The sequence below is a fragment of the Emys orbicularis genome, chromosome 3, assembly GCF_028017835.1.
Source record: "Emys orbicularis isolate rEmyOrb1 chromosome 3, rEmyOrb1.hap1, whole genome shotgun sequence".
NCBI lineage: Eukaryota > Metazoa > Chordata > Testudines > Emydidae > Emys > Emys orbicularis.
This window is the reverse complement of record NC_088685.1, coordinates 8,259,255-8,403,433: the sequence shown is the minus strand read 5'-3', so window position 1 is coordinate 8,403,433 and position 144,179 is coordinate 8,259,255. Positions and strand designations below refer to the sequence as shown.

At 44.1% G+C, this 144,179-nt stretch overlaps 1 protein-coding gene across 1 annotated transcript; it reads left to right on the top strand.

Annotated features, from left to right (window-relative positions):
* Positions 1 to 49,640: 49,640 nt before the first annotated feature.
* INTS9 (integrator complex subunit 9) lies at positions 49,641 to 135,052 on the top strand. The gene is made up of 17 exons (XM_065400917.1): positions 49,641 to 49,694; positions 57,980 to 58,107; positions 62,504 to 62,564; positions 65,182 to 65,244; positions 73,239 to 73,378; positions 75,079 to 75,165; positions 80,674 to 80,794; positions 82,846 to 82,980; positions 91,123 to 91,234; positions 98,268 to 98,448; positions 100,557 to 100,617; positions 112,450 to 112,621; positions 115,906 to 116,030; positions 117,532 to 117,699; positions 130,090 to 130,188; positions 131,880 to 132,017; positions 133,591 to 135,052. Exons 1-17 carry the CDS (start codon positions 49,686 to 49,688, stop codon positions 133,765 to 133,767), a joined length of 1,977 nt encoding a protein of 658 aa, XP_065256989.1. The 5' UTR covers positions 49,641 to 49,685; the 3' UTR covers positions 133,768 to 135,052.
* Positions 135,053 to 144,179: the final 9,127 nt, after the last annotated feature.

Genomic DNA, 144,179 nt, shown 5'->3' with positions numbered 1-144,179 from the left:
TGTGCTTTATCTACACAGATTCTGCTTTCATAAAGGCATAGAAGGGGGGGGGGGGGCGAAGTAAATTTTTATTGTTTTCTGAAGCTTAAAATAACCACAAAGTGGCTAAAAAAAATAATCAAAGCTGTTCCATGGAACAGCCAAACAAAACCACCTTTCAATGAGCATTTCAGAAAGGCAGTACGTTGTTGAAGATGGACATACAGATCTAAAGAGAACCATGGTCAGTGTTTAATTGCTATATTGGTCTACTTTGAAACCGGTATAGTTTAAATGGGAAATATCCTCCAGAACGTGTGCCTATGTATATGATTATAGCTGTCACTATTGTTATTGCAGCCATTATTTACTGCATTTTAAGGTGCTAACTTTTTTTTTTTTTTTTAAGTTTTCCCATATTTATATGTATTGCAAGTGAATTTAGAAGCTAACTGAGGTGGTTTAAATTTTTTGGAGGGGACTTGTTAAATGGAAAAAACAAAGGAAAGGCGGGGGGACACTGAAGGCAAGCAAGTGATGAATAGGGAAAGGAGCGTGAAGGGCGAGTAGAAGCTGAGATGAACAGGTGACAGAAGAGGTTGGAACAAACAGCTCATCAGCAGAGGAGAATGTCCAGAGTTAAAACTGTAGAAAGCAGTCGGATGACAACATGCTGCAAGTACTTGGTGTTTGCCACCAACTGAGTTTTTAGCTAGCTCTGCCCTTGAGTGTCTGTCTTCTAGATGCAAGTAGGTGCTTTACCTGCTGAAGCTGCTTTCGAGCTGATATGGAGATGTTTACACTACGGGGACTATAGCAGCATAGCTACAGTGCCAATAGTTATGTCGGCATAATCCCATAGTTCAGAGGCAGCCTACAGCAATGGAAGGGGTTTTTCCATCGCTGTGGGAACACTACCATCCCACCTGACAATAACTAGGCCAACAGAAGTATTTTTCTGTTGACCTTGCTGCGTCTACGGCAGAGTTCGGTTGGTACAGCTATGGAACTTAGGGATGTGCATTTTTCACAGGCCTGACCAACACAGCTATGTAAACACAAATTTTAAGTATAGACCAGGCCTTAGTCTTCATGCAAGTATCAATTTCTGGGGAAGGAAACTTTGCCAGCTTTTTAGTTAGCCAAGTTTTGATTGCAGCAAGGAGAGGCGTACATCTAAACAGTCCTTTGGTGATAAAAAACAGCGATCTGAAAGGTTTCTGAGTGCGCTCATTGGTTTCTATGATTTTGGCAGATTCCTCCTGAAACTCCGCCCTGATCCTCATCCCATTTCATGACATAATTAGAAATTCTTTTTTGACTGGCATCACCAGCTCATAGGCTATTTTACGCTAGCAAACGGCTTAGCATTAATTCCCCACTGGTGCAGCTTCACAACCCCCCCCCCCCCCATACACACACAAAAGTGGGAGCTGTTGCATCGACAAACCTCAAGCATTTTTACCACACTGGTGAATGTTGGCTAAGAAGCTTGTCGCTGGAGAAAAGGCATAAGACTACTGCTATAATCCAGGAAGTTTCTATCATTTTGATTGCAAAGACAGTGATCTGAATCCAAAATTGATAGGTGACTACTCTCCTGCTAGCGCAGCCTTTCAGCAACGTGCCTCAAGGAGAACAGCATTGCCAAAGAGGTTAAACTGCTCCTTCACCCCCAAACCCTTTCAGTGAGGAGAGGTTTCAAAGCTGAATTAAGCATGCTACTGGTGAGCATAGGCTATTTCTTTTCTAAATACAAGTTAATGCAAAAATCTCTGTCAATGCAATACTAAGGTTGCACAATTAACATTAGGTGTCAGGAAATGCAAACATTAAGTTTTCTACGTCACTGTTAATTGGCCTTTTTATATATACAGTATTGGTAACCCAAAAAGTTTAAAACTATGAGACAGACCCCACAAAAAAGTCATGGGATTTGATTTAAAATCACATGGGTGTTTATTTTTTTTAATGCATCAGGCTTCAGGGTCTGATTTCTAATTTTTGAAGTCAGAGACAAGCCTCCTGCCTGCCATTGTGTGAACACACATGATTCAGGATGAAAACTCATCCTGAAACACACAATGCGCACACCCAAAACGGAGGGGGCTTTTCCCCTTCCTTTTTACATAGACTCAATTTTTGGCCCTCCTACCAACTCTGCTGATATCCATCTTCTCTACCTGTCTGATCCTCGCCATATGGGTTGAAATGAGAGCCTAGCACCTCTGACGATTCATCTATGCACATTTGAGAGGTCAAAATGTGGTATTTAGTTACTGAACATAGGTATCCATATTCGGAACTTAGATCCCATAGAGGAGCTGGGTGCATATACAATCAATCCATCATTCCTAAAAAAATAAAAGCTATCATTTGAGGTGATACGCCAAAAAAAAAAAAAAAGAGCTCCTCTAGCTAGTCTGCAACAGGCAATTATCTAATAAACAATTTGTCACAAAGTTCTGCACATTCTTCCTGACTAATGATTCTATTGGCAACAGAGAGAGACATTCTTTTTCCATGGTTCTAAGAGTATTATCCAAAATGGTGACTTAGATAAAGGGACACTTCCAACTTCATTTATATTACCTTATGTCTTCAGAAGATTCTTTTTATCCGGATGATCGTGTTTGGATATTTTTGTCAACTACATAAATCTTTGACCCTATCTGCAATGGGATAGGAACTATGTTTGCTGAACTGGTTTTAGACTCAGTTTAAACATGGTTCAGCAAGACACTGAAGACAGGAATGAACCACATGTGATAGATGTCAGTCGCATCACTTAATGAACTACTGGTAGGTGCTCTGACACATGACATCGGTATAAGAACCTTATATAGAGCAGAATAGGGCAGGCAATGCTTAAAAAGTTTGTTTGGAGGCTGTGTTCTAAGTCTGTCTCAGTTTCCAAATTTGTGAAATACACTGCAGTCCTGTCCACAATGGCTGGCAAAGATATTTTTAAAGTATAACTGGTGGCGCAGAGCAATCCTGCTGACTCCACCCAGCCGTCAGAATAGGTGGATCTCATTAGCTTCAGTAGGAAACATAAGAGGCAGAGTCTCTCTAGCCAAAAGACAGAGTAGAAGGGACAAGAGATTACTACAGGAAGAAATCTAATCATCCTTGTCAAGAGGAAGCTTGTGGGGTACCTTAAGGTTTATGAATACAATTCTACCTAAGGGTTATTACTTTAATAATAATAATCTCTGACAAGTAACTTTGGACAATATCGTATTCTATGTATATAGTGTGTTAATAACAGGGTGGGGATGCCACCCATTTACAGGGAGTTAACCTGAACTAGCTCGAAAACTGTGCAAGTTAATGGGGGAGATAATGGCTCTGTTTAGCCTTGGCCTCAAGCTCTAATGCCTTGCCTACATAGAAAGTTATACTGCTTTAATTATACCTGTTTAGTTAAACCGGTACAACCTCCCTCCCCATGTTACTCCTGGGGGAATTCTGCGCCACTGCGCAGTGCAGAATTTGCACAGAAATAATGTTCTGCGCAGAATTTCATGTTTTCCCTGCAGAATTGTGGCTGCAGAGCTGTAGCGTTTTAAATGTAGACAAGCCACCACTTCCCTGAGAGACATCCCGTCAACCTAGCGCTGGGGTTAGGATGCTCAGGGGTGTGGATTTTAGGCCCTGGATCAGCAAGGTATCAGTGTTGCCAACTCCCACAATTTTAATCATGAGCCTTTTGATATTTTGTGTTAAAGCCCCAGCTTTAAGTTTCCCTAAAGCCTCAAACCCCAAAAAACCAACCCCCCCAAATATATAAAAAAATATGATTTTTAAGCGGGTTTAATGATTTTAAGACCTCACTCGTGAATTTTGCATGTTTGGGGTTGGCAATCTGAATTTAATGGCAATCTGAATTGAATTTAATGGAACTACCCATGCTTAAGGACTGGGACTATAGGGGCTGTTCTACACACAAAATTTCCTCTGGATTAACTAAATTCGTTTTTTTAAACTGATTTAGTCAAACCAGAAAAACCTGGCAACTGATGTAAACAGATTTAAGTGTTTTCCAAACAGGATTTGCTCTGGTTTAACTCGATTTTAGTAAATATAATGCAAGTTTTATGATGGCCAGCCCAAATGCCTTGACTTGTTCTAATTATACAAGCTCTATTTTAAAATATATATATATATATATATATAAACAGAAGCTACACTCAGCTAAGTTTTCTGCAAGACAGAATTACCTCAGTGCAGTTTATGAGACCCTCTGTTCCAGGAAACAGCGCTCATGGACATCTTATAAACAAATAACACTAGAAAATACTTTGACTTTACATCACTGATTTCTGCTTCAATGGGAAACTGACATTACAAATCCATGAAATCTGCTACCCCTTAGGAGATGGGCAACAATATACAAATGTACATAAATGGATTAGCTTGATTCTCTAAACATCAGTGATCTGTCTTGTATGATTTTTCACTCTGAATGTCTTTTCACACCATTTTTGATTTCTGAAATGTGTGGGATGGTTTCACAAATTCACATTCACTTTCCACTAACACGCAGAAGCTGAACTTGAAATAATAGGAAGATACCAGACCACAAAGTAAACCCGATTTCCAGTCAGTGTTACAGATACACTCATAAATTAACACTAAGTACTCCATTAACTCAGAGTCATCATGCTTGTGCAGAACTTGCCAAATCACTTTTGGCGTCTGACCTTCCTCTCCATCTCCCAGGTGGAGTTGCCCTAACAGAGGACGGATGCCAATGCTGTAAGCGCTGGTTGTCTAAGGCTTTGTCTTCACTGCTAAAATAAGGTGTGTTTTTACCACAGGATAATTAACATGCAATAGGTATCCTGCTGTAAAATCTTCATGGAGACAGGCACTTGCGGTTTTCACAGCTAGGCAAGTTCAACACTATACCCCTGCCTATGGGTGACCTCCGGGTACAAATTAAATGTACCTCTTCCCCACCAGGATTTTACAATGGGGTAACTAGTGCATGTTCGGTATCTCACAATAAACACACACCTTTTTTTAGCAGTGAAGAGCCTAAGGCTGTCTTCACTGCTAAAAGATGCATTTGAGGTTTCCACATCAAGATCTTGATGTAAAATCCAGTGGGGACAAGACACAACTAGTTTTATTTTGATGTAACTAGTCAAGGTAAAAACCACCTGTGCTTTGTCCCCTTTAGGAGTTTACATCAAGATAAGCTATCTTGATGTTAAAACAAAACAAACAAACAAAAGCCACACAATCACCCACACTTTTTTTTTTTTTTTTGCAGGGAAGACATAGCCAAAGGCTAGGTTTGGACTCATGTTTTCAGCTGTAAAAACTTTTAAAGTCATCAGGAGCTGGTCGCTGACTCAGTCATAGCATTTAATGTATCAGGTTGCTGTGGGTTGTGTTAATCCCATTATAAGTATTCAACCTTTTAATCTGTTGAATGGAAAATTAACCTGGAAAACTGCAACCTCCTTTATCACACAATGTGCACTCTAAATGATAAGTCAATTATGCAGCATTTTCCTCCTTAAAATTTGTTTTACAAAGGGAACTTTTAAAAACAGGCTCCAAATCTAGTCCCATCCACCCCAAGCTACTTTAACTTTATCATCCTCTCAGAGAAAGGCCAAGAGCTGGCCAAGCTGAGACACCTTTAAAGGGGTCTGATGTTTCAAAAAGGGCCTAGCACCAACCCTCTGCATATTAGGCTACTTTAAGGTGTCTCATTGTTGGCTGCACTCAAAATTATTAATTACTTCTGAAAACCTTGGCCAAAATGTGCTTCTACAATACTGTAATAGGGAAAACTCCTTACACTGCTGCTCAACTTAATCATGGTTGGTAACGTAATCCTACTATACCACATTATGATTAGTGGTCATTCACTGCCTTTGAATACAATGATATTTTACACTTTTATAGCATCTTCCGTTCCAAGATCTAAAAGCAATTTACAAAAATAAATAAATCCTCAGCAAACTCATGCAAGCTGGAGTACGGTTCTGGACCCTCAAGCTTCCACCGACCCTGCAGGGTGAATTCTACTGAATTACAAGGAGTTCCCAATGATAAAACCCCTCTTTTCATGCAGCACAGGTGGCGTTTCCATGCTCCAAGACTCTAAGAAGCATCTCTTCCTAACAAAATGAAATATGGGAACCACAAGAGGGATAGCTCAGTGGTTTGAGCATTAGCCTGCTAAACCCAGGGTTGAGAGTTCAATCTTTGAGGGGGGGATTTAGTTGGAGATTGGTCCTGCTTTGGGCAGGGGGTTGGACTAGATGACCTCCTGAGGTCCCTTCCAACCCTGATATTCTATGTTCTACTCCACAGAAATCTTTCAAAAATTCCTCATCAGCACTAATTGATTAGCCATAAGTAGGGCCCTACCAAATTCACAGCCATGAAAAACACACCACAGACCGTGAAATCTGGTCTTTTGTGTGCTTTTACCCTATACTATATAGATTTCACGGGGGAGATCAAAGTTCCTCAAATTGGGGGTCCTGACCCAAAAGGGAGTTGCGGGAGGGTTGCAAGGTTAATTTTTTTTGGGGGGGGGAGGGAGTCACGGTATTGCCACCCTTACTTCTGCGCTGCCTTCAGAGCTGGGCAGCCGGAAAGCAGCAGCTATTGGCTGGTCGCCCAGCTCTGAAGGCAGCGCCCCACCAGCAGCGCAGAAGTAAGGGTAGCAATAACATACCATACCAGCTCTGAAGGCAGAGCCACCGCCAGCAGCAGAACAGAAGGATGGCATGGTATGGTATTGCCACCCTTACTTCTGCGCTGCTGCCTACAGAGCTGGGCGGCTGGAGAGTGGTGGCTGCTGAGTAAGGACCCAGCTCTGCACGCAGCAGCCTCACCCCCCCCCCCATCCCAACCCTCTGCCCCAGCTCTGAGCCCCTCCCTCACCCCAAACCCCTCATCCCCAGCTCCGTTGGGTCACAGGCATCAACAATTTTCTTCAACTGGGTCACCAGCAAAAAAGTTTGAAAACCACTGCATTATGGTACTTCAGCAAAGTTATTGCCTACCGAATCAGACCACTGGCCCACGTACTACAGTATCCCATATCTCAGTGATATTCAAACTTTCTACCATGTTCCCCACTTATCAAAGCATATGAGCTCAACCCTACCTTCACATGCTAGACACAATATTATTTCATACCAGCTATTTAATAAAATAATACCCCAGTGATACATACAAACACTATTCCACACAAATGCCCCTAACTGCTAGCACAAGGAACTTATTTCTTCCCGTCTTACATTTGATCATAACAGCCGCCATACTGGGCCAGACCAAAGATGCATCTAGCCCAGTATCCCGTCTTCTGACAGTGGCCAATGCCAGGTGCCCCAAAGGGAATGAACAGAAGAGGTAATCATCAAGTGATCCATCCTGTCACCCATTCCCAGCTTCTGGCAAACAGAGGCATGGGACTCTTCAGAGCATACTTTTGCATCCCTGCCCATCCTGGCTAATAGCCATTGATGGACCTATCCTCCATGAACTTATCTAGTTCTTTTTTGAACCCTGTTATAGTCTTGGCCTTCACAACATTCTCTGGCAAAGAGTTCCACAAGTTGACTGTGTGCAGAAATACTGCCGTTTGTTTTAAACCTGCTGCCTATTAATTTCATTTGGTGACCCCTAGTTCTTGTGTTAGGAGAAGGAGTAAATAACTCTTCCTTATTTACTTTCTCAACACCCAGTCATGATATTATACACCTCTATCATCTCTCTCCTTAATCGCCTCTTTTCCAAGCTGAAAAGTCTGAGTCTTATTAATCTCTCTTCATATTGAAGCTGTTCCATACCCCTAATCATTTTTGTTGCCCTTTTTTGAACCTTTTCCAATTACAATATATCTTTTTTGAGATGGGGCGACCACATCTGCATGCAGTATTCAAGATGTAGGCATACCATGGATTTATATAGAGGCAATACGATATTCTCTGCCTTATTATCTATCCTTTTCTTAATGATTCCCAACATTCTGTTCGCTTTTTTGACTGCCGCTGCACATTGAGTGGATGTTTTCAGAGAACTATCCACAAGGACTCCAAGATCTCTTTCTTGAGTGGTAACAGCTAATTTAGACCTCATCATTTTATATTTATAATTGAGATTATGTTTTCCAATGTGCATTACTTTGCATTTATCATCATTGAATTTCATCTGCCATTTTGTTGCCCAGTCACCCAGTTTTGTGAGGTCCCTTTGTAACTCTTCACAGACTGCTTTGGACTTAACTATCTTGCGTAGTTTTGCCACTTCGCCGTTTACGCCTTTTTCCAGATCACTTATGAATATGTTGAACAGTGCTGGTCACAGTACAGATCCCTGGGGAACACCACTATATACCTCTCTCCATTCTGAAAACTGACTATTTATTCCTACCCTTTGTTTCCTATCTTTTAACCAGTTACCAATCCATGAGAGGACCTCCCCTCTTACCCTATGACAGCTTACTTTGCTTAAGAGGCTTTGGTGAGGGACCTTTTCAAAGGCTTTCTGAAAATCTAAGTACACTAAATCCACTGGATCACCCTTGTCCACATGCTTGGTGGCCCCCTCAAACAGTTCTAATAAATTGGTGAGGCATGATTTCCCTTTACAAAAACCATGTTGACTCTTCCCCAACAAGTTATGTTCATCTATGTGTCTGATAATTCTGTTCTTTACTATAGTTTCAAGCAGTTTGCCCAGTACTGAAGTCAGGCTTACCAGCCTGTAATTGCCGGGATCACCTCTGGAGCCCTTTTTAAAATTGGCGTCACACTAGCTATCCTCCAGACATTTGGTACAGTGGCTGATTTAAATGATAGGTTACAAACTACACTTGGTAATTCTGCAGTTTCACATTTGAGTTCCTTCAGAACTCTTGGGTGAATCCCATCTGGTCCTGGTGACTTATTACTGTTTCATTTATCAATTTGTTCCAAAACTGCCTCTAATAATACCTCGATCTGGGACAGTTCCTCAGATTTGACACCTAAAAAGAATGGCTCAGGTTTGGGAATCTCCCTCACATCCTCAGCTGTGAAGACCAATGAAAAGCATTCATTTCATCTCTCCGCAACGGCCTTATCGTCCTTGAGTGCTCCTTTAGCATCTTGATCGTCCAGTGACCCCACTGGTTGTTTAGCAGGTTTCCTGCTTTTGTTGTACTTAAAAAAAAATTGCTATTACTTTTTGAGTCTTTGGCTAGCTGTTCTTCAAATTCTTTTTTGGCCTTCCTAATTGTATTTTTACACTTCATTTACCAGTGTTTATCTCCTTTCTATTTTCCCCACTAGGATTTAACTTCCACTTTTAAAAGTATGCCTTTTTGTGCTTCTTTTACTTTGTTGTTTAGCCATGGTGGCATTTTTTTTGGTTCTCTTACTATGTTTCTTAATTTGGGATATAAATGTAAGCTGAGCCTCTTTTATGGTGTCTTTAAAAAGTTTCCATGCAGCTTGCAGGGATTTCACTTTTGGCGCTGTACCTTTTAATTTCTGTTTAACTAACTTCCTCATTTTTGTGTATTCCCCCTTTCTGAAATTAAATGCTACAGTGCTGCTGTGCTGTTTTCCCCACCACAGGGATGTTAAATTTAATTATATTCTGGTCACTATTACCAAGCGGTCCAGCTATATTCACCTCTTGGACCAGACCCTGTGCTCAATTTAGGACTAAATCAGGAATTGCCTCTCCTCTGGTGGGTTTCAGGACTGGCTGCTCCCAGAAGCAGTCATTTAAGGTGTCAAGAAACTATCTGTGCATCCCATCCTGAGGTGACATGTACCCAGTCTATATGGGGATGGTTGAAATCCCCCATTTATTACTGAGTTTGTTATTTTTATGGCCTGTCTAATCTCCCTGAGCATTTCACAGTCACTATCACCATCCTGGTCAGGTGGTTAGTAATATATCCCTACTGCTTTGATCTTATTATTAGAGCATGGAATTACTATCCATAGAGATTCTATGGTACAGTTTGGTTCATTTAAGATTTTTACTTCATTTTGTTCCTACGCTTTCTTTCACATATTGTGGCACTTCCCCACCAGCACGACCTGTTCTGTCCTTCCGATATATTTTGTAGCCTGGCATTACTGTGTCCCATTGTTTATCCTTATTCCACCAAGTTTCTGTGATGCCTATTATACCAATATCCTCATTTAATACGAGGTACTCTAGTTCACCCATCTTGTTATTTAGACTTCTAGCATTTGTATATAAGCACTTTAAAAACGAGTCACTTTTTAGCTATCTGCCATTACATAATGTAATTGAATGGGACTCTTTTTAATTTGACTGTTTCTCATCAGATCCTACCCATACTTTATCATCTTCTATCCTCTCCTCCTTACTAGGATATAGAGAATCTCCATTAATAGATCCTCCCCTAAGGGAAGTCTCTGTCCGAACCATGTGCTTCTCTGCACCTGTCGGCTTTCCCCCACCCTAGTTTAAAAACTGCTTTATGACCTTTTTAATTTTAAGTGACAGCAATCGGTTTCCATTTTGGTTTAGGTGGAGCCCATCCTTCCTGTAAAGGGTCCCCTTTTCCCAAGTTTCCCCAGTTGCTAATAAATCTAAACCACTCCTCCCTACATCGCCTCATCCATGCATTGAGACTCTGCAGTTCTGCCTGTCTAACTGGCCTGTTGCATGGAACTGGAAGCATTTCAGAGAATGCTATCATAGAACTGGAAGGGACCTCTAGAGGTCATCTAGTCCACTCCCCTGCACTCAAGTATTCTCTAGACCAGCGGTCCCCAACCTTTTCCGTGGGGCGGGCGCCAGACGACTAGCCACCGAGGACCGTGGCCACCAGACAAGCAGCCGCCGAAATGCCGCCGTGAAGCAGCAATGTCAAGAAGCGTCGCTGCCGAAATTCGTGAAGCGGCAACGTCAAGAGGCGTCGCCGCCAAAATGCCACTGTGAAGCAGCGTCATCAAGAGGCGTCACCGCCGAAATGCCGCCGAAATTCAATCTCTTACCTAGTAGCCTAAATTTGGCCTACAGGACCTCTCTCCTATCCTTCACTATGTCATTGGTACCCCACAGATGCCAAGTTTTGTGCAGTTCCAAGTGTAACATTTTTCATCAGTGAGAAAGTCATTGGTTTCCCCTTCAGGCATAAGTGTGGGAGAGAGGCATTGTTGCCTAGTGGATAGAGCAGTGAACTGGAACTCAGGAGACCTGCGTTCTATTCCCAATCTGCTGCTGTCCCACTGGGTGACCTTGGGTAAGTCATTTCACCTCTCTGTGTCTCGTTTCCCCAAATGTAAAATGGGGATAATGATTCTGACCTCTTTTGTAAAGTGCTTTGAAGTCTATTTGATGACATACACTACATAAGAGCTAGGTATTATTATCTCACACCCCAGAAGAAAGGGGATGGGGAGTTGGGGACAGAGAGAGAAGGTAGTTGAAGGGGCAGGGGTGACGCAGATGTAGGGTATTGGAGAGAATGGACGCAGAAAACCAGTGGTTGGGAGGGAGGAAAAGCCTGGGCCAATGGGGGGTGCCAGGAATTGTTGGGGAGCCATGGAAGCATGAAGTCTTGGATGGGATGATCAATTCTGCCTCTTATTACCCCACCGAGTTTCTGTCCCTCTGGCCTATTCCCCACATCTCTCTGCTGGCAAGGCCTGGTATCGTTTTCTCCTCCACAGCAAACTCCATTCTGGCTAGACGCCAGCAGAAAAGCACACAGTCTCCCTGTCCTATGTGCCAACACTACAGTGGCTCCCACTGGTTAGAAAGAGTCATTGCAGAGGAAACCCTGCTCTACTCTTCAGCCCAGCTTATGTGTGTGCTGGAACAGAATAAGGGATGCTCTCAGAAGACACCAGGCAATTATTTTTAGATTATAAATTTAAAATAATAAAAGGTTGCAGGCCTCGCCCACACACTGTCCAGGCTTCACAGCTTGCAAGAGCTGGCTGTCAGACAGTATCCAGCACCAGAGGAAGTGTAAGAAACCCCATACTGTGTAATAATGGACTAATACCAGCGCACAAGGAATCTACTTTCTAATCTTAATCAGTGGCTGATTTATGCCATGAAGTATGGTGTGATATGCTCAGTGTTTAAAGACTGTACCACATCTATTGTGGATTAGCCATATTGTGACAGTGTACCCCATAAGGCTTTATGGGGGGGTGCTTATAAATGTATGTATGATATAACTGGAATAGGGTTTTGCTACATATGCCATGTAACATATCTGTGTAAAGGTTATGATCTACTGGTTATGTTTATCCTAGTTGTATGCAGGCACCATTTGTGTGTTCAAAGTTATGAACACTGGCTGTATAATTGCTTGATTTCTAAGTAGCCTTAGGGTATGTCTTCACTACCCGCTGTATCGGCGGGTAGCAATCGATTTATCCGGGATCGATATATCGCGTCTCGTTAAGACGCGATATATCGATCCCCGAACGCACTCACCGTCGACTCCGGAACTCCACCAGAGCGAGCGGCGGTAGCGCAGTCGACGGGGGAGCCGCGGCTGTCGATCCCGTGCCGTCTGGACCCCAGGTAATTCGATCCAAGATACTTCGACTTCAGATAGCGTAGCTGAAGTTGCGTATCTTGGATCGATTCCCCCCCCCCCGCCCAGTGTAGACCAGCCCTTAGTTAGAACATTTGGTCACTTCTTGGGAAAGGAATGTGCAAATTAGGTGCTCAATCAGGAAACACTTAACAGACAAAAGAGCTTGGAAGACTCCAATCCACATAAGAAGTCTACCTGAGGACATTCAAGGTAACATGTGGGTAATGGCTACTACCTGCAAGTCCTGAGTCATGCATGGGCATGTGACTTGCCCATGTGATTCCGAATCTCCATTTTGTGACTGGATTCTACACAGGGTGAGGAGGGGGTCTCCACCCACAAGACAGAGTCTATTTAAACCCCTGGGAGACTCCTCCATTTTGTCTTCAGCTGGCTAAAGAAGGAGCCTCTCCACCCCCCCAGGATACTTAAAGGAAACTGAAACAAAGGACAGTAACTACAGGGGGTGTGAGTAATTGCTGGACCCAGACTAAAAGAAGATTAGCCTGTAAAAGGGAGCATCCTGGAACTGGTGAGGATCTGTATTTTCTTATCTGTATTTAGTTTAATTAGACATAGATTTGCGCATTTTATTTTATTTTGCTTGGTTACTTACTTTGTTCTGTCTGTTACTACTTGGAACCACTTAAATCCTATTTTCTGTATTTAATAAAATCACTTTTTATTTAGTAATTTACTCAGAGTATGTATTAATACCTGGGGGAGCAAACAACTGTGCATCTCTCTCTATCAGTGTTATAGAGGGCGAACAATTTATAAGTTTACCCTGTATAAGCTTTATACAGGGTAAAATGGATTTATTTTGGTTTAGACCCCATTGGGAGTTGGGCATCTGGGTGCTAAAGACAAGCACACTTCTGTGAGCTGTTTTCAGGTAAACCTGCAGCTTTGGGGCAAGTAATTCAGACCCTGGGTCTGTGATGGAGCAGATGGGAGTGTCTGGCTCAGCAAGACAGGCTGCTGGAGTCCTGAGCTGGCAGGGAAAACAGGAATAGAAGTAGTCTTGGCACATCGGTTGGCAGCTCCTTAGCCATATATGTGTTGAACTGTTTCTGAATCTCACTAAGCTCTTGGGCTCATTAATATCTAGTGGCAAGGAGTTCCACGGACCAATTATGTTTTGTATGTAATAACCATGCGTTTCAAATGTGCTGGCTTTCAACTTCATTTAGTGTCTACTATTTCTTGTATTATGAAACAGAGTAAATAGAAGTTCTCAGTTTGCCTTCTTTATTCCATTCATTATTTTATATACTCCTATCACGTCCCTTATTTGCCTTTTTATGTTACTCTGTCCTAATGACTTGCAAAATATTGAGTCCATTTATATCAACATTCAATTTCTGTTTTGCATCCAGATCTGAGAGGTTTTTGTTTTTTTCCTGACTAGAATCATAATCTAACCTAGTATTTGTTGGGATATTTGTGCCCAAGGATGGGCTTTTCTGGTGTAACAGAAGGACAAACATACCTCCCTATTGTACTGTTCTGTTAAAAAAAAGTGAAAGGATAAGAAAAACAGTACATATTGTATTTACATGATGCCTTTCATCAGAGAAAGTCAAAATGTTTTACGATGCATTAAATAAACCTCAACATCTGTGAGTTCGGCAAGGGACACAGAGGTATCACTTCACCAATTCCTTAAATGCACTACCTCTGGAATGGAAAGTAGCAGCAAACATATAACAGCCCCAGAGAACAGCTGAGGGCAAGAAGTGAGGAATACTTTAAACAACAGAAACTGCAGAGGAAATTGAAGTAAACAGAATGTAATTAATAGAATAAAGCCAGGCCATAACTTAATGGAGATATCCTATCTCCTAGAACTGGAAGGGACCCTGAAAGGCCATCGAGTCCAGCCCCCTGCCTTCACTAGCAGGACCAAGTACTGATTTTGCCCCAGATCCCTAAGTGGCCCCCTCAAGGATTGAACTCACAATCCTGGGTTTAGCAGGACAATGCTCAAACCACTAACACCCCTAACTTTTGTTTGATAAAGTGCAATGGAATTTTTAGTGAGTACACGGTATCAGGAGCTCACTTTAGGTCTCATCTCAAAGATAGCACTTCTAGCAGCACAATGCCACATACCAGCATCTTGAGGCATGTTTGGTATTGACTGAGAGGAAAGAATGCCACATTCTAAATCACCACCACCATCCCCTCCTGCATATTGCCTGGAGGTTTCCCAGCCAAGCACAGATCTAATCTGATAGCTTGAGGGAGTGAATAGTATCAAATCACAAGGCAGTATTGCTGTTGTGAGTCAGTGAAGACAGCACAGAAGAATGGTTAACAAGAACAACATTGCATGAGAGAGATAGGGATACTGTCCCGAGCCACAATGAAAATGGTTGCCTTCCATTCTAATCACTTAATTTTTGTACAGTGATTTGAACATATAAAGCACTATATAAATATTAATACTTTAATTATCAAAGAGCTCCAGTGCCCATTTCAAGGCACGTGCAACCCAGGCTGAGTTCAATCTTCATGCAGGCTGGGGACCGAATGGCTAAGCAGCAGTTCTGCAGAAAAGGACCTGGGGATTACAGTGGACAAGAAGCTGGATAGGAGTCAACAGTGTGCTCTTGTTGCCAAGAAGGCCAATGGCATATTGGGCTGTATTAGTAGGAGCACTGCCAGCAGATCGAGGGATGTGATTATTCCCCTCTATTCGGCACTGGTGAGGCCACACCTGGAGTACTGCATCCAGTTTTGGTCCCCCCACTACCGAAGGGATGTGGACAAATTGGAGAGAGTCCAGTGGAGAGCAACGAAAATGGGAACTGGGCTTGTTTAGTCTGCAGAAGAGTGAGGGGGGATTAGATAGCATCCTTCAACTACCTGAAGGGGGGTTCCAAAGAGGATGGAGCTCGGCTGTTCTCAGTGGTGGCAGATGACAGAACAAGAAGCAATGGTCTCAAGTTGCAGTGGGGGAGGTCTAGGTTAGATATTAGGAAACACTATTTCACTAGGAGGGTGGTGAAACACTGGAATGGGTTACCTAGGGAGGTGGTGGAATCTCCATCCTTAGAGGTTTTTAAGGCCCAGCTTGACAAAGCCCTGGCTGGGATGATTTAGTTGGTGTTGGTCCTGCTTTGAGCAGGGGATTGGACTAGATGACCTCCTGAGGTCTCTTCCAACCAGGGCCGGCGCTTCCATTTAGGCGATCTAGGAGGTCGCCTAGGGTGCCAGGATTTGGGGGGGCGGCATTTTGCCGCCCTTGGCGGCAATTCGGCGGTGGGGGATCCTTCCGTGCTCTGGGTCTTCGGCTGCAATTCGGCGGCGGGTCCTTCACTCGCTCCGGGACCCGCCGCCGAAGTGCCCCGAAGACCGGGAGCGCAGAAGGACACCCCCCCGCCGCAGAATTGCCGACGACGACCGGGAGCGTGGAAGGACCCCCGCCTAGGGCGCCAAAAACCCTGGCGCTGCTCCTGCTTCCAACCATAATATTCTATGATTCTATGATCCAGCAAATTTTATCTAATAAAGATAATAGAAAATAAGTGCAGACTTGTTGCCTCCTGCCCATTCTTGTTCCATAGTTGACTGTACCTGCCCCAAAGTTCTCATTTAAAAACCCCACCACACCCAAAACTGGCAGCTCTTCAACAGGACCTTTTGTATAATGATCTCTAGAGACACTAAATGGCAGAATTTTTAAAAGTGTTTTCTTGTTTTCATTACAGGAACATAATGTCCCCTTTAGTCTAGCATCTGGATTTAAAAATAAAATTGACTAAGTCAGTTCAATTGCAGTCTTAAAAAGGGACATGTGGTGTAACTTTTTGCACGTTTTTTACCTTTGCTGCTAACATATTTTAGAAAACAAAACTTTAATGATATTTCTCCATGTATAAACTGGCTTACTTGTTGCATTTCCCTCAGCTTGGACATTGAAACTAGACTGAGATCAACATCCACTGAAAGGATAAGTATAAACTAAAAAATTAAGAAAATATTCCTAGTAGGTTTTGCATAGCCTTTACACCCTCTCATTCCCCAAGATACAAACCTGGGGACAAAGTTAGTTGCCAATCCCTTCATGGGTCAACATAAAATCACATTTCAGTGGTATGAATTTATATTGCAAAGTTTGCAAAATACTTTCTTTTAATAAAAATCTTCCTTCACTGATGCTTGTAATCACACTTGGGCTGCTAAAATATTTATACATTGTGCATTCTGCAGTAAACTTTTCATTTAGGTAAAACTACAGCTATATTTACAGCTGACAGTGGCTCTTACAGTGATATCTTCTAGCAAACAAGAAAATACACTGATCAAGCAAACAAGTGTTTACAGGATTCCTCCACCTCATCAGTTGTCCTAATAAAGGAGGGGGCCCTTGATCTAAACTGGACTGATGCAGCTTTCATGGCATGCGGTTTCTCTGCACTGATCACTGAGCAGCAGACTGAAGTGGCAGTTAAGAAAGTTTCTCTTTAATGAAAACAAAGCCCCCACTGCCTTACCAGAAGAAAACAAAAAGTTGCCTGAAGCCAACTGATCTGTACTTCGTGCTCTTTGAAAGTATGATCCTTCCATCAGTGTTCCTTGGGCCACTTCAACCTCCTCTATAAAAGAGGTAGTTTTCTGGTTCACAGATCTCTCTTCATCCCCACCCTCAATAAGCACAATCTTCCCAGTCCTTAGGCTCTTTACTTGAACTCTTTCAAACCACTCTATTACTGCCGCCAGTTCTTCTGTGACACCTTCTAAATTGTTCACTGAATTCTTCCAGGACATTTCTAATCTGAGGCCATGTCTACACTAGAAACCTCACAGCAGCACAGCTGTACCGATGCAGCTGTGAGATCTCCCACGTAGCTGCTCTATGCTGATGAGCGAGAGCTCTCCCATCCACCGAATTAAACCATGAGCAACAAATGGCGGTAGCTATGTCAGCAGGAGAGCGTCCACACTGGCGCTTTTGTCAGTGTAACTTATGTCACTCCGGGGGATTTTTTTTTCACACCCCTGAGCAACAAATTATGCCATCAAAAAGTACTAGTGTAGACATAGTCTTAGGCCAGGTCTACACTACCGCAGTAGTTCGACAGCTGGCAATCGAAGTTCCGGGTTCGATTTATCGCGTCTGGTCTAGACGCGATAAATCGATCCCGGAAGCGCTCGCCGTCGACTGCGGAACTCCAGCTCGGCGAGAGGAGTACCGCGGAGTCGACGGGGAGCCTGCCTGCCGCGTGTGGACCACGTCTGAACCGCGGTAAGTTCGAACTAAGGTATGTCGACTTCAGCTACGTTATTCACGTAGCTGAAGTTGCGTACCTTAGTTCGAATTTGGGGGTTAGTGTAGACCAGGCCTTAGTTTCCCTGTGATCTCATTCTACTCCATCATCTATCTTTTCCCCCATCCATAAAAAACACATCATAAAAAGTATAACACAGCAATATTTGAGAAGGGAGGAAGAGGGGTGAAAAATGTTAGGGAAAATAATGTCTTACTGAGAACTTGTAAAAGAAATTTAACAATTAATGAGGGGAGGAATTATCCAGGATTTATATAGTGCTTGACATGTGTAACAATAACAGACTCATGAAAGTGAAAATAGAGTAAAAATTTACACTCTTCACTTAGTATACAAAGAGGAAGATAGAGTGCAAGCTAGATTTTAAAAATGCCAACACTGAGGCAACAATGCGAAGTTAACAAGAATATAATGGCCATTTTGGTTTAACTATAAAAGTTTTAAGCTTAAAAGAGCCATAACTTCAAGGCTGATAAAGTGTTACGATTACAGATGTAAAGCTGCCATTCTGTAAAGCTCTCGGTTGCAATGCTAGCCCCTGATGCTTCAGACACTTACATGTGAGAGTAGTCCCATTGGATTCAACATGACTACCCATGCACTTCAATGTTTGCAGGATCAGAGCCTAGAATTGCATCTCTCAGGCAGAAAGTGTGTGGGGGGGGGGGGGGGGGGGGAGTGGAGAGAAATCAATTCCTTAAGAAGCTTCTAATAAGCCATAACTCCTCTGATTTAGATTAAAGTCAAATACTGGAAACCAAAGTGGGGGATTAGAACCAAAACTCTGTTTCCCAACTCAATATACTAAAATGTAAATGATGAATTATACCAAATAATCTATGAATTTATAATTTATTGTTGTTAAACAGAACTGGACAGAGCACGTGCAGGAGCAGGAGAAAAAGACAAACCAAGTAAACCAAATAAAAAACTCGGATCATATTAAATCCACTGTTGGTTTCCTCCAATTCTACTCCTGTTCTTTACTGAATCAAACATCTTGGCCCAAATAAATAGGACATTGGGATGATTTGGGGAACCTGTCTAGGCACAATTTATGAATTCTAGTTTGACATCCTGTACACTGTTAACTGCATTTTGACTGTAAGACTAGTCTGGCTTTTCTGCTACCTTTTTACCTCTATCCTGGGATGGAATTCCAACAGGTGAGGACAGAAGGCTAACAATGGAGGGGCATTAAACGTTGATAGTCTTCTATTCAAATGCATGCCACCTTGGGCAAAGAAGGTCACCAGACCAAGAAAACCAGTATGGCCAAGTAGGCTGGTAACTAGGGCTATGTCTACACTACGGACCTGTAGTGTAGCTGCACCACTGTAAGGTCTCCTGGGTAGCCGCACTATACTGGCAGGAGAGAGTTTTCCCACCGGCATAATTAAACTACCCGCAACGAGCAGCGGTAGCTAGGTCGGTGGGAGACACTCTTTTGTCGGTGAAACTTATGTTGGTCAGGGTGTGTGTTTTTTTCACAACCCTGACTGACAAAAGCTTTGCTCACAAAAGTGCTAGTCTAGACAAAGCCTAAGCAACAGATCATCTAGTGGGGGATTTTGAACACCTGATGAGGCTCACATGAGAAAGGAGACGGCAACTTTAGGAAAGGAGGACTCCCTCTCACCTACCTCACCAGCCATTTTTAGAGAGAGAAAGAAACCAGAAGCAGAAAGCAAGGCTGTGCAGGTGGCTCCTACACACTCTGGAAGACTCTGAACTAAGCCCAAAGAACACTCTAGAGTGGTAAGGAAATTGAGACAGGGAAGGGAGTTGTTGGTGTTTTTTGTTTTTACCTCTATTTGAATAAGTCTTCTGCTATATAAAGAATAGTTTGAAAAACCCCTGTGTGTCATGTACCTCAACTATCACGTGTCCCTGCAGAGATAAACCAGAGATCCTACAAGGTTGGAACTCTGGGAAAGGATGTGCTTACACTGCAGAGGTGTCCAGGTAGCAGCACTGGTCCTGGAGGCCTAAAGCAGCTGAACCACAAGGTCTCACTTCAGGGAAGGGGTAAGAAACAGAGTCTGTGGCTAGGAAGCGTGACAGGGAGACCAGAGAAAGACAGTGCTAGAGTCCTCCCAGACCAAGGGACGCTTAGGAGCACATGGGTCCAGTGTGGTGGGACCCTGGTGAGTGTCCAGCTGGAAGAGTTTGCCAGACAGCCACATTCTAGATGTAAAACCACTGCAGTCAGTCCTTAAGTATGGCAAATCTCCTTGTCCACAGCAAAGTGCTCAGTTCTCTCTATCAATGAGTATGAACAGGACAGACCCTCTGGGAACATCTATATTCAAGATTAATTATCCAAGAAAGGAGCTGCTGTTCTTACAATCTTGTTTTCAAATCGTTTCAGTAGAGTTGGTTTAGGGGTAAACAAAACTAATATTCTGAGAGCAGGAAAACTGAGGTAGGTGGGACAGTGCAGATCGTTTACTCATCTCTCATGCCTTGAGAAATTCATACCTCAATATACTCAGGAAACCCAAGCAGCCATAAATCGGAGCCTAGATGTGTTTCAAACAATTTTTTTTCCTCTGAAGCATTATTTTTTTTTGCCACCAATGGGGAAGGAATTGCATTCTGCTCAGTTGCTACGCTTTCAAGGTCTGTACCCTGAGTTTTTACTCCCAGAAATGTGGAAAAAACTTTCTACCTTGGCTTCAGTAATGTTCAAAGAATCCCTTACCACATCACAATTTCTATGCACCACGTCCAATTCTGGGGCAACTGCAGACTTTCAAACCGGCAGCCCTACAATCCATCCAAGATCTACTGTGTCGGCAATAAGGGGATGTAGTGCTGCCATCCTTAGCATGTCCCAGGTGAGGTTTAAAGAAGGAGAAGGTGGTCGGTGTTTAATTTACAAGCTTAAAGTAGCAGGCAGGACCCAGCTGAACACTGTTTGTCTCCTGCCCATGCATGCATGTCCTTCAACAGTATTTCTGAACAGAAAGGATTTAAATAGCTCCTTTCCTAGTAGCTTTCTGCAGTGCTGAATGCCCAGTGGAACCAGAAAATCAAACCATTAAAAATGTGGGTTTCGTGTGCCTGCAAAACATGCACATTCTACTACTGGCTGCTTGTGAAGTATTCAAATAAAAATTACACAAGGAGTGCATTTTTCAAACAAACAAAAAATCACATGCACCATGTCTGATCTTTAGGTGCAAATTTTAAAGGCGGGGTATGTTACCAAGTATGCCCAATTGGTGTATGCCTACACCATGATTTCGCAAGTACAGCAACATACGCGCACGTAGCTTGTTGCCTCTAACTATGCGTTTTTACAGCAGAGCGGATAGAAATTAATTTAAAAAAATCAAAATCTGATTAAAATTGGAGTTAAATACTTTTTAAAAAATGAATCTACTTAAAATTAAATATGAAATTATGACAATCTATATTAAGGGCTAAATTTATTATAATCTGTTAATCATTTAAATAAAAAAATATTCAAGCAAGAAATTTGCTGCTCAAGTTTTAAAGTAAGTCAGACACTGCAAACCACTGAACTGGCAGATGTCACTGGCTAAGCACCAGCAACCAGAGTCTGTTGAACTGCTAATCATCTTTGGAAAGCTGTAGCCTCTTTTGTAGGTGCAGAGAATATTTTCTTCATTTCAGTTTATTCATCTATTGTAGTTCAATGACCTCAGCCTCTCCTTACTTACGAGGAGAGGCTGAGGGAACTGGGCTTATTTAGTCTGCAGAAGAGAAGAGCGAGGAGGGATTTGATAGCCTTCAACTACCTGAAGGGGGGTTCCAAAGAGGATGGAGCTTGGCTGTTCTTAGTGGTGTCAGATGACAGAACAAGAACCAACGGTCCCAAATTGCAGGGGGGGGGGGGGGTGGAGGGAGGGTGTCAAGGTTGGATATTAGGAAACACTATTTCACTACAAGGGTGGTGAAGCACTGGAACGGGTTACCTAGGGAGGTGGTGGAATCTCCATCCTTAGAGGTTTTTAAGGCCTGGCTTGACAAAGCCCTGGCTGGGATGATTTAGTTGGTGTTGGTCCTGCTTTGAGCAGGGGATTGGACTAGATGACCTCCTGAAGTCTCTTCCAACCCTAATATTCTATGATTCTATGACTGGTTGATTCAAAGCTGAGAAACAAATTGTTTTCCTCTGTCAATCGATCAATAAAAACAGGTGTGTGGAAGAGATCAACTAGTTCTAAAATCTTGAGGAACATGGTGACCAGAAACATTCAATTCACAAACTACAGGAAATACTTCCTTTGTTTAATAAATGAGTTAGTTTTAAATGCAAAACATGTTTTGAAATACTTATTGTTATGTATCCAGCACATTTAAGGCTGTTTTACTGAATAAGAAAACAAATTTTAAAATGCTGTTTTGTGCATTTTAATTTAATTCCAGTTTCCATCAAAATCTACTCTGACACAAATCCCAAGTAAAAAAACAAAATAATCTTGTAAATAAAAAGTGTCATTCACCATTTTCTAACATATTAAAGTAAAAGTTAGGAATCTCCGGGGGCAGGGCACTGCACAGCGCAGTTTCAGCTCAGGAGTTCTGCAGCAGGCTGGAGACATTTGCCTCCTTCCATGGCTCCGGCCCAACTGAGCTGCAGAACCTGCCTTTTATACTTCCTCCACGCCAACTCTGCTTCCAGCGTGGGCACAGGCAGGGCTGACTGGGCTCCGCCCACCAGGGGAGTGTAGTGGTCCCTTGGGCTCACTACAATGGGCTACCAGCCTGAGTCTAACCAGCACTGGGCTTTTAGTCTGTAACCCAGAATGGGCCAGCTATCCGAGGTGTAAGACACCCCCACACTTGGGTCAAAGGTTTGTGTGTGGATGGGAGCCAGGTTATAGTCAACACCCAAGTAAGTGCCAAGTTCACTCCACACTGAAGACATTCCCTAACCGGCCATACGTACATGTAATGGTCTTCCATAAGGACCAATCTTGTATTCCTTACTCGGGTAGAATGTCCATTATTTTTGACAACAAAGCCTTTTTGACCAGCACAAACATGTTTCACAGAAAAATTTCCTTTTTGTAAAATTTTTCAAATGTTTATGAAAAATGATTAAAATTTCATTTTTCCAGTTCAGATTTTGGTTAAAAAAAAAGGCAGTTTTTGAAAACCAAAATTCACTGATCAAAAAAAGTAGAAAGTGTTCATGGGAAATTTAGAAAGATAACCTACTTTTAAAAAAAAAGTTTCCCAAGAAAGTTATTTAGTCTTTTTTTTTTTTTTTTGACCAGCTAAACTTCCAAAAGTCTGGATTAAAACTCTTGTGGTAGGGACTGTATTTGCCTCTCTTTTGTAGAGAACTGCGCACAGACTGGGCATTCAGCAAGTAGATGTAAGCAGTTTTGGGCAAACTACCAATTCTGCCCTGGATATTGCAAAACTGGTTGTCCCTATATTGGGAGGAGACAAATGGAACACATAAGTGGTCTGGCAAAAAGAGCTCCAAGAAGGAGCAGATGTCAATATAAATTGTGTTTCAAATTAACTAATGTTTTAATTAGAATGAAGGGTAAGACAAGACAGTAAACAGTATTTTACATTGCATCTAGTGCTACGTCAGGACATGAAGAGTAACAGTCAGCATGAATTACTGAAGGTCTTTATGAACCTTAAGCTTCCAAAAACCTACCCAGCAATCATCCAGACAAGCAGAACTAGTCGATGAATAACCTGAACTTTGGCCAAATAGGCAGGCACGCATTTGAGAAAGCGGTTTTAAAACAAATAAAGGGCCAGTGACATGTAGCCATTTCATTCATATGTGGTGTTAAATATAGAGCTGATTATACTGTAAAGTCCTACAGTTTGTACTCATTAGGAGTGAGCCCTGTTTGACAACATGGGACACCCAACCGGTTTTGAAGATGGCTGTCCTGCTGGCATGCACAGGGCCAGTGGCGTTTAGCAGAGCATGTTAATTATACAACAGCACAAGTGTACTTGGGACTCTAAAGAGCAGAGACTATTATAAACTTGTCTACACAACAGTTGCAAGGATTAAACTAAACCAGTTAAACGATTCAGTTCAAATCTGTGCAGCCTTCTGTGAACACTCTGAAATCACTTTAAGAGCACCTTACCTTGATTTAGCTTAAGATAACTCCTTATTGATTTAATCAAACGTGTCTCCCCCTAGGAAGGTATAGCCCTCATTGCGATCAAAGTACAAAGTACTATCTCACCAGTGTTCCTAGACACTGCAAGGATCATATCCATTCCCAAAGAAATATGCTATTCAGCTAGACCAATTCAGCGCAGTTTCTTTCTGCTTGTATCAGTTTCTTCTCCTCCTCTCTGTCCCCCCACTACACATCCCACGGTCTTCTTGCCTCTCCCCTTCTGTTTGGTTATTGGTGGAGGGAGGAGAAGGGATTTTCTCATCCCCCACCAACTGAAAAACTTTTAGATAAGAATTTGATATGGGATCAAAGTCAACAGAAGGACATATTTAAACATTATATATATATATATACACACACACATATACATATACATATATACACACACACATATACATATATACACACACACATATATATATCACTTTCCATCTCCAAAGCACTTTGCAAACACCACTAAGAGGCAGACAAAATATCTTATAGATGGGGGAGCCTGATGCAGAGAGAGTCAGCTAATTTACAAACTACTCTGGGTGGGGAGAGAGCTGTCTAGGCCTAAAGATCATATACACTGGGGTTCTCAACCTTTTTCTTTCTGAGGCCCCCCCAAACATTCTATAAAAACTCCATGGCCCACCAGTGCCACAATAACTGGTTTTCTGCATATAAAAGCCAGAGCCGGTGTTAAGGGGTAGCAAGCAGGGCAATTGCCCAGTGCCCCATGACACAGGGGGCACCGTGAAGCTAAGTTGCCCAGGCTTCTGCTTCAGCCCTAGGTAGCGGGACTCAGGGTCCCACGCTTCAGCCGCATGCAGTGGGACTTCGGCTTTCTGCCCTGGTCCCCACCAAGTCTAACACTGGTCCTGCTCGCCGCCCCCCAGGGAGCCCCGGACTCCTGGTTGAGAACCACTAATATACACCAGTGTCAGTGTATAAATAAAGTGTCTTGTCCAAGGTTATATAGAGTGTCATCGTCAGAGATGGATTAGATTCCAGGGCTTTTTAATTCCTGGACCTGTGATCTGACCATACCTTCCTAACTCTTGTGTAAATACTTACACAGTTTTCACAGCAGTGAGTTTAACTAGTTTTGCCATACACAATGTGTACAGGGCCGGCTTTAGGCTGATTCCCCCGAATCGGGCCCCACGCCCTAAAGAAGAGTGCCTAACTTACGCGCCTTTTTAATTTTTACTCACCTGCCGGCGGTCCAGGTCTTCAGCAGCACTTCGGCGGTGGGTCCTTCACTCGCTCCGGGTCTTCGGCGGCAAGTCCTTCAGTGCCGCGGAAGACCCGGAGCGAGTGAAGGACCCACCGCCGAAGTGCCGCCGAAGACCCGGACCGCCGCCGGGTATTCGAATCGGGCCCCGCACTTCCTAAAGCCGGCCCTGAATGTGTATGAAGTCCATTGCATTTACAGTCACGCTTGCTTTGCTTAGGATGGAAACTCCTGCACATGAGTTGGTAAATACAGATAAAGATACATTTAAACAAAGTAATAGATAAGCAATCATGCAATATAAGGCCATCATTCCACTGAGTGAAAAAGCATGAGAGTATCCTCAGGTAATGTAATTATTATAGAGAGTCACAAAAATAGTCTTAGCTTGTGTCCTGACACTAACACAAAGAGCACAGCCTTACGGAGCTCACAATTTCCCCTGGTGAAACAACTTTACAAGAGGGGAATAAACAGAAAACATACTAATGTGCAGAAACTAATGGTTTTAGTTTCAAGTGATTGGAACCTATCCTTAAACCAGGCTGATTAATCTTTTCTAAGGGCTTGTCTTCACTACTGGGGTAAGTCGACCTAAATTATGCTACTCCAGCTACGTGAATAACACAGCCGGAGTTGACGTAGCTGAGGTCAATTTACCCACGGTGTCTTCACGGCGCTGAGTCGATGGGAGACACTCTCCGATCTACTTCCCTTACTCTTCTCGGAGAGCTCGAGTACCAGGGTCAACCGGAGAGCGCTCTGCCATCGATTGAGTGGGTCTTTACTAGGCCCGCTAAATTGATCCCTGCTGCATCGATTGCAGCAGCGTCAATCTCCTTGTAGTGGAGACCAATCCTAACATCTAGCAGATTTTGGGAATGTGTCTATTTTTTTTCTTTGTGACAGAACGTAACATCAAACTTCAGCATTGTTGGAATGCTCAGCGCTCTATGATAATGAAGTTCCTACCTGAAGGAACTTATGATCCAAGGGCCAAATTATACCCTTACTTGTATGCACAACTCCTGCCAATTGCAAAGGGAACTGCTCACATATCTGAGGGCAGGAATTGGCCCTTAGTTGGAGAGAGAATACAGTTCAGAAGTGGAATACACAGGATGAACAAGAATTGGCAAGTACAACCCGAGTCTGCTGCAGATACCTCAATATTGAAACCCCAACCATGCAAAAATCATGAGATTGGCAGGGCTACCTCCCTCCCCCTTGTGTTGGAACAGTTAGGGTTCATATTTTCAAGCTATTCTATGCAACGAGGGCTAGAAACTTTTTTCAAATGAAAGTTGAGATTCTCTGTAATTTCCTGAGACTCCAACAGTTGGAGTTTTGAGACCACAAATATCACGTGACTCATGACAAAATCAAAAGTACCTTTACTTTTTTGTTACTGTTTAAGTTTCTTTGGGGAAGGTCAGAGGCTGGGGCCATAATCAAAAAGACTTTATGGAAGAAATTTATCTCTAGGAGAGATTTGACTAGAGGGGGTTTTAGTGGGTGTTGTGATGAGGGGCCCCATTCAGGGATCAGGGATGTATTGTTCTAGGCACTGAACAAAACGACTGTCCCTTCTCTGGAGAGCTTACAGTCAAAAGCCCTGATCATGGGACTACTCATGGTGGTAAAGTTAAGCACGTGTGTAAGTGTTTGTAGGATTCAGGCCTAAGGTGGCCAATCCTTCAATGCACAAGAAGTGGGAAATCCAGTATATGGGGAAACACAGAAGAACATACAAAGACCAAAATGAAATATAGTTAAGAGAGCTCATAGGATTATAACAAGGAAACAGGTAAGTACTGGACCTCAGGAGGGCTGCTACTTCTCATAAAACTTAGTTCAGAGATAAGGAAAGGCTACAGCAGGCCACCCCATTAAAATCAATTTATAAGAACAAGAGCCTGACTTTGCAGGATCTTGGTTCCACCTATACAAAGCAAGAGCCAACCTCTAGTTCCTCAAACAAGAATTCACACACAAGAACATGGAAGCCACAATTTTGTATCCTGCAAAGCCCAATATACATGGTAAAAAATATTTGGGTTTGTTTTTATCATAAGTTATCCAGCAAGCTACTGATACTACAATGATAGGAAAGAAATCCTTGGACAGAGACATCAGCAATGAACTTGCAGACATGCTATTAGGGATACAGGAAGAGTGGAAAGGACCTACTGGGTCGAGACCAGTCCCCTCTTATCACAGGCAATCCACCCATATAATCCTGTTAATAAATTTATTACACTCAATCTTAAAATCTGATAGACTTCTTGCCTCCACTAGTCCTATCAGGAAGTTGTTCCAGAGCCTCACTCCTCTGATGATTAGAAACCTGATTTCCAGCCTAAGTTTATTCACGGCCAGTTTATATCCATTTGTGCCAACACTGTCTTTCAGTTTAGACAGCTCTTCTTCCTTTGCGGTGTTTCTCCCCCACCCCCACCCCTGATATATTTATAAAAAGCAATCATATCCCCTCTTAGCCTCTCTTTTGCGAGGCTAAACAAGCCACACTCTTTTAGGCTAAGTCTACAATGCAATTAAAGCCTGCAGCTGGCCCATGCCAGTTGACTCGGGCTCAAGAGGCTTGAGCTAAGGGGCTGTCTAACTCCAGTGTAGACATTCAGGCTTGGGCTGAAGCCCAGGCTCTAGGACCCTGCGAGGTGGGAGGGTCCCAGAGCTTGAGCTGCAGTTGGAGCCTGAATTAAGCAGCCCCTTAGCCTGAGCCAGCTGGCATGGGCCAGCCACAGGTGTCTAATTGCAGTGTACACATACCCCCAGTCTCCTCCTATAAAATAGGCCCGGACCATCCTAGTAACCCTTCTCTGCACGTGTTCCAGTTTGAATTCATCTTCCTTGAACATGGGTAACTACAACTGTACACAGTATTCCAGTATTACCCGTGCCTTCAACAATGGTGTTGATGCTTCCCGCTCTACTTGAAATACCTCACCAGTGACATTGTAAGAATTCATGTTGTGAAGAAATGCTATTTCTGATGGTCACTTGTTAAAATTGCGGCATATACATCTCCTTGTTAAAGTTAGTGGTTTTCCCCATGCAAGTCTATTAGTCATTTAACTTCTCTAGCGTCCCTTTTCCTGCCCTCACCAAAATGGGGGAGGGGGGGAATGGACCATTAGAACTATTTTGGGAGATTCTCTCCTGCTAGAATAGACATTGCTATATTTAGACACTACTGTTCTCTCTTGTTTATAACCCTCAAAAGGAGGATGTCAATCTTTTTTCTACTGAAACTGTTAAACCAAACGTTAAAAAAACAAATCTCTCTTCCAATCTCTAAAATAGACATACAAAAGCTACCACTTAAAGTGCAAAGGGACAATGAAACCCAAGACTTACAAAAAAGGCAGGAAGCGAGAGAACATCTGGAGGAAAACATTAACCCCTGCATTTTCAGTTGTACAGGAGTCCAGCTGCACAACTCACAGAAGCTTTATTGGAAGAGGTGTGTCCTAATCCCAATATGTGAATGCCTTATTTACAAGGACCTGCTCATGTGTTTATTCAGAAATTTAATTATTAAATTAAAACAAAGGTTTAGTAATATTGCCATTTGGAAGGGGTGGGAAAGCTCTCCCCAAAATCAAAGACTATCCAGAGGATAACTAGATATAGAAACCTTGAATTTCAGTGTTCAGAACTTTATGAGATTTCCATTACTTATAAAGCACCCTTCTGGGGTGGAAAATAATCCCCAAATACAGATATTCACTGGGAGTGAGATAGCTGGAAAGCAGCAGTGCTGACAGAAGCCCAAGGGTGTTAGTGGACAGAAAACTAGATAGCAGCTTGCAGCATGACATGATGTTCAAAAAGAGGGTGAAAAGCCCACGTGATTTGGGGCTGCATATGCAGTGCCATTGTTTCACATAACAGGGAGGCAACTGCCCAATACTATGGTGCTAGTGAGAATGCACCAGAAAGACATCAACAAGTTGCACAGACAAGGTGGGTGAGGTAATATCTTTTATTGGCCCAACATCTATTGATGAGAGAAACAAGCTTTTGAGCTTACACAGAGTTCTTCAAGTCTGGGAAATGTACTCAGAATGTCACGGCTAACCTATTATTGAAGCCGACTGTGGCTTTCAGGAAGTTGATGCTAGTGTGGGAGTTTTCTAGAGAGAGTTTACTGGATGGGTGGTTGAATTTGTGATGGAAATCTATGAGGGAGTTTAGGTTGATTGTCCAGAGGATGAAAATATCATTGATGTATCTCAGGTATAGCATTGGTTTTGTGGCTTTGGCTACAACAACACTGCATACAACAAGTTGGATGAAATTTAGAGAAAAGATACAAAAGGTTATTAGGCGGCTGAAGATTCATTTAGGGCCCAATTCTGCCTTCCTTTACAGGCACGCAATTCCCATTATGGTCAGTGGGAGTTGCACTGCTAAATGAGAGCAGAATTGGTCCCTAAATACAGAGAGCTTGGCTAAACAATGACTCAGGAAGCATCTGATAGCCATCTGCAAGTATTTGAAAGATATAAATACACTAAGGAAGGAGAGGAATTATCCATTCAGCCCCTAGCCTGTCTGCTGTGACTGGTGCTAGTTAGTGGCACAAAAAACAAGGCTGAAACAAGGGTTGAAATAAGGACGTCAAAAGAAATAATGATAGTGATTTTTTTTGTGAGGCGGACACTTGTTCACTAGAACAGGACTGAGATATTCATTTGCCCTGTAGCAGCAACAACATTCATGCCTTGCCTATTATCAAAATTACACCCATTTAAAGGTGTGATTGTAAACCAATTTAGCTGAAGAGGTACAAAACACAGTGTAGACACAATTCAATTTAAAATAGGCTTGTATCCATATACTTAATTCGGTAAGGAATCCTTTGGGTAAGGAATCGGATTTTCAAGTGGTCTAAAGTTAAACTATTTCAATTCTGCATACAGGCAAGACCTCTGTGACTACAGGCCAAGGCCCATCTTGGAGCAGTGACTACAGCATGGTCTATACTACAAAGTTAGGTCCACGAAAGTTGCCTTGCGTCAACCTAGCTGTGCATGTGTGTAGTCAGGCGCGGACTCACCCCTGCGGCGCCTCCTGCTGGTCGTCTCGGGAATTAGCTCACCAGCATCCAGAGCGCCCTCTGCAGGCCAGGTGTCCCACCTGTCTTTGGCCCCCGTGTCCCTCCCGGACCCCGGTGCCCTTGGCTTAGGTGCTGCCCCCCTGGCAGTACCCCACTCTCCCTCTGGGTCTCCCCACCCAGGGGAACCCCCACCTCCTATCCCAATGTCGCCTCAGTCGTGGCTACTGCCAGTCACCATCTAGCCCCCGCGCCCTGGGGCAGACTGCAGACTATCAGCCAATCATCACTGGCAACAAGGGGTTTGGACTGGCTGCCTTTACCCACCCTCAGGTTGCCCCTGTGCAACCCCAATACCTATTTGGGCCTAGGACCAGGCCCTGCAGCCTGGGGAGTTGCTGGCCTAGGGCTTCCCAGCCCCCAAGGCCGTTCCCCAGCCCTGCCTCACTCTAGGTCCCCGGTGAGCTCCCTGCAGCCAGGCCTGTCTCTCTCTCCTGTCAGAGGGAGACTCCTCAGCTTCTGGCTGCCCTGGCCTTCTTATGAGGCTACGTGGCTCAGTTTTTGGCATGGCCCCAGCTGCAGCCACTTCCCCAATCAGCCGGGGTTTTGCTCCTTTACACAGCCCCAGCCCTCTGCAGGGCTTTTCCAACCCCTTTAGGGCTGGAGCGGGTGATCACCCCGCTACAATGTGTCTACTTAAATTTGTCTCCCACGAATGTAAATGCCCCGTTATGGTGACACAGTAACTCCACCTCCTCAAGCAGCATTGAGCCATGGTCAATGTACTGAAGTCAACACAGCATGAATGTAGACACTGTTACCTATGTCAACCCTAACAGTCCTCTAGCAGCTGTTCCACAATGCCCAACACTGACCACTCTGGTCACAATTGTGAACTCCATTACTCCAGGGTCACAGAGACCGGCAGCATCCCCCAACCCCACTCCCTTAAAACTCCATGTATTTTCCTGATTGTACAGCTCAGCAAACATACCTAGCAGCTCTCCACAGTTGTGTGCAACGGCCAAGCTCATCATGCTGGCTACATGCTCCAGACGCGTTCTGGCCTGGAGTAGACGGGAGATATTGGATTTCCTGGGTCTGTGGGGAGAAGAGGGTGTGCAGGCTCCGCTAGGGACCAGCCACAGAAATCTGGATATCTCTGAGCAGTTGCACGGGGGGTTGCAGGAGAAGGGGCATAACAGGGATCAACAGCAGTACCACAGTAAAAGTGAAGGAACTGCGGCAGGTGTACCAGAAGGCCAGGGGGGCCAACAATCAATGCAGTGCCGAGCTGCAGACCTGATTTTACAAAGAGCTGCATGCCATACTTGGCAGAGACTCCACCATCATCCCCACACACCACTGTAAATACCTCTGAGAAGCCTAAGACACAGACCCATGGTGTGAACAGTGAGGAAAAGGAGGAGCTGAAGGAGGAAGAGGAGGATGGGGGACATGCAACTGGGGGGATCCAGCATGCTGCAAGCCAGGACCTGTTTGAGACTCCACCGCAGTCCAGTCAGTTCCAGCAGTCGAGCACAGGTGAGCCTGATGCAGGGGAAGGAACCTTGGGTAAGTAATTGTATTTCCCATTACAATGATGTACTGACTTAACAGGACATAGCTACTGACTTTATTAATTTGCCTGTACCAGAAAAGGTAGCAGTACAACAAAGAGAAGTAGCATTGTCATCTGATTTTCATTCCCCTCTAGAGTTAGGCAGGGAGGCCATGCAGAGCAGTTGGTTTATGTACACAGGGATGCTCCTTGAATCCTCCTGAGAGATCTCTATGAAACTTTCATGTAGGTACTCTGCAGTCTTCTCCTGAAGGTTTCTAGGGATGGCAGCCTTATTTCTTCCTCCGTAGTAGGACGCTTTCCCATGCCACTTTAGTGATAACATGGGTAGGCACCATTGCAGTAAACAGGTTAGCAGCATACAGGCCTGGGCAGCTTCAGGACACTACCAGCAGCCGTGCTCTCAGTGCCTGTGTTACCTCAGGAGTGAGATATCAGCTAAAAATCACCACCGCCAGTGGGAAATGGTGCCAGCATTCAGTGCCACTGCCCTGTACTCAGTTTCAGGCAACTGAGTAATTCCCTCACTCCAAGTGGGCCATTCTCACCAGGGCCAGTGCTGTGAGTGGCGCTGTGCACAAACACTCTGAAACAGAAGTGACAATAAGCATGTCTTGTTTAAAACTTCGGGAATGCAAGGGAAAGGAGTTCTGAACCTTAACTTCCTCTTTCTGTTGTGACTATCCTGACAATGGTACCTCTGTTTTATCTGTAGCTGCTATCATTGCAGCTTTGAAGGGTTCCCCCTCCACACCCACGGAATGCCTGAGCCAGATACGGAGGAGAAAGAGGACGACTTGGGATGACATGTTCAAGGAGATCCTGCAAGCCAGTGCTGCATCAGATTGTGAATAAGAAGGGCTTATGGGAGAATACTGCAGACTATAGGGAGAAGTGAACAGGAGACTGGGCCAGGAAAAGGAGAGGGAGATGCACCAGGACATAACAGGGCTTCTTCGGCAGCAAACACTGATGCTGCAGACTCTTATGGACATACAGGTTCAACAATCACAGGCTCACCTCCATTTGCAGTCCATGGAGAGCTCCATTTTAGCACCTCCATACACACACACCCATAACATTCCACATGGCATCAGGGGCCACATCCCTGCCCCTACCACTCCACCCCAGGGGACATTAAGGACAACCACAGCTTCACATACAGCAACCGTGGCTCTCAGAGGTCAGAGTATGAGTAACCAAAATGGACATGAACGTTCTTTCCCCTTGTTAAGTTCTGTTCCATTAATTTATTATGTTTTTGATGTGTTTACTTTTAAGCTGCACAGATTTTTGTTTTTTAACATTGTTTTGTTACTGAATAAAATTACATTTTTTGGAAAATAATTAATCTGTATTAGCTCCCAACAGAATGCATAGCGGTACTGAAACCACACACTTACTTGTTACTGTACAGCGTGACATGACTCATAGGATCAGTAACAAACAGTATTCTAAACAGAAATGTACAGCAAGCACCACAGAATTAATAAGTGCATTGAAAGTGTTATATTCATAGACATACACCAAGCACCATACAATTCCTAGCAGGCCCCCAAACTGCTGAGCCAGGGAGAGCACCATGCACCACAACACATTACTGTGGGTCACTATTAAAGTACTCTTTCAAGGCCTCCCTTTGCCATATAGCTCCATGTTGAGCTCTTCTAATAGCCCTTGTGTTTGGCTGTTCAAACTCAGCAGACAGCCGCTCTATCTTCACCCAAGTGGCAACTTCTCCCCCTTTGCCTCACAGATATTATGCAGAGAATAGCCGGCAGCTGTAACCATTGGGATATTTTTCTCACAGAGATCCATTCTTGTGATTGAACAATGACAATGCTGTCATTCACCACCTGCTGAGCAGTAGCTAAATGTTTCCTTGGTGCTGTTGAGGTGTCCAATGTACAGCTTCATAAGTCAGGGGAGCAAGGGTGGATCCCCCAGCATCACTGCTGGCATTTCAACATCATCAATGGTAAACCGCAGGTTGGGAAAGAAAGTCCTTGCTAGCAGCTTTCTGAACAGTCCTGCAAGATCCACTAGTGCTTACATAATCTACTCCTGGGGCAATTCTGCACCCTGCGGGGGGCGCAGAATTCATACCCTCCGCAGATTTCTTGGTTCCCCCGCAGAACAGCCAGCAGCAAAGAGATCACCTTGGGGGGGGGGGGGAGGAAGGCTGGGTGTGCGAGCGTGTGTCCACGGAGAAACATTAAAGGGGTGGAGCTAGGCGCCTGCCTGCGTGCAAATGAATGAGAGAAACTCACTCTGTCTCTTTCGTCGCTGTTGCTGCACCCTGGCCTTGGAGACGTAGGGCTGTGTGAAGCAGGCTCTGTCTCTGAGGCAGAGCAGACATTACTCCTGGGGGAATTCTGTGCCACTGCACATGCGCAGAATTTACATCCCCCGCAGATTTCTTAGCCCCCTGCAGAAAAATTACTTTCTGATGGGGAAGCAAAGGGAATCCACAAGAACAGTCATGCAACCCTCCCCAGCAGTATGTTTCTGGTGCCCAGGACAGCCAGCAGAGAGGTAAAGCACTGTGGGGGCAGGACTGGGGATGACCTGGCTGATGGCTCCTACCCTGCGCGGGACTCAGCTGCTAGTTCCAGCTAGGCTGGGGAGGACGGGACTTCCTCTTTCCCTGCACGGCATCTGGGGCTGCATGGGGAGGGATCCCTGTACAGGGAGCTGCACCCCCATCTGCCCAACCCCCATGCATCCAGACCCCCTCAGACCTAGGCCCTCCCACCAAGCCTCACCCCCCACCGCTCTCAGAATCCCCCCGATGAGCCCCACTCCCCCTGCACTTGGACCACCCCAATGAGCCACCCGCAACTGGATCCCCACACCAATGAGCCCCAACCAGCTGTACCTGGATCCTCACCCCACTGAACCCCATTCCCCCAGCATCTGGACACCCCACTGAGCCTCCCACACCAAGACCCCCATGATGAGCTCTATCCCCTCCCATACCCAGACCCCCCCCCCAAGCCCCAACCACCTTCACCTGGACCCCCTTGCAGAGTCCCATTACCGTTGCACCCAGAACCCCTGCAACAAGCCCCTTGCGCTATGTCAGGATTGGGTGCAGCCTCACTGCTGAGTTCATGTCCAGGGGGGTGGGGAGGGAGCTGCACAGTGGTCTCCTACTTCTGTGCAACCAGTGGCCTGTGCTCCCCATGCTGGAGCCTCCACATTTATTTAACAAATAAAATTTGCAGAATTATAAAATATTGTGTGCAGAATTTTTAATTTTTTTGGTATAGAATGCCCTCAGGAGTAAGAAATGTAACAACTAAACAGGCAGGCTGCTAATGTTCCCATTGTTAGTTAATTGTTCCCATTCTTAGTCAATTAAGGCTCCTTTACCTTGCCAGAGTGGTTAAGGAGCCTTATTGTAAATGACAGTAACGGAATCCTCAGCGAGGAAGGTCTCTGTGCTTTCTCGCTTTTTTTCCTGTGCCAGAGAGGCACAATGGGGTTAGATTACAGCTCAGGATCTATTTTACTTACCCATTTTTAAAAAAACGCAGGACAATGATTAGCAAAACTGCACGATTTTCTTGTGTGAAAGTCTGAGCAATTTAAAGCAACGTTCTACTTTACGGAACACCAAACATCAAAACAAAAGTAATGTAATTTAAATGAAAATCCAGGATTATAACTGGAATGCAGGGTCTTGGTTACCAAGTGTTTGTAACTTAACTTTCATGTGTTTAGGAAATGCTGAACAGTGATTGTGATTTTTTTTTCTCTGTTTGGTAGTTTAAATAAATTACCAAAATAAGTGAAACTGGTGTGATTATATTGCATTATTTTGACAAATAAAATATGCAGATTTTTTCAGAAATTGGCATTTTTTGGCACAGATTTTTGGATTTTTTGGGCGCAGAATTCCCCCAGGAGTAACAATCATAGAAAAGTAGCCCTTTCTGTCAATATACTCTGGGGCAAGCCGGGCCGGTGCCATAATAAGGGTGCCGTCTATTGCTCCACTGCAGTTTGGGAACTCTACTGTTGCAAATCCATTCACTGTGTCTACATAGGTCAGCTACACTGGTATAAGCTAACGTGTTAATTTAAACCAACAGTCATATTGATATAACTTCCCCATGTGGACACACTTATTGCGGAATAATAATGTCCATATAGGGCGTTACACCAGCACTGGTGTAACTGAAAAAAAAACTTTCCCATCCAAACAAGACCTTATGGGTTGTGAACAAGATCACAAATTATGCTTTTATTAGTTTTATTAGTCCACAGTGAGCTTTGTTTTTAAACACACTGCCGAGAGCACAGTCAGGCATGGGGGAGGATTGATGGAATGGAGGTCAGCGTTAGAAGGTTATCAGAAAAGTGTGTTTTAAGTTAGATTTATAAAAAGAGGAAATTAAGGTAGTGCAGCGTACAGGATTTGGGTCTGGAATCCATGCACTGAGGCTGGCATGAGAGAAGGGGTGTGGTCGCTTGTTGGAAAAGAAGGCCAAGAGAGCATCAAGTTGCACCAAGCAGGTAGAGTATTTTATTTTACCGTTATTATTTATTCTTTGTATTGCAGTTGCACCTAGGAGTCTTAGTCGTGGAACAAGACCTCATTTACAAGTGCCCAAGAGGGCATAGTGGCATGTAAAATCCACTGCAGGAGAGTTTCATAGGCTTGTGCAGGAAATACGTTTAGAACTGACACCTCCAGCCCCTTCCCTCTCTCCTCCACATAAAATCATATTTGCAGCTAAACTGTGGTACTGGCCATCAGTTACAACCAAACTAAGGCATTGATCCTGCAGTCCTTACACAGGAACAATTCTCACTGAAGAAAGACTGGAGGATCAGGCTCTTTATTAATTAGGTACAGAATAACATTTACTATGCTGGTGACTAGCAGGCCAGGTTAGGGGATTTTTGAGAGCGGTGGGGCAGTTTTCAGGGAGGGGGAAATTATTTTCCAGCACCCTCTTTGAAATTAGTAATTTGCTGAACACAAGATACCCAACTTCTTGTTTAGAAAGGCTGTAACAGCACAAGAAGAAGGGACACACAAAGGAAAACCTCTTTACTCTATTACTGCTTTAAAAAAAAATGTTTAGTAAATTGTTTTGTCAAATAATTGGAGGAAGGGCCAAGGCCTCATGGGAAAGGTGGATTTTAGAAGTCACTCAGATGCAAAAAGAATTAAATAAATTCAATGAAAGGACCTAGAACTCTGTAAGCTACAGGTCACAATAAATAAATAAATAACCTTCTTCATTATGGTCCCAGTCCATCTCCTGTTAAAACAATGGAAAGAACTTCCATTGGCTTTAATGTTAGCAATATCTTGTTCTAAGGGCTTGTTCCTCAGAGGTCTTGAACTTTAATGGGAGTTGCAGGTATTCAGCTCTTCTTGGGACAAGCTCTTGAATACCAAAACTGACTTGAAACATGCAAGAGTCTTCATCTCATGATGCTTCATTTCTTTTGAACACCATACACTGGTACTTGCTGATGCTAGGTAAGTTTTGTAAAGAACATAACTTTTCCATGGTTAAAAATGTGTATTTTTTGGCTTGGAGGTGGTGAAATATCTTATTTTGCATTTTAGGACTAGATTAGCACCTAGCAAGCAATCAACTGCATTAGGGGCACAGAAAATAGTGAATGATGCATTTATTTCCTAAAGGATAATTAATTTTTTACTTCATGATTTGTGTCAAGCTGCATTTAGATGGAAATTGGAATTCAGGTAAAAATGAACAAAAATGGCATTTTAAAATGACTTTTTAATAGTTAAATAAAATACCTTAAATGTGCTGGGTACCTAAGGAAAAAAAGTTTATCAAAATATCTTTTGCATTTAAAATTCACTGATTTATTAAACAAAGAAAGTATTATCTCTAGTCAGTGAATTGAAGTGATTGATATGGTGACCAGAAACATTCAAGGTTTTAAAACTAGTAGATCTCACACCTAATTTTTATTCATAGATTCGAAAAGGAAAAAAACAAAACAAGTTTTTGTGTTTTTTCAATTCTCAATGGGTTCCTCAACTTTGAATGAACTAGTCATTGAACCGAGCTAGCTGAATAAACTCAAATTAAGGAAACGTTCTCTCTGCACCTGCAGAAGAGGCTAATGCTGTCAAAAGTTGGTTTAGCACTTCATCAAACCTGGTTCCAGCTGCTTAGCTGCCAGTAACTTCCACCAGTTCAGTGGTTTGACTTTCCTTAAAACTAACAGCAAATAGATACTGCTTGAATGTTTGTTTACTTTAAATAATGTTAAATAGGTTATGGTAAATTGACGCTTTAACATTGGTTGTCAATTTCCAAATAGGCATCTTTTTAAAAAGAAAAATGTACTTAATTTGAATTTTTAAAATCTGCAGGGTTTTTTATATCATTGATTTTATCCATCCTGAGTTCTGCTATGTACCACAGTAGGAGCAGACCCTGTAATTGTAAGGAGTGGATGGAGCTGGTTCCCTTATGGGTTTTCTTATTGGCTAGCTCAACCAACGGGCCATTTTTAATCTCTTTATCAAAGATGATACAAGTGCATTCATTTGCTATTTAATAGGTGTTTTCGGCAAATTGGATTGCCACAGTCTTCTGGCAAGTGGCCAGCGTGGCCCTCGGTATCGCAGAGCTTGGGTGTTTCCAGCCTTAGTGGGACAAGTACAGAGATTTGAATGCCTTCTTGGAGCAGCACTAAGGGTATGTCTACAATACAATACAGGGGCATAGCTTACAGCCCTGAAGTTGTGCTGCTTTAGCACTGCAGTGTAGCCACTTGCTACAATGATGGAAGGGGGTGTGCCATTGCTGTAGTTAATCCACACCCTTGAGAAATGATAGCTAAGTCGATGGGGTTGCCAACCCTCCAGGATTTTCCTGCAGTCTCCAGGAATACATCCAACAAAATTGGCAACCCTAAGAAAGAAACGTTCCAAGGACCTAGTGGTGTCTATACTGGGGCTTAGGTGGGCTTAACTATGTCTCTCTGGGGTGTTGATTTTTCACACTCCTGAGTGACGTGACTAGTTCAACCTAAGTTTTAGGTGTAGACCAGGCCTTAGCCTTCATTTGCAAAGACAAATACCATTAATCAAGACAGTTTCTTTAGATTGTAAACTCTGTGGGGCAGGGACTCTCTTACTATGATCTGTTCAGCACCTAGCACAATGGGTCCTGACCGTGGTCAGAGCCTCTAGGCATTATTGGAATACAAACAACAAATATTAGGAATTGCATCTGCAATTTATAATCAAAATATAAACTGAGCATGCGAATACTTGAATCCCAAAAGGGACTGGATCCTGCTTCACAACTTCCCCCACCCCCAAGGCTCATGCATTACCTAAACAGCTGTTTTAGCAGGTGGGATCTCTTTCCTTAGCACTGCAATACTACAGGAAAAAGCCATGTTTAATGTAATCAAGCTCTACATTACAGCCACATGGAAACAGTTTCAGTCAATAAACAACCCCTGCAAGAAGACAGCAAAGCAGCAGAAAAATCAGATACCAATTTAGCCAGGATACTGAAGAGTCACTGGCAGAGCTCAGAGGCTTTTGTTATAAACGTATTTACATCCCGTGAAACAGCACCTAGTTTTGAGTCTCCACTGCCCCTTTTACTCTTCCATAGCTCAGTGAGCCCAAATTGTGGCAGTGAACCCAGCTCTGCGCCTTCTTCTATGTTATTCTCTCCCATACTTGGAACAGCCTCCCACATTCTGTGCATCAAATGCTGTCCCTTTATTATCTTTAAATCTCTCCTCAAAAACCACTTCTACAAAGTGTTTCTGTCTTGATTGCTGCATCTAGTCCCCTCCCAGAAGAACCACTGTCCCATGCACTGTATCTGCTGAAGTTACATTGTTAGATCTTTGGAGCAAGGACATTGGCTTTATACACATTTGATAAATCACTTCAAACATCTACCTGTTGGTGTTTTAATAAAAAAGAAAAACTGCCTTCCAACAATGGCATCAAAGCCAAGCTCAAGACTGGACTCCAGTTCTCATACATGAGTGTGCACCGGTGGAATGTCTCCAGGGGATAACAGGCTCCATCACTCCTGCAGTGTTTCACTCGAGTCAATTCCTACAGCAGGTGTAGGGTCTAGCAGGAGGAGACGTGGGTGTACTCGCCTGGTCACAGCCATCACCAGGAAGGATTCTGAACCAATAATTGGTTTGGGGTGGGAAAGGGAAGATGCATGGCAAACATACTTTCATTGCAAAATCTGACTCCTTGTATTTGCTGGTGGTAAGAGGTGTATTACTAGGAATAAAACAGAATGTACTTGAGTGTGACCAAGGAGTGACACCAACATTTATCAGAATTATATCCATGAAATGAATTGAAAGATAATTCATGGTCCTCCTCAAAAGCAACTACTTGTAAAGATTAGACTGCATTACACCACAGAATTGGAGACCAATCTGGCAGGAGACATATTACAAACAGAAAGCTTTTTGGACACTTGGAGACTGGGCCATTCCTCTTACTAAGAGGAATACATGACTCAAAGCATGAGCAGCTATAAGAGTTATAAATGCAGATGAGTTTTTATTGGCAGAGGGAATCAGGGTTACTGTGAACTCCAGAAGCATAACGAAGAAACGTATCTATTTTTTATCTTGCCTTTGTAATTCTGATAGGAAGTTCAGCTGGAATTTTTATAAGACCCTTAAAAAACCTGAAGAATTGGTTGATCCTTTTAACATAAGGAAGACCTCTATTGTAGTGCAAAAGAGGAAGTGGTGGTTGCCGTTATAGCCAAAAAATAGGAAACGCTGCATTATTGAAGCAGACATTTGTTGGACAGGACATGAAACCAATGTCCTGGTATCTTTTTCATTAAAGATACCCTTGTACTTTGTGGTAGTAGGCGAGGATGAGGAGTGATCTTTGCGCAGGAACTCAAGGCAATTCCGCCTGCACAACCCTCATAATGCAGGGCATAAGTCACCTATTAACTGCCTGACTTTAGGAATAAACTTCCTTTATGGGCAGGTTATTACGTAGTTGTCCACTATGCAGCTTCTTGCAGCTTCCTCTGAAACATATGGTAGTGATCAGCGTCAGAGATGGGACACCGGACTAGACAGGCCATTGGTCTGATCTCATATGGCCACTCTTATTCCAGCTTTACAGATGAGGAATCTAAAGAGTTGGGAGTAAGCTCATATTGTTCCTGGGTCTCAGTCTGGTGTTCTGACCACTAGGTACACTGCCTTTCTAATAAGCATAATAAATCACTATCCTAAAAGTATACAGTGAATATGGTGAATTACTACTAATTGCAAAGTCTGGGGGCACCACAGCCCCATGCAGCACAGGGGTTAAAGACTGCTGATCGATTGAGAAATTTGTTGTTCTGATTTCCTCACCTGTGGCATAAGAATCAAATTAGCTTAAGTAACTGGTTCTTGTCTTATGTAAATAAAAAGTTATGACATTTATCTCACCAGCCTCAAGATATTTCAATTTTGTTTATAACCATGATATTAACATGCACTTCTAACACACCATTCATCCATGGATCTCAAAGCACTTTACAAACCCGAAGCCTCCCAAAAGCCCTGACACAGAGAGGTTAAGTGACTTGCCCCAGATCACAAAGCAAGTCTGTAACACAGCCAAGAATTAGAATTGTGTCCTTACCACTAGGTACAACTTTCTTCCTCAATATCTGACTATTGTTTACATGTTAGAGCTACTGCATGCTGTGAACGCCACTACCCCAATTATAAAACTCTGCCAATATAGCCAGAAAGAGATTGCTAGCAAAAGGTAGAAGCTGTGATCAGAGAAGCTACCGCTCAGACGTACTATCCTGTAAAGAACTGAATAAATATTCATAGCAGGGGCAGCACTGACAGTTCAAGAATGAGCTAAGTGCCTTCTGCTTGGATTACTATCACAGTACTACTGGCAAAGCAAGGAGCAGACTCAGTGCTTGCTTCAGAGCTCAAAACAACTGGGCAGCTCAAAATGCAGAAAGTGGCCATGTGCTACACTTCCTAGTTTACAGAATGTAGGCTCTTCAAAGCAACAAAATCAGCTGTTCAGCAGGATTATTTTTAAATCCCCAGAAGAGGACTTTTACTGTTCTGTTTCAAGAGTAATCATTTTATTTGAGGACACAAAGAAGAAGTCACTGAAGTTATGACTCGCATTTCTTTTAAAAAAGAAAAAACAAGGCAGTTTTGCTACTGAATTAACAGTAAATGAACTTTAACCAATTCGAGGGATTCAGAGCAAGGGAGATTCATCTGCTGCACAGTCATGGCCAAGCATAATGGATTTATCTTGTGTACTTGGGTTTTAATTGCATGCACTTCTTCCGCCAGTTGGCAGTTTCAGTATCACCTCAACAGCACTGGATAGGTTTCATACACATTTCATGTCTCAGCTACAAGAGGAGACGGATGTTATTCCTGGCCACTTCCATGCATGAGGAAATATTAAATAAATAAAACTTAGCCTCTGTAGACTGCAGACAGTAGAGGGCAACGTTAGGATATTTTTGATTAGGTCTGACAACAATATTCCATCCACAAGAGGGCAGTACCTCAGAGGAAGGATTCCCCAACAGCATACACACATGCTTGTAGGTAGGTGTGTGGTCAACCATACAACAAACTCAGTGAGAGTGAGATGAATCTAAATCATATCTGATGAACGGCTAAGCCTATTAATAAAGTTATTGTCTAGTAATGGCAACAAACCCAGCATAAATCAAGAAAGTAAACATACATACAAAAATCTTATAAGAGAAATGTTTAGGTAACTGACCTTCCATCCATTTTAACTGCATGGACATGGGAAAGATGAATCAGAACACACTTAGTCAAAAGCACTGCACTAAAACAGTTCAGGGTTTTAAGGGCTCTCCACTTTAAGTTTACCTTTACTGTGCAGCCTTGATTAAAAACTAGGGATTGGGGAAATCGGCCCAAAAATGTATTTGAGCAAAATAATCATTGGCTTGTAATTCTGAAAAAAACACTAATTGTTCAAGCTTAGAATATTTGCATTATACAAAAATAATGGAATAAGATGCTGAAATAAAATGCATGGCAACACAAACAAGCACACTCTTGGAGTAGATTTAGAACACAGCACAGGTAAAAACTCCTACTGAAATCAGTAGGAAGAGGGAGATACAGGAAGAGGGAACTGGGCCTTAAGTGGTCATCTGAGAAGTTACACATATGGTGGTTTTGGCATGGTAAGAAAAGGAGAATTTTGACAGACCTGAAAAAGAATGAATTAAAGAGGATTAATGAGGTTGAGAAATGTCAAGCCACCGAAGTCAACAGGAGCAGTAGGTGCTCAGAATCGTAAAGGACCAGACCATAAACTCCTTACAGATTTAAAAATAAACATTGACAGACCACAGATGCAAATTAAGCATGGGATAGGTCTAAGAGGACTCGTATTTCCAATTGCCAGTGACAGTGTGTGAACTTGGGCAAGTCCCTTAGCCTCTGAGCCTCAGTTTCTCTGTCTGCAAAGTGCACCTCTGTAAAGTACTTTAAGATCTACAGATAAAAGTGCAAAGAATTACTTTATCATGGAGTGGATAATAAGAAGGACAGTGTCTCAGCAGTAATGAATCAAATATGAAATGTAAGAGCCATACAGTACCAATGCTGCCTACAAGCTATCGCCGTAAATCGATCATTCTGATTAGGTTAGGCTTTATGATGCAATAATACCTATAAGAAGCAGTTTCACAACTGTGAAATGAGCACTTTGCTCAGCAGCATATTATGAAGTATGTCTGCATTAACTATGGGATTTTGGTCAACTTGTGATTGAAATTTGTGTTTCAAATGACACGATAAACAAAAAGTATTTCAGCACATCCTCATTTTAAGGCTAGGTATGTTAAAGGCTTCTCAACAATCATTTCTGGCCACAAACTAACCCTGTGTAAATTCCCTTATTGAAAAACCAAACAAGGCTAGATTCAAGAGAGAACAGATTTTCAACCTAGTATATCTCCTTAGCAACTTTTTTTTTTTTTTTTAGCAGTCACAACATAAAAATAAATGTGTCTTTCACAGTTACAAGATGAAATTTTCAGTTGGCCAGATACTAGGGAACTGATTTTCCACTTTTTGTTGTTGTTGTCATAGACGATACGACTGCCTCAATCTGAGAACATTTTATATGCTAACCTGCAACAAAGACCACAATTTGCAACTTTTCTCCAAAAGAGTCTCACTATGTTTAATTTAAATTAAAGGTTCACTTGCTAGAGACTGTTTCCGGTTAGTAACAGGTCAGAGAAGTTCTGTTTGGATGAAGTTTTCCAATCTACTATTTTCAAGACCCAACTGAAAAATAAAAGTAACTGCCACCTTCGGGTTAAAAAGTTTGAAAGAAAGAAAAGAATCTGTAGGCAGTATTTTAAAATTTGGTAGCCAGCCAAGTAACTCAGAGAGCAAGAATCAGTCTGGTGATTAAAGCACTGGAGTGAGACTCTGGAGATCACAGTTCATTTCCCAGTTCTGTCATTGACTCCATGTCTGATCTTGGGCCAGTCACTCTCTTTAGGCCTCACAGTTCACAGTCTGTAAAATGGGAACAACATTTCCTTTTTTACACCCCATCTATCTTGTCTGCTTGGATCCAAAACCTGCAAGCACTTAACTTTAAGCATTTGACTAGGCTATCTGCATTCATAAAGTTAAACATGCTTACAGAATCTAGGCCTTCTAAGCTCTTAGGAGCAGGGGTCATCTCCTAATATGTGCATATGCAGCACCTAGCAATACAGGACCTGATCTCAGCTGGGATTTCTAGGTGCTACTGGAATACAATAGTAAGAATAAGAAGTTATATATAATAGGGAGCTGGAAAATGTAACGGATTACCAAACAACTTTAGAGAAGTGATTTAAAAATAAACAATTTTAAAATAACCCCTTCTCGTCACCTTGTAAAACTCCATCCAAAATCATAAGTGTCTCATTAAAAAAAAAAAAAAAATCAGATCCAAGGCATCTGCTATATTTTAAGTGTCAATAAATCACTAATATTATTTAGCATTATTGGTAACATACAAGATTAAAGCAAAAGATCATATTGTCAGCACAGGCCTAAGTAAGGGCCCAGTCTTGAAGAGCTGCAAAGTGGACTCCTGTGCATGACTGAAGCCCCAATAAATCAATGTAAAGTGAAACTGACTTAATTGATTTTAAAGCATCCAAAAAATGTAGAATAAACAAACTGTATAAAGTTATTGATAATAAGGGTAAAGGCCTATGTTCCTTTGTAATAGGGTTTTTAAGTGGACAGCATCCCTTAAAATGGTTGACCTCAAATCCTAAACTTCGCAGAAGGTGAAGAATATGCTCATAATAGGTCCTGATCCTGTAATCAGAACCCCGCTGGGCTCAACATAGACACAGGAGCCTGTGTGCATCAATACCATTGCAGGCATGACAAGTTGCTTGGTTTAAATGCAAACCCACTGCCATCCCACACAAGCTACAATTATCTGCCTGTTTGTTGGTGTAGGTGTCATCAGAAATACCTGTTTATGAAAGAGAGGTAATGTTATAAGTTAAACTGATTCCCATATCTTTGAAAATTCCATTCATTTTTGCCTGACTGGAGTCCTTCCCTCTACCCCAGAATCGCGCACTGAAGGCTCAAACTACAAAAAACTTCCATGGACTTCAATGGAAGCAGATCGGCCTCAACAGTTCAGAATGGAACAAGTACATTTTACTACAGACCTTTGCATTTATTCAATGTAAAGAAAAACAAAGCCACAATATTTCCCTAGTTCCTAATCTGAAGGCAGAGAATCTCCAAGTTCCCCCATAAATTTATGAATGTGCCACTTCTTATGACTACAAAATAATACTTCATAAAACACCAACGGCACTTTCAAAACACTGGCCAGACATTTATTCACAACACCCCTCTTTAGGAGATTAGTAAGCATTCCTATTTTACAGATAGGGAAACTGAGACAGAGATAAGCTGGTTGGGGCAGGCACTGGCTACTCACGCTCTGTACAGTACGGAGTTCAATGAGATCTCATTCTTGGTTGGCCTCTAGCCAACAGATTTAGAAAGGCCCAACAGATGAAAATGACTTGCCCATAACTGCACAAGAAGTAAATGGCAGAGATAAGAAGGCCTGGTCTAGACAAGATTTTTTGAAATCCTCCCACCGTTCTTCTGGCAACTGTGCAGCCTCTAGCACTACTATAAAACGGCTGGTGGCCTGCACTCCACAATTGTGTCGACCTGCTCTGAACAGAGTTAGATGACACAGTGGTAAAAATGCTGATGCCTGTTCTGTGCCAGAGGAATACTAGGAATAGACACAGCAGGGTAAAACATAAATTCCTTGTTCCTAGTCCCATGCTCAACCCACTAATAAATTCTGTCAACCCTACAAAAAGGCTGTGCCTGTCACACGGAGTTAAAGATGAAGAATCTTTGCATAAGAGAAAATGGACAGTGTTCCCACATGCAAGAACATCAATTTACAGATAGATCAAGTATAATCCTGCCACCTCAGAAATTCCAGCACTCCTAGAACATAGAGAGACGGCAAATAATTTTCACAACCAAAGAGACAAAGTCTGTCTGAACCTAAAGAAGCTCCAGCCGTGTGTATGTAATGTGCTGCCTGTCCCCCAACCCTTTCCTTAGGGATTTAGCTCAGAAACAGATAACCCAGCAAAGAGGGAGTGTCAAAAACCACAAAGAAATGAAGTTTACTGCCTGCTGTTGCAAAATTGTGTCCTAGCATCATCTTAAAACAATGGAAGAAAAAAAAACATGTTAGTGAGATGAATTCACATACACCCAACTCCCCACTACTCCAGACATTCCTATTGGCATGGCATAGTGGTAAACAAATATAGATGCAGTTCCTACTAATGAGGCAGGGAACAGTGAGGCCAAAGAAAATGCAATCATCTCAGAGGGGAAAAAAACTGCACAGGACTCCTCCTCTCCCATCCATGGAGGAAATCAGAAGCCAGCTGCACCATCCCAGGAAGGAAGCAGAGAGGCTCCTGCACCTGATGAGCCCTGCAGAAATGAACTAGTGATATCATGGTATCCAGACAGGCAGTCCAGGGTTTTGCAAGCTGAGTTGACTGCCTAGCACAAGCCATTTATACAACACAACTTTTTGTGTAGCATCATTCATGCAAATTGCATCCCCTTCCATCAGTTCAGTCTCCTCTATCTATCCCCTCTGATTTCTGAGTCAGGGGAACACAGCCAGTACCTAGCAGACTTGCTCTTCCCAAATCAGTGTCCTAGCCATTAAATTTAAAACCCACCATTTTCAGTCCATATGCATTTAGCACTTGAAGCCACTGCCTCTGTGCTCCCAATGTCACTTGAACTCCAGAATAAACCGAGTACACAGACAGGGAAGTGGCAACGCTCATCACACTTCCTCTTTCCCTCCCAGCCCAAAAGGCATCCTTTCCTTCCCCTATTTGAAGGGGGTGGAGGAAATAAGACATATGATCAAAAGATTTTTCAAAGCTAATGCAAAAATTGTTTCCAAAGAGAGCACCCTGCAGACACATTTAGAGGCACTTTTAACCACCCCTTCCCATACACCAAAACCCACCACCCAAAACTGAGGAGCAAGAGCTCAGCTCAGTCCATCTTGCTGTATATATATTTACACCTCAAAGAAAACCATCCTGCCCATTTTTTTCAACTCCACAGCAAGCAAAAACTAAACACAGAATGTACAAGCCTAGCAGAATTCCCGACCGCCTTCTCCAGCCTCACTCTTTTTTAGGCAGTTTTGGGGCCACACACTGGCATTCAAAGGAATGTCCCAGGTACAAATATAAAAGCAATTTTAACACCCTCCCTCCACCTCAAAACCTGAGCCTCTTCTTAAAAGTAAAAACAAAATAAACACTGCACCCATGCTCTTCTCCCATACATTCAAGGAGCCACCTTCCTATGTTTCCCCCCTGCCCTCCAGGGTTAAACACATCAGCTACAACATCCCCTTAGGGTTCTCACCTGTCTCTTCCTCATCATGCATGCTCTGTCCTCTGTATCAAGCAGATTTGTTTTGGTAGCAAGCTCTCACTAGTGTCTTGGACATACAACCATAAAAGCACTGTACCATCCCCCCTACATCCACCCACACCAACCTACCAACACAGAATCTCTCCTCTTAACAAGGACCCTCCCTCTCCCAAGTGATTTCACAGGCACTTTATTTGCTCCAAAGGTATCTTCCCTATCCTCCTCCCTATAGGCAAGTATAAAATTCCCTGGCGAGAAACAACAACCTCCTCTTCTTTCACCATAATTCATACCACACACATTCTGTGTCTCAAGAACATAATCTAGGTTTTACTAGTGCGCCCATCACCGTAGTATCCCAACACTGGACAAGGCGCCTCCCTTCTTCTCTAATCCCCCTCTACCCAGCCTTATGTTCAACTCCCTTGCAAAACTACTACAGCCTGCAGAATACCCCAACACACCCCAGCCCACTGGCAGCAGAAGCTGTCCCCGTCCTCCCATCCCCTATTTCAGGCAGTGCAAGTGGCCACACAAACCTCAGACACCCCAAACCCACCAGAACAGAGTCTAACCTGGTGCAAGCCCCCTCCTTAGACACACCATTGCTCTCACACAGTTTTGTGCTTCAGGCATACAAGGATCCACCATCCCTCCCCATCCCAGCGTCAAACTCCTCAGCAAAACCCAACGCAGCCTAAGGGGATTCCTTCCCCTCATCGCCCATCTACTCTCCCCCGCCCAAAAAACAACAAAAAAATTAATGTCACTCGCAGCTTGTATTTCAAGGACAGCAAGAAGCCCACCCCTGCCCTTAACAAAACCACAGTGTTAAACTCCCCCCAGCAAAAAAACAACCCTGTCTAGGGGACACCTCCCTGCCCCCACTTCAAGGATACAAGGAGCCACCCAGATCCCTTGTATTAAACTCTCCCAGCAAAATCCAGCACAGGCTAACGGGACCTCCCCCTCCACTGCCCCCAAACCCAGCACTGGGCAAGGGGACTCCCCCACCCCCAAATCCATCTCACACAACCTGTGCTCCAGGGGCTCAAGGAAGCTCCCCCGACCCCAGGGTTAAACTCCCCCAGCCAGACCCAGCACAAGCTCAGGGGACCCGCCCCCCGTCCCTCCTGCCCCCCCCCCCGAAAGCAGCACGATCCCCCGCGCCCAGTAACACTCACCTCTGGATCCTGGTCACTTCTCCACCTCACCATGTAACAGCACCAGTGGGGGGATCCCCAGTCCCAGTGTGAGGGGGAGAATAATGGGGGTGCAGAGGGAGGGGAGCAATGGGGGGTGAAAATCCCTCAGCTTCCAATCCCCCCTCCCCGACCCCCCAAGAGAAATTCCCCCCTCCCCCCTGCTCTTTTTTTTTTTTTTTTTTTTTTTTTGGCTCAATCACACCAGCCTGACTGTCTTTGTCTGTCGGGCAAGCGCCATGTTGATATCAACATCCAAGCTCCCACCTGCCGCCGCTGTGAGACCCTGGGACTTGTAGTTCCCCCCTCCCCTGGGTGAAGGGGAGAGCCGAGGCCCGAGGACTACAACTCCCAGCATGCCCCTCCGGAACGGCACGCCAATGGAGAGCGGGGCTCGGGCGAGGAGGGGACTACAACTCCCAGGATGCCCCTGGGGAAGAGGCGGCTGGGCATGACTTCATCCTGGGCAGAAGAAGGCGGCGGGCGGAGAGGGAAGCGGACTACAAGTCCCATGATGCTCTGGGTGGCAGAGACTGGGCAGGAAGCGGGAGGATGGTTACAGTAAATAGCGCCGGCCGGGTAAAGCATGAAGCTGGTGAGTCTGTATAGTCAGTGTCTGCGTGTGGGGATGGGGGGAAGGGTTCCCCCGCTTCCCCACTCCTCCGACCCGTGCATGGGGGGGAATCCTGCCCCTGGGGTTCAGGCCTGGTCACCATGGCTACCTCTGAGTGTTTACTGAGCATTAGGGGGTTAAACCTCAGCCTTGCCCCTTGCTGGAGCGTGGGGGTCGCCTTCCTCCCTACAGGTGGGGAAACTGAGGCCCTGCGAGGGGCAGGGCTGTGTTCAGCCCTGCAGTGGAAGCGCTGGGGGACGCTTTCTGTCGCCTGTCTGTGGGGGGAGCATCCAAACACTGAGCCAGGTCCTGCAGCACACGGGAAGGCAAAGCGCCCTGCCATGCAGAGCTGCAGTCGAGAGTCCAGATTCTCTGCTTCTGAAAGGGACTAGAGACTCCCTGTGAAAGGCTGGGATAGCTGCAGTGGAAGGCAGGAAGGGGCTGATGTTGATGGTAGAGTGGGGGATACTTCTGAAGGGGTGTCACACAGGCGAAGACCTCTGCATGTGACAACGGGTGGCCCACCCTGATAATCATCACACACTGCACTTCCTTGTCTGAACGTTGGAAAAGCTGAGTCACCTCCAGGATTTGTGAACCCAAATTCTGAGTTCTTTAACTTGGAGCGATACGGTCCTTAAAAATGGAACTCTCTGAAAATACTTTGGTTTACTTTGAAGAAGGCTTTGCCATAGGGAAGGTGTGTATTGTAATAGAGCACAGGCTTCTGGGGTGGACCTCCTGGGTTCTGTCTCCATCTCTGGCTTGTTTTGTGACTTTGGGCAAATCGCTTACCTTTGCTATGGCTTAACTTCCCTCTGTAAAATGAGCTTAATAGGTAGGTAGCTTCAGGTTCTGATCCTACAAACAGTTACATATGCATTTACTTGGTCCTGCCTCAGGGCAGGGGCCTGGACTTGATGACTTCTTCTTGAGGCTCTTCCAGCCCTACATTTCTGTGATTCAATATGCTTAACTTTATGTGACTAGTTAGTGGGGAAGGGATAGCTCAGTGGTTTGAGCATTGGCCTGCTAAAACCAGGGTTGTGAGTTCAATCTTTGAGGGGGCCATTTAGGGATCTGGGGCAAAAATCTGTCTGGGGATTGGTCTTGATTTAAGCAGGGGGTTGGACTAGATGACCTCCTGAGGTCCCTTCTAACCTTGATATTCTATGATCAATGGGACTAGTCATGTAAACTTAAGCACATGTGTTTGTGGGAGTGGGGCAGGGTAGGAAGGATATGAAATCTAAGTGTTTGCAAAATGCACTGAAATCATTAGTTTGTATGTGCATAGTGCTTTTCACCTAACTTACTTTAGTGAGCCACATGTACTGAGCTGAAAGAACAATTTTGTTGTCAGAAACAAAGATTCCATTGTGGGGGGCGGGAGTGCAAATGGGCTGAAATGACTACAAAATATTTTGAGGCCAAGGTGGTGGTAGGCCGGTAGCTTAAGGTCCTAGCTCTTTCTCTTGGGTATCCGTCTTGGGTCACAAGTGAAATCCAGGGTTTTTGGCAATTTCATCCTGGTCCCCCATTTATTTGTTTTAAATTTGGAAGAACAAGACCAAAAACAATAGGCACCAGTCCCAAGCAATAGGCTCCTGCTTCAAAGCCTAGTGAAGACTATGGAAAGACGGCCACTGATTTTAATGGGCTTTCATTCAGGCTCTTGCTGCTGCTGACAATTATAAAGGCAAATCCAACAGCAAACTCCACCACATCTATACTGCCCATAAGTAGCATGTAACTAACATTAGAGCACTGCTGCACAATCTGCACTGGTTTCTGTGTGGAACTTGAGCTGTTGGGTTTTAACCTACCAGTCCCTTGAATGGCTTGGGGCCTGGTTACCTGAGAGATTGCCTCTCTCCCATGCCAAGCTGCCACATGTGAAGTCAGCAGCAGAGGCACTCATACTGGAGATACCTCAACGTAAATAAGTAGGAACCTAACAAATTCATGGTCCTCTTTGGTCAATTTCAGAGCCATAGGATTAAAAAAATTGTAAATTTCATGATTTCAGATATTTAAATCTGAAATTTCACATTGTTGTAACTGTAGGGCTCCTGACACAAAAGCGGGTTGTGGGGAGAGGGGGTCACAAGGTTTTTGTAGCTGGGTCGTAGTATTGCCACCCTTATTTCTGTGCTGTTGCTGGAGGGACGCTGCCTTCAGAGCTAGGTGCCTGGCCAGCAGCTGCCACTCTCCGGCCATCCAGCTCTAAAAGCAGTGCAGAAGTATGGGTGGCAATACCAAGACCCCCCTACAATAACCTTGCAACCCCCTTTTGGGTCAGGACCTCCAGTTTGAGAACCGCTGGTCTCCCCTGTGAAATATATATAGTACCTGTATAGGGTAAAAATACACAAAAGACCAGATTTCACAGGGGAGACCAGCTTTCACGGTCCATGATGCTTTTTTCATGGCCGTGAATTTGGTAGGGCCCTATAAATAAGACAGTGGAGCATCCCCTGTGAGGAGTCCTTGGATTTGGAACTTGCTCTTTGCCTTGATCTGCCAGAGTCCAGATGTGTTAACTTTCCAGCCGCTTTTCTAAGCCTGTCTCTTTCTTTCTTCTCTAAAGTTGTTGAAGAGATCATGGTCCGAGGTGGATATATTTATGGACAAACTTTGGTTCGTGAGTTATGACCTTCAATTAATGGGACAGACACCAAGAGCACTTGGGGTGCCTGTAGTTGTATTTTTAGAAAACTTAAAAAAAGATAAATAGCAAACTGGACCCACCAGTTGGACAGGCCCAAGAACACAACGTTTGGGGTATGTTGCAGGTCTGTTTTAATGAGCTTTAAGCAATAACTGTTATAATCTCATTGGAATAACCGTTTGAATGTCAACACAGTACAACTTAAATTATTTGAAAGTCATACAGGACATTGAATAAGTCATAAAGGAAAAAAACAGGGAGGGGGGTTTTCCATGGATCCAAGAGATTTCAGGGACATCATCATCATGTTCTTATTACACCTCTGGCATTTAGAGCAGTGACAAAGCTCCTCCACTCCTGTCTGTTTCTGGCAAGTCTTTCATTGGTTCCCCAGCTGTGCCCCAGGATTTTCAGCTCAGCTGCCACAGCTCTTCGCCATGTTGCTTTTGGGCAGCCTCTTTTTCGCTCGCCTTCAGGTGTCCATATTAGTGCTACTCTGGTGATGGAATCAGTTTCCATCCGAAGCACATGACCGATCCATCTCCAACGCCTCCTTTCAATGATGGTGCTCAGATCCTCTTGGCTGCACTGTGTCAATAGATCTTGGTTTGAGATGGTTCTGGGCCAAAAGCTATGGAGGATTTTTCTGAGGCAGATTGTATGGAATGAAGACAGTTTGGACATGTCGTACTTTCTCATTCCCCAGCATTCTGCACTATAAAGTAGAGTTGAAAGTACGCAGCTCTGATAAATCTTGAGTTTGGTTTTGGTGTTGTATTTTGATGATTTCCAGGCTGTATTTAAGCTCCTGAAGGTGTTCCTGGCTTTATTGATTTTGTTCCGGATGTCCTAGCTTGTTTCACCGTCCTTGCTGATGGTGCTGCCCAAGTACGTGAATGTTTCTACATTGGTGAGAACATAATCCTCTATCCGTACTGGTGATGGTGAGGCAATATTAAAGGTCATGATATCTGTCTTATTGCGGTTGATTTTCAGTCCAATTTGCTGGCTGTGAATGCGTTGAGTCGAGTTGTTTTTTCTTGTATATGGTGTTGGGTATGTGATAGGAGAACAACATCATCTGTGAAGTCCAGGTGTTCAAGGGATGAGAAGAGTGTCCATTTAATGCCTCTTGGCATGTCTTTTGTTGTATGCCGCATTACCCAGTCAATGGCAATGTTGAAAAGGATTGCAGACATAACACACCCCTGACGTACTCCTGTTTTGACCTCAAAACTGAGTTCACTGTGATCAACACTGCATGTAAAGTTGAAATAGAAGCTTTTGATGACGTTGATTATATGGAAAGGAATTCCATATGCCCACAGAATGCGCCATAGGCTGGTCCTGTGAATGCTATCAAAAACCTTCTCAAAGTCTATGAAATATATGTAGAGTTGCCTTTGCCATTCTAAGCACTGTTCTATTATGTTTCGTAGAATGAAGATGTGGTCTGTGCATTCACGCCCTTTCTGAAAACCAGCTTGCTCTTTTCTGAGAACGCTATCAACTGCCTCTGATATACGCTGGACTATGATCTTACACAATACTTTGCTTGGCACAGATAAAAGTGTGATACCACGCCAGTTATTACAATCACTAAGAGTTCCTTTCTTTGGTATCTTCACTATAACCCCCATTGGTCCACTCATCTGGCACTTTTTCCCTTTCCCAGACTGATGTATATAGAGGGGCCAGGATAGATGCTGCTAATTTAGGCTTTACCTTGAACAATTCTGCATTCAAGTTATCCTTGCCAGGAGCTTTCCCATTTTTTAAGGATTTGATGGCTTGAATGAGCTCTTCCTTAGTTGGGGTGTCTGTGTTGATATCAAGATCTTCTTCTGCCTCCTGGATGTTTGCTTCCTCTTTAGGTAGCTCCCTGTTTAGCAGTTCTTTGAAATGCTCTGTCCTGTGCATTTCTTGTTTTTTTTTAGTTGTTAGTAGGTGGCCTTGTTTGTTCCTGATGAGTGTTTGTGCGTGTCTGCCATTTACCACTGATAAGCCGCGTCATTTTGTAGACAGTTCCTTGTTCACCACGAGCAGCTACATCCTCTGCTTGTGTTGCCAGATTATCAATATAATGCCGTTTGTCCGCTCTCACAAGGCGTTTGACCTCCCGGTGTGCCTGGCTATACTGCTCGTGGTATTTGTCCTTTAGCTTCTGGGATTTTGTGTCTAAAACTTTTTTCTTCGGGGCTCGTCTGGATTCTATGGCGTTCCATGTGCTGGGTGTAATCCACTCCTTCCTTCTCTTCTGCCTTTAGCCTAGACAGGCTTCACTGCTCTGTTTATAAATTGCTGTTACTTTGTCCCACTTCTTGTTGATCTCCTCATCTGCGTTCCCCTCCTCTTCATCAAGGTCTGCAAGTGCTTGAAACCTGTTCTTTAACTGCAGAACGAAGGCTTTCTGTATTTCAAAGGACGTTAGCTTGTCAATATCATAATGTCTATATCCCTTGTTTGGCGGACCCACACTTCTCAGTTTTAGCCTGATGGAGGCTGTCACAAGGTGGTGGTCACTGCCAACATGTGAACCCCTTCTCACTTTCACATCTGTCAGTGAGCATCGCCACTTGCCATTGATCATGATATGGTCAATCTGGTTCTTATCTCTGCCATTTGGAGAACACCATGTCAGCTTGTGAATTTCACGATGTTCAAATAGGGTTCCGCAGATGAGAAGGTCATTGATATTACAGACATCAACAAGCATTTCTCCGTTTTCATTCATAGTGCCACACCCATGTCTTCCCATTGCTCTGTCATTGTTTGTGTTGTCCTTACCTACCTTGGCATTCAGGTCTCCCATGACGATAGTTAGGTCATGGCATGGTACTCTCTCTAACTCCACCTGTAGTGTAAGGTTGTCCTTTACTTCTTCATCACTGTCATTTGTCGGAGCATAACACTGAATCAGGGTGATATTAGTATGTTGCCCTTTCAGTCTGGCTCTCATAACTCTGCTGCTGATGGATTTCCATTCAAGCAGGGAATGCTCCACTCCCTTCTTCATAAGGATGACAACACCCTCATGGTGTTGTCCATCATCCCGTCCAGAAAACAGCAAAGTTTCTCCCGAGACTGTTAATCTTCCTGATCCTGTCCATCTGCTCTCGCTGACACCCAGGATGTGTAAGTTTTAGTGTCTCATCTCTGCTGTGACCTGAGCTAGCTTCCCTGCTTCGTATATTGTCCCCCCGTTCCAAAAACCAAGCTTTGTCTTGGTGTTGAGCCAGGGTGGATTTGATTTAAATCATTAGTCAGGAAGACTCAATTTAGTCATGGTTTTCTACATAAAAGTGCATTCTTGTTGGTTGTTATAACCTTAATACATATTCTTCACAACTCAGAGATAGATGTAGGTTTCATTTTAGAAGGTACACCCTATATTTTTTTAAACAGTGATTTACTTTGAAAACTTTTCAGATTAGTTTTACAGCTATATCAGAAAATGAATGATTATTCGGTTATTTAATTTACCAAAGTTAATTTAAGCAGATATTTATGAAGTCATTGGGAGGTGAACTATCTCCAGTTCAACAGGTTAATCATTAATATTTGGAGGATTTTCTTGCCGTGCTGTATTAGGAGGAGAACATCACCAGACAAGACATTTAAATTGTTTTATTTAACTAAAACAACAACGTTAAGTATTCTGGATTTTTATCTTTAACAGCAAACATATAATATTTTAACAAAACAAGCATATGTCCCTCACATCTCACGTTTATCTCCAGACTTCTTCTCCTTTTCCAGATCTATTCCACCCCCAACAATCTTCTATTCATTGAACTTTTTGAAACTTTGCACTTTTAGAGAAAGGTAAGGGATTGACTCTGTGTACAGAAAATTTTCAGAGGGACAATAGAGTTGAGGTCTTATTTCTCACCTCTATATATTATTTATTTATTTAAAAACATTTTTGCTGTTAACAAGAATGTTACCTCTGGATTCACAAATCCACAGTTTGAGAACTGCAAAACTAAGCATCTCTGATGGCATCTTCTAGACTGAACACTGAGTCCTATTGGGTAGATAGAAAGATTAACCTATAAATAATCTATACAGAAGCCTGTGGAATCCCATAAGATTGGGTCCCTAATCCATGAACTATTGGAATTTATTTACAAAACTTTTCTTAAACATTACATGAATATATTCTCATACTATAGAATTAAAATTTATAATCCCTATTCCATGATGAGATATAATGTATCTTAGTTATAACTATCTTTAGATAGGTTTTTTCCTCAAAAAGCATTTTATCAAAAAATCCTATTTAAATAAAAAAAATCCATTTTTTTTTTTAATTAAAAAATAAAATCATTGATTTTTATCCACCCTGTGTTGAGCACTTCAGGGACATAACCCTGTTCTAATAACAAGGGAGTTTTGAACACTGAAGGTTGTAGTGTACCCATTTAAAAATACTTAATTGCTGAATTTTTAATACCTTTGTTTGTTTAGGGTCTACAGAAAATTGTCTGTTTTCCCACATCTCCTCCCACTTGCTGGATCTGTGGCAGCAGTTACATACGATTTCAGTAGTATAAAGACTTATGCGAGTGCTTAATTTTACACCCGGGAGTAGCTCTATTGACTTAATGGACATTATTCATATACTATAGGCCCCAAAACTGCAAGGACATCTCTTAAAGCGATGCTGACAGAAGGCAGAATTTAAAGGGATGCTGTTGAATAACTTAGGTTTTGCAATTTAAAATTAAAACTTAAGCAGTTACAAATCTAATAAGGAAAATGTCTTCATGATTTTTCAAATTTAATTAAAAACATTCTCCTCCAGGAGTTTTAACCCAAACATTGTGGGCCTGTGCTAATGTGTGGGATCGGAGCTAGAAAGTAAAATTGACGAATCTACCTTATTCACTAAAGAGAGTAAAATGAAATAAATGATTACAAAATAAACTTAGCTTTTAAAATCAGTTTTTAATCAATTTAGTTTTTAAAATGTCTGTGAAGAGCTTTGAATATATAAAGTGATTATTGTCATACTTAGTATTTAAATAGTGCCGCACGAGAGGCTATGCTACCAGAAGTGATACCTTTGAGATGTAAAAACAAAATCTTGACCACTTGAGGTCATTACAGATCCCAAGTAGGAGAGCAGATGCCCTCATGTCCTGGCTGCATTCTAGTTTGAGCAATTATATTACCCCTCCGGTTTCAATCATATGCCATATTCTTCACTTCATGGCTTATACTGTTCCACAGTGTTGCTATGCATTTTCAAATATTTGCCACTTTCCATACCAGAGGTGCCTGCTTCTCAGCTGAAACTGAAGTGACCTCTCTGATATGTAATTTATGTCTTGGCTTGTTAAGTTTGCAAATCATTTAGGATTGTTCATGATAGAGGAGGTTATATAAATGTAACTTGTGCTGTCCATCTCTGGTGTCTTTGTTCAGAAGCAGGCGGCCCACCCAGAGCTGCTGCTTATGCAGGCTACATTTATACAACTTTTCCCTTGCAGGGTTGTTTGCCAAGAAGCCTCATGTGGCCCCTTAGGGGCCCCTTTTCAGCTTGTCCTTTGTTATAGTTGATTCTTTACTAATTCTAGTTTTCTTCTTTCAGTACTGTTTGTCGGGGCATCCAACCTTGCCATGCAATGTGCTCAAGTTCAAATCCACCACTATCATGTTAGACTGCGGACTGGATATGACATCTACCCTCAATTTCCTCCCGCTGCCACTGGTTCAGAGGTATGGTCGGTCTGCAGCCTGAAAGCTCTCTAGCCCAGCTCTTCCTGGGCTGCACTTGGAGTGCTTTTCTTAAAATGGCACCTGGAGCGAGAAAGGGTACAAATAAGCATTATCGTCTGATATCATATATAGACCTGCTCACTTAAAAGTTCCCTTTATCAAAATAATGTCCTTTGGCTCAGTAGACAAAAGACGTTTTATCAATTTATTGATTGGCTTTTCCAGATAATTTATTCTAAGCTTCAGTAAAGTATTGCTGCAACTGCTTAGTGCAAGTGAGGTCGCATATCTGTCATCTTTCTGGCTTCTTCATGCAAGATGAGATAAATGGGTAACTGATCTGGAGTGCATGGAATCCCAGCAAACGCTGTTTAACCACCTTCTTCTCCAGCTCTTCTTCAGAGTCTGAACTAATGCAAATAAAAATAACACTTAGCGCTTTTCACCTGTAGATTTGAAAGCAAAAGCATTATTATCCTAATTTTTTAACAGGTGGGGCTAGAAATGGATTAACGATGGGGTAATGTGACTTGTCCAGGATCCCACCGTGAGTGATAAGCCAAAAACGTAATTTAGATCTCCAGACTCCCACTTCTGTGCTCTATCCCCTGACTAGACCACGCTTCCTCGTGGTAGAAATGAAATTAGGCCCCTTGCTAGGGTGGCTTACTTCTTTTGTAAGGTTGAACAAGTTGCCAGAATGGTAGGTGGGGAGGAAAGGTTTAACTCTATGGTGACTAGAGGCTAATAAGAGTTTTAATTAAAATTATATAGGCCCCTTCGAATGCCTTGGCCCACAACCTTAGTCACTGTGGCAGGTGGATGCTGTAGTTTTGACTCTGGTCTAATACCCTCAGGGGTCCAGGGGCTGGACTGGAGGTTATCATGGGGGTGGGAGAGCAATCTCATTGATTAAATGGAGTAGAGCAACTGCCCAACATGCCTTGGAGGGGAAAAAACAGAACCACATAAGCATCGTTCTGCCAGGGCCTGCAGCTCAACCTCTGCTTTATGGAAGGCAATTGATATGAACTAAAAGAATCAGCATGGATACCTGAGCTTTGTCCAGCACCAAAATGAGATGAGCGCTATCTACATACCATGCAGAGGGCCACGACTAGATTTTTTTTAAAAGGATCTATGAAGTCTGAGGACTCCCGGTCCACACCTGCTTTCCAAAAACTTCCCCCAAACAGGAAACTTAGAGCAGTAATTGACATTATCTGTGCCAAGAAGTAACTTCTTCAGCAAAGGCCTAACAGTTGCTTTAGGCATGCTGGCATCAGTGCTCCTTGAGGCGATGGTGACGACCTCCACCAATAGCAGATCCAGTGCCTCCTTGTTCGATTTAACCTGTCATGAGTGACTACATTGCAGGTCATAGCCCCAAATTCCCCAAGAATCTCCAGAACTTCTGAACAAAACTGACTCAATTACAATAAAGAAAGATGTCAGATTTGACCCTCGCCTGACCCAACAGAACCAACTAATCAGATTCAGAGACAGTCTTGTCTGTAAGGTGACTGAAAAGTCATTGCAGCAAGAAATGTACCGAGCGTGTGCATTTGAAGGGCTCGGCCAGCTTTGGGGAGATAACTAATCTCCTCAGCACTCTGTGAAAGGGATGAGTTGTGGCAGTGAAAGTCAGGATCTTGAGAGGGGCTGGATCTGAGGAGTCCTGTTCTATCTATAAAAAGCAACAGAGGGTCCTGTTGCTTTTTACAGATTCAGACTAACACGGCTACCCCTCTGATACTTGTTCTATCTATGGTATTTATAGGGTCCCAGTTACCGCAGTATCTGAGTGCCTCCCAGTTTTTAATATATTTATCATCACAACATCCCTGTGAGATAGGGCAGGGCTATTATCTGTACAATGGGGATGGGGAACTGAGGCACGAAGGGTACAGCTATGTAGTAGCTGGGGGGGAGCAAATGGCAGCTCATGTAGATGTACTCTAGCTAGCGTGCTAAAAATAGAAGTGAATTTGAACCCAGGTTTCCCAAGTTCTAGGTTTGTGCCCTAACCACTAGGCCATCTTTCCTCTTTTCCTTGGACTCTGCTAAAATGAGGCACACCTCATACCTTTGCTTTAGACTTCCAGTGAGGGAAGCCCTGTCTTGTTTCGCCCAATGAAAAGTGTGAAGAACATTCTTCACACCTTTCTGTTCTATCACAAAGTGTTTAGACTCCATCTAGTCCTGCAAAGGCCTTCCTTGCTGTCAGCAGCCTGATACACCACCATTCATGCACATAGCATGCGTTTGATGAGTTGGCTAAAGAACATTCTTTCGTGCCATGTATACACTGGAAACAGGTGTATCAGCTGAAGTTCTCTCTCTTACAACAAAGTCAAATGCGAAGAGCTAAAAGTGAACACAGAGAAGGCGCTTAACCTTTCCTTTCTAGCAGAGTGATACGCTTGCTCACATTATTTATGTGACAGTTCTAACTAGTTTGGATTAATCAATCACTCCATCACAATGTCAAGAGTGGTGTAGGAGGGAATTGTGCTACTTTTTGGCTTCTAGGAAAGAGTCCTCTTTGCCCCATGTCTCTAAATCCACTACCACTCAAACCCAAGACCTAGCTTTTAATTTTGCTACCAAAGCCAAATGTCTTGGTATCCTCTTTGACTCCAGACGCTCCGTCTCATCTCTCCCTTGTTTAAATTTTTTCACCTCTAGAGTATCACATACACTTGTTCTTGCTTCATTCCTGCCTTTCCCTTAGTTTTTTTAACCCCATCTCACTTTCTCAAAGTGAGCTTCTTTGAATTCCTGCGTCTCTAGATTGCTATGTTATTCCAGGAAACGGGCTCATTTCACCTCCGCGCACTCACTGGCTGCTTGTACATTTCCAAACTAATTCAACTTTGCCCTCCCAGTTTTCAAAATGGGATTGACTTCACCTGGCATCACCCTCTCATGCCACAGCTCTAATCTTATCTTATCCCCAGTCTTCACTCCTCCAGTCTTAATCTCCTCTGTGTCCCACTCCTTGTGATGTTCCGTAGTGTGTGCTGGGGTCGTTTGCACTTTTGCTTGTGCTGCTCTACATAAGAATGGCCGTACTGGGTCAGACCAATGGTCCATCTAGCCCAGTATCCTGTCTTCCGACAGTGGCCAATGCCAGGTGCCCCAGAGGGAATGAACAGAACAGGTAATCATCAAGCGATCCATCCCCTGTCACCCATTCCCAGCTTCTGGCAAACAGAGGCTAGGGACACCATCTCTGCCCATCCTGGCTAATAGCCATTAATGGACCTATCCTCCATTAATTAATCTAGTTCTTTTTTGGGCCCTGTTATAGTCTTGGCCTTCACAACATCCTCTGGCAAAGAGTTCCACAGGTTGACTGTGCTCTGTGTGAAGAAATACTTCCTTTTGTTTGTGTTAAACCTGCTGCCTGTTAATTTCATTTGGTGACCCCTAGTTCTTGTGTTATGAGAAGGAGTAAATAACACTTATTTACTTTCTCCACACCAGTCATGATTTTATAGACCTCTATCATACCCCCCCTTAGCCGTCTCTTTTCCAAGCTGAAAAGTCCCAGTCTTATTAATCTCTCCTCATATGGCAGCTCTGTAAGCTTGGAACTCCTTCCTCCCTCTGAGCCATTGAATCAGTTCCTCTTCTGAGGTCCTGAGCCCCTGTGAATCTCTCTGCAGTCAATGGAATTTGCAGGAGCTGCTCGCCTCTCAGGATCTCTCCCAGAATCTGAAGTTAACACAGCCCCAGTTCACTGTTGCTGCAATGCCCAGTCACAGGAGAGCTGAATAACCTTCCCCCTGTTTCTGGGTTTGTGAGAGTTTGCAGTTACAAGTCCTCAGAAGATGATACACTGGAGGTTTTGGTAATCTCTTAACCATAGTAGCACAGCGAGTGCTGCTCTCATGCTTCCTCTAAACACTTTGTTGGGATGTCATCCTCAAGGATTGTTTATCAGTCTTAAAAATAAAATCACACCCACAAGTGTAGCTTGGTAGTATCTGAGCTTCCAATCTGAAACATGGGTTCAAATACCAGCAGGGTTGACTCGCACCTTCTTGCTTCCGACACAGGGAAATATGTTGCTATACATTTATATTTTGTGTGGCTTCTTTGGGTGAGACCTAAAACAAGGTTTAATTTCTTTGTGGATATAAAGATTCTTTGGCACGCTCCCCTCCCTCCTCTCAGCCTCAAATGTGTGCCATAATTATGATATTTTTTAAAGTAATTCCTGTGATTACTTACATGATTTCCTATTGAACTTGTTAGTTCCTTGAGTCAGGGTTTGTCTATTTTCTGTACAGCACCAAGTATAAGGTCAGTGCTTAACCAAAAAATGAAGTGAATTATACCATTATTAATGATGACTTAATACTTTGCAAATTGTTTTTTCCCCCTGCAGTCCCAGGCTGTCCAAACTCCCTGGCTGGGTTTTAAAAGATGGAAACACTTTCCTAGACAAGGTAACTTACGGAGCTTTTGAATTTCTTTGCTGTGCAAGAAGTCACCTGATGTGTCTGGAGCTGTAGTACTGTAACGATATTTCTGTGCTGCTTCCTTGCATATATTTATGTGCATGTCATTAGCAAAATGTTTTGTTGCAATATCCGAACAGTGGCTCTGTGGTTTTCAGTCTTTGGAGGTAACAGTTTTTACGGGTCATTTTAAAGTGCAGAAGTAGTGTGTGTGTGACTGTTTTTTAATTTTCTCTTATTTCATGGGGTTTCATATTTTGGACCTTGTCATTCTGTTGTGCCTTCTATCAGAGAACGTCAAAGCTCTTTACTAACACTAATGAATTAAGCCTCGTAACCCACTTGTGATGTAGATGAGTATTATTATCCCTGTTTTTAGATGGGGAACTAGAGAAGCTAAATGATTTGCCCATGGTCACATCGGAAGTCTGTGGCAGGGTAGAGACTAGACTCAAGGGGTGAAAGCTTGACTGTGTTGAAGTCAATGAGAGTTTGCCATTAAACTAAGTGGGGCAGGATTTGAATTCAGTGGGGCAGGATTTCACTCCTGGACTCCTCTAATTCCAAGGCCTGGAATTTACCCAATTTACCCTGACTCCACTTGAGAAATGTGATCTTTTTGCCTCTTGCATCCTTACCCTGTACAAAAATTTCACAATCGGAATTCAGATCTGTTGATCTGAGGCACCGCAGAATCCAGCTTACTCTCCCACAGCTGAAACAGGCATAAACTTGTTTAATGTTTGTAAAATAGGCAGATGCAGGTTAAATACCCATGGGCACACTTTTAATTGTTCCTTTTTCTGACTTCATGCATACCTTAAATCAGAACCTTAATAATAGGCAGGTAGAATTGTAGAGGTGGAAAAAGATTGATGGGGAAATGAAACTCACAGATTAAGGGTCTGATTTTCTTCTGTTTGAAGTCAATGGGAGCTGTGGATGCTCAGTACCTCTGTAAATAAGAGCCTAAGTAACTTGTGCACAATGAGTTGGGAGAACTGGGAGTAGACCCATTTCTCCTAATTCTTAGCTTTGTGTCCTGGACCACACTGCCTTCCAGAACAAATGCCCATCTGAATGTCTATCAGAACCAACTCCTCACGCATCTCTTCTTTACCATAGATACTGTATCCTGTCCAAAGAATCCACAGACCTGATATGACATCAGTGTCTTGTACAGTGTATGATTTGCTGTAGTTCCATTCGCACGGTATTTGTTCAAAAGATTCTTCAAACCAATGCAGTGTCAGAGCGGGGTCACATTTTATTAATTCAAAGGCAGCATCTCCTACCCTTGCATTGACCACTGTAACTGCTTTGAATGACTAATACTCTTACTGATGCTGGAAAAGAAGGGAGTGAGGGTCAAAGGAGGGTATTTTGTCATGTAAGGTGGACATATACCCTCTTGTAGCATTATTCTGGATGCAGTTATAAAACCTATTTAAGTCCAGGAGAGACATTGAAATTCACCCTGATCTAGTTTTAATCATTCTTAACTCCTTCAAGATGAGGTTAGGACACTTCTGTCATTAGATGTAATTGCTCATTTTTTATTAGTTTTCAAGTGCACCATAACTATTAAGAATTAGAACTGAAGACTGAATCTCATTCCAAAGCTGGCTGAAATCATTCGTTTTGGGACAATAAACAGAGGTGTTTTAAGAGGAGGCGGTCTGTGGATGACTTGCAACTTGCAAGATGTTACTAGGATCAAGTTTGAGGTCACTTTTGTTTACATTTCACATGCATAACCTTGAAGCTTGTGATTTTTCATTTGGCTAAACTTTCAGATGTTGCTGTCTTGGACTGATGGGGAGAGCAGGAAAAATAGAGCAATAGAGATAAAAGGGGATGAAATCTAACAGGAAATGCAACACAAAGCTTAGATCAAGAAAAGATGTTGGATAAAATGCTTCAAACCTATGAGCTAAAAGCCAGATCCTGTTTCCATTAATGCCAGACTGGGGTCCAAATCTGTAAAATGTTTTAATGGGCTTGTAAGCTGGTAAGCAGCCTTTCCTCCACACAAGGAAAAACAAATCCCAACAAGAAGTCGCTTCACATCCTGTTCTTTGGGGCTTGCTTTATTTCCAAATGACAAAACTCAAAACCAGAGTAAACCTACTTGTACTGCTAGGAAATACCCACCCAAGGCATTTCCAGCTTCAGCTAGTTGAAAAGGAAGAGGACCCCCTGCTCTGATAGCTTCCTTTGCACCACCTTTCCCTCTCCTTTCATAACCCCAGCCATGTGATTAGCAATGAACCCCTTACATGCTGGAGCTCCTTTAGTGTTTGTTACAGTGCCCTACCTGCTCATTCAAACCAACATTCTAATCCCCTGAAGTACTGAACAGCCTCATCTCCCATTGAAAGCAACCCTAGCAAAACCCTCTTTCCAGAAAAGAGTGTTTAGAACTGAAAAGGAACGATTAAAGTAATAAAAAGCTGGAAGTTAGCTGTTGTAATGGAAAGCCGGCAATGGATCTGAAGAGTAAAATCCACCATGTTAGAGGGAAGTCTTCATTTGTATAGCTTTGAGTTTTAAAAGCTGCTTTTATGTCATCTCTTCTTGCCTATTAATATCCTTTTCCTTATAGGAACTAAAAGAATGTTCTGGCCATGTGTTTGTAGACTCTGTACCTGAATTCTGTTTGCCAGAGGTGAGTTTCATTGGAACCTTAATGCAGAAATAGTATTCCATTCAAGTATCCCGTGACACTTTTTTTTTAAACTTCCGAGATAATAAGACACCTCTGATATTTGTGACACTGCAGAAAGGATAGAAACAGCCCTACTAGACCATTATTTTAGGAGATTGGTGCAAGATAACTCGAGAGAATTAACATTTGACAGTCGGATACTAAGACACTTACAGAAGCTACATTGGCATTTGAAGCCTCATAAAACAGGGCAATAGGATATGGCAAACCTGTATATGACAATGGATACATGTTCAGACATGCATAACTGTGACTGAAGCACAGAGAAGTTACTTGTCTCTGACCATAGAGGCTTTCATGACGTGCCTAACTGAACTCTTTTGGGTAGCCTGCAGTCTGGTTAAGCCTCACTCTTGTTCCATTAGAAGTTCCTTCACTTTAAGTTTCCTGTGTTCTTGAAGTATAAAGATAGGATTACCTCTGGGCTGACTTTTCCAGGCCTTTTGACTGTGAGAGCCCTGGTCTCCAAACAGACTACTTCAACTTGCTTGGGTCATCTTCCGGTTTTTGACATCAATGTCCCTGGTCTACTGATTCCCTGAAGTGCACCCCTTGCAGCTTCTGACGCTTCAATTGCTAAAAGCAAGTTGGTGGTTGGTGCAGTTTTTGACAAGCCATGTCATCAGCTTTGTGTGGGGACGCTGCTTGCTACTTCAAACATGCAGGAACATGCCCCCACTTCAAGGACCAGAATGCTTGGCAGTTACTGTCCCTTTTTTTTTTTTTTTTTTTTTTTTTAAACACCCAAACAAATCTTCTTATGGATGGTGATGCAGAAGGCAGTGTCTGTTCAACTCCAGGTGCCCTTGGCACCAATGTCCTAGGTAGACTAGTTTGGAGTTGAGACCATACTTGTCAGGGTCACAAATGATCAGCTGCTCATTTTAGATGTAGGTCAGCTGGCTTTTCTGATGATACTGCTGGACTGGAATAAACCTGGCTCTGCAGCTGTCTGGTGACTGACAGGAGTTGTAGCTTTGGTGAGTGAGTGCTGTTGCCAGTGTATCCGATGCTCCTTAGTCATAAGTGGAAGACGACAGTGACACCATTTTAGGGATTTTATAGGCAGCTTCTGTTGAGATGCTCCACTGTCTCTCAAGGTTCTCAACAAGTATGAAGCCTTACTGGTGTAATGCTGGTGATACACAACTATATATCTCTTGCCTTGCAAACTCTCCCCTTTGGTAGAATGCTTGGGTGATATTGCCAGCTGAATGTATCAAGCTATGACATCCTTGGTCCCAGTAAAGCAGAAGTCCTGCTTGTGGTTAGATCACAAGAGGAAGCTCTCTCTCCTTCCACGCTCTCACTTTTGAGGGGACTTCTGCAGAGGCAGCAAGTTTAAGGTATCGCTTCTGCTTACAACTTCCGACAGCCTTGTGTTGGCTGTGGAACAAAAGCGTTCACTCTCCTAGTGAAGTCTGTGCCTTTATTTTGTCCCACAGTGACAAATCTGACCACAGGAATATCCTTTTTGTGAGACTGCTCATGCTTGCTTTGTTGGTTTGCCCAACCATGATTGCATTATGTGCACCTGTAACAGGACTCAACCCCCGCTAGGGCACCGTCTGGCAGTGATACAGGAATATTCTGTGTCTGTTTCCTCTACATTCCCCAGAGCCGATCAAACTGCTCATCTCCCCCACAGATCAAACCGACAGCCATCTCACCCACACAGAAATAGAATAATGATATTCCTCAGGGCAGTTCAAGCCTTGCTTCTGGGCATAATTTATTAATACTGTACAGTTTCAGACTTCTGCAAATTCTCTCAAAACACCCAAAGTATGAAAAGTTAAAATGCAGCAGTCCTCCATCCGTACACCACGGGGGCCTTCTCCACCTGACAGTCAACATGCACTCTGTTCCCTAGTTCCTTTGCGGCCCTGTTTGAGGTCCTCCACCTCTGGTAATTCTCTGTGCTGCTTGCAACTCTTCTTCTGCAGCCTATGACTCAGGTTTTCTGTGAGAGGGCACCCTGCAATGTTTTGCTCCCCAGGCCCTTCGCCTGTGAGTCCTACCCCTGCTCATTGCAGTGGGGAAGGTCTAGGTTGGATATTAGGAAAAACCTATTCACTAGGAGGGTGGTGAAGCACTGGAATGGGTTCCCTAGGGAGGTGATGGAATCTCCTTCCTTAGAGGTTTTTAAGATCAGGCTTGACAAAGCCCTGGCTGGGATGATTTAGTTGGGGATTGGTCCTGCTTTGAGCAGGGGGTTGGACTAGATGACCTCCTGAGGTCCCTTCCAACCCTGATATTCTATGATTCATTGGAACCTCCCTCCAGGATCAAGCCTTTTGTTTCTGGGCACAGCCTGCTCTGACTCAGCTGGTTCTCCCCCATTACCTAGGGCAGTGGTTCTCAAACCTTTTTTTTTTTTTTTTTTTCCCCACAGACCACTTGAAAATTGCTGAGGGTCTTGGCGGATCACTTAATGATCTTTCCAAATGTTGTTTGTACTGTTAGCTAATGATTGTAAAGCACTTTGGGTAAAAATGCTATATTAAAAAAAAATCTTCATAATAATAAAGGTTTTTTTTGTTCTACAAATCATAGAATCATAGAATATCAGGGTTGGAAGGGACCTCAGGAGGTCATCTAGTCCAACCCCCTGCTCAAAGCAGGACCAATTCCCAACTAAATCATCCCAGCCAGGGCTTTGTCAAGCCGGGCCTTAAAAACCTCCAAGGAAGGAGATTCCACTACCTCCCTAGGTAACCCATTCCAGTGCTTCACCACCCTCCTAGTGAAAAAGTTTTTCCTAATATCCAACCTAAACCTCCCCCACTGCAACTTGAGACCATTACTCCTTGTTCTGTCATCAGGTATCACTGAGAACAGTCTAGATCCATCCTCTTTGGAACCCCCTTTCAGGTAGTTGAAAGCAGCTATCAAATCCCCCCTCATTCTTCTCTTCTGCAGACTAAACAATCCCAGTTCCCTCAGCCTCTCCTCATAAGTCATGTGCTCCAGACCCCTAATCATTTTTGTTGCCCTCCGCTGGACTCTTTCCAATTTTTCCACATCCTTCTTGTAGTGTGGGGCCCAAAACTGGACACAGTACTCCAGATGAGGCCTCACCAATGTCGAATAGAGGGGAATGATCACGTCCCTCGATCTGCTGGCAATGCCCCTACTTATACAGCCCAAAATGCCATTAGCCTTCTTGGCAACAAGGGCACACTGTTGACTCATACCCAGCTTCTCGTCCACTGTAACCCCTAAATAGCACACAACTCATATTTTAATATCAGTAGTCACTCCCCTGCCATGGCAGCCACCGAGCTGGGCTAGGAAGGAGGGGGGTGTCTCTCCCCCGCCGTGGCAACCACTGGGTTGGGAAGAAGGGGGGTTTTCTCCCTCTCTCCCCCACCGTGGTAGCCACTGGGCTGGGAAGAAGGGGGGCTTTCTCCCTCTCTCTCCCCCGCCGTGGTAGCCCCTGGGCTGGGGCTGCGAAGGAGGGGGTTCTCTCCCCAGCAGCCGCAGCCATTGAGCTGAAGAAAGTTGCCTCTTTCTCTGTCCACCGCAGCCCTGCATGTCCCAAATTCCCCCTACTCCCTCCTGCCCCCCCCCACCTCCTATTTCCCCGAAGGCCACCACCTCACCTTACATGTGCATCTTCTTCAGGGTCCAGGCACCTAAATAGTGGAGCCAACCCTGCGCGGCTCCACTAATCAGGTGGCCGGCCCTTCATTCTCTCGTGTGCGGCTGCCCAGGCACGCACCTTAGAAGGAACTATCCATGGACAACCTGAATGGAGCTCATGGACCACAGTTTGAGAACCTCTGACCTAGGGGTCTCTGCACAAGCCTTCTGCTTGGCAGGTTTCTCAGTTCTGGCTAGTTCTCTCCATTTGTGCTCATCTCATTTGTTCTCTTTCTGCCCCAGCAGCTCTCACTTACTGCTCTCTCAGATCTCGTGCAGCTCTCCCTGGGCAATTCACCAGATTCCTGCTTCTCCTTTTCTCAACCGGGCCCTATGTCTTTATAGAGGGCATCTGCTCTCTATCAGGCCCTGTTGGGAGCCAACTAACTATTCACAGGTGAACTAGACCTTAAAGGGGCCAGTCTCCCTGTGACAGCACTCTACATTCTTTGACTAGCTACATATTAAATGATTCATTGACTTTCATCTTGGCCAGTTGATTAATCTCAGTTAACTCACGCGATTAACTCAAAAAAATTAATCACAATTAATCACACTGTTAAACAATAGAATACCAATTGAAATTGATTAAATATTTTTGGATGTTTTTCTACATTTTCAAATATATCAATTTCAATTACAACACAGAATACAAAGTGTACAGCACTCACTTTATATTTTTTATTACAAATATTTGCACTGTAAAAATGATAAAAGAAATAGTATTTTTCAATTCGCCTCATACAAGTACTGTAGTGCAATCACTTTGTCATGAAAGTGCAACCACTTTGTCATGAAAGTGCAACTTACAAATGTAGGGATTTTTTGTTACATAACTGCTTTCAAAAATAAAACGATGTAAAACTTTAGAGCCTACAAGTCCACTCAGTCCTATTTCTTGTTCAGCCAGTTGCTAAAAGAAACAAGTTTGTTTACATTTATGGGAGATAATGCTGCCCATTTCTTAATTACAATGTCATCTGAAAGTGAGAACAGGTGTTCGCATGGCACTGTTATACCTGGTGTCACAAGATATTTACGTGCCAGATGCGCTAAAGATTCGTATGCCTCTACATGCTTCAGCCATCGTTCCAGAGGACATACTTCCGTGCTGATGACGCTCATTTAAAAAATAATGCATTAATTAAATTTGTGACTGAACTCCTTGGGGAAGAATTGTATGTCTCCTGTTCTGTTTTACCCGCATTCTGCCATATATTTCATGTTATAGCTGTCTCGGATGATGACCAGCACATGTTGTTTGTTAAGAACACTTTCACTGCAAATTTGACAAAATGCAAAGACGATACCAATGTGAAATTTTTAAAGATAGCTACAGAACTCATCCCAAGATTTAAGAATCTTAAGTGCCTTCCAAAATCTGAGAGGGATGAGGTGTGGAGCGTGCTTTCAGAAGTCTTAAAATAGCAACACTCTGATGCGGAAACTACAGAACTCAAACCACCAAAAAAGAAAATCAACCTTCTGCTGGTGGCATCTGACTCAGATGATGAAAATGAACATGCGTCGGTCTGCTCTGCTTTGGATCATTATCGAGCAGAACCCATCATCAGCATGGACGCATGTCCCCTGGAATGATGGTTGAAGCATGAAGGGACATATGAATCTTTAGTGCATCTGGCACATAAATATTCTGTGATGCTGGCTACAACAGTGCCATGCAAACGCCTGTGCTCACTTCCAGGTGACATTGTAAACAAGATGCAGGCAGCATTATCTTTTGCAAATGTAAACAATCTTGTTTGCAGTTATGTAACAAAAAAATCTACATTTGTAAGTTGCACTTTCATGACAAAGAGATTGCACTACAGTACTTGTATTAGGTGAATTGAAAAATACGATTTCTTTTGTTTTTTACAGTGTAAATATTTGTAATCAAAAATAAATATAAAGTGAATATTTTACACTTTGTATTCTGTGTTGTAATTGAAATCAATATTTGAAAATGTAGAAAACATCCAAAAATATTTAAATGGTATTCTATTATTCTACAGCGCGATTAATCACAATTAATTTTTTTAATCGCTTGACAGCCCTATTTTAAAGCCTTTAATTTTGTATAAGCTGTATATATATTTGAGGCCTCTTTATTAGACTGGATCTCTGCACTCAGACACTTCCTACCTTTTAAGAATCACACACTAACGACTTGGCAGGAGAGCAGGCTTTTACTATTGTGGGCCATAGGGTACAACACTCACTCCCCTTGGGCAACTGTCTGAGTCTCTCCCACATTTAAAAAACAACTTTGTATTTCATAGGTGTTTTTTTTAACAGGAGCTCCATAGTGCATGCTTTCTCCCCCTTTGCATTTGTTTTCTTTGTTGCACTCCTTTGATTTATATACAGAATATTCCTAATGTGGTGAGCAGCTGAAGCACTGGGGCTCTACGGTTGGTCCTTTAGGTTCCCCATCTTCCTCATCCTTTCTGATGAGTCTCCAGGTTGGATCCATGTGCAGCACTGAAGTTCACCTGCCATTGAGCTTGGGCTCCCTCGCACAAGACAGGGTTTGAGAAAAGCACAAAATCCACGGAGGATTAGATTCATAGAAGAAACAGGCCCTCGATGCTGCAGTAGAAGCCTTAGTTAGGCATAGTGGTATTTAATTGGCACTGGTGAGGTCTCAGCTGGAGTGCTGTGTCCAGTTCTGGGTGCCACCCTATGGGAAAGATGTGGACAAATTGGAGAGAGTCCAGAGGAGATCAACAAAAATGGTAAACAGTTTGAAAAACCTGACCTATGCAGAAAGGTTTAAAAAAACCAGGCATGTTTCATCTTGAGAGAAGATGACCTGAGGTGGGACCTGATAAGCCTTCAGTTATATTAAGGACTGTTATAAAGGGGACTGTTATCAATTGTTCTCCATGTCCATGAAGGTAGGACAAGAATAATGGGCTTAATCTGCAGCAAGGGAGATTTAGGTTAGATATTAGGGGAAAACTTTCTAACTCTAATGGTAGTTTTTAGTTCCAGAGTTAAGCTCTGGAATAGGCTTCCAAGGGAGGTTGTGGAGATTAAGTACAGGTTGGACAAACACCTGTCAGGGATGTTCTAGGTTTACATGGCCCTGCCTCAGCACAGGGGACTGGACTTGATGACTTCTTTAGCTCCCTTCCGACCCTACATTTTTATGATTTCTGTCCAGCAAGGTTAGAAAGATAAATGGATCATGTGTGTTCTGTATCCCGAGATGGTTCTTCCTGCTTTTATTCCCTCTGCCCATTCTTTGCCTCATTGAGTTGCACTTTGAAGATACACCTGCAACTTCACGCATGATCATGGGCTGAAAACATGAGAACTAGAGATCTGAGATCAGAAATTTGTCACTAGAACACTAGGGTCAGGCTTCTGGAAAGTTGTGACCTACTTTTCTGCCATTTTATTCAGATCGATGGACCAAGCCTTGTAATGGGATAATCTGTGCTTGATAACTGTTGAATCCCATTAGCTGCTCTATAATAACTGAGTTAGAGGTCAAATGTCTTGTAAATTTCTGACTTGACACCATTTGTATTCTAGCATTACCAGTAAATATCTCTAATTAAAATTCCTGCATGTGTTAAATTTTCTCCTTTGCCTCCTTTGAACCATTACTGTAGCTGTCACATAAAAACAAATTGGACTCTACCTCTGTTTCTTAGTATCTGATGAAGTGTCACAATCTCATACTCTAATTCTCTGATGGAAAACATTGTGACCGATAAAGATGTTAAATAATGCAATGTTTAGTGTGTGAAGTTTAGGAATGTAGGATTGTCATTGCTAGATAGACTGGTGTTCATCTAGTCTACTATGCTGTTTCCAGCAGTGGGCAATGCCAACCAGCCGCTGGAGGGGAAGATGCAAGAAACCCCATAATAAGTGGCTGTGGGATAGTCCTATGGTGATTGGGTGAAATGTTCACTCATGTTGATGGACACGTTCTAATTGTATAATGAGAAGTAATATTACATGTGCATTTATTGCAACCATAAATACTCAAGGGTCTGTGCTAACCATCAATTTCAACGTCTAAGACAGACAAATCAAAGACTGGATGTCCTGAGCAACCCAAAGGAGGGGGTAACTTAGAGGTTTTTAAAAAATATTAACTCATGGAAAATCTTAACTGTCCCCACAGACATTATGTGCCCCTGTTTTAATGGTTAAATGTTCATCAGGTTACAGTGAAAAGTGTGTAAATACTTGAAAAACAATTTTGCTTTAGTTTCCCAAACCATGTGTGCAAAGATTACAGGTCACTTGTCGTTCCCTTCTGTTTTCAGACTGAGCTGCTAGACCTGTCTACGGTAGATGTCATCCTGATCTCAAACTATCACTGTATGATGGCATTGCCCTACATCACAGAGTATACTGGATTCACTGGAACGGTGTATGCCACTGAGCCCACTGTTCAGATTGGCAGGTAAAAAGCCCTTTAATATTCTCTAATCCTTTCCCTTCACTACTAAGGAAAAGGTGTAAAGGACAGTGTGGGTAGAGGTGTGGCATCTTCTGTTCCTAAGAGGCTTTCAGGCAATAGTTGAAAGTTCACCAAGTCTTTACAGTTGAAAATGTATTGATTCAGCGTTTTCCAAACTCTGTGGCTGGCCCTGCTGTGAGTGCTGTGTGTGGACTCAGGGCAATAGTGCACCCAAAACAGCGCAGCTCCAGTAGACCCATTGTGACTTGCAGCAGTGTAAATCCAGTATTGCTGACCTCAAGCCTTCAAAAATCATGATGTTTAGACTTTGAAAATCATGAGATTTTTAAAAACCCAATAAACTAGAGAGTTTTTCATTTGCCTCCTGGTTTTTGGGCCTTTGGATGTCACATTTGCAAGTTTTGCTCCACAGCCATGAGGGTAAGAAACTTGCTTATTTTAAAATGAAAACTCAGATTCTCCCATAATCACATGACTCCAGTTGCTGAGGCTTTAAGGGGGAAAAAAGTCAAATATTATGAGACTCAGGATAAAATTGCAAGACTTGGCAACACTGTAAAGGTTACTGCAGAGCCCAGTCTTGCAGCCCTTACTTACCCCAGTAGTCTTGTTCACTTCACTGGACTCATCCATGCAAGTAAAGGTTGCAGGATTGAAACTGTTTAATGTATGCAGTGTAGTTGTAGCTGTGTTGTTCCCAGAATATTTGTGAGACATGAAGGGTGAGGTAATATCTTTTATTGGACCAACTTCTCTTGGTGAGAGGCAAGCTTTGGAGTCACACAGAGCTCTTCTTAAGGTCTGGGAAAGATGCTCACAGCAAAATGCAAAGTGGCACAGATTAGCGTAACTAACTATTACTAAATAATCTGTTCCAACCCTGGTGTTTGCTGAGCCCTGAATGGAAATAAGATGGCAAATATTAAAAAGTAACAGGCTGCAGTCTTCTCCAGCCTGTCGTCATGTAAAATATATATGTATATTCTGGGAAACATCCTCCTACAGCTTTTCTTCATAAAGGAAGGCATATATAAATTTTTGAGATCTGAATGGTTAGTTCAAATGTAGTATCACTCTAATACCTGATACAGCCTCTATCTTGAAGACTGCATCCTGAAGTTGCAGGGGATAAGACTTAACGCTAACATTGCACTTGACCTCTTCAAAGTGCTGGACAGATATCAGCTAATGGGTCTTTTCCATCTCTAACTTGTATGATCGTATGATGAACGTGTTGTAACACTAGCCTGTGTTCTAGAACACGTCACCCAACCCTAACCCTGTATGATCGTGATGGTCCCTTCTGACCTTAACATCTATGAGTCTAACGGGAGAGAAATATGGTAATGTCCATTGTCATTCCATTTTTTTAGATGAGCCAAAAGTCTGTGGGCAGGTCCTCATCTGGCATAATCTAGCGTTGTTCCATTGACTTCAATGAAGCAATATTGATTTATACAATCTGAAATTCTGACCCTGGAAGTCTGGAATGATGTGGCTTTTTTCTTGTTTTAGCCTATGAGGAAGAGAGGATTTAAAAAAAAAACATACCCCATCCCATGAATTTTTATGCAGTATGTTAGTAGCTAATGCAGTGACTGTCATTGTAATGAAATATCCTAATTTCATGCGATGAGAATTTGTGGTGTTTTTGTTTAATGCTAGTTATGGTTCCTTTGCAGACTTCTCATGGAAGAGCTGGTGAATTTTATTGAACGTGTGCCAAAGGCTCAGTCTGCCTCCTTGTGGAAGAATAAGGAAGTGCAGCGGTAAGGAACAACTTGTTTTTTAACTACAGTGGATGTCAAAAGTTAACTGGAATGATGATTCAGTTGCTGGACTTGCAGCCCTTAATATAACCCGAAAAAGAATCCTCAAACAAATATGGATATTGTTTCTCTTCTGATATTTTGCATGCTGGTGTCTTTTTCCAAACAGCTAGCCAAATTAATTCTTAGGAAAATGTGTGCCTAATACACGAAGGCCTGACTCTGCTCTCACACTAGTTTAATTCGATTGACTTTACAGAAGTGACTCCTGATGTAAACTGGTGTAAATGAGAGTAGGTTTGAACTGTTATCCTTGCATCTCTAATGTGCCCTTCACCCTAGTATCCAGATTTTGTATGAATAGTTAAGAGTAGCATCATTTCTGTCAGGGCTGGCAATTTCTGGTGGAAAAACTAGTTTAGGATAGGGCACAGGTAAATTCAGATTCAAACCAGGAAACTGGGCAAAATAATAGCATCAGGGTTCAGGAAGCGTAGAACAAATCTTTTCAAACGTTGTATACATCTATTCAGAAGTGAGGAACAGGCTCTGTCTAACTAAACCTCTACCTCGATATAACGCTGTCCTCGGGAGCCAAAAAATCTTACCGTGTTATAGGTGAAATCGTGTTATATCGAACTTGCTTTGATCCACCGGAGTGCCCCGGAGCACTGCTTTACCACGTTATATCCGAATTTGTGTTATATCGGGTCGCGTTATATTGAGGTAAAGGTGTACTGCATCAAAGCTGGTCTTCTACAGAATGCTGCATGGCCAAATGGACCTGGGGACTGGCAGTCTGCAACTCTGCCTGCTTCTGGTTGCTTAATGCTTCAAGCCTACAACTCCACATGAGGGTTGTTTTCATATAATCAAATAGGTTTTTTTCCTTTTGTTTATATAATATTGAAAACTGAAATGAGTCGTGACGTATAACTTCCTTGGTGTTGTCTGTATACATTTTAGTTTGAGAAATATCAATGTTCAGTATGATAATTACATATTAGTATTACACCTATTGCAGTTTTCCTTTATTTGTACAAGCCTGAGTTAGTCCACTGCCTTATGTAACCACAATTTGAATATGTAACTAAAATCAAATGTAATGTGGTGTACTTTAATGAAACAGTTTTAAAAATAGCCCCAATTTAAAGCATTTCCTAACTAGCTTTTCCCAGGGCAATAAAAGCCATGATTTTACCTAGTAAAAACCACCTTTGGTAAATACCATGCCATCTTTGATTTTAGAAGTTCAGTTCTATAGCAGGATCATTCTTGGTGGTCATATTCCAGGAGAAATGCTGTCTACCCATCTGCAGTAGCAGTCATCTATTTCAGAAAGGCCTACACCAAGAGATGAGCCTTGCATTGTTCCCGAAGGGCCTGACCCAACACCCGTAGATGCCAATGGGTCTTTTAATTGGTTTTGTTGGAGTTGGAACAGGCCCTAAAGAGGGCAAGATGTGGGTTCATTCTGCTCTCCACTGTTTCAGCCTGGGAACTGTCTGCCATGGTCTCTCTGTCAGCTACACCTGTTGTAGCGGGATGCTGATGGAGATGGAGCAAGAGGCAGTCCCTGAGCTAGGTAGGACCTAGCCTATTGAACTGGCTAGAGAACCTGTGTACAGCATGGAATACAGTGTGATGAGCTGTAGTCAGGAGTCTTAACTAGAAGACAAGCTGCTGCTAATTCCTGCAGCCTCCAAAGGGACGATGTCTAAAGCTTATATCATGCCCAAATACTTTGTAGGGGAGGGCAGAGGAAATGGGTAGAATAGCCTTCTACCAGCATGGTATTGAAGAGTAACCAGTAAATAAAAAATCAAATTCTGCTGAGTTTTTTTTTAAATAATTTTGATAGATTATATTTGATTTTTTTAAGCATTTTTTTTTCTGTTTTTATCAATTTAAATTTTCATAGTTGTGGGAAATGATGGGGAGTCAGACAAGAATTATTTAATGATAGTAAACATTGAGATTCAGAAAGTTAAAGCTCTATGACTGTTAAAACACAAATTGTCAACATCACGGGTCAAAATATAGTAAGTAAATAGCCTTAAATGCTAGTAAGAGCTCAAGCAGCATTTTTCTTTCTTTGCCTATCTGTAAATTTCAGTTATTATAAGATATTTGTGTGCGCGCACAGGTATGGTGAAATTGACATTTACAGATAAAAATCTAATCCTTCCAAGCCTACCAGTAACCTTACAATACATCAGTAGCAGTATAAGTGATCACTACTCTATGACTAGCCTGATGGGTCAGTGTTGTCTGGTACTTAATTAGAATGCGGGACTGAGACCAACAATTCTGGGTTCTATTCCTGGCTCTTTCAGTCACTGACTGGTGCTGGGCAAGCCTCTTAGCTCAATTTTACAGAGGCAGAGAGAGGTTAATCACCTTCTAAGGGTGTTGTGGGCTTAATTAATGTTTGCAAAGTGCTTTGAGATTTCAGGTGACAAGTGTCATGTAAGTGTAAATGAAGCTGATTATTATAGCATTTGCGCTAACATCCACTAGTCCACAAATTAATACCTGATTAATAATATGCTCAGGGTAAAAATGGCATCAGTTATTTAAGAGGATCCTATCCTTGTTGTTGAATTTCAAAGTTTTAAAAGTACTTGGTGGCTGCTGCTGGAACAAAATACTTATTACTTTCAAGTCTGTAACTTTTTAAAAAATTTCACCCTGATCCATCACCATTATTACTTTACAGCTCAGCTCATTTCACTCTGAATAGTTAGTATGAAACACAAAGTATTCTCTTCATTAAAGCGCTGAAGCAATTTAAATGCCAATACTGTAAAAAATAAGTGCCTTATAGTGGGTGGCACTTTTCCATTACCAGATTCAGCATGAACTAATTACTTAGCAAGTTTTATTACCAGTAGTTTTGATTTTAACTGAATCGGTGTTTGAAGATTCTATAGACGCTCAACCTTCATATTGACTCTGATCCCGCTAAGTCCTTGTATTGTGGGTGCTCAACATGCCTATTTTCCAGTGCAGGCATTAGGAGAGGCTAGGCACAATTCACTTCTGGAACTCATTGTTGCAAGATATGATTGAAGCTAAGAGCTGAGCAGGATTTAGGAAAGTATCATTTTATGTAATGAGAACATCCAGATTTGCATTTGTAATGAGTTAATAAACCCAAACATCTGGAAGCAATATAGACTCTCACACTTCAGGGAATCTACCTCTAATTAAGGGGGATAAGAACCTTTCCCTAAAGGCAGGTTATTCCACAATTACCCATTTAATAGTTTCCTCTAAAGTACCTGGATCTGGCCATTGTCAGAATAATGGACAATGGCAAGTCCTCCCTTCCTCCAGCTGGAAATAAGTCAAGTAAACATTAGGCATGGTCCTCTGCACTGAGCAGGATTAAGTCATATTTTACAGATGCAGGAAGCTGAGGCACAGGCATTACGTTAGTTGCCCAAGGCTATGCCAGGGCAAAGTTGAGAACAAATTCCAGAAGTTCAGATGCCGGAGTTCTCATAAGAACCATTAGAGCAGGGGTCGGCAACCTGCTCCGCTTCTTGCCGCCCCCATTGGCCCGGGACGGCGAACCGCAGCGAGTGGGGGCCGCGATCGGCCGAACCTGCCGCGTCAGCAGGTAAATAAACTGGCCCGGCCCACCAGGGTGCTTACCCTGGCGAGCTGCGTGCCAAACGTTGCCGACCCCTGCATTAGAGCATGCTACCTCCCATTACCTTGGTCTTATCTGCACTGAGTTTTTACCAACTGCCCCTTCATCCACCCAAATATGTCTGACAGCCATGAGAGGGGCCCACAGTGGCGTGACCGTGAGGAATGCATAGAGCTGAATGCCATCAGCATATAAGTAGTGTTTCAGCCCATAACCCGTACAGTTTCTTCTGGCAACCTCATACACAAGCTGAAAAACAGGGTAGTAGTCTAAAACTGCAGAATCCTGTCAGGGGGACTTCTGAAGAGCAAATGCCCATCACCGCCTTAACACGTCATTCTAGGAGTGAACTTGACCCCTGAAGAGTGGTTCTGCCCTTCCTGCTGGGGATTTTAACATAGTTGATCTTCAGAGACTGAGAATTATGTCCAAGGATGCTAGAAACTTACCTTTGTCAGCAAGGACAGATCCCCACTTTGTCCATTGCAAGGAGACCATTCTGGGAAGAATAGGCATGTTGTGGCATTCCTATTCCTATTCCAGTAAATAGCTTCTTATGGCAGGTACAAGACACTTCATTGAAACTATTGCCTATAGATCTTGGTCTCCTATCTGCATTGTCTCACCCCCTGTTGTTTTATGATTTCCCAAAAGAGGCCTCGGACGCTTCATTTGCCTCCTTAACCCTTTTCCTTTCAGCCAGCGTGCACTGGAATTGCAGTCATTGCAGTAGGCATGCATGATGGTCTTGGCAAGAGCTGGCCTTAATCCTTTCTTCAGTATGTTAAATTATGGCGAAGTTCTCTGAACTAGTAGACATAACAATAAATTAAATTCCTTTAAGCAAATTGATCAAAGAAACTTGACCAATTTTCATAAATCATGGGAAACTGGTTTGAATTAGCCTTTGATTTAGCATTAGTTTAATATACCAAAAAACCTATTCTTCTTCAAGTTTTGGCAGCCTCTGCCTTGGTTCATGTTGCTAAAGAAGATTTATTTCCCTGAAGCTAGCCACCCTTCTTACAGGCCTTGACACTACAGTTCACGTCTTCCCCTGACAATGCTGGCCGACTAACTTGCAAAAAAAAATATATCTGCAATGTATGAAAAATAGAATGGATGAAGTTTTCTGTGGTGTGAAAACTCAATACTTCCGTCCATGGATGTCAAAGTGCTTTGCAACATCAATGAATTTATCCTTGCAAATTCCCTCTGGATAAAAGTATTGTTTCCATCTTACTAATGGGGAAACATGTGACCTAGGGCCTCTGAGTGCCAAAGTTTGCAGCAGAGCTGGGAATAGGCGTAGGGTCCCCAGATTCTGGGTCCTGTGCTTTACTCACAAGACCATACTCCCTCTCCCCCCCCCCCCCCCCGTCTGTGTTCAGATTCATAGCTTCAGAGGTGGGTGTGTTGCAGGCAAATCCAAAATACCTGCTGTCCCTCAAACCCAAATTCTAGCAGTGCCTTTTGCTATAAACACAGCCTATCTGCAGTTCAGATCTGCTACTATTTCTAATCCATGGTAAAAATGATGCTGCAACCCACCTTTCCTCCTACTCTTCCCTGACTGTCCCCTGCAGCTCCCATTGGAGACCATCAGCAAAGAAAGCTGGAGGAAGTGTTTTCTGGGGCAAGGTGGCAGTGGCCCATTCCTGCATCTCATTAGCCAGGAAAACCTCCCAGCTCAACCTTCCCTTCATCCTTGGAACTGGCCGGTCCCCAGAGTGAGAAACAACATGGAATGAGTTCTAGGAGCTAAAACCCTACAAAGACCAATAGAAATAAAAGTCTAGGAGCCCAACAGGAAGTCCTGAGAATGCCTAGATCCCATTTGATCTTTACAGGCTGCTGCCTGCCCCTCTGAAAGATGCAGTGGAGGTGTCTACGTGGAGGAGGTGTTACACCATGCCCGAAGTGAACTCTGCACTCAGCAAGATCCAGCTGGTGGGGTATTCTCAGAAAATTGTGAGTATCGATACAGCTAATGTCAGGCAAACAAGAGCAACCTTTTTTCCCCTTCTCTTTTGTCTTTGTAGGAATCTTGGGGAGCCCTCATTTTCCTATGCTCGGCAACCATTCTAGATGCTGTGTGGGGGCTAGTCACACTAGCCTGGAGGGTGGGACAGGATTCCATTCAGTGCCCTACATCACGACCCCACCTGCCTTGTGAGGAAAATTCCCCTTTGGTGGAGACAAAGCAGCACTCTGGATTCCTCAGGGGAGGCTAGTTTTAACATAAACCTGAGATACATAAAATTAAAGCTGGCCCAGTGGGAGGTGGGAGTGTTTTCATGTCCCCTCCCCAGCCAGTACATCTCACTTCTGGGGATCTGCTGAATGTCTCTGCCTCCACTTTTCCACCTCCTCCCGTCCCCAAGTTAACTGGAGTTTGTGAGCACTTTGCACTGGTGCAACCCACCCTTTCTGCTTTGGGGCCCTCTGCTGGGGTGCTCTGGGCCATAAGCAAGTGAACATCCTAGAATGAATTAAACCCAACATCTCAATAGCCTACCTTTAGGATAAGGCAGTGGTCACCAACCGGTAGATCGCGATTGACTAATCGATCGTGGAGCCTCTGCCAGTTGATTGCAGTCTCCAGCCTAGGGTGACCAGATGTCCCGATATTCCTATGTTTGGTTGGGACGCAATTTGTCCCAATATTTCGCACTCCTGGGGTTTTTTGGGGGGTTTTTTTGCTCCGCCGGTGGGACTCCCCCCCCCGCCTCCCCACCATGTGTCCCGATATTTTCTTCATCCCATCTGGTCACCCTACTCCAGCCACTAAAAGTCCAGTGGCACAGCAGGGCTAAGGCAGGTTCCCTGCCTGCCCTGGCCCCATGCCACTCCCGCATGCAGCCCGCACGTCCCTGCTTGTGGGGGGGAGGGGGTGTCTCCATGCATTGCTCCTGCTTGTAGGCACAGCCCCCACAGCTCCCATTGGCCGGGAGCATTGTATAGCAACTAGTAGGAGGGCTTAGATTTTAATCAGTAAACATTAATAGTAATTCACCATTATTTTGACTCCTATAATCACAAATGTTGAATCAATCATTTACTTTATTCATTTTATGTGCCTGTGAATCTGAGGCCCTGGATTGTAAACTGTTTGGCAGAGGGACCATGTCTTTACCTCTTTTGTGAGGCATCTAGTATGTGTTTGGATGCTTAAAAATATATATATTGCAAGATTCATCCTCTTGTTCTCTTAGCTTTGTAGCCACAAGGTAAATCATGGTTGTCATAACTGCCTATTTTCCCAGTAATGCATCACTGCATACAGACAAAAAACATAAGCTTTGTAGAACAAGAGTAAAGGAAACAACTAGATAAAAGAGCATTGCTAAGTAGTTTACACTCAAGGTATGTCTACACTTACTGGAGATTGACACTGCAGCGATTGATCTACTGGGGGTCGCTTTAGTGGGTCTAGTGAAGACCTGCTAAATCAACCGCAGATCGTTTTCCCATCGACTCCGGTTCTCCACCAGAACGAGAAGCATAAGGTAAGTCGACGGCTCCAGCGCGGTGTAGACACCACAATAAGTCAACCTAAGCTACGTTGACTCCAGCTACATTATTCACATAGCTGGAGTTGCGTAACTTAGGTCGACTTAACCCCGTAGTGTAGACCTGCCCTCAGAATTTAGGCTGTTTTTGCTTGTTTGTAGAAGGAGAGCCTGTTCCAAAACCATTTATGGATAATAGTTTCAATAGAAATAGTCTTGTGGGGGGAGGGGAGGAGTGAGTTTGTCTTTAAACGTAAAACCTTCTCCTGCTATCTTCCCCATCCAAACAGAAGTCTTGCACTAGTGCAGGAGGGGGTGAAATTGTTTCACCTGGGCACTAAAGAAAGTAAAACTCTAAATAATTAAGAGATTTTTTTTAAATGCCTCTAATCATCTAATCGCTAACCGCAATGTTGTTAATAATTATTTATAATAAAATCTCATCCGTGCTCTAATTTGTCTCTGTGTTTGTTCTCTTCAGTTTATTTCTCTCAACCCATTTTTTTCCAGGAGCTGTTTGGTGCTGTGCAGGTTACTCCTCTCAGTTCCGGCTATGCACTTGGAAGCTCCAACTGGATTATACAATCACATTATGAAAAGGTGTCCTATGTTTCGGGGTCCTCGCTGCTCACAACACACCCGCAGGTACAAACACTCTGTTGAAATTTGATAGAACGATTCCATTTTCGGAGGTGGGGAAATGAATTTGAGGCTCAATAAACAGGGGCCCTCACCACACTGGGGTCGGGTCTGATGCCAGCAGGCACCTTGTAAAAGTTTCTCCATCTAAGCTGTACTAATGCCCTGCAGTTGTGATCGGCCAGACGTCCTGGTCAGCATTAAGCAAAGACTGCCACTCTGGTAAGCGGACCAGCATCCTCTAGGTAGTAAGGTGAGACAACTAAACTCTTTGTTATCAGTGATCAAATTTTAACCCAATCTCCAGAAGTAAAAGTCTGGTGCTCTAATTTAAAGGGCCATGTTAACTCTAGAACTTTCCTGTTTAAAGCAATACAGCATTGCTTAAAAAAACCCTGTATAGTCTCTAAAGACAGTTCACAGGCTGCTTCTGTATCACTTCTGAAAGGTCCTTGCTTTGAAGGGATGATGGCTAACTGGGTGCCAGCCTTTCCTCCCTGCTCTGCTAAGGGTAAAGTCTTTATAGTGCTGTACGTGCAATTTCCAGTAAATTAATTCTCTCAGAATCCATAAATTTTTAGTGGAAAGAATGGCTGGGAGTTCACAGTACTAAGTTGTCACTTACAATAGTTAAAAGAGAAGTATTAGCAGGAGGTTTTAATCAAATAATTTTAAAAGGTTAGGTTCATTATCAGTAAGTAACCTTGTCCCAAGGAGAGTATCCTCTATACTCCCTGCCGTTGAGTATTGTGCATGCAAAAGCTTGACAGATAATTTTCATGGTCCCTTTATAATGCAGCTGTATTTACAATAGATAACATATTGGGGTCTCTAAATCCCCATCCTTTTTCTCCAGACTGTCTTGGGTTATGATCTTTCTTGTTTTCAAAGTGAGGCAGGGTTGATTCTTGACATGTTGAAGACCTCCATGGGAAAATCTTGGTGCTGTAGGAAGTAGTTTGGGTAATTCAGTAGGTGTTGCTCTTCTTTCTTAAAAAAAACTAGGAGTACTTGTGGCACCTTAGAGACTAACAAATTTATTTGGTCATAAGCTTTCGTGGGCTAAAACCCACTTCATCGGCTGCATGCAGTGGAAAATACAGTAGGAAGATATATATACACAGAGAACATGAAAAAATGGGTGTTGCCATACCAACTATAACGAGACTAATCAATTAAGGTGCTGATTATCCTGCTGAGAATAGCCCACCTTAATTGATTAGTCTCGTTATAGTTGGTATGGCAACACCCATTTTTTCATGGTCTCTGTGTATATATATATCTTCCTACTGTATTTTCCACTGCATGTATCTGATGAAGTGGGTTTTAGCCCACGAAAGCTTATGCTCAAATAAATTTGTTAGTCTCTAAGTGCCACAAGTACTCCTGTTCTTTTTGCTGATACAGACTAACACGGCTACCACTCTGAAACCTGTCTTCTTTCTCAGTTAGTACTGAACTAACACTCAGTAGTGTCAGGGGGCACAGTGCTGCTACAAGCACCATCTATTAAGCTATAACCTTCCATGCTTCATTTCTATCTGAAGGTATGTTCTCGTTTTGTTGGAAACTTTGGGCAAAATCTCTTAATCTGTTCTTGAATTCTGAGTGTGTGTTTGGGGAGGAGGTGGCAGCGTGTGAGAAAGCGTGAAGGTGCCTGTTTTGAAAATATAACAGGTGGGCAATGGAGGCTGGCTTTACTGACTGACTGGAGGCAGGAGTTGATATCTTGATAATGAATGAGAGACGATAGGTAGGGTGTGGGAAGGCCATGGAGGGCCTTGAAAGTGAAGAAAACTAACTTATATTTGATGTGGTAGAGAAGGAGGGTTGCACTGGTCAAAAGTGATAGAGTAGGAAATAGATTTTTGCAGCAGCATTCTGAATTGCTACGAATGGGGCAAGATTGTATCTTTCAAGGCCAGAAAAAAGGATGCTGTCATAGTGGAGACATGAGATGAGAGTCTTAGTTGTGTGGATGGAGTGGAAAGGCTGTACCTTAGAAATGTTATGCAAAAAAAAAAAAAATGCAAAGACTTAGACATAGCCTGGGTGTGAGGAACTAGAGGGAAGTCTTCGTTGAAGAGGAAGCCCAGGTTGTGGGCTTGAGTGACAGATGGGATGATGGTGTTGTATGCAGTGGTCGAGAAAGGAGGTAGCAGGAGGGCAGGAGAGAAGATGAGCTTGAACTGACAGCTATCCCCACATGAGGAGATGTCGCAGAGATTTTAGTTTGGACAGAAGAGACTGGACTAGCGAGGTAGAGCTGTGATCACCTGCATAGAGGTGATAGTTGGATTTATTTGTGGATGAGATTGCCCAGAGATAAAGTGGAAAGGGAGTGTGAGCAGGATGCTCCCCTGGCTTTGGAATTAGTCTGCAGAATTCACTTGAGTCATTTCACTGGATAGGGAGTGAGACCAAAGCCAATTTCTGACTCCCTTGTCCTACGCTTTTTATGTTTTCTCTTAAACACACACCTCTCACTTTAATGTTTAAGCTTATTCAGCTAAGATTTAAAACAGTGGTTCCCAAACTAACAACCTGTGAACCCCTTTCACTAAAATGTCAAGTCTCGCAAACCCCCTCCTAAAAATGAATATTTCCAGGGATTATCTGCTTTACCTGAGTATAATTCATAAAAGCAGTGATCTTGGAAATATAAAAAGCAACAGAGGGTCCTGTGGCACCTTTAAGACTAACAGATGTATTGGAGCATAAGCTTTCGTGGGTGAATGCCCACTTCGTCAGATGCATGCTTTTTACAGATCCAGACTAACACGGCTACCCCTCTGATACTTGGAAATATAAAATTTGTTTTTATGACATGCTTATTACACACTATTTATTATTATTTATCATGACAGTATTTTTATTACATTATGAAAACGGCAACACTCTTCCAAGATCTCACTTTCGTAGCTTGTATCACTTTGAATAAGCCTATTATAAGACAAGGTCCCTATGTTTCATCAAGGAGTATCAGATGTGAAACAGCATGACGGTATTTAAGAAGCCAACTCAGAGTTCCTCCTACACAAGCATTCAGGTCTTGAGCAGTCCAGGCAAACAACGCACGTTACAGCAAAGCTTAAACTTGTTCTTCATAATAATTTAAAAACAACACTAGCAGCCTATTTAATATTAAAAACACCAAAAAATATCCACCTCCCTTTCCATTACTTATAAGGAGTCTTGAAGTTTAAATCTCCTCAGTGTGATAGAGATGCTTGCTTTGATCTGCTTAGTTCTTGGAAGTCCAGAGACTCCAGGCTGCTGGCCCCGTGCTGCCCAGGGTCCCTAGGGACAGCTCTGTCCGCCATTAGGGAATTTTTTCCTGAGAACCCCATGACACATTTCGCGAACCCCATTTTGGGAACCACTGATTTAAAACAAATCAAGAAAACAATGTTAAGAGCCATATTGCATGTCCTATGTATTTGTGGTGTTTATTTAGCAAGGAAGACGTATTATTTTCTTTTTCAGCCTTTCTTGCTGTAACTGTATACCACAAATATATGGGATGTGTAACATGCCCAGATTAACATTGCTGTTGGACTAGTAACCCTTTCACTTCCTAATTCCTTTCAGTTGTGCAACCTTAACATTCCATCAGGAGTTTTTGTCTTTGTTTTTTATATTCCCCTTTAAAACTTACCTGATTTACAACATTATTGACATAGCAGCAGCCAGTGATCTCCATTCTTGACCACTGTTCCATTGAGTTAATAGTGTTTGTGTTCGTGGATGTAGCTCCTTTCATGGATTAAAATATCGCTGTTTTTCCTTCACCCTGTTAAGCCGTGATCTTCCTTAGTATTGGGCGGAGTATAGCCAGGGCCGGTGCTACCATTAAGGCGAACTAGGCGGTTGCCTAGGGCACCAAGATTTGGGGGCGCCAAAAAGCGATGCCCCCAATTTTTTTTTTATTTTTTTTTTTACAGAGTTCCTCCCCGAGCGCGCGATAGCCGCTCCACTTCTCCCGCCTCCCAGGCTTGCAGCGCCAATCAGCTGTTTGGCGCCACAAGCCTGAGAGGGGAGGAGAATTAGAGCGGGGGCAGCGTGGTCGGGGAGGAGGCGGAGCAGAGGTGAGCTGGGGTGGGAAGGTGCCGCAGGCTCCCCAGGCCAGGGGGGTGGGGAGCTGCCGCGGGGGTGCCTCAGGGTGGGGGGGGGGAGCTGCTGCAGGGCTCCCCACGCCAGCTCACCTCTGCTACGCCCCCTCCCTGAGCACGCCGTCGCTGCTCCACTTCTCCCGCCTCCCAGGCTTGCGGCGCCAATCGCCTGTTTGGCGCCACAAGCCTGGGAGGGCAGGAGAATTAGAGCGGGGGCGGCGTGGTCGGGGAGGAGGCGGAGCAGAGGTGAGCTGGGGTGGGGAGCTGCCGCACGGCTCCCCGGAGGGGGGGAACTGCCGCGGGGGGGGCGCCTCAGGGCAGGGGGGGGGGAAGCTGCCGCGGGGGGGGCGCCTCAGGGCGGAGAGGGGGCGGGGAGCTGCCGCAGGGCTGGGGGGGGGGGGTCACAAGGTGGAAGTTTCGCCTAGGGCGCGAAACTTCCTTGCACCGGCCCTGAGTATAGCACACTTGACTTCCTTACAGAACATAAGGGCGTTGATGAAGAGAAACTGCAACGAGCAAGTCAGGTTGAAATATAGTACAGTAATGCAAGTAAATCTGTTGTCTAGCCAAGTTAACTGAACATTCTGTGGATATATCGTGGTTTTCGTGCAGGCTGCTGGGTAGTATTACAAGTGTCTTCTGTGCACGTAATCAGTCTTTCAAGAGTTATCCTTGATCCATTTTGCCTTGTACATTTGCCTCTGCCTCTCTCAGGAGCGTATCCTTCTCAGGTCACTGTAGCTTTTTGACTGGTTCCTTTTGTATATAGCGCTTGTAGGCCAGATAGAGTAGGAGGTCTTATATGAGGTACTTAAAGCACTTCCTTGGGAAATGTACGTCGGTGGTCAGCTAGATTCCATTCGTGACTGCTCCATAGATAGCTGCAAAGTTTAAAAGGATTTATTTGATGAGCTCTGTGCCAGACACACACTATGGCTTTTGCTCTTCGCTCTTAAGTTCTGACAGAGGGTTCCCATTGAAGACATTGCCTAGATGCCTGTTGGCCCCAGAAACATGGAATTGCCTACTGGCGCCAAAGTGGAGACCTGGAGGTGACAGTGTGGATAAGAGTGTCACTAAAAGCCTTTTAAAGACCGATTGTTTACATTAACCTGAAGAATCAATGCAATCCCTCTCCGTGCAGTCGAAGCTGAAATTACGGGTATCTAATGTAGCATAATCATTATGTACATTATCACTGGCAGACTCAATATTATTTTACCGCATTATTGGCGCTTCTGTGTATGTGCATTACATTTGTCGCAGGCATACAATGCATATTCATGGACTCAGAGATGGTCGTCTATGAGCCTGGCCCTGTGAGGTGATGAGCACCCTCAACTCCCATTGAAGACAATGGGCGAAATTCATCGGTGGGATCAAGGGCTGGTGTGAAGCTCTTTGCACTGCCTTCACGCTACGCCGGGAACATGGGAATTGTGCCAGGGTCCTTTAATTTCTCAGAAGGAGTCTCTGCATCAGCCTTGCCTAGACTGGTGCAAAAATCTGTGCTGGAGGTAGGCCAGGGGAGAAGCCAGGGATCCACGTGTGAGAATCCATGGCCCTAAAACACCAGACAAGGTGTGCACAGGGGCTGCAGCTGCTACTCCATGCTAAAAGCTTCAATGTTAGCTGTGAGGGGATTGCAATGCGGTCCCCCAGGCTGGGGCCAGAGTTCCTTTCTCTAGCCCAACTATACCATAGCTGCAGCGTGTCCAATTGCTCAGCCCTGGGGGGAGAAGTGAATTTCTCACTTTACCATTTCAGTTTGTGTATTGGGAATACATGTATTCCATACTAGCACCCATTAAATATAATCTCTGATCTTAGACTTTGTATAATTAATGTGAGGGTGTTGGGGGAAGAGAGTTTATTGCCATCCCAATTTAATTTAATGCTTCTGAAATGTCAGATTATTAGCCCTAGAGCAGTGGTTCCCAAACTAGGGGCGTCGCTTGTTCAGGGAAAGCCCCTGGCAGGCTGGGCTGGTTTGTTTACCTGCTGCGTCCGCAGGTCCGGCCGATCGCAGCTCCCAGTGGCCGCAGTTCGCTGCCCCAGGCCAATGGGGGCTGCGGGAAGTGGCAGCCAGCACGTCCCTCGGCCCTCGCCGCTTCCTGCAGCCCCCATTGGCCAAGAACGGCAAACCACGGCCACTGGGAGCTGCGATCAGCCGAACCTGCGGACGCGGCAGGTAAACAAACCAGGCTGGCCCGCCAGGGGCTTTCCCTGAACAAGCGGCGCCCCTAGTTTGGGAACCACTGCTCTAGAGAATGAAGTTCTCTAAGCACAACACAATGCAAACTGTCCTTACGCTGCCCTACCAATGTGTCTCAACCCTGACCTAGAGGGACTGCCTCTACAGATGGAAGTTTCCACTCCATTTTCATGGCCCATTTGGTCTTTGGCGCCTCTGGTGAGCCAGCAAAGGGGCTGATTGTGATGGTGATTTTCTGTGGTGTAAGCCTCTGTCCATTAGGAGCTGGACATAGCATGGCTTATGTATGGACAAGATGTCACCTGCAACTGCAGCCAGTAGGACCAGACACCTGCCTGCTTTAGCCATGCATAGTGGATCCAGTTTGATTTGTACTTTGTGGTTGTACGGGATCAGTGCAATGCTTTGCACACAATGAATCAGGACGGCACGCCACTTTGAAGACACCCATTACATTGAAGCCATCTTTTATTTTAAGCCTCTAGCACAAGCTGCAAAGACACATGAATTAAGAATGGAGATCCTAGAACACTATTTTGATTGAATCATGGGAGGGGGTTTAATGTTGAAAGGAGTGGTGATGTAGAGGGTAGTTTTCTTCATTAGTTTGACTGTCGTCTTGCACCGCAGATGCTGTAGTTCAGTTTGTGATGCGGTTTCTGTACAACTCTTCATCATTTAGTTTTATTTTATCAACTGTATGTAACTTTGGGGTTTAAATGTAATTTTTTTGATTGACATTTAATTTTTTTGAATGCACCAGTCACAGCTTTCTAGGTGCATTAATAAAAATACTAATGGATCACAAAAACCCATGATAATCATCCCGTCCTACATCCCCCCCCCCCCCCCCCCACCTCTACAAAGGCCTGGACAAGTAAATGAGTCTAAAAGTGTGTCTTGAAATTGGCTAGCTCTAGCTCTGGCACTGGGGCAGTGGAGCTGGGTCTAGATTTAAGGACCCTCTACTGAGAATACCCTGACTCCAGCTCCCCCATTTAAGAAATCTGCAGCTTCTCTCTCAAGGATCCCAGGAGAGAAGAAGGTTCCCAAGACCCAAGCAATATGTGTTTTTATAGATCAAAGCTAACACCTTGAATTGCACTTGAAACCTAGTTGGAAGCCAGTGCAGTCTATGGAGCTCAGGGGTAATACGCTTCCTGCATTACATCTTCAGAAATTTCTAGTGTTAACATTTCAGCCATGCTGTCAGCTCCTAAGCCGCAAGATGATTCATCTGTTCCAACTCAATAATATGACTTTTCTTGGAAGATACAGACATGGCTATACAAGAGTGAGGGGGAATTTGATAGCAGCCTTCAACTACCTGAAGAGGGGTTCCAAAGAGGATGGAGCTTGACTGTTCTCCGTGGTGGCAGATGACAGAACAAGGAGCAATGGTCTCAAGTTGCAGTGGGGGAGGTCTAGGTTGGATATTAGGAAACACTATTTCACTAGGAGGGTAGTGAAGCACTGGAATGGGTTACCTAGGGAGGTGGTGGAATCTCCATCCTTAGAGGTTTTTAAGGCCCGGCTTGACAAAGCCCTGGCTGGGATGATTTAGTTGGTGTTGGTCCTGCTTTGAGCAGGGGAGTGGACTAGATGACCTCCTGAGGTCTCTTCCAACCCTAATCTATGATTCTAAGCTTCTGGCTAGCTTTTGTTGCATCTCCACAGATGCAGGATGGTCGGAAGTTAAATTGTTCCATGATCTCTGCACTGCTGTGTTGTTACTTTATTACCAATCCTCCTCTTACTGTAAAACAGGGAAAACCTGTGCTGTGGCTGTTACTGAATTTACTTCACTTCATTCTTTTTCAGGCCATGGACCAGGCTTCTCTTAAAAACAGCGATGTTCTCATTCTGACAGGGCTTACCCAGATTCCCACCGCTAACCCAGACGGCATGGTGGGGGAGTTCTGCAGTAACCTGGGTAGGTCGCTATTGTAAGAAGCACTTTGCTTATTTTATAATCTTATTCATTGCTTTTGGTGGGAAATAATTCGGTGATTCCCGGAACTGAGTAAGTTGCCTGACTATATCTTCTGGCATAAAACTAGCTGTTTAGATTTTACGATGTGCTCCTGATGTCATTAATAAAGTGCCTTTAGAGACACAGGTTGTACCTCAAATGTTTTGGAATGGAACAGGCTTAATGAGATTTAATCATCTGCTGCTCTTGGTTTGCTAAGTATGCAGCCTCGCTGCCAACCGACTACGTGTTGCCTAGGTTTTGAATAGACACCCCAGCTGAAATATTGCTGTTTCCTTCCTTCCTTGCACACCATTTTTGTGCCTTTCTGTTTCTTTTCTTACACCTGGCTTACAAATATATCAGATGCAAACAGTACAATCTGCTTTATTTTTTATTTTATATATATTTATAGACCACAGAAATATAAAACCTAATCACAAGCTTTCACAGCTGCAAAAGCTGCTAATTGCAAGCTGTAACATCAGAGTGTGAGTTGCAGCATTTCCCAGCCTGTTTCGAATGTGACATCTGACTTTTTTCCCCCTCTCTTCTCCTCCCAATCCCGTTCCTTCCTGTGGTTACTCCTCTGTCCTCATGGTTTCTCCTCACAGATGTTCTGCTGCTTCTGCCAGTTCTTCTAACAAACACCTTTATTGTAAACTATATATTTTGAAGGAGGATTGTAACAAAAATCACAACTTCACTCTTGTATAGTGAGGAACTCACAGGGCTAGAAACCTAAATAAACTAAGCCTCACGTCACCATAGTTAGGTAAACAAGTATTATTAGCCCCATTTTACAGTTGGGGAATCCTGAGGCACATATGTTAGGTGACTTGCCCAAGGTCACAAAGGAAGCCTGTGGCAGAGTTGGGAACGGAACCCAGGAATCTTGGCTCCTGCTTGCCAACTCCTTCTGACAAAAGCAGTAGATTGAATTTATGCATGGGTGAGAATTTACAAGCACAAAATCACTAGATGGATGTTCCCTCCCACTTTAAAGATTCTCTTTGAATCCCAATGTGGGGATATAATTCTAGTTAGAGGGCAAATTGTTGACCAAGGGATTTGCTGGATTCTCCACCACTTGAAGTTTTTACATCAAGAGCGGATGTCTTTCTAAAAGATATCTATGCTTCCATTCAACCACAGGACATTGGCCTTGCTATTACTGGATGAAATTCTATGGCTTATGTTACACAGGGGGTCAAATTAGATGATCATAATGGTCACTGAGCATTAAAATCTGTGAATTGCTTGCATTTTGTTATGCGACAAAGCAGACACACATTTTATTCCTTTTCCAATATCCTAAAATAACGGCATGTTTGTGACTATTAACATGTAGCTAAGATCAGGAGTGTAACCGCAAAAGCTTCACCTTCAGCTCAGTTTTCATTTTCATCACAGCACTCTGTGGCTTAGACACCCAACTCCCATTATTAGGGTCACATGCATGATTCCCCACCCTGAGCTTGTCTTCCAAGTCAGATTAGTTTACTGACAAACCACTTTCTACAGTGCTCAGCGCTGCTGCACCAATACACTGCAGCTATGAAAGCTGGACTTGTATTTGCATTGCCTTGGGCATCATCAGCAAAATTTCCAGACTCTGTCTGTGGGTGTGTTTTTATTCAGATGCCAATTTGACCTTGCACCAGCAGCTGTTGGAAATTCAAGTATCTTGTTTTGAGTTGTAAATTGAACCAACTTATTATGGAGTTACTGAACAAGATTAAATTTGAAATGCCAAGATTATAATACTATATTAAATTTTGAGTACATCATCAAGATAAATTGGGCTCAAAACTCTGCTTTCAGATACACACATTGACATCTGTAGAAGTCACCCTGGTGTATCTGAGAGTAGATTTGTGTGTTACGGAGAGTCATGGATTAGGGTCCAGTTCTGTAGGCATGTAACTGACACTGTGCAAACAAAGGATGTGTTGAACCAACATCTGGATAGAAAGAACCAACAATGTTTATGCAAACCACTGCAGGGTCCACAGCTAACATGTTTAATTATCTGTCATGCCCTCTACATCTCATCATGTAATATTCAAAGAGATGCAACTCAAAGACAGCGGTCTGGTCTGGCACAGTTTTTTGACTGAAGTTTTTCGTAGGAAAATGCCAGTTTGTCACAAACTGAAATTTTTCATGGGAACGTATCTGGGTTGATGACACTTTCAGGAAGGTTTCTTGGGTGCAGGATGGAATTCCAAAGAGCCTCACCCTAGAATAACCAGTAGCTATGTGGGCGTCCCAGGGTCAAGTCCCTGCTCTGCCAGATTTGGAATAGGAACTTGAACCTGGGTCTCTCACATCCCAGGAGAGGGCTCTAATTCCTGGGCTTTTGGCTATTCTGGGGTGGGGATGTCTTGCTGTTTTTGCAAAAAATGCCCAAAATTCTTGGTTTCCTCCCAGTGCGAAATGGGAAACTTTTTTAAATCTCAAATTTGTTGTGGGATGAGAAAAATGTTTCCTGTCCAGCTGTAGTGTGTACAGAACAAAGCATTTGTGAAGACTTTCAGGTGGTCTGAATGCCCCAGTTTTATAGGTGCTGGGGTTCACTCTTAATATTTCATTTATGGTAGCACTTTAGAACCCCAGTCATGGATTAGGATCGAGTTGTGCTAGGTACTGTATAGGCAAGTAACTGACACTGGGCAAACAAGTGATATCTGTTGAACCAACATCTGGATAGGCAGAACCAACAATGTTTATGCAAAACACTGCAAGTCTACAGCTCACGTGTTTAATTATCTGTCATGCCCTCTACATCTCATGAACAATGTAATATTCAGAGAGATATAACTCAATGAAAGCAGTTAGGCACAATTAACCAAAATGGGGAGAAACTTCTACAAAAGGAAAAGGAGAAATCCAAGTGAGGCAGCGAATTTCCCGTCAGCCCCACTTTCAGCTGTCACGTCAGCCAGACATGTAGCTTAAAGTCATAAGATATTTTCTAGGAATAAACGTAAGACTTAAAACACTGAGCCATGAATAAGATAGAGCTATGCACATGAACTGTACTTAAAAGAAGGGATCGTTAAAATTGTGCTGTAGCTCAACCTGTCTGAGGAAGGAATGAGAGCAGACTAGATTTGAGCAGATGTTATAACTGGAAGTTATGGCTTGCCATAGCCTGTAAACTCTGAGACTGTGAAGAAGCAAACTACCCCTTTAAGGGACAGACTGGAGTCTATGGCCGAAATAGCCTGGGGTGTAATCCAGGAGGCCCTGCCTGCCCTAGCGCTGGGCTCTTTGAACAGGAAGGCGAGCAAAAGAGGGGAGTAGAAGCCATGCAGGCTGCAGTGGGATGCGGTTTGTGTCTCAGGCCTGGCTACACCACACAGTGAGATTGACATAAGCTGCCTTGCATCGGCCTAGCTGTGTGGAAGGATCTTCACTTAAATTTGGCTCCCACTGACGTCAGAGTGTCTCTGCACCGATTTAGTAATCGCACCACTGCACCACCTCAGTGAGCCGTATCGACTCACAGTGTCAGTGTAGACACCGCATTGCTTACATCGACTGTTATTGGCCTCCAGGAGCTATCTCACAATGCCCCACACTGACAATACAAGTGCTCCTCCTGACAACGTGCACCGCTGACACAAGGAGCCAAGTGTGCACGCACACAAGCGACTTAATAACTGCAGTGGCTGTATGCCGACGTAAGTTAGATCAACATAATTCTGTAGTGTAGACGTGGCCTCCGGCTCCAGGAGACCAGCCCAACCAGACAAGAGACTTGGTTTTGTGGTATTGGGAGCTCTGCACCAGGGTCCTGATGTGAGGACTTTCTGAACAGGTTATTGTAACTGCTCCTGACTTAAAATGGGACGTGCTATTTTGTTAATGGTGTGTGTGTGGGGGGGGGGGATTCTTCTTACCCTGGTCTGTTAAAGCAAACCTGTTGCCACCCCAGTCAGGGGATGCAAAGGCGGGACACACTGACAGTGCCATGCCAGCCCACAGGGGCATTATCCACACCTTTTTACAGAGCCCGTTAAGCTTCTTCGAAAGCTTCTGCCAAATCCTGGCATAATCGTGTCCCTGGTTTAAATCCCTCCTCAAGCTGAGTGTGCCATTGTCCTCCCTGTTTAAATTGGGAAGAATGGAAGGCAGTGTCATCCAATCCTGATGTCAAGGGCTAGGTGTGAGGAGTTCTGGGCTCTGTTCTTGGCTCCAGCACTTCTTGCCTATAGTCACCCAGTTCCTTAGGTTGAGATTGCATTTCTACAACATCATCCCGCAGGAGGTCAAAGCACTTTCTAACATTTAAGTCTCACAACGCTCCTGTGAGGCAGACAAGTATAAATTCCTCATCTGGAAAATGGGCATGGGGGAGGTACAGGGAGTTAAGATTTTCAAAGCCAGCTGGGGGGAAATTTAAAATTAAATCCTCTAGCTGGTTTTAAAAACAAAGGACGATTATTTTTATTCATTGTTATCAAAATGAAGTATTAGACTTTGCATGTGACCCAGGAGAGGACCAGGGCCGCCCAGAGGATTCAGGGGGCCTGGGGCAAAGCAATTTCGGGGGCCCCTTCCATAAAAAAAAGTTGCAGTATTATATTTTTTACATTTCCAAATACATGATACTAACCATTGAAATACATTCAAAAAATAATTTTTAATAATTTGAAAATACACAAAATACATTATTTAAAAACATTAAATGCTCTAATGGTATGTATACATTTGCAATTACATAATGGGCTGTCGCTGGGTGATGGTGATGGTTGGTGCCAGTGGGCTGTCACTGCCTGGGGGTGGCGCTGTTGCTGCCCAGGGCTGGGTGGGGAGCTGGGCTCTGGGTTGGGGGGTGCCCGGTTCACAGGGGCTGGGCTCAGAGCTGGGGGTCAGGGCTGTGGGGGGGGGTCAGGGGGGTGTCCGGCTCAGAGGGGCTGGGCTCAGAGCTGGGGGTCAGACCTGCGGGGGGGGGGAGAGTCGGGAGGTGCCCGGCTCAGAGGGGCTGGGCTCGGAGCTGGGGGTCAGGGCTGGGGGATGGTAAGGGGGGGCCGGCTCAGAGGGGCTGGGCTCAGAGCTGGGGGTCAGGGGGTGCCCAGCTCAGAGGGGCTGGGCTCGGAGCTGGGGGTCAGGGCTGTGGGAGGGGTCAGGGGGGTGTCCGGCTCAGAGGGGCTGGGCTCGGAGCGGGGGGTCAGGGGGGTGTCCGGCTCAGAGGGACTGGGCTCGGAGCAAGGGGTCAGGGCTGGAGGGGGCCAGGGGGGTGTCTGGCTCAGAGGGGCTGGGCTCAGAGCTGGGGTCAGGGCTGAGGGGGGCCAGGGGGGTGTCCAGCTCCGAGGGGCTGGGCTCAGAGCGGGGGGTCAGGGGGTGTCCGGCTCAGAGGGGCTGGGCTCGGAGCGGGGGGTCAGGGCTGTGGGGGAGGGGGGTGTCCGGCTTAGAGGGGCTTACCATGCTGCTTCCTCTCCCCTCTCCCCTCTCCCCTCTCCCGGAGCCTCAGCGCGCCGCGTCCAGAAGCGGCCCTGGACAGAACTAAAGCGGCATGGCTACACGGGACTTGAGCTCCCGCCACTCGGCCGCAGCTCGCAGCCCCGCCCCCTTACCACGCGGCTCCGAGTGGGAGGAGCTCAGGCCCCAGGGGAGCCACGCCGCTTTAGCTCTGTCCCAGGCTGCTCCTGGACGCGGCGCGCTGAGGCGCCGGGGGATGTGGGAAGGCGGAAGCGGGGGGAGCCTCCGACATTCTCGTGGGAGCCCTTGAGAGGTCTGGGGCCTGGGGCAAATTGCCCCACTTGCCCCCCCTCTGGGCGGCCCTGGAGAGGACAGTAACCCCAGTCCTCTTCCTGACCTTCACTGATGTGTAATACAGCTCTGATAAATACCGGGAAAGGCCTCTCTGACCCATTGTCGAAAAAAGTATGTAGTAAACGCAACTCCTATTTGAAGTTGGGCACCTAGGCATGTAGTGGCATTTTCAAAAGCTCCCATATACTTCTTTAGGCACCTAAATACCCCTAAAGTGCTAGATCTTTGCCCATATGAGTTTGTCAACAAATTGAAGTCACGGACATAATTACAGCAAGATTTAATATATGCATTTCCAGCTCTTTCACAGGTTTTTGTTTAATGCTTTGATGCATAATATTACTGCTGCTGCATTTCAATTAACATCAGTAGATGGGTTTTGCCCCATGGCCACGGAAGAAATCCCAGTTCGGCAACGATTTCTCATTGAGATTGACAAGGGAGAAATGCTTTGTCATAAGGTGCTACAGCAGTTGTGTAGCTGCATGCAGCCATAGAAATAAAATGTTTCTCCTGGGCCATACTCAGATCTATCTAGATTGCACAGGAAAATAATTATTTTCCACTTGTTCTCTGCCTGCCCATGACTTATACAGCTGACACCTTTTGCAGCTGCTCCTGTTGTGTTGAAAGAATTTAGAAGCATTTGCAACTTTAGAAAAGAAAATCCCTTCATGTTTGGGGTGGCTGGATCAGGTTTGAAAGAACTAGACTTTCTAACCACAAATTAAAATCCTCAGCCATTTATCTGAAATAGCAACAATTTACAAAGTATGGGATCTTTCAGATGAGCCCAAAGAACAGCTGTTCTGCATGGACAGGAGTAGATTTATAGAGTGTTTTTTATGTCAGGAGTGTCTTTGGTCAGTTTCCTCAGTCAAAATTTCTCCTCTTGTGTACTGGTGCAGCACTGCCCTCTACTGGATGGAGTGTCAGACAGGCTCAAGTGTGTATCATAAGTCCCAAGGCTAACAGAAGCTCCTTTTGCTCAAAGCTGTGCTTTCTTAGGAGGAGGGTCTGATTTTTGTCTCACTTAAGGCTGTGAAATCTTGAGGGGTCAGAAATCTGTCTACACACATTGCTCACTCTGTTAAGCAACATGTTGTGCACCAGTTATTTAGATAGCTGCTTTCCTGTGCCCTGTAGAGCTTTTTGGGATGAAAAGCACTTTTTGAAACCTGTTAATTCTCCCTTCTCTTTCTCCCTCAAGCTATGACTGTCCGGAATGGAGGAAACGTCCTGGTTCCATGTTATCCTTCTGGAGTGATATATGACCTGCTGGAGTGTCTATATCAGTACATCGACTCTGCAGGACTCTCCAATGTCCCCTTTTACTTCATCTCACCTGTTGCCAACAGCTCCCTGGAGTTCTCCCAGATCTTTGCCGAGTGGTAGGTGTTAGTGGGCTACTCTGTCAGACTGGATTCCAACGTACACATTACAGTAAAGGTGTGCAGAGTGAGCGCTGATAGCTGCCGATTCTGTCTACTTGGAACATTCCGGATATACACAACATAGGAATTATGTACATGCCTTTTCAGTTACAGGAATAGGTGTGCATAGGTGTTCTGTCATTAGAGTGGCATTAGGTACAGTAGTATGTATGCTGAATCTGTTTAAAAACCACAGATATGTTTGGCACTGGCACTCAGAGCCAGTGAGTAAATGATGCACTAGCTCAGAGTGACTTTCAGATGCATTTTTCTTGCCTATTGTGAGTCTCACTCAATGCTCCAAGGAGCATACACAGTCCAGCTACATAAGCTGGTGAGGTTTTTTATATTCCTAATTCAGATGAGCCATAGAACTGCGGGCCACTTGTGATGATTATGTATTTGTTAAGCAATAATAAGATCCTGTACGACACAAATAAGCTAATCCATGCCTCAGAGATCTTTTGATCTGGAAGACAGAAAAACAAGGTGTGCTGGGAGAAACTGAGATGAGTGAATTCTTCTGGAAGTATTTGGATAAGGAAAGGATAAGATCTGATGGATTAAGAGGCCATGCTACTTTAAGCAAGAGTAGGGGAATCTAGTTTTTGGGCCCTAACCAAATTTCAGTGTAGGTATTCGAAATTATACCCATTGAATAGTACTGCAGTTAAACAGCTGCTGTATTTTATTTGACTGGTGGCTGTACTTTAATAGTGAATTAAGTGATTCCTGTATACGTAGTTTGAATCAAGGTGTTATAAAATTGCAAGACTGGTTAGTACTTTTTTTTTTTTTTTTTTTTTTTAAACAAGTACAGTGGTGTGGCAGCACAAAGCATAGCAGGCAAGTGGAAATCGTATTTTGTCAATTACATCTAGTTTGCAGAATTCAGACGCTTAATAGTTTACTGAAATTCTAGAATATTTATTATTCGAGACCAGTTTAAAACATACTTTAATCCTACTTGTATGGTAATTTATCTTCAAAAGTCAGTAGAGACGCTACTAATCCTCAGACATTCTTAATAGGTAAAATATTTACCTTGTTCACAGAAAACCGAGGCAGAGGTTGTGACTTCTCTAAAACCACAGATAGATTTGGGGTTAGAACTGAGGAATTCTTGTCTGACAATCCCATGATAGTCTGCTAGACCAAGGGCTTTGTCCACACTTTGACCTAGGTCAAAACACTCTACAGTGTGTGGCTGGCTAGTGCACATTACATCCATCTGGACAAGCCCCAAACTGCTTAATTTTTTGGTGCAGTGGGAATTTTTCTCAGAGTTATTTAGACCTAGTTTTGTTGCTATATAATAAAAATTAAGAAATGTATCATGCTGGTAGGATTCTTTTGCTGGATTTCCTAGGACAAGTCACCAAGATAATGTTACTATATTATACAATTGCATCATCACCTAGACCACTGCCAGATCTGCTCTTTTATTCTACCTCCCAAGACGGAATGAATCGAACGATCTTGCTGAAGTCAGTCAATAGCTTTTACTATCTAATTTGTGAAAGGAATGCTTGACGCAAAATAGCCGATGACAGTGAACATCATGGAGGGATGAGAGAAGCAGTTTGCTAGCCTTATACCCACAATAATGAAATGTATACAGGGGGACTAGTTTACAGCAAATGGAAGGGTGAAATCTTTGAGAAGACAGTTGAATCCTTTGAATAGGTTTTTTTGTGAGGGTTATTGGGGTTTGCAGGATATTGAATGAGAATCGGTGAGGTCCTACTGTATGTAAGATGTTATTCAGCATTCACTGACATATCCATTTTCACAGGCAAGAGGACTCTATTTATTATCAAACGGTTCTAAAGCAATTTCAGCCCTGTACTGACGTACACCTTCTTTAGATCATAATACCCACCCACCCAGGCATCTTCTCTTTCTTTTGTTGTTTCCAGTCCCCCCTGTTAAAGTGGGAGGCTTTGTGCTGCAGGTCACGGAAGTGGGATGACTGTCCAGAAAATCTTAACAGTAGATGGCAGCAGATACTGCAGTATGTTTTTCTGCATGTCTCTAACCCAGGTTTTTCCCCCTCCTTTTTAAAGGCTGTGTCATAATAAACAGACGAAGGTGTATCTCCCGGAACCTCCCTTTCCTCATGCTGAGGTAAGCCAATACAGAGGCACCATGTGTGATCAGTGCCAAGATTTAGATGGCTTCCTAAAAGCCAGAGCTCCATGAGCCCATTCTCTTTCTGTGACTAATTCTTTTGGATCTGTGAAATAGTCCTTTTGACCGTTGGTCACACAATTTGGCTTTCATTCCATTATTTATAAAAATCGTTTTTGGGGGAGGAAGATGTCAGAATGTACCATTAACCCGGCCATGATTATCATAAGCCTGATGAAAATGTTACTACGCAATATCCACTCCTCCATTTTACCTGCCTTCGTGGAAAGGGGTCCGATAGCAACATGTTTGTTTTCCCTTATTGAACTCTGAGTAGAAATATGCTCTTTGTTCAAACCAAGCCACTCATTTCAAAGTGCATAGAGACTAAACCTTGCTGTTGGGGATGAAGCTACCTTCCTAATTGAAATGGGCACTCATGTTGTCTAGAGTTAAGAAACTATTAATCTCTATTTCAAGATGCCTTTATCAATATACAAGGAGCTTAAATCATAAGTGCTCAGTGTTGTCTGCTATTTGCAAAGGAGTGTCCTGGGTGAGCATGTTGCTGAAGCAAGTAAGATTGCTTGACTGCTGGCCCTTTGGGATCCTTGCAGAATCAAGGTGTGCATCTCGGGAGCAAAACTTAAATAGATGTGACACAACTTCTGCCTTCAAAGAGACTTTTATATAGAATCCATGTATTGATGGGAACCAATATATCTCCACTTAGAGTAAACGGGAGGCACAGGGGTGAGGACTGAGGAGTGTAGATAGAGGTGGCTTTCTGAGAGAAGAAGGCTAAATTTTCAGAGGAGCCTCTATCTTGTATCAGAGATGGAGCAATTTTGCGCATGCATATTTTGTAGGCTGGCTTGTGTGTATAAATTCCATCATTTGTGCTCAAAAACCATGTGTAAATGCTTTCATGTGCATAGCTGCAGTCACATAGGTGGAGGGCCTCAGATTAAATGCCTTGACCAACACCACCGTCTTTTGCTCTGAGGGGTTTGACCAGTGACCCATCCTTGGAGATGGGTTGGAAATCTCCACTGTCTACCACCTGTATACCTTGCTTTGAGGGCCTGGTGGGTTCCTGTGACATGGATATTGATCTTAACGGTGTTTATAAACTCTTTCACTGTCCGATATTAGGTAGGTTCAGAGTTATTTTAAACAGGGGCCTTGGTTTTACTTGGTTACTTGGCAAATCACAAAAACATTTATTCAAATTAAAAGTTTAGTGATTAAACACAAGAAGGAACAAGAAATTAAAGCAGGCCTTTATATTGAAGCTGTGATGGAGTGATTATGCAAAACAAATGTAGACTTTAATCATGATTTTGACTTTCTTCTTTTGGAGGCAAAATATCAGTCTTATTTTCAGAACAACCTTTCTTTGATGAAAAAGAAAGGATTACTTTTTGATGTGTAGAGAGCATTTACTTATCCTGTTCTTAACAGACACAAGGTGGAGAAGAGACAATAGAAAAGATGGGTGAAATATGGCTTTTGATGATGGTTTTTGAAACGCTGGACTGCTGGTTAGCGATGAGTGAACGCTTTTGCCTGGCAAGTTGGCCACAACACTTGCCGCTTGGATCCTGGCTTATGATCTGGTCAGGGAGTCATCAGATTGGATCTTTTCTTCTTAAACAAGGCAGGCTTGGATGAATACAGTATAGTTGACTTCGGGATTCGATGAAAAGCCAAGAGAGTGAGAGAGAGGCTAAAAGGAATTAAAGGGGGGCAGAAAATAACACAACAAGGGCAGGGAAAATGATGCAGGATCTTATGTGCCTCTGCAGTGCTGGCAGTCGCAGATCCCCACTGATGGGCTGAGGATTGAATGTCATGATAATGTGATGACTTTCAGCACTCACAGGTGAAAACAAAATTAAGGACAGCCCGCCAGCCTTGCTCTCAGAAAGAAAGTCCTTTACATGAGCCAAAATGAGTGGCAGTTCAGAGGGATGGGCTGGGATGGGATGCAAGGTGGGTCGGGAGATGAGTGGGAGAACTGATCTGTACAAGTCTTTTCCAAAGTCTCTCTTTAAGAAACCCAAAAGGGGGAAAAGTGGGCATCCTTGTTCATTGCCCACATTATTTTGTCCAACAATTAGGCCTCAAAGCTGTCACACCAATTCTGGTCTATTAACTTCCAATTCCACATCTATTTTTTTTAACCAAGCTTAAGTTCAACAGTCCTTGGATTATATCAATGTGGCCTTCTTGGTTTAAACCAGGGGTTCTCAAACTTGGGGTCGCAACCCCTCAGGGGGTCGTGAGGTTATTATCTGGGGGATCGTGAGCTGTCAGCCTCCACCCCAAACCCCGCTTCACCTCCAGCATTTATAATAGTGTTAAATTAAAAAAAAAAAGTGTTTTTAATTTATAAGGGGGGGTCACACTCAGAGGCTTGCTGTGTGAAAGGGGTCACCACTAGAAAAGTTTGAGAACCACTGGTTTAAACTAATCCGGCTTCTTTGTCTGATTCTCTTGCACTTGTTACAACATTGTGTGGTAAATAACTTGACCTGTTTTTCTTGGTTATTGTATCATCTTATGAACTTTTACATACTTTTTATATTTGAGTTTGCAATAGGGCTACGCTTTGTAGGCCGAATAGTCACAACGTTCCCATTGAATAGGAGTAGGATCTGGTCCCTAGTGTTCATTCTTCCAGGTGCTGAACTATATTTCAAACAGGGTATGCAGTGAATCAAGAATAATGGAAACGTCCACAGCTAACACCCACACACTGTTCTTAAAAACTTACCCTCGTAAATCAAGTTCCAAAGCCTATTCTCAGAGTGCAAGACACTCTAGCCATACTTCCTGCTTTACCCTGCATCTCTCTGCTTTCCAAAGTGTCCTTGTTGGTCCATAGCATGTCTCTGAAGTGCCTTCTGTTTCTCTGTATGCTCCCTTCCTACCGCCTACCAAAGGTTTTAAGGCTTCACAACTTTTTTTCCACAACACCCAATAAACTGCTTGGTGAAAAAATATCCACCATCAAAGGGTGGATTAATTAAGCAGTCTGTCATGAGGGGTGCGTGTGTTTATGCTGTGTTAACTGCATCCTCTTATTTTAGTGGAGCGTCTTTAATTCCCTGGGCGGCCTGTTGATAATCAGATACCTCCAAACTATTTTACTGCTGTTAAAAAATTTGTCAGCTCCATGTGTAGATTAAGTTAATTACTCTGATATCTAAAAATTGTGAGATACAATTAGAATATTTCCAGTGTTAAGATTAGAGATTGATCTATCCCCGTAAGAAATTTCCTGTGGTCTAAGACCTCTCAAAACCCATATGAACCATGGCTGCAGCCTAGACTGTCAGTTTCACTGGCTTTTAATATAAAATACCTTTCTCCCCTCACCCACAGAAGAAGCAGTAAAATCACCCTGGGGACAGTGGTGAGGATCTGTTACAGCTAAAACAGCGTCTTTATTCCAGGAATTACTATAAACAGCAACAATTGAATTCCAAACTGTTATATTAACACCACAATGTATAAAGATGCTGTAGCACTATCTAGTAAAATCTCAGGTAATTCACTTCAACACAGTATGATTATGGAGGTGGGAATAATTTATACCCCTGATCCAGTCCATTTAAGTCAATAGAAAGATTTACTACAGTGGGCTTTGGATCAGGCTTCTGATGGGAAATGAGGGAATGACCTGACTGGGACTGTTACGGGTATAGACAGGCCATTGTTTTGTTCTGTGCCTACCACTCTGGGATCCTGGTCCATGACTACGGCTCCTAGGCACTATGGTAATACACATAATTCATAAGGACAAATAGTATAGCGAGTACTGCTGATTCCACAGTAATGCCCTCTAACACAAATGAGGGGTTTGTAGCTACAACTGGTTGTGTGCACTGGGGATTTGAACTGTCCTCTGCTGGCCCCTGGTGATGGAATCAAGGCTCTAATGGGTCTCTTCATTGCTAATTCCTGTCGTTTACTAACCACTTTGCAAATTCAGGTTTTATAGTGGTGACAAGTGCTCAGGCACATTGAAAACTTGCCCCATATTAAAAAGTGCATGATGAGTCTGCTAGTCCATCTAGGGCAGAGGTTTTCAACCTGTGAGGCGTGCCCCCCTTCATGGGAGTGAGCAGCAGTGCCAGGCAGCTTGGGCCAGCCTCACGCCACCTCCACCCCCTGACTCGCCTCTTTTTATCTGGGGTGGGGGGCGGGGCAACCAAAAATTGTAACTCAAGGGGGGGAGAAGGGGGAGCTCAGCTCAAAAAGTTTGAAAACTGCTGATCTAGGGCTTCTGGTAAGGTCATAAATTACAGGAGTGAGGTGCACTTCAGGAGAACACACAGATCAGATTTATAGCCCCCAAGTTTGCTTCCCTTTTATTTTATAAAATACATGGATCCAACTTTATTAAAAAAAGCGGTAAACACCTACAACCCACCCTCCAAAGCACTACCATATCCCTGTGCCAGGCTCCAGTGCTCTCCACTATGCATTTGTTTACTCTAAGCATTTGGGTAGCTTTCAGGGAGGCAATTATCTGCTATTACCCTGATTGGTTCCCTGAGCTGCAACGCAATCCTTCTTATTGTGCTCCCATATCCACTGATGGTTTAATATTACCATGCTGTGTAAAAGGGGTGGAGGTGCATCTGGTTTGGTTTTGGTTTTTTTCCTTTTGGGAAATGTAGAAGCTAGACTGAAAAATATAAACAAAGGAAAAAACTCTGGTAATTGAGGCAGTGTGTGAGTATCTGCAAGGTATTTATATGGCCTCTGTGAGATAGGAAAGTACTAGTGTTCCCATTGTACAGAGGGGGAAATCAGAGGCTAAGTGACTTGCCCAAGGTCATACAGGCAGTACCTGTGGTGGAGCAGGGACTTGAACCCAGTTCTCCCAAGTTCTAGGTTAGAGTCCTAACCATTAGATCAGGGGTAGGCAACCTATGGCACACGTGCCGAAGGCGGCACGTGAGCTGATTTTCAGTGGCACTCCCACTGCCCAGGTCCTGGCCACCGCTCCGGGGGCCTCTGCATTTTAATTTAATTTTAAATGAAGTTTCTTAAACATTTTAAAAACCTTACTTACTTTACATACAACAATAGTTTAGTTCTATATTATAGACTTATAGAACGAGACCTTCTAAAAACGTTAAAATGTTTTACTGGCACGCAGAACCTTAAATCAGAGTGAATAAATGAAGACTCGGCACATCACTTCTGAAAGGTTGCCGACCCCTGCATTAGACCATCCTGTCTGTGTGTGTGTGTGTGTGCGCGCGTGTGCGCAGATACAGAATTTCTTTTTAAATCCATGAATCAATCATTTCATGGGAAGGGGACTGTTCAATGGGAATTCAAGGGCACTGTTAATGAGTATCAGAAACATGAATTAAATTATCACTTGTGTGGAAACAGCATTTAGACAGGACTCTTTCTGATAGAATAATTGTATGGCGCTTTTTTCAATGGTAGGTTTATGGCATTTGAACAGAGATCAGCTGATGAGCTCAGAGCATCTTTGGGAGAATGGAGTAAGAGAAATTACTCAAATGCACATGTCAGTTATTTAGATGAGCAGCAGCAGCGTGCTTGGTGCTGTATGCCAGTGGAGGAGGGCAGTCCTGGAAACTGAGGCCCTCTATCCACAAAACAAATACAGTATAGGCAGCAGAGTCCAGTCTGCTCCTGAAACTGGAAGTTCCCATTACCCAGATAAATGTCCAGTTCTTTTTTTGTTTTTTTGTCATTCTAAGCTTCTATCTTTGGGGCAATACCTTGGGAGCAATGAGTTACCCAGGTGGGTAACCATTACTCTTATTATATGAGAAGGTAAATAGAAGTACCTGATTTGCCTTCTCTACCATTCATACACCTCGGCCCTATCGCCTCTTCTGTCTCCTCTCTAAACTAAACCTTTCCAATCTGCTCAGTCTCTCCAAGCCTCTAACTCTCGTCACCGGTCTCTGAACCCCCTTATTTCTGCTATATCCTTTGTGAGATAGATGACATAAAATGAACATGGAATTCTACCCCTTAGAGCACCCTAAACACTTCCTCTCCCTCCTTGTTGTTTATCCCTTTCACCTAATTGTAGATATATTGCATGTCTCCTCCCTTTGATCATTACATAGCATTCATTGTTCTCCTGGAAGGTGCTGTTTCCTAATGTCACTGAATTGATTGTATAGGGAATCCTACTCTGCCACTATTGCAGGCAAGAAACCTAGGCTAAGATTTTCAAAGCGACCTAGTAATAAAGTTAATGGAAATTGGATGCTCAAATGCCTTGAGCAGCTTTGAAAATTTCTGCTGTTTTTCTTTTACTGGAGCAGCAGTTAAATGGGAAAGTTTTTCAAGTGAGTTTCTCCATAATGGCTGGGCCTGCAAGTCTCTGCTGCAAGAAAGTTAGTATCTGCCAGTAGGATTTTAGTGGACACTGCAGCCAGTAATTTCTCAAGAGGAAGAGCAGAGGTATGGGAAGAGCAATATGATGGGAAAATATTCAAAAATGGATGACCAATATCTGGACAGTTCTCGCCTCTGTTCATACAGCTGCACCAGTTCTGTTTTCACAAGCAGTTTTTGTGACTGGAAGGGCTAAGAGCTTGTACTGAGGCAACTTTAGAAGCGTCTACCAAGTTAAAAAACAAAATGAAACAAATATTTTGAGTTTAGGGGATTAGTAAAGAGAGATGGATGGAGTCTTTTATCTCTAGGACGTTGCTTTGACTCTAGTCCAGAGACAAAATTTTCAAATGTGACTAAGGGCTTGACTACACGTGAAAATTAACCTGGAATAAGGTAGGGTGTGAGTTTAAAGCAGATGAATCATTCTTGCTTTAACTTTGTGTGTAGATGCTCTTATTCTGAAATAAGAGTGCCTTATTCCAAACTAGCTTAATTCACTGCCAAGGAGAAATGGCTAGAAAATAGGCTATTGTTTTTTGACTGCAAGTAGCTGGGGTGGAAGTAATTTGGATTGTTTGCTATGGAAAAACTAGCACTCTTTAGCTCGATCTTTGTTTCCTTCCTTCATATACTGGCTCCAGCTCACCATATTCAAAGCAATAAATACCAGGAATTAAGTGATGCTTCTACAGCAGAAGGCCTCTGTTAGAGGTGGCCTATAGAGGGGACAAGGAAGGTGAAGTAACACATGCATCACTCCCTCCCTCCTTGATAAAATAGAGGCATAGCTATCCGAATTTTTGGATGCAGAACGCACACAGAATAAATGGCAATAAATTTTGGCTTTGCTGAACAAAGGGTACACAATGGTTACATAGATTTATCCAGTTTATAGTAGCCGTTACCGACCCCGTAAATCATGTCTACTGCTTTAAAGGGAAACATAGCCATTTGGGATTTTAAAAAAACCACACAACAAAAAACTCCCCATAGTTTAGGTTCAATACACTTTACTGTCTCTTATCTCTGAAGCTTTCAGTCAATAAAGAATCTTTCCACAGAAAGAGGGGTCCTAAATGTTTCATGTTTCTGAAAGCTAAAGCTTCAAGACACAATTTTGGAGATACAGATTGGATAAGCACCAGCCAATGCTGCTGACCCTGGCTTGTTGCAGATGGTGCCGTTTTTAACATGGTTTGGTAATCATTGTTATGCTTCTCTATATTAAAGAGACAAGGTGGGTGAGGTAATATCTTTTTATTAGACCGACTTTTGTTGGAGAGAGAGACAAGCTTTCAAGCTTACAGGAGCTCTTCCGTGTAAGTGAAAAAGCTTGTCTCTTTCACCAACTGAAGTTGGTCCAAAAAAAGATATTACCTCACTCACCTTCTCTCTCTAATATCCTGGGACTAACATGGCTAGAAGTGCACTGCAAACAATTCTCTTCTCTTAGACATTTTCAAATGTGTTCATGTAGCCCATTTCCTCTTCAGATCTCAAAGACGTTTACAGATTTTCACCAATTAAATCCCCCTAATACACTGGTGAGGTAGAGAAGTATTGGTTGTTAGGCCCATTTTACAGATTTAATTTTCTGCCTTTTTTTTTTTGAGTAACTAGAATGGATCATTCCAGACATTATCAAGCAACCAGGTGTTTCTCATGTGTGCGAGGTCTCTAATGTTTTTATGTATGGCCGGCAGTCATACTACCTCAGGCCATGGCTTCATCAGATATCACAACTTGGAGCAGTCCTGATCAATAACTTTTTGGGACCTCCATGAAACATATCATGCTGCAAGGAATAGTGGTGGGGATTCAGTAAGTAGCATCTTCTTGAATCAGTCCTGAATGAATGCCCCCATACTTGATGATTACCTGTTCTGTTCATTCCCTGAGGGCACCTGACATTGACCACTGTCAGAAGAAAGGATACTAGGCTAGATGGACCTTTGGTCTGATCCAGTATGGCCGTTCTTATGTACTGTGCTGGAGCATACAGTGCTGCTGGAGATATAAAACCAAGGCCCAAGACATTTGTGATCATTTAAAGAATCTCTGGCTCTCATGATAAGCACAAGAAGCTGCTTTGAAGGTGCTCAGAGGTTTGGAAGGTGGATTAGTGAGCAGGGTGCAGGTGAGATGGCCAGAGTTGCACAACAAATTAAATGATCACATGATCTTGGACAATATAGAACTTGCGTACGTTTATAAAGATACATTTTACAGTGCATCACATGTGTATGAATCTAAACATATGCAGATAAAATAAGTCAGGTCTTTGATAATCTTCTGACTTAATGGTTCCCCCATTGCTTAGCAAAGGTTTGAGTGCTTTGTGTAAAAAGAATGGGAGATTGTGGATCTGTGTACTAGTAGAGTGATTTGGGATCTTTGGAAGAAAGGTATTATATAATTGCCAGTCATAGGAATGTCAGTAATTATTACAATTTTCCGGGAGCCTTTCCCTGGTTCTGTGGCACATCACACATCCACTTTGGTTTCCAGAATATAAATTCCCCACGTACTCCACTGAAACAAGATTTACAACTTCAGGTTTAGGATTTTGACATAGCTCTGACATGTGCTGCAGTTAGCTTTTGGAACTGTTTCCCTTCTAGGATCTATTCGATTCCAATCATTTACAGGATCAAACTTGTTTTGCCTATTGTCTGCTAAGCCGCTCTGCAGCCAGCTCTTATTACTGGAGGCAACATTTAGATTCTAAATATTGCACTCCAGATGCTTCAATCAGAAATCTTTACCAGCCTTAATTATAGGAGTGTTTGCAAGACTGAGTGCATATTAACTGCCACAGCAGTCATTGGATGCATATTCAAATTTTCCATTTAAAAGCTGAATTGGAATTTGATATTATTGTCAAGTTGCAGGAGGTGGGGTGCCTCAGACTTCCATATTGCAAAGACGTAGAGAAAGTCATAAGCCCTTTCTCTGTGATGTTGTGGTTAATTCTCTGTGATCCAAGAGCCCACGTGGCAAATCTGATGGACTGGGCCTGCAGTTTCCATCCTGTACATCAGACCCCAAAGGTAGTGCTGCCAATCAAACCCTGCTTGTGATCCATTTCTGTGCTGGAGTGTAGTTTTACATTGCCTGTGGAGCAGCAGGCAGGCAAACCAACGGCCAAACACATCAAAGATAAAATGGTGCCAGAAAGCCGTTTTAGAAGAAGCTGAAAAGGACGGAAGGTGGAAGTGAGAGAAGAGGAGAAAGTACTTATTTGTCCAACGTGTAGCAGGGCTTCTGTCATAACCTGGAATTGAGTGCAAGTTTCTGTGTTGCATATTCCAGTGTCAGTATTGCATTGACTACAGCGGGGGTAGGCAACCTATGGCACGTGTGCTGAAGGCAGCACGCGAGCTGATTTTCGGTGGCACTCACACTGCCCGGGTCCTGGCCACCGGTCCGGGGGGCTCTGCATTTTAATTTAATTTTAAATGAAGCTTCTTAAACGTTTTAAAAACCTTATTTACTTTACATACAACAGTAGTTTAGTTATATATTATAGACTTATAGAAAGAGACCTTCTAAAAATGTTAAAATGTATTACTGGTACACGAAACCTTAAATTAGAGTGAATAAATGAAGACTCGGCACACCACTTCTGAAAGGTTGCCGACCCCTGGACTACAGAGACCGCTAGTGGTTTAGCCTGACCAATTGCAAACAGTGTTCATTGCTGCTGAACTTGAGTAACAACCTGCATATACGGTACCTCCAGAACTTGTAGGTGGATGGTGGTTTTTATTTCTTGTTCAGATATTGTGTACCCAATAAACGTTGCTGTTTTACAGCAGAGGCATTCATGTTGCTTAGCAATACAGAAAAGTGATCAGTGCTGCCCCAAGTTGCATCCGAAGAAGTGGGCTGTAGCCCACGAAAGCTTATGCTCAAATAAATTTGTTAGTTTCTAAGGTGCCACAAGTACTCCTGTTCTTTTTCCAAGAAACTTCGAGTCTGAGTTAAACATAACACGGCAAGAGATGATAGATAAATAAAAGGGAGCCGAGCTCTGGAAAGGCAAGAGTTACAGCAGTGAAAGACCACGAGGTGCTTATTTTAACGCACTCTTCCTCTTGGTTTGTCTTCTAAAATTGAATGTAGTACAATGAAGAATGAAGCTCTCTGGCTGTAAGTCATGGTATGCACGTTGGTGTGTACAGTGCCATTCACTCACAAGCAGGATTGTACAGGGTTTCTGGCGAACTGCACAGATGCTTTTGGAAGCACATTGCATGAGCCTGTGTTGCAAATTCCTGCAGCCTGAATGACTGCTACACTTGGCAGCAGACAGCACTGTGTGTTCGGGGGGGTTTAAATTAAGAGCCCCAATTCTTTTATATACCGACTAGCTGGGAAAGAAAAATCACTCCAACGTTTCCTTTGACTTTATTGATTTATTTAAAATGTTTCATTTTCTCAATTTCTTAAACCATTGTTCCATATGTAGTCCATCTATTCAGATAGCAGTTTCCTCAATTCAGAAAGTCAAGGTGTTCAGAGACTATGGCGATGGAGCATATAAGTACTGAGAGAATCTAATCCGATTGTGTCCGGAGGATACATTTTTTTTTATTAAATCCAGGCTCCTCCCAACACTCTGGGCAAGTTGGATCCTCATTTTACAGATGGAGAAACCAGAGGCAGAGGAAATAAAGCAAAGCTCTACTCTGAAAAGTGGCTTCATAAACTTTGCACCATTTAATAAGGGGATCTGCCCCCTCTGTGTATTCAGTCATAGTTGGCTGACCTTAAGGGAAAAAAGTAATTTTTACTGCATTTCTTTTAGTCTGGCAGAGCCAACCTAGGTAAGAGAGGGCAAGCTGGAGTCTGTTCCTTCTTGTGGCTCATCAGAAGAGGGTTCCTGTGATTTGAATCTGTTACATCTAAATCCAGTAGTGACACATGTTGCTGAGGGCAGAATTTCTCAGCATTAACATGACCTGCAAAGAACCCACGTTAACTCTCGGATCCCCTAGTGTGTTCGGTGAGACAGCAGCTAGAAAGAGCAGCTTTTTACCAGTAAACTGAGGATACTTTACTCTGGAAATCATTGAGAAGCACTACATGGGGAACCTCTGCAGAGCCACCTTTCAGAATAGTATTACAGGAAGTCAGGAGCATAACTCTGAAAGTTCCCAAGTCCAGTCCTGTGCTCAGCTCTCCAGACCACACCTCCCTCAGAATGTTTACTGCAACAGTGACTCAGTGAGCTCAAGTCTTATGGAATATGTGGGAGTGAGCCATGTAATAGATTATAAATAACCAGCTATATATTGGGGTTGGGGGTGTGTGTGTCTGTATATGCACAAACACACAGACACACACAATAATATAATAATAGCCGAGCATAGATGTGCGAAAAGTTGGTAAAGTCTCATTATTATTTTATTTCAGCTCATTCAGACAAACAAACTGAAGCACTATCCCAGTATCCATGGAGATTTCAGCAATGATTTCAAACAGCCGTGCGTTGTGTTCACTGGACATCCCTCCCTCAGGTTTGGGGATGTGGTGCACTTTATGGAGCTGTGGGGAAAATCTAGCCTTAACACTGTTATATTTACGGGTAAGTGAAGTGTGCTGTTCACAGTACAGACCTGGTAATGTGTCATATGTTCTTGTTGGACCAGATTCCCAGGGCCTCCCTTGTTCCCGGGTTTGATGACTTCAGTAGGAGCTTGTTCAAGTGAGGCTCTCAGGATTGACATCAGTGACAAATAATTTATACTGCATTTCATTCCTGTTAGCCCTGCGGAGTTGATTCTTGCCCTGCATAGCCAGTCCTTGCCTTTTGTAAGCAAGATCTTTGTATGTACTGCAGTAAAATGCCTACAAGAGATCAGCTCTTGGATGAAGAGCAGTTGGCTCAAGCTGAGCCCTGCCAAGACAGAAGCGATGCCGATTGGAAAAAGGAAATGCTTTGATAAGCTGGCCAAGCCTTTGTCTCCAACTTCTATCAAAAGCATACAGCCCTTATTCATCAAAGTGGTACAAAATCTCAGGGTCCTCTTAGACTTCTTGCTACTCTGGGATGACCAGGTAGACTCAGTTTCCAAAATGCCTCCCTTTACCTCCAGCTTGCTAGGAAACTTCATTCCTACCTTCTGGCTGGGGACCTAGCCACAGTGACCTATGAGTTGTCACCTCCAGGCTGGATTACTTTAGCTGACTGTATCTGAAGCTGAATGTGAAGATGATACACAGGTTCCAGCTGATCCAGAACGGGGCTGCCTACTGTCTCCCTGGCTCAGGCACTGAGAGCAAGCCTGTGCTCAAGTCCCTCCACATTCCCCCAGTCAGCTTCCGATGCCAGTTTAAGGCCTTGGTCCTAATTTTCAAAGCAATTAATGGATCAAGCTCCTGCCGTGTCAAAGGCGGATTGTGATCTATGAACGACTGGGACAGGTGCATTCCTCTGTGACAATGCAGATCCCAAAGCCCAGGACAAAGCCCATGAGAGCTGGGAAGGAAACCTCCTCTAAGGAGAACAATCTTCCAGAAGTGATCAGAGTTTGACCATCGTTAGGAAATGTTGTAAAGCCTTCCTCCCTGAGAAAGCCTTTCCACCATCCCTGCCCCAAGCAGAGTTCTGGCCCTGTACTGGGAAAAGTGCTAGAGACTCCGCTTTTTTCTCTGGAAGGTGCCCTGATACTATGGTGAGGAGACAGCTCCGTAGACAGTCACGTGCATCCCCATTGAAAAGGCAGGATATAGTCCCCCTATTAAACAGACACTACATTTTGTCACTAATGAAAGCCAGAAGAGGCCTATTTGCAAGCAAAGCATGAGCCCTCCTGAGGACTGGCTATGGATTTTTGTACCATACTCAGTGTTATCTGGGTAGTCACTCCATCATTAGCTGCTTTAGCTCTGATTCCAATAGCTGGCAACGCTGCCATATAGCAGCATACCGCTTTGGAAATACCGAACCTCAGGCCTATTCCAGACTCCTTAGTTTAGGGCCAGGTTCTGATGTCCTCATGTTGATTAGTACCTTACTCCACAAGTAGTCCCATGGAAATTAATGTAACTACTCATGCAGTAAGGTATTACCCAACATGAGCAAGGGTAGCAGAATCTGGCCCTTACTGAGAAGGTGTTTCATTCTGAGCCTTCCTGCAAGGAGAAGCAAGTGTCCCATCAGATACTAAAATGTACTCATTTTGAGATCTGAAGAAATAGAGCAGGTTCTCTTATTTATATAGCTGCTTCACAATGCTATTAGGAGATCCTAAAGCTGGTGGCCAAAGCTTAGCGCGTGAGTGAGCATTGGCACTGACCCAGCCTATGTGAGGCCTCCTGAGACATGCAGCATTGCATTCGCTATGGTTTCTTATAGTGAGTTTAGTTCAGTCAGGTTGTCATTGACAGCCCTGCGAAGAACAGCCTATTCTCCAAACAGAGGTAGGGCAGTGAGGGAGCAAGCTTTTCCATATCCTTCCACCAGCGGTCCCTCCAGTGAAATTGAGGCACAACCCAGCATTGTGCCTCACTGCCAAATTTCCTCCCATAGTTCTCCACAGGTTCAAGTAATGGTGGAAGAAGACATCCACAAGAGTTGGGTGTGTGTTTGTTTGGGTTTTTACCACCATGTCTCCTAACTCAGTTCTGAATCAGAGTCATGGCTGTACTTACACTTCCGCAATTGTTACCCAAGTGGAAAACTATGGGTCTGAATTTTACTAGCATAGACAAGACCTAGGAGTGTCATGGAAGTTTGGGGAAAGTTTCTGGCACTCTTTAAGTACATGCCCAACAAGGATGCCAGTTAGTACCAGCCATTGTGGGTTTAGTGAGGAAGCACCAATCCTCTAGAAACTGGTCTGAGGTCGCTACCAAAAATCACATAAGCTGCAGAACAGCCATCTGATGACAGCAGCTTTCAGTTACTACTACCTGTACTAGAATGCACTGGTAGCATGGAGGTAAAAAAGGTGAATATCCTACTCTATTGCTTGCTGTCCTGAGTTATCCAGTTCTCTACAGATCCACTAGGATTATGGTAGAATATTTGTTGAATAGTTCCTTATTCTTCCATGAGTCTTTGGGCTGGTCTACACTAGGGGGGGGGGATCGATCCAAGATACGCAACTTCAGCTACGCGAATAGTGTAGCTGAAGTCGAAGTATCTTGGATCGAATTACCTGGGGTCCAGACGGCGCGGGATCGACGGCTGCGGCTCCCCCGTCGACTGCGCTACCGCCGCTCGCTCTGGTGGAGTTCCGGAGTCGACGGTGAGCGCGTTCGGGGATCGATATATCGCGTCTTAACGAGACGCGATATATCGATCCCGGATAAATCGATTGCTACCCGCCGATACGGCGGGTAGTGAAGACGTACCCTAATACTGACACCTAGCCTAAACTAAAAGGAGTAATTATGAGGAAAATGGTGAAAATGTATTTGCTGAAGGTGACACTTATGCAAAATCATCTTGAAATATGAAGTTTTTGTGTTGGATTTTTGTCAGGCTGAGAAACCAGGCCACTCAGGTGGGTTTGTGATACTGAAAAATGGTAAATTGTGCTTTTTTTTTTTTTTTTTTGATCTGATTAAAACTAAGAGATGCTGTTTTGTCTTGATTAAATTTGTTATAGAAAAATCAGGCAATAATGCTTTCAGATGAAATGGTGCTGCTCTGTTGCTTGATTGAGCTAAGACTAATTGTGGGCATAATTTTCATCAAATTAACTGAAAATAACTAGGGGGAAAAAAGAGAAATCCATAAGTGAATTAACATTGCCAAACGACAGCTTGTCTAGACTAGGACATGGTAATAGGGAGAGGAATTGGGCAATCTTTGTTCCTGAGACATCAAATATCTTCTGCATTTTTTTTTTCCTCTCCCAGAGCCTGACTTTTCTTATCTGGAGGCTCTGGCTCCTTATCAACCTCTGGCTATGAAATGCGTTTACTGCCCCATCGACACGAGACTGAATTTTATTCAGGTGTCCAAGTTACTCAAAGAAGTCCAGGTAATGAAATCTCTCTTGCTTTCCCTTTATATTTATACACCTACACCCACCCACCCAAAGGATACTTTCACTGTGGATGATCTTTATATTAAAGAAATGACTCTTTGTGTTTTCTTGTTTTGCCAAGTCTCTATAAGAGAGCACACAGCATATGCCTCCTCTTCTAATGGCCTGCACTGAAATGTGTACAAAATGGCCACCAGTCTCCAGACAGTGGACTTTAAACATTTAACGGCTCACTATGCAAAGTAGCAGTAGGTATGTAGCATAAAACATCACACATTTCCAAGATTGAGCCTTTTAGCAGTTTATAAACGCAATCATTTTTCCTTTTGAATCTTTCCTACTTGTTTAAATATGCCCTGGATGTGTGTGATAAGTATTTATGTCCCAAAAGTGCAAAGTGTGCTGGGTTCCCTCAGCTTCATCAACTTCAGTTAACTCCACCATCGCCTGGTCCCTCAGGCCTATAATCACAGCCTCCTCTTTGATGCAGACACTGCACTTTCTGGGCCTTCACATCCAGGCCATATTCAAATCCTGCTGCTTCCTTTTTTCTCTCCGGCCAGACTGCCAGAGCTCTTCTTCAAACCGACATCTCCCACCTTGGCTACCACAGTCTCCTCTTCAGTCTTCCCGGCATCCACCTCACCTCACCCCACCCCTTTCTATTCAAAACGATGCTGCTAAAATTTTCTTCCTGGCTCATCCCTTCAATCATGTTACCCCCCCACCCCTCCTCCTGTTGGGTTCTTCTATTGTCTCCCTCTTCAACACATCCAACACACATGATAGTGTGAGGGGCTGTGAAAGAACAACCTAGCCAATCATCTCTTCACATTGTGAGCTTCCCCTTCACTCCGTGAATGATGGCCGATTCCATTGTTTGCTTCTTCCATGTTGCCCTCCTCTGATCAGTTCTCACAGACGCTGCCTTGTCCATCAGACCCACGCCTCTACCATGACCCCTCTAGTAAACAGCCTATTAGTGATCTGTTAATATAGCTAGTTTTAAAAAAATCTATGAAGCCTCCAAATGGTCCGTTTGGCTAATATATGCAACCATATATTCCTCCTCCTGTCACCTTTGTCTTCCCACCCTCCACTCCCTTGTATTCTACACCCACCTGTGGCATTTTGTCCCTATTTCGAGTGAAAGCTTTTTGGGACTGTCTTCAGTTTTGTTTGTACAGCACCTGGCATAACTATTGACATTTATTTGTATTCAAGTGCTGCCTCGGGACACCAGTCAGGGTCTGTTGTGCTAGGCACTATACAACACATAACATAACAGACTGTCCCGGTCCTGAACCGCTTACTCCAATCCTGATTAAGGGCGTCTGGATGCTACTGGAACACAACTAAGGTTCATTGCTAATGTACAACCATGTTACAAACCTTATAATTGCAGTGTCAGTACTTGCATTATATACACCTTCTAGGGCAGTGCACATTGACAGTTGGACATCTATCTTCACCACCGTCTTCTCTTCTCTTCTAGCCTCTCCATGTGGTTTGTCCAGAGCAGTACACCCAGCCTCCACCCACCCAGTCCCATCGCACAGACCTGATGATAGACTGCCAGCCGCCGGCAATGTCCTACCGCCGAGCAGAGGTGCTGACTCTCCCATTCAAGCGGCGCTACGAGAAGATTGAAATCATGCCAGAAGTGAGTGACAAAAGGAAAACAGCATGGTGGCCCCTTGCTGTCTAACACCACATTGGTCCTGATGCTGTGTGTGTCTGTAGTCTCTTTAGACAGAAAGGTGTTGCACATATGACTTATATTGCGTATGACGGTGCAAAGCACTTCCCACTAAGCAGAAGGCTAGAATGAGAGGTACTCCTGAGAGGGTGTTCACAGTGTGAATATATTAAGGTTGACAGAATCACTGTGGGAAAGCTAAAAATGTTGATTATCCTTTGCAAGCACGTCACACTTCAAAGCACATCACACACATGTTAATCCTCTGTCAACACCGGTGAGGTTGCCAAATACAATCCCCATTTAAAAGATGGGTAAACTGCGGCGCTGAGAAGCCGAATGATTTGCCCAAGGTCTCACAGTGAGTCCGAGAGAGAGCTGGGAATTGACAGTCAGGGCTACTGGCTTCTGTCTCCTGCACCACTTGCTAGAAAAACCCTCTCCTTCTCTTGTGAAACCATGTTAAGGCACGCTAGCAAATGGCTTAAAATCATAGAATATCAGGGTTGGAAGGGACCTCAGGAGATCATCTAGTCCAACCCCCTGCTCAAAGCAGGACAAATCCCTTTATTTAATGTTAACAAATGATGATTCAGTAAATGGTCTTAGAGTCCAATAAGTGAATTGGTTGATTGTAACCATCTAACATAGGCTCATAGACTTTAAGGCCAGAAGGGATCATCATGATCATCTAGTCTGATCACCTGCACAACGCAGGCCACAAAACCTCACCCACCCACTCCTGTAATAGGCCCATATCCTCTGGCAGAGTTACTGAAATCCTCAAATCGTGATTTAAAGCCTTCAAGTTACAGAGAATCCACCATTTACTCTAGTTCAAACTGGCAGGTGACTCGTGCCCCACACTAGAGGAAGGCAGTCCCCTCTGCCCCCAGACTCCAAGGTCTCTGTGAATCTAATCTGGGTGAAAATTCCTTGCTGACCTCAATTATGGCAATCAGTTAGACCCTGAGCATGTGGGCAAGACCCAGCAGCCAGAAGAATTCTCTGTAGAGCCCTCCCAATCAGTGATCCATTTCCCCTGTTGAAGATATTTGCAAATAGCAGTCCCAGATGGGCCATATGCCATTGTAAGGTAATCTCATCAGACCATTCCCTCCATAAACTTATCCAGATCAGTCTTGAGACAAGGTAGGTTTTTTCCCCTCCATTACTACCCTGGGGAGACTGTTCCAGAACTTCACTCTTCTGATGGTTAGAAACCTTTGTCTAATTTCAAGCCTACATTTATTGAGGGCCAGTTTGTTCTTATGCCAATATTGGCCCTTAACTTAAATAGCTCCTCTCCCTCCCTGGTGTATATCCCTCTGCTGTACTTATTGAGAGCAATCATATCTCCCCTCGTCATTTGTTTTGTTAGGCTAAACAAGCCAAGCTCTTTAAGCTTCCTCTTGTAAGGACAAACACAAAGTACTACACTTAGGAAGGGAATAATCTGTTGCACAAATACAAAATGGGAAATGACTGCCTAGAAAGGAATACTGCAGAAAAGGATCTGGCGGTTATAGTAGATCACAAACTAAATGCGAGTCAATGAAATACAGTTGGAAAAACAGTGAACATCATTCTGGGATGTTTTAGCAGAAGTGTTGTTAGCAAAGCATGAGAAGTAATTCTTCCGCTCTACTCAGCACTGATAAGGCCTCAGTTGGAGCACTGTGTCCCGTTCTGGGCACCATGCTTCGGGAAAGATTGGACAAATTGGAGAAAGTTCAGAGGACAGCAACAGAAATGATTAAAAGTCTAGACAACATGACCTACGAGGAAAGAATGAAAAAATTGGGTTTGTTTACTGTGGAGAAGAGAAGAGCGAGGGGGGACATAAGTCTTCAAGTATGTCAAAGTTTGTTATCCTCCTCCTCTTTATAAATTATTCTCCTTATCCAATGAGGATAGGACAAGGAGTAACAGGCTCAAATAGCAGCAAGATAGATTTAAGTTAGACATTAGGAAAAACTTACTAACTGTCAGGGTAGTTAAGCACTGGAACAAATTACCTAAGGAGGTTGTGGAATCTCTGTGATTGGAGGTTTTTAAGAACAGGTTAGACAAACACTTTGTCAGAGATGGTCTAAATAATATTAGTCCTGTCTCAGTGCAGGGGACTGGAATAGATGATCTATCGAGGGTCCCTTCCAGTCCGACATTTCTGTGAGTCTCCATTCCTCTGATCATCCTAGAAGCCCTTCTCTGCAACTGTTGCATTTGAAGTTATCTTTCGTAAATAGGGGAGACCAGAACTGCACACACAGTATTCCAGATGAATACTACTTATGCCTGTCACATTGATTAATAATGTATTAATCCTATAAACTATGCACAAACGTACTCTTAATATTAAGTGACCTGTATTCTAACAGACATGATGTTAAAATATTTTGACAATACAATCAGCACAGATGTGTCTGTGGATCAAAGGTGAGGCTGTTTACAAGCAGACTATAGAGCCCCATGGAAACGGATAAAAAAAAAATCTGTTTTTCATTGGAGGAAACAATACCCTTAGTGTTCACACAGGATGCAGAGCTACAGGAGGAACTGTACCTGAGTAACAAACCGCAATAAGCCAGGCTCCTACCACCACCACATCATCTGTATCCAGTTCAGTTTTGTGAGTACGCCAACCCCTGCTGAGGTTATCCCTGGAGTTGAGGATGAAAAATATACTCTCAGATGCAACGTCACTGTGGCATGTGTATTTGTTGGAGCCATTTGCATATTTATTGGATCCTGTTAAAGCTAGGGCTAGTAAAATGTGACGTATGTTCAGGGTTGTGACCAAAACAAATCTTGTGTTAGCAGGGTGATATTCACCCCCTATGCAGAGAGCCAGGTCAAGACCTAGGGAGCATTTAAATTCTACTGTCAAGTCCTGGGGCTTTCCTTCAAGCCTGAGGGTTTGAGTGGTACCTATTCCTTGGCCTGGCTCTGCTCCGGGGGCAATATCACCTGTCTCTGAAAACAGCGAGGCTAACAGCAGAGTAAATCCTGCAAAAAACGTTATTCAGACATTCTTGTATTTGAAATACATTCCTTTCAGAAAGAGGAAGGATGGCCCACTGGTTAGGGCACTGGCCTGGTACTTGGGAGACAAACATTGAAGTCCCTGCTCTACCACAGACTTCCTGGGTCAACTTGGGCAAGTCACTTAGTCTCTCTGTGCCTCAGTTCCCCCTCTGTACAATGTGGGTAATAGCACTGCACTCCCTAACAGGAACGTTGGGAAGATGAATACTTGTGAGGCTCTCAAATACTCTGCTGCTGGAGTCCAGATGACTGTGTGAGATAGAAAGAGATGCCAGCTGTGTTTGTTTTCCTCGAATATGCTGGCCCATAGGCTTATTGGCAAGAATATTTGCAGAAACCGCCATTTTTCTTTTCCAGCAAATACCACTAGCTATAACACTTCCAGTCACACCAGAAACCTAATTCAAAGCGATTTGTCCATTCAGGGCATGGAAACGTCCTCCATGACCAATTGGAACCCCCTGAGTTTTAAAACATGGCTGCCAAATGCTTGAAGCCAACTCCTCGTGAGCAGGGCTGAGGCTGAAATAGGTTCATGTGAAACATCTGTCGTCGTTTTGAAGCACGCCTGGCTTCTGGGAAGCGTGATTCTTTGTAGAATATGTGTAAACAGAAAAGAGCCAATGGGATGGATAAACTGGTCTTTATGAATAGTTCACCCAGTCTGGGGTCCAAATAGGAACCCAGAAGATAGTTCTGGAAAGGACCTCCTAGAGCGTCTAGTCTGTTACCTGGCACTTGTGTGGTACCACAGCCTGTGCACTATTTCTCACACCGTGCAGCTGACCTCCCTGAGAAGGATCCAGCCTCTTTAGTGAGACTCTCCGACCAGCCATGGGGAAAATAGTGAGGAGAGGAAGAAGGGGAGTTGAAATGATTGAGCTAGTGTCACACAAAGTACCAACAAAACTCCCCCCTTTTTGGCGGCCTCAACAGAGACCAAGAAACTGAATGGGCCATGGAGACTGAATTCCCAACATATCCCTAGAGCTGGTCCCTCCAGGTCAGGTCGGAAGTACACTCGGGGTGGGATGTGACGAAGCTTGCTCTGTTGACCGTTAACCAGTGGAGAGAGGGCTTCAGTCTCCAGAGGAAGGATAGCCTATGGGCTAAGGTGCTAGGTGGGAATTGGGAGATCTGGCGTCTATACCTCCCGCTGCCTCAGCATGGGGCTTTGTATGCAGTTTTTGTACTGCTTTAACTGTATCTGTTTAGAAATTAGTATAGTTTGAGGTACAACTCCTCAAGGGGTACCACTGTAAAAGTGCTTTTAGTGGTATAGCTGTGTCCACATGAGGGAAGGAGGGGGGGGTGAGAGAGAGAGATTTAACTATATTGGTATAAAATCACAGCCTGGGATACCACAGTGGTGAACTCAATAGAAAACCCTACTAATAAAGGGCTGTCAATAGGGCATCCTTCACCAGCACTGAAATGTTAAGAGAAAATGTCATAGAAAAGATTTTGTTCATTCTCTAAATTAACGTAATGCTGGTGAAAGGTGCTGAATTGGCAGTGCTAAAGACTGAATCCTCTGGCCACCCACACAACAAGTGCCTCTGCTGAAGGGGTTAACTTTCTCCCCCTGCACTGCCAACATACCTCCAGGACGACCCAGCACAACCACATGGAAATCGAATTCTGTCTTCCTGGTCCATGCAGTCTTTGACCTTTGAGTCTCACAATAAGGATGGATGCCAGTTGGCGCTAACCACAACTCAGTCAGGCTATGCAAATCCCTGATATCTCTAAGAGTGTAATCTCTCCTTCTCCCTATTATCAGCCATGCCCTCTAGTACAACTGATCTTTAAAAGGATCATTCTAATCTTCAAAGACCTGAGAGGAGGGGAAATTGCATTCTATGGCATGTATTTGTTTCACCCCCACTCCTCCCCCCATGTCACTTAACATCCCAGAGAACTGCCCCCACTCCACCTTTCGGGAGTTGTCATAGCCCCTTGACGTTCTGATCCTGGAGAAAAGACCAGTGTGTTGCTCCTTTGTTCTGCAGAGGAGCCATTAGTGAGTTGGTTTGGAAAGGTTTTCCCCTTGCACAGATGAATTATCTATTTCAGCCAGGGTTTATGCCGGCTTCCCAGCCATGTGGAAGATTTCAGTGTCAGAAGGTGCCTGCAACATCCCCATCTGCAGGGCGGGCCATTCGGGGCCAAAATCACACCAACAGTGGTCCCTGTATGGTGGAAAATCTCAAGCGACGGTGTAAGTGGCAACACCACCTGCTTGGGGTGGTGGTATTCACCACCAGACGTGTTGTGGGGGGGCTGGACTGCCACAGGAAGGGGTATTTTACAGCTCTCTGCATCAACATTGTGAACCCAGCCTGTTATCTTTCAAAACACAACTTAAACCAAAGAACAAACGCTAAAACCTGCTCCGGAAAACACCAAATGTCTGTCAGCCCTTTCCCTTTCTCTCTGGTACATTAACTTCCATAGACTTTCAAACTGTACAAAGAGGTGTCCAGATTTGTCTCCTGATTCCTTAACTCTCTTGTTAAAAGTGAAAAACCCATGAGTCATTGTGGTCCCAGTAGCAACAGAATGGCTTCAGTGATGTGTGCGATGAAAGGCGGCTTTCTGTTAAAACCGCTTTCCTCCACATCCCCACCCAAAACAATCTTGGCTAACCTTTCTAGGGTCAGATTCTGGTCTCTTACACAGGTGTGAATCCATGGCGGTCAGTGGAGTCACTGTGCATTGAGATCACTGTACCAGAGAGGAAAATCTTGCCCAGTAAGACTTTTAGATGTTAATGAGATTTACACTTAGTACAGCCTTTTGTCAGTGAGTTTTTGACTCTCCAGTGGCACAAGGCTAGGGCTGGCTCTCCAGAGTATTATGGAAGCATTTTCACTTTGTTTAATTAATCTGTTCCTTTGAGCGTCTGCATGTCACTTTAAAAAGGCAGCTTACTGGAAATTGGTTAGGCGTTGTCTGTTCACAGGAGAGTATGGGGGATGGAAAACATCTTCTGGAGCAAACAGATAAATTTGAACTGTAGCCTTTGAGCAAACAGTGTGACTCCAATTTAATTACAATTTGAGCAATGATGCCTATCACATGACTTCAGCAGCAGGCTGTCTAATTGAATGAGGGCTGTATTGTTTTTAAAATATTCTTCTATTGTAAAAGCTCATTGGGGAAAGGACCAGTGCTACTGGATGTGTGTGCGCCTTCTAGCACAATGGGGCCCTGGCCTTGGTTGGGGGACCTCTAGCAGTGCCCCAGCCCTAGAATCATAGAATCATAGAATATCAGGGTTGGAAGGGACCTCAGGAGGTCATCTAGTCCAACCCTCTGCTCAAAGCAGGACCAATTCCCAACTAAATCATCCCAGCCAGGGCTTTGTCAAGCCGGGCCTTAAAAACCTCCAAGGAAGGAGACTCCACCACCTCCCTAGGTAACGCATTCCAGTGCTTCACCATCCTCCTAGTGAAAAAGTTTTTCCTAATATTCAACCTAGAGCTCCCCCACTGCAACTTGAGACCATTGCTCCTTGTTCTGTCATCTGCCACCATTGAGAACAGCCGAGTTCCATCCTCTTTGGAACCCCCCTTCAGGTAGTTGAAGGCTGCTATCAAATCCCCCCTCATTCTTCTCTTCTGGAGACTAAACAATCCCAGTTCCCTCAGCCTCTCCTCATAAGTCATGCGCTCCAGCCCCCTAATCATTTTTGTTGCCCTCCGCTGGACTCTTTCCAATTTTTCCACATCCTTCTTGTAGTGTGGGGCCCAAAACTGGACACAGTACTCCAGATGAGGCCTCACCAATGTCGAATAAAGGGGAACGATCACGTCCCTCGATCTGCTGGCAATGCCCCTACTTATACTGCCCTAGATGAACTCCCCTTCCTGGGGACTCACCAGGCTGCTGTGCGGTCCCACCACACTGGACCCGTTTGCTCTGAAGTGTCTCTTGGTCTGGGTGGCTCAAGCTGTTCTCTTCCTTGGTTCCCTTTTCCTTCGGAAAGAGAGAGTGGGATCAGTAAGGTGCGGCCTGTCTCAGACCTTGCTCCATTGAATCTTATCCCTTCTGGGTAAACCTTCCTGTGTGCTCTCTTGTTTAGACCAAGACCTGTTCCACTTGCAGAAGATGGGATAAAAAGGGAAGGTACTGGATTGAAATTCACCACTCACCAGCCGGGTCTAACAAATCTTTGTATAGAGGGAAAACACTAGGAAGTAATGATCAGTTTCTCACAAGTGGGAAGCACCACAAGACGCTTTCACTGCAGTCCCCTCCAGCACTGGACAATAAACAGCTTCAGCTGATAACTTTTTGTTATCTCTCTTTATACCTATGCATTAGTCTTTCATTTCTGTTAACTCTCCTCCCCAGTCAGTCCAGGTTTTCTGCTCATCCAAACCAGTTTCTTCTAGCTTTGTGATTACTTTAATCATGTTTGTGGGGAAGACAAAAGTTAATCTGTGATGTCTTACATGTGACTTTATGCTGTGCTGTAAAACTTTTAAATCACAGAAGACTTCTGTCAGGCCTAACCAAACCTTCACTATCAACCAAACCTTCACTATCAACAAAACTGGGAGGAGTGGTAGATACACTGGAGGGTAGGGATAGGATACAGAGGGACCTAGACAAATTAGAGGATTGGGCCAAAAGAAACCTGATGAGGTTCAACAAGGACAAGTGCAGAGTTCTGCGCTTAGGACAGAAGAATCCCATGCACTGCTACAGACTAGGGACCAAATGGCTAGGAAGCAGTTCTGCAGAAAAGGACCTAGGGGTTACAGTGGACGAGAAGCTGGATATGAGTCAACAGTGTGCCCTTGTTGCCAAGAACGCTAACGGCATTTTGGGCTGTATAAGTAGGGGCATTGCCAGCAGATCGAGGGACGTGATCATTCCCCTCTATTTGACATTGGTGAGGACTCATTAATTATTATTATTATTATTATTATTATTAGGACTCATCTGGAGTACTGTGTCCTGTTTTGGGCCCCACACTACAAGAAGGATGTGGAAAAATTGGAAAGAGTCCAGTGGAGGGCAACAAAAATGATTAGGGGGCTGGAGCACATGACTTATGAGGAGAGGCTGAGGGAACTGGGATTGTTTAGTCTCCAGAAGAGAAGAATGAGGGGGGATTTGATAGCTGCTTTCAACTACCTGAAAGGGGGGTTCCAAAGAGGATGGAGCTCGGCTGTTCTTAGTGGTGGCAGATGACAGAACAAGGAGCAATGGTCTCAAGTTGCAGTGGGGGAGCTCTAGGTTGGATATTAGGAAAAACTTTTTCACTAGGAGGGTGGTGAAGCACTGGAATGCGTTACCTAGGGAGGTGGTGGAATCTCCTTCCTTAGAGGTTTTTAAGGTCAGGCTTGACAAAGCCCTGGCTGGGATGATTTAGTTGGGAATTGGTCCTGCTTTGAGCAGGGGGTTGGACTAGATGACCTCCTGAGGTCCCTTCCAACCCTGATATTCTGTGATTCTAAGTGAAGTTGCCTATAAGTGTAGGCATAACCAATTAGGGAGGATGCTAGCTTTATATGGATGCAACTTCTAGGTTAAAAGGCTGTGTGAAGCACGTCTTGTGCACGGACTGGCCCTGAGGAGTATCTTGGCCCTGTGCTTATCTGAACTCAGGAGATACAGTTCTGGCACTTGATGGGTGGGTGGGGAAGTGGAAATGATTGGCCAGTAACTAGCCTAAAAATTTACTACAAAAGGCTCATTTTATCCTCAATCATTGTGCAGCCTCTCGTTGCATTCAGTGGGATTCTGCCTGTGAACTGAAGGTAGTGCATGGCCTGAACTGAAGTCCAATGACCGTTTTACCTGAGAAAGGACTAGGTAAAGATTTAGGATTTGACCCTCAGCCTGCATGTACCTTTATCTTCCATGCCAACAACTGTAGCTGGCCATCAGCAGTGTTTGGTATACCAGATCCTGTTCAGTTGTGGAAAATACAATCCCAAGCGAGAGATTCGACAGCAGTGTTTGCTAAGAAGTTACTTATGCTACAAGAATTTACACTGCCATCTACATGCAAAAATCACAGTAGTGACACTTCCAAAAACAAATCTCTCTGCAATTCTCCTAGTTCGTGGGGCTGCACTCGGGCAAAACGCTGGCAACTTTACTCTTTTATGGGGTTGATTCTTTTTGGTAAAAATTAAAACGGAAACAGACCAAAACAGAAAAGTAAAGAGTGTGAAACTAAAACAGCCGCAAGCCAAACTCAAACCTGCCACCTCCCAATCTAAAGGTTGATGACATTAATCCCCATTGCTACACTAGTATTGATTCTTCCCAGGCCTCCAGCAATATGAACATGGAAGGAAATCAGAACACTACCAATGTTTTCATGTTAGTAACACCACGCAAGTGCTCTTCTGTGTGTAGGGGGCTGATCAGTGTAATGCTAGTCCTCAGGTGTTTGTGTGTGTTTTTCCATGGCTTCCACAATGCTAGCCCATGGCACTAGGGTTGAAGTAATGACTGGGAGGTAGAACTTCCCTTCTTGTTGCATGGCTGGACGTGACGTAATAACCTTCGGATTGGGTCACTGAGCTTCCATACTAAGAATCAGCCAACTCTCGATCAATGGAAGATGAGCCGGTATCGTAGAGAAAGTAAAAGTGAATGCCTGCTGCAGAGTGTTGTTGACTGTTAATGGCTCAAGTGTTGTGATTTACTGTCCCCGCGTGCTTAATACTCAATAGAGCGGAATAGCAGAGTGCTTCAGTGACAGAAGAGGCACTCTTCGAACTTTCATACAAGGCAGCTCCTTTGATTTAAGAATCTCTTCCTTTACAATAGTTGTCGCCTTTCTTTGTGTTCTTTGTTAGAGCCAGTTCTGTATTGATTCCACAGTGCAAAGGGGCAGGGAGAGAAAGTGCCTTCGATCCCTTCAAAGTGCAATGCGTTACACCGCTGCAAGCATAGCTATTTTTAGCTCTGAGGCCAAATCTGAAGCTGTGACTGCCAACATATCGCTTTTCTTTTACATTTTGCTACTAAGGCCTCTATGAGTGTCTATTATTTTCCAGTGGAAAACATCAATCCGTCCCTTTTTAAGCCGGTGTTCTCAAATTTCTTCATAGGATGGGCCGCCTCTTAATAGTGACACTGGGTAAGATTTTCAGAAATGTTTAACGTTGGCCTAAATGCTTCCATTGAAGCCAGTGGTGAAACTCCCATTGCTTCACTGGGAGTGGGGTCAGGCCAATGCCGAGTGCTTTTGGAAATCCCACGCATCGCTTCTGTTCAAAATTGTATGGATCACGGCCTCTACCACTTGCAATCACATAACATCCTTGCAGCAATTGCTTCCATAGGAAAGTATATAGTACCCACCTCCTTGCACTGTGGGGAGGTGGCATGGTATAGTGGTTTAAGACAGTCCCCTGCTCTTATTCCAAACTCTGCCATGGACTTGCTGTGTGATCTCTAGCAAGGCATTGATTAACCCCTCTGGGCCTGGACTGGGAATAATCCCCATCTCTGTGAAATGCATGGAGATCCTCCTCCTGTTTTTCATGCATGTGAACAGCGTGTGGCAGCGGCAAGACCGCTTGTGTTCCCTTGCTAGCAGTGTACCGGAGATGCTTAGCTATAGAGGCCCGACTTTCTAACAAGCTCTGTTCCCAGTTAGGCATGGAAATGAGTGGCTGGAGTTTCAAGGGAGCTCGGCACCCTAGATGCTAAATCCTTCTCAAAATCTGGCCCCAGTCATGGATGCCAAGCAGAGGACTAGGCTCAGATGAGAGAAATCTAGTGGAGGTTCTGTCCACGGGCGGCTGACGTGATATCGCGTGGGATATGGGGGTTACTACTATGGGGAAATAGTGAAGTCGATCCCTGCCCCTTCCTAACATGGTTGTGCTTACCTTTTGTTACCTCTCTTCACCATCTGGAGTTCCAACAGCTTCTGAATCCTGAGATCACTACTAGCCATCTTGGGCTGGCTAGGAGTTTGCAGCCTTTTCCATCAGATTCAGGAGTTCCCATCCATGCCGTTGGTACCTCCACATTGGATAACTGCAGTGTCCTCTGCTGGGGCTGGCCTTGAAAACTAAGTGGAAAAGTCAGCGGATGCAATATATAAATACTCATTCACTTCATGCTGTTTGTGGCAGGGACCCTATAATATCTGTGCTCCAAGGACGGCATTGGCTTCCAGTTCACTGGTGCAGGTCAAGGTGTTTAGTTCTGACCTCTTTTTCTCTGCCTGGCTCACCAGCATGTGACAGTCGAGATGCTTGTGCTCACGGGTCCTGGATTTATATGTTTAGAGGCTGCTGGCCAATCCCCCAACTCAGGAATTAGTTTCCCCAACCATCTTGGTCTGGCACGTCCTGAGTCTGCCTGCCCACTCTGCAAGGCCTGTCAGTTTGCTCAGAGTTCCCCTGCAGAGATGTGCGGGGGGGGGGGGTTTAGATGGCATGGGGACATCTCTTTATACAGTGACAGTAAGTTTTATATGGATATCAATATGTAGGTGCTTTATAAAGTTGCACCTGGGGCCAGACACATGTTGATCATATTTAAAAAATTGCTATTTACCATGAACGAGAAAGTTTAACAGTCTGCGACTAAAGAGAAAGGCCGGCGGGAGGCTAGAGTGGGTGACTGAAATTTGCTCCTCATGTCACTTCCTAGTTGCCCACCTTCTGCAAACCTCCGCATCCACAATGCTGACCATGGAGCATTTACTGCCACATCCTCCCTCCAAAAACTAGTGGGCAATGCGTATTCAAAAGGGCTGCCGTTGACTGAAATTCAGACCCAAATCTAGAGGTTGAGTGAAAACAAAAAGCAGCAGAAGCACTTACATGAGCTTCAACAAGCTGGTGCCAAACAAATTCAGCTTCCCCTCCATACTTTGCCGTCCAGACACTAAAAACCTGAATGTGAAACTGATTCTGTTTTTTTTTTTTTTTTTTTTTTGTAGTGTCCAAGATGTAAATAAACAGCATGAACAATGGGAAATTAGACTTTGAGTGCTAATAATCAAAGGTGTCAGTAACGTAGCTAATGCTTTTTAAAATTAGGTGTCTCTTTAACTGTCCATTTCATAAAAGTTGCCCCTGGATACCGAAAACCCACTTCTGAGAGCGATACAAAAGTCAATAGCACTGAGACAGGGAAAGAGAGAGAGCCGAGGAAGGGGGATGCCAGGTAGGAGTGCTCTGTCACTGCACCCTGGCTGTGTTTACAGTTCATTCGTTCGTGTTAAAAACATCAGGCTGCCAATTTAAATCGCAGCTGGCTTGGTGGGAATTTAGAGATTATCACTTGCTAAACAAAATCCTTTGTTTGCTTCAGCTTGCAGATTCACTGGTGCCCTTGGAGATTAAACCTGGCATTTCCTTAGCAACCGTTTCTGCTCTGCTGCATACTAAAGACAACAAGCATGTGCTTCAGGTACCGTATGATGGGGATTGGAGGAAACTCTCCATACACAGGGCAGCCCTGGCATCTGGGTCCCAGCTCTTCCCATGTGGCAACCCCTTCAACTAACACCTGTGCCCACACTGCAGCAGATGCGGTCAGACGCTCTCTCCTAGTGCGCATGAGCGAGGCTGGACTCCTAGATGAGTCAGATGTGGAACTGAAAGTGGGCTGCTTCTAAATCTCTGTGCGCCCAGCTGAGATAAAAGGAGGAGAGGGATTATTCATAAGGAAAGGCCACAAATCACATTAGTGTCTGTGCCTAGTACAAGTATTGGTATCATTCAGTCTTTCACCGTGGACGGTCATGGAGTAGAAGGTAGACAGCCTTAAAACACTGCGGGGGGGACCCCAGTCCCCTAAGCGAATGAAATGCTCTGTTCTCCTGGGGCAGATCATGGGGTTAGACCAGGGGTAGGCAACCTATGGCACGCGTGCCGAAGGCGGCATGCAAGCTGATTTTCAGTGGCACTCACACTGCCTGGGTCCTGGCCACCAGTCCGGGGGGTTCTGCATTTTAATTTAATTTTAAATGAAGCTTCTTAAACATTTTAAAAACCTTATTTACTTTATATACAACAATAGTTTAGTTATATGCTATAGACTTACAGAAAGAGACCTTCTAAAAACGTTAACATGTATTACTGGCACGCGAAACCTTAAATCAGAGTGAATAAATGAAGACTCGGCACATCACTTCTGAAAGGTTGCCGACCCCTGGGTTAGACTGTGAACTGAGGTTCTCCAATGGTCAGCTGGGGAGAGAATCCTTCCCCATTCTGGCTTACAAGAGTAGTAGTTCTGCACCTACCACAGCACTGCTTTGTAGAGGGAGGCAATGTCTAAATCAATGAAAGCCAGGCCCTAGCTCTTCGCAGAGAACCTTTGCTGCCCTCCTGAGCTCCTCCTGCTCATAAAGGAGCTGGGGCTTGTGGGCCGCTCTTCTCCCCCCTCCGAGCCTGAGAAAAGATCAGCAGCTCAGGGGCTACCCTGCTTCCTCCTCCTCCGTTCCTGGTAAAGGGGCAGTGGTATTTGGGCTGCTCTGCTCCCTTCCTCCCCTCCAGAGAAGGAGCCGGAAGCTTCCCAGCATGACTCGGCGTACTTCCCTGGGCAAACTTTTGAACTGCTCCAGAGAATGCTTTTCCAGGGCCTGCCTATGCAAAATCCCTCCCTGTAGATTGGCTTTTGTGATGCCAGTGAGAAGCGAGTTACTGACCCCGTTAACACCCAGAACCCCCAACAACTAGTTCCTCGCTCGGGATTTGCCAGTGCAGCCTGACTTGTGTGTGTGTCTTCTGAGTTCGTCAGGGTGGGCACGGCCTCATTTTGTCTTGTACAGCACTGAGACTGTTATAGGTGCTAAATCAATAATAATGGGCTAAACCTTGAGGCCTGAATCTGCTCATCACGCTCCTTTAAGGTGTCTCAAGATGGGCACCCAAACCTGCTAATTGCTTTTGAAGATCCTGGCCTGCCGGTGATGACGGGCAGTGGAATCCAGGGTCAGCTTCCTTGTCTTCCCTTCAGAGCTGCAACACCCCCTCTCAGCAGTGAGGGGCAGAGAGTCTGCCCCTCCCCACCACCTCTTACGTGCGTGCACCCCAGGTTACTAATGCTGTAATAAGCTTTTCAGCTGGTCTGTTCCTGTGCATTCTTGCCTTTAGCCCCCTCCAAAACCCGCACAGCCCCCAGCCAGCAAGAAGAGAAAGCGGGTGAGTGACGACGCCCCAGAATGCAAACCTTTAAAGCCGTTGCTGAGTGGCTCCATTCCCATGGACCAGTTTGTACAGACCCTGGAGAAGGTAATAACATATGTTTCCTGTAGCATGGAGGTTCAAGTGGACTTTCCCAGAGCCCAGAAAGCCAGTGTAGAGCAGGAAAGGGGATTATCTACGGTGGTCCAAAGGGATATAAACAGACTGAACAGGGTGAAGAGATAATAGATACCCTGAATATGGGGGTGGGGGTCCTGCTGGCTATGAAGTATCTTCCCAAGGAAAGTGATGGAAGCCCCATTTTATCCGTCATTTTAAAACTAGGTTGAACAAATTACTGCCGGATGCCACTGCGAGGAGCCATCCTGTTCTCTCATGGGTGGGGAGGCTGGATGGCCTGTTGGGTCTCGTTTTGCTCTTCTCTCACTGTACAAATACCTTTGCCCCCCACCACAATGTAAAACGTTTCTGAACTCTGGCTTTGTGCTCCGGACACCTCAGTAATGGTGTCTAGCCATGGGAGTTCGGCGTAGCGTCACGTAGCTCCAGAAAGGATCCCCGCTAACGCAGTGCTCTTTAAACGGACAGCCTTAAATAATGCGGGAAGCCTCACGGCAAATTAACCTTCCTTCCTCTCTCTTTCTCCGTCGCAATGCGTGTTCTAGATCATCCACTGGTTTCTGAGGTGTGGAAGGGGAAAAAAACTATCAAATGGACTAAGGAGCAATTAAAGTTACTGCATTGGTGGAGCACTTCATGTCCTCCTTGGCTCCACTCCTGAAAGAGCCAGGTGTTTAGCTGGTGGAGGAGGGGAGAGGTTGTTTACGGTGAGAACAGAACAGATCTGTACTGGTAGGGAAGGGAGCAATGTCTAGGGGTTAGAACAGAGTACTAGAAGTCAGAGTTTTATGCCGCTGACCTGGTGTGTGATCTGAAGCAAGTCACTTCAGCCAAAAGTTTCAAAAGGGCCGATTAACTTTGGGTGCCTGTTTTTGGAGGATGTCTTGCGATACCTAGAGGGCCTGATTCCCCCTGCTGGAGGTGCTGAGCTCCCACAACTGCATTTGAAGTCAAGGAAGCAACATGTCCTCAGCACCGCTGAAGATCAAGCCCCAGCTGTCTACAGTTGGGCACCCAAAATGAGTTGTCACTTCTGCACATTTTGGCTTTAACCTCCCTGTACCACAGTTTCCCCATCTATATAATGGGGATAATACTTAGCCTATAGCTACACTGCGCTTTCATCGGTAAAATTGTTGTCAGTCAGGGGTGTGAAAAAAAAACTCCCTGACCAACAAAAGTTTTACTGACTAAAAGCACCGGTGTGGACGGCGCTTTGTCAGTGGGAGACGCTGTCCTGCCAACAAAGCTACCGCCCCTTCTTGGAGGTGGTTTGATTTTGTCAGCAGGAGGTGGCACAGCTGGGCCGCTGTAAGGTGCGCAGCGTAGACCCAGCCTCAGTGTTTATCAGAGGAATTTCAGTAGGCTTATAACTAATGCTTACAAAGCAGTTTGCTACTTACGGTAGCTTTCAATCCCACTTCTTCTACGTATTAAAGAGTTTGAGTGCAGAGCTGTGTCTTTTATGGCCCTTAAACCCCCCCACCCCCAAATATTTCATTCTAAATGTGAGTACTTTCTCCCCAATCCCCATGTGCAGCATGGTTTCAGCGATGTGAAGGTGGAGGACACAGCAAAGGGACACATTGTGCTCTTGCAAGAGGCAGAAACCCTCATTCAGATAGAAGAGGATTCAACGCACATCATCTGCGACAATGACGAAACGCTCCGGGTCAAGTTGCGGGACCTGGTTCTCAAATTCCTTCAGAAATTCTAGCGCTTCCCCGACGGAGATCCGGCCAGCCTCTCCTGAACGAGGAGAGCAAAGCAGGCCTGTGAGATGACAAAACTCCAGAGAAAAATGGAACCGCTTCCCCTGGGGGAGCCGCAGAGAGCACCTCTCTGATTTCATAAAGAGCCAGAAAACGTCTCCCGCGTGAGGAAAAGGGGGGAGTATTTTATAGATAATTAATTTTAACCAACTTTTTGCAACCTTTCAAACCAATTCCCTTGCTGTAAATTTGGGTTTAGAGCCCCTCGGTAAGAATTGCAAAATAAAACATCTGCTGTATGTTTTCACCCAGGTGAAAATGCTACCTAGAAACACACAGCTGGCCCGGGTTACGCTCAACACCCTGATCGTCTGCCTGAAAAAGCGCATTGCAGAAGTCTGCCCATGTGGCGCTCATTACTGGACGGGGAGCGGGAGGGGAAGGGTGTAGGTTATTTACTTTTTACCATCTGTGCTGTCTATTTCCTTTTGCTCTGATTGGCCAGTTAAACCAGTCCGTTTTATTTTCTGATCCTTTCTGCATTTGCACCATGGTGCAGTCACGTTTTCATTCCCCGCACTGGGGTGGGGCGGGGGGATATTTATCATCACTTGAGGCCAAACTTTTTTTTTTAAAAAGATGGATGCCTAAAACTAGTCTCTTGGGTTTGAAGTTAGGCCCTTAAAAAAGTACCCTGATTTCCCCTCCGCCCTTAAAAGGTCAGTGCCCCCAGCAGCTCATGTTGAAGTTGCTGGTAGTTCAGAGAAGTTGAGCTCCTTTGACCATCAAGGTACTTATTTGGGTGCCTAAATATGGACTTAACAGCATAAGTTTAGAGGGAGTTAGGACTCCGCTCCCATTGTGCTTAACTCTTGTTTGATCCTTCTCAAAACCTCCCCCGTGAGCCTTAATTTTCAGAAATCTTGGCCTGAAATTTTAACAATCACGTGACCAATTCCATTCAGAGCAGGGTTTATGAAACTTTTCCCCCCTGCGTGTGGGGGTCTAAACTCAATTAATAGTGCCACGTTTGAAAGCAGCCAGTTTATCAAATTTCACACCATTGTTTCCGAATGGGATTTTTGTAGTTATTTGGCGTTCAAAAAACCATAGAAGAATGCCAAAGCAGGGGCAGTTTCTGTGGTTTGTCAAAGCACGTGCTTGCCCATACCACATTTTGTGCGCATGTACATACGTACGTACACTTGGAAAATACATTCACTTTATGGCCTGTAGGAGATTAAAGCAGTACAAGAGCAGTTCCATAATAAAAAGTATTTATTTATGCTAGTGCAGCTTCCAAATTGCATTTTCTACACTTCAGCTTCATGTTTGATGGGCTGGAGAGGCTCCCGCAGCTACACCTTTGCTGAGTGCGTGTCAGGGCATGTGACAAATAGTGTTATTAAGGTGATAAAAACTGGTTCCGGCAACATTAATCCTAATAAGAGTTTACAACATTTGCAGTAGTTCTGCTTCTTTATCATCCCTCTAAAATGGGATAAAAGAATTGGACATATTTCACCTTGTAATTAAATCTCCAAAAAGATTATTCTTCACACACACAGGCTGTGTGATAAACTCATTGGAGTCGGGGAGGAAAGGGAGGGAGGGAGAGTGTGTGGGGAATACGTGAGTCCTTGAAAATGTCTGTCATCTGTGTAACTAAACTGTCTCCAGTGTTGAGCCCGAGGTCCACAGTGTTATGTTTGAGACCACTAATTTGCACTGATAATAGCAGGAGAATTTACCTGAGACTTTAAGGAGCTGGATTCTCAAAGCTGAAGCTTTGCATTAGTGCTTGTTGAGTCAGCCTTGCGGGAGTGTCCCCAAATCAACTGCCAGCCAGCAGACAGGCCAGCCAGATATTAGTTTCCCCTTGTCACTGCCTATACTGTGAGTGATTTAGTATCAGGAAATTAAAATCAAGGTCCTGCCGTGTAATCCCTCAAGGAAACGCCTGGGACTTCAGGAACAACAGCAGAGCGCAGTAATTAGCAATACGGGGATGTTATTTTGGGTCCTGCTGTCACCATGACTAAGTGCAAGCGGTGAAGGAAATTGGTTTGCTGGGTGACGTAGCTCTTAAAAATCCTGCTCAGTGTTGTGCTGGCGGCCACTGGAGAAGCGGAAGTCAATTCACTGACTAGAATGTACATTGCGCGCTGTGAAATTGTTCAGTGTGTCTTTAATTACAGCCGTGTCATGCTTTGCTCCGGAACTGGGCTCCAATCCCCATTTTAGGAGCTAGTAGGGTAGGGCGCATGCTGGGGGGAAGGAGGGGGTCTATTCCTGATGCTTCCACACACTTGCCAAGTGAGCTGAGGGCTGATTAGCAGAGTCTGGGTACTTGCAACTCCCACTGACCTCAGTTAGAGCTGTGGGTGCTCAGTTACTTTGACTTTTCTTGTGCATCCATTTCACCACCTGCAACTCGGGGATCACGATACCCAGCTTTTGGTAAAGCGCTTTGAGCACTTTGGATTCAAGGTGCGGTTGGTTCACGGTGTTCTCCTTCTCCTGTTGTATAATGAGGAGAAGGGAAGTCTTGTTTGCTGAAACATAGGACTGGGATCTGGCTAATCTTGCAGACGGGGGGGAAATAGTTCCCTAATCAAGTCATCTGCTTGAGGAAATTGTATGGCCTTCGTTATGCAAAACATCAGCCTCCATCCCCGTGGACACTTCTGGCCTTAAAGTCTACAACTCGGGGGGCAGTTCCAGACTCTGACCCAGAGTGGGCGATGTTGTCGCTGCAAGATCCCAGGGATCCTTCCCCCCCCTCACTCCCCCACCCTGCCTCCTTGCTTAAGGCGTGAAAACTGCATCATATGTCTCCAAACAGAAGAGCCTGCTATTAAAGTAGACCAGGGATTGGGAAATCAGCTGTATCCACCATGGAGCTCAATTTCCCTTCAGATTCCCAAGAGTTCTTAAAAACAACGAGGAGTCCTTGTGGCACCTTAGAGCAGGGGTCCCCAACGCAGTGCCCGTGTACTGGCCGGTGGCTAAGCAGCCACCAAGATGCCGCCGAATTTCGGCAGCATTTCAGCTGCGACGCCTCTGGATTACGCTGCTTGTTGGCGGCATTTCAGCAGATGCTCGTCCGCCGCCATGGTCCTCCGTGGCTCATCGTCTGGTGCCCACCAGACGAAAAAGGTTGGGGACCACTGCCTTAGAGACTAACATGTTTATTTGGGCATAAGCTTTCGTGGGCTACAGCCCACTTCATCAGATGCATGGAGTGGAAAATACAGTAAGGAGGTATAAATATACAGCACATAAAAAGATGGGAGTTGCCTTACCAAGTGGGGGGTCAGTGCTAACGAGGACAATTCAATAGGGTGGATGTGGTCCATTCCCAACAGTTGACAAGAAGGTACCAATTCAGATATTTCTTGGGGGGGGGGGGAGCAAATGCTGGTGTGTGTGTGTGTCCCCCCTCAAAAGGGACCCCCATTCCAGTTCCCACTAGTTCCCCTCCGGGACTCCAGGGCTTCCTCGGCCGGGGAGTTGCCCCTCACTCTTACCGCACAGTGCAGGAGCTGGTGCTGCTAGGAGCTGAGTTCTTGGCAGACTCCCCTGCACTCTGCCATCGAAGAACAGATTCCCCATGAGCCAGATTGCAGCTGCATTTCCATCTGGCTGGAAGGACAGACAGCAGAGCAACATTAGAGAGGTTAAGACCCTGTGTACACGGTCTGTATGGAGGGGCAGCCAGGTCAAATGTCAGTGGTATTGTGACCACGCAGCCGGAGCAATGCTCCGAGCAGCCATACTGATTTAGTACAGGACAGCGGCTCAAAAGTGGCTGGGCCATGCCCCCCCCGGCCGCCCTGCAGCTGATAGTACTTTGAGCCAGTGCAAAAGCCTTGAGGGTGGAGGGTTCTTCCTTCCCATAACTGGCACCACTGCTGACCAGTACATTACTACTCAGGCAAGAGTGCTTTGGCCATCTTCTGCCACCAGCTGTAACAGTCGCTTATAGATGTCAAAGGCATGATCGGAACAGTGCAAGTAACAACCCAGCACACTCAGGCAGGACTTAACTCCCACCTAGACAACATTACGGTACCTTTGGGACTCTGGCCATTACTGATTCATAGAATATCAGGGTTGGAAGGGCCCTCAGGAGGTCATCTAGTCCAACCCCCTGCTCAAAGCAGGACCAATTCCCAGACAGATTTTTACCCCAGATCCCTAAGTGGCCCCCTCAAGGATTGAACTCACAACCGTGGGTTTAGCAGGCCAATGCTCAAACCACTGAGCTATCCCTCCCCCCATCACTTTAAATAGCAAAAAAAAGAAAGAAAGAAGAGGCAGAAAGAGGGGGGGTGTGGGTACTTTAACAGCACAGGTAATTGGTTTATAGTTCCCAGAAGATGAAAAATCCTCGCCTTGGTTGCAGCATGTGTGGTGGTCTGTCTATGCTGCACCTTGTGCCGGTCACTGGAAACACTTAGGCACCCTGAAAAGGCTAGTGGGATGCAGACATGTTGCATGGGCCCGAATAGCCCCACCACCACTTTTCAGAGCCACGTCAGACAGCTCCTCTTCTGTCTCCACCAAGCAGCGCTTGAGAATGAAACGCAAACATAGCCACTGTTCCATGCTGGATCCTTTTCAAATGGCCAATTTGCAGGGCTGCACCTTGCAACCTCACAAGCGATTCATTTCCAGTACTCCCCTGGTCCTGCGCTCACCAGAGAGCCTTCAGTGCAAACCATCAGATGGGCCACTGGGTCAGAAACTAATGAATAAAAAGTTAAAATGAGCTTTTTGTACTTGAGCAGGCTTTATGAGGGAGATGATCATGGATGGGTAGAACAATATTATGGTTGCTTTCCATTTATATTAGCCTTAAAGAACAGCCGGACCAATTCATTCAATTTCATTTTTCTTAACTCGTACAGGGTACTGCCAGAGATTTCTCCTGCTTCCCCTTCAGGCCCTGAGAAAGACACAGTCAGCAGTGACTGTGTTACAAACGAAGTAGAAAAAGCAGAATGCAGAGAGAATTTCAGGGGGAATCAAGAGCTCCTAAAGTTGTGTGGGGAAAGTAAAATACGTGAGTGGAAACAGATCCCTTCACAGACGGGGAAGGGGGGAATGAAATTAATGACTACTCAAAAACAGCGGCAAGGCTGATCTCTTCTGAGCTCTGGCTGTACCAAGAAACATTAAGTCAATCACAGACGTAATTAAGATTCATTAAGTAGTTACTGATAACGAGCAGGTACGGGCAGAGTTGAAAAATGTGAATATCCAGGAAGGTGCAGCATCATTAAGGGAGCGCTATAACCAGGGCCGGCTCCAGCTTTTTTGCCGTCCCCAGCTTTTTTGCCGTCCCAAGCGGCGAAGAAAAAAAAAAAAAAAAAGATTAAAGCCACGATCGGCAGCAATTCGGCGGCAGCTCTACCGCGCCGCTTCGTTCTTTGGCGGCAATTCGGCGGGCGGTCCTGCCCTCCGAGTGGGACTGAGGGACCCGCCGCCGAATTGCCGCTGAAGACCCGGATGTGCCGCCCCTTCCCATTGGCCGCCCCAAGCACCTGCTTCCTGTGCTGGAGCCGGCCCTGTCTATAACCAATGTAGGGTGCCACTGAATGAATTGTGAAGGACTCACTCAGAACCAGAACACTCCAGGAAAAACCACAGTTGTCCACAGGGCTGCTACGAATGACAGCGCCCAGACAGACACCCACAGGAGAGCGTTCCCTGGAACGGGCCTGCAGCTGTGGAATTCACAGCTAATGCAGCTCAGGGCCCGGTTAGCCACTGGGCCCAATCAAGTAGCAACATACAGCTGTCTATTCTCAACAAGGCCTCCCTTCCCCTAGCAGATCCACCCCCTATCCCTCCTACTCCCCAAATTGCAGTCTGTTGCAGAACTGTTGGCTTCACAGGAACCAGGCTCTGGTTTTTCATGAGAACACCCCAGCTCCCCTGAGATGTCTCCTCAGTGAAAGGATGCACAGTGCCTCTCCCCATTCTGTGTTATATTGAAACTGTCTTTTGTCTTTATTCATAGGGCAGGGTGATCCCTGTCTGTTGTAATGCTCTTGTATTCCCTCCAAGCTGTTTTGATTGTTGTCTCTGATGGCTTTCCATTGATAGTCTTGGCATGGAGCAAGAGTGGACAATTGAGCCTGGCATTACTTCTCCTGCTAAACAGGGAGGGGTGACAACTCCCTCCTACCTGAATGGGCCATCACCAAGACATATTATTCCCAGACAACTAACGTTTACACCAAGTTCATGAAGCAGACTTTCAATATAAATACATTATTCCCATCCTTACACATTACCCGTACATACATCTGGCAATGATTATGACTCTTGACCAGTTACGAGCTTTCTGTAGATCCCTTCAGGCTATGCTTCATGGATAAATAGCCTGCACGATATGTTTGGTCAGGGCCGGCTCCAGGCACCAGCTCAGCAAGCAGGTGCTTGGGGCGGCCAAGGGGAAGGGGCGGCAGGTCGGGCTCTTCGGCGGTGGGTCCCTCGGTCCCTCTCAGAGGGAAGGACCTGCCGCCGAATTGCCGCCGAAGAATGAAGCGGTGGCGGTGGAGCCGCCGCTGAAGTGTTGCCGATCGCGGCTTTTTTTTTTTCCCCCCGCCGCTTGGGGCGGCAAAACCACTGGAGCCGGTCCTGGCTGGAGAGGGGCAGGTCAACTGTTGTCTAGGATTCTTTGGGCAGTGGCCCACACTGTGACATTCCCCAAGGTACAGCGTGGACCGTTGAACAGCGGTGTCCCCTTAACTCTCTCGTCTGGGGTGCCTTTTACACTGCTTTGCTGTCAGAACAGCCACACCTGGCCGGCTCACACAGCCTTCAGCATGCAAATTCACCCCCAGCTAATTACATGAGCACGCTGACCAGTCACTCATGCATTACATTCAGGACAAATTACATACTCGCAAATTCTTAGTCCCAGCCTTGTTCCCCCAGCAATCTGTCCAGCACACTACTGCACAGTGCAAGCTCACAGGAAGTCCGTCATTTCATCAAAGGAAATTATACATGCACCAGACTTGTTATCCTAAATGGAGTTTCCCACACCTGCTAATCCAAACACACCGGTTAAGCTGAAACAATAAATAGGGCTGTCAATTAATCGCAGTTAACACATGCGATTAACTCAAAACAAATTCACTTTTTTTTAAAACGAGCATTAATCGCACACCTCTGCAGACAGGATTCGGCAGAGGCCGGATAGGGTGGGAGGCACCAGCTGCGACAGTAAGCGGGAGGAGGCCGGGGACAAGAGACTCCATAATATCCAGACGAGATGCGTAGATTACTGAAATGTCTCCAGACTCCTCGGAGCCGGTCTCTCACCCTCTTTCCCCTGCAATAATCTATTGATTTGTTTTACATGATGAGAGGAGTAAGGGCAATCGCCAGCAGCCGTGAGGATGCAAAGCAGGTAAAGGACGCTTCGGAGCTGCCACTGCCAGACCCCACCCTCCTGGTGTCTCTACCCCTGACCCCCCGCACTGCACTAATCAATCATGACCCTGTCCCATAGTCTGTAAATAAGCAGGAAGCATTATCTCCCGTTAACGTAAACAAGCTTGTTTGTCTTAGGGCTGGTCTACACTACCGGCCGGCTCAACGCGGTCGATTTATTTAGAAGGAGGGGTGGGGACCCAGAGAGACAAAAGATTCCTGCTGCAGTCATGAGAAATCCCCTAGCTATCACCTGAGCTGGAACAAGGACTGTACCAGGGGAAAGGATTGGGCCCAGACTAGGAAGAAGTCCAGTCTGTGAAAGAAGCTTATTGGAACATCTCTGAGGGTGAGATTTTATCTGAAATCAGTTTCTTAATGTATTAGGCTTAGACTTGCGTGTTTTGCTTTATTTTACTTGGTAACTTACTTTGTTCTGTCTGTTATTACTTGAAACCACTTAAATCCTACTTGTTATACATAATAAAATCACTTTTTCTTAATAATTAACCCAGAGTAAGTAATCAGTACCTGGGGGAGCAAACAGCTGTGCAGATCTCTCTATCAGTGTTATAGAGGGTGGACAATTTATGAGTTTACCCTGTATAAGCTTTATACAGAGTAAAACAGATTTATTTGGAGTTTGGATCCCATTGGGAACTGGGTATCTGGTGCTAGAGACAGGAGCACTTTCTAAGCCGTTTTCAGTTAGGTCTGCAGCTTTGGGGGCGTGGGTTAGACTCTGGGTTTGTGTTGGAGCAGATTAGCGTATCTGGCTCAACAAGACAGGGTTCTGAAGTCCCAAACTGGCAGAGAGAATGGGCTCAGAGGTAGTCTCAGCACATCAGGTGACAGTCCCAAGGGGGTTCCTGTGACCCAACCCGTCACAATCGTGTCTACTATAGATGCGATAAATCAACCGCCAATCGCTCTAGCGTTGACTCCGGTACTCCACCTCAACGAGAAGCACAAGGGGAATCGACAGGAGAGTGTCTCCCATAGACACACCGGAATGAAGACACTGCGGTAAGTAGATATAAGTACGTCGACTTCAGCTACGTGAATAACGTAGCTGAAGTTGCGTAACTTAGATCACTCCCCTGTAGTGTAGACCAGCCCTTAGTGATTGGCTGAACAAGTAGGACTGGGTGGACTTGTAGGCTCTAAAATTTTATATTGTTTTATTTTTGAGTGCAGTTATGTAAAAAATAATAATTCTACATTTGTAAATTGCACTTTCACGATAAAGAGATTGCACTACAGTACTTGTATGAGGTGAATTGAAAAATACTATTTTTATCTTTTTTACAGTGCAAATATTTGTAATCAAAATAATATAAAGTGAGCACTGTACACTTTGTATTCTGTATTGTAATTGATATCAATATATTTGAAAATGTAGAAAACATGCAAAAATATTTAAATAAATTGTATTCTATTGTTTAACAGTGTGATTAAAACTGATTAATCGCAACTATTTTTTAATGTTGCGATTAGTCAGGATTAATTTTTTTAATCATTTGACAGCCCTAACAATAAGATACATTTATTAACTACAAAAAGATAGATATTAAGTGATTACAAGTATTGAGGTATAAAAGTCAGGACTGGTTGCAAAATAAAAGAGTAATACGCAAGCTAATACCTAACTTAACAAGCTAAGTGAACTTAAAAGCAAAGGTTTTGTTTCACCATACGCTGTTGTAAATTTCACAGGCTGGGTCTCCTTCCAGCCTAGGACCCCTCCCTCTTTGTTCAGTTCTTTGAGAGCCATTGATATAAAGAGCAGAGAGATGAGGGGAGGAGAGGTGAAGTCAAGAGTTTTCCTCCCTTTTTATAATATGATCTCTTGTACTAGAAACATCCTTGCTGAGTCATGGTGACATGCAGTCTGTTGCACATGTGCAATTTGAACCATCCCTGTGATGCAATGTTTCTTGTTTACCCCTTTCTGTTGCTGGAGAATGGCTGCTTAAGCCGGTGATGGCCCTTTAACGCCTGTCTAAAGGTGCTAGTGTGTCTTTGTTTCCAGGGGAGGCTCTAGCTTTTTTGCCGCCCCAAGCACGGCAGGCAGGCTGCCTTTGGCGGCATGTCTGCGGGAGGTCCCTGGTCCCGCGGATTCAGTGGCATGCCTGCGGGAGGTCCGCCGGTCCCACGGCTTCGGCGTACCCGCCGCCGAATTGCTGCCGAATCCGCGGGATCAGCGGACCTCCCGCGGGCATGGCGCCAAAGGCTGCCTGACTGCTGCCCTCTCAGGGACCAGCAGGGCGCCCCCCGCGGCTTGCCGCCCCAAGCACGCTCTTGGAGCGCTGGTGCCTGGAGCCGCCGCTGTTTGTCTCTTAAAAACTGGTCTGTGCCTGCCTTTCTAACTCTGGAACATGTTACAGCAATGTTATACAGTAAAAACTTATAACTTTACATACCATGTTGATATACATATTTTACCAGCACAATAATGTTCAGCAGATTTTGAGTTTTACAATGATACCTCACAAGGCATACTTTGTACAAAATTTAGGATAGTTTTGTAAAAGTGGTGACTATAATAGTGTAGACCATCACACTTACCCACTCTCATCTTCATTAGGATTTGGCATCCCTAACCCCAGCTGAGCAACCGAGGGTCAGCTGTGGGTGACCCCCTCAATCCAGGCATGCTAAGCACAGTTTTGCTTGGACAACAAGGGAAACAACATTTCATGACCCCTGCATTCAAATTTTAAATTTTTATTAAAGCTAATGTTAAAAAAATTATATAATACATAGTTTGAGAAAAAGGTGTCTGTACATCTGGGTATAGTGCTTAGATTATCTACAAATACAAAGTTTGTTTTTAAAGTCAAAAGATACATATAGTGCATAATCAGCAATAACCCTCATTTAGGTGAATGAATTTAAGAATATAGTTCAGATATTTAGCAGCCATGCATTTGGGTACAATACTCATGAAAAAAGTTATACAGAG

What these genes read in the sequence shown, in the direction of transcription:
- INTS9 (XM_065400917.1), top strand. An exon ending in AGATTGAAATCATGCCAGAA is followed by an intron (nt 117,700 to 130,089) that starts GTGAGTGACAAA and finishes TGTTTGCTTCAG; the next exon opens with CTTGCAGATTCACTGGTGCC. An exon ending in ACAACAAGCATGTGCTTCAG is followed by an intron (nt 130,189 to 131,879) that starts GTACCGTATGAT and finishes TCTTGCCTTTAG; the next exon opens with CCCCCTCCAAAACCCGCACA.